General features: G+C 39.7%; 2 protein-coding genes across 2 annotated transcripts; one reads left to right on the top strand and one right to left on the bottom strand.

Moving 5' to 3' along the window:
* Positions 1–55,535: 55,535 nt before the first annotated feature.
* Positions 55,536–93,297, bottom strand: ACOX3 (acyl-CoA oxidase 3, pristanoyl; the record flags this gene model as incomplete). Its single annotated transcript, XM_082482963.1, has 17 exons — positions 55,536–56,897; positions 60,523–60,609; positions 61,302–61,369; positions 61,882–62,056; positions 63,931–64,046; positions 65,735–65,848; positions 66,536–66,655; positions 67,156–67,276; positions 69,659–69,781; positions 71,186–71,368; positions 71,781–71,877; positions 84,543–84,631; positions 85,490–85,633; positions 87,596–87,685; positions 90,199–90,270; positions 91,321–91,554; positions 93,130–93,297. The coding sequence occupies 17 exons, from the start codon at positions 93,295–93,297 to the stop codon at positions 56,778–56,780; spliced, it is 2,121 nt and encodes a 706-aa protein (XP_082339089.1). The 3' UTR covers positions 55,536–56,777.
* A 4,176-nt stretch (positions 93,298–97,473) lies between these two features.
* Positions 97,474–116,482, top strand: TRMT44 (tRNA methyltransferase 44 homolog; the record flags this gene model as incomplete). Its single annotated transcript, XM_082482588.1, has 11 exons — positions 97,474–97,900; positions 100,523–100,640; positions 101,513–101,732; positions 102,950–103,018; positions 105,740–105,847; positions 107,304–107,375; positions 110,596–110,702; positions 111,331–111,514; positions 112,189–112,576; positions 113,367–113,483; positions 116,030–116,482. 11 exons carry the CDS (start codon positions 97,474–97,476, stop codon positions 116,260–116,262), a joined length of 2,043 nt encoding a protein of 680 aa, XP_082338714.1. The 3' UTR covers positions 116,263–116,482.
* Positions 116,483–130,003: the final 13,521 nt, after the last annotated feature.

The following is a 130,003-nucleotide window of genomic DNA, read 5'->3' as shown; positions in this document are numbered from 1 at the left end:
CATTGTCATTTCCTTTGGCTGCAGGATTGTCTGTGTCATTTCAGCTGTGGCGTGACCCTTAACTGCTGAGATGCAAGAGCAGAGTTTATTAATTGCCACTCTTCCCCTGACATCAGCCAGAGCTGCAAAGGTTAATTGCTCTGTCTTTAGATAGAGTCAGCATCTACTGATGCCAGCAATTAATGTTACGTCTATAACACAACCTTCCTATCTTTGTTTCTTGGCTAAGAGAGAAAATACAACAGCAGTCAGTGTCTAAAACAAAACATTCAGCAACTTTTCTGTTATAAGCAGTTACTGGCTGTGTCTCTCGGGCAGAAAAAGTAACAGAAGTGTGATCTCGGTCTCTCAAAGTAACGGGCAGCAGCAGCTTTTCCAAGCCAAGGTTGGGTCAACAAGATGAAAGTTTTTGATATTCGTTAGCCTGACTGCTTTTATTACCGCAGAGATTTCTAAAGCCTCTTCATTAATTCTGCAAGGCCTCATCGGCAAAATGAAGAAAGAGAGAGCTCAGCAATGACAATACGAGAGACGTGAGCATTTCAGGTTGTTTCTAGGCTGCAGCCCATCAGGATCAGCAGTGGGAGATGCTCAGCACTGCCAGTGAGCTGAGCCCTGCAGGGCAGCTCCCTCTCGCCTGTCCTGCCCACCTGTGCCTGCTGTGGGCAGCGGGCGAGTTAAAGACATCTCAGGCTCAACGTTCAGTAGAAGAGAGGGATGAGATAACACCGTGTATAATACAATACCATTCATGAAGAGAGATGGGGGCTGTTAGGAAGACAAAGTATGGGTGAAGCAGAAAACAAGAAAGGGAAACAGCAGAGAGCAACAAAGCCATAATTATATTCTTAGGAAATTTTTTTTTAAAAGAAAGGAAGGTATGTCTTTTAGTTTCTTTGAAATAATTAGATGGGCATGACCCTGGGCCAGACTGTTACACAGCTCCCAGATTCTTGAGGATCTCTTTCTGCAGAGATGGCATCTTATATTTATCTCTGTGCCCTCAGAGCAGTTTGGGATGGGAGGGAAAGGGTAACATCCCAAAACGCCAGTGTCTCACCCCAAGAGGAACCAATAATGGAGAGAGAGCCTTTAGACTGCATTCAGTGTGGCACACACTTTGCCACCGTCCCTGAGCACCACATGGCAGCTCTGGTGGCTGATTATATGTGAACATCTGCTCCCCCACTACACAAGTGCTCCATCGCACTTGAACTTCTGCTATCAGTTAAAAAATATGATGCCACTGGAAAAAGAGGCACTTTCTATTTGCAAGCAAGGAAAATCAAGGGAATTCCTTCCGTTACAGGGGATCCTGTAGCTCTGTCAAGGAACTGGATGTGAGATGAGAGGTGCATGAGTCTTGGGGCTTGCCTGCGTGTAAAAGGCTGGCAGAGCAAGCTGGCCATTTGCAGGCTGTGGCCACTATGCTGCACAGAGCACTCTCACGGTCCAGCAGTCGTACCTGCTGCAACTCCAGGAATTTTGGCCTGTGGGGATCGGAAAAGGCTTGAAAAGGCGGCAGAAATGTCACACATAAAATCAGCGCACAGCGGCTCTACTGCATAACCTGTTCCCTGCTTGCTGTTTCATATGTTCTGCATGAGCTGCCCTGCACAACCACGTAGCCAAGCAGCAGTCCCTCCTTTCTGTATGTCTCTTGTGACTGTCACTATGCACCGGTTAATCTGTGCAAAGCTCTTCTGCGTGGCATGTTCCACAGTGGCTCTTTCGCAGTTCGCCATTTTGCCCTCCTCAGCAGCTGCTCTGTTTGCTCTTCTCCACTGGTTTTGCACCAGCTATTCTGTACCACCATATATCCCAGACAGCCATCTCTCACTCTTTTAATTTTGTTTTGACTGCTTGTTCCTTGCTTGAGGCTTTGTTGGTTTAGCAGAAATCTGGAAGAAAGATTAATCTTTTTTTTTTTTTTTTTTAATTTCCCAGGCTCTGAAGTTTGGAGTGCTGCACTGAGCATTTCAAGCCCCCAGCATAATACTAGGGCAGTGGGTTGACGAAAAGTTTGTTTAGCCACAAGCCACTGCAGGATATAGAAAGTGATGCTGCCTCTGTTTTCAGCTCCACCAGCCACGAACTGGTGTTCAAAGACATACAAAGTTGAGAGGTTACCCCAGAGAGGGTGTGTATGGATAGTATGGGTATGCTTTCTGTGCCCACTAAAGTCTGAGGATTGCTTTGAAGTAGGAAGACGTCTAAAAAAGGGAAGGGAAAGGAGGTGTAGCATGTTTATTTTATTTTATTCCCCTTATTTACTTGGGTTTCTGTAATCTGCATTTAACTGAACATGCCTGGGGAAAACATCCAGGTCTCTGTTTGTTCCCATCCCTCTTCCCACAGTAGGAGATTATTTTCGCAATTTTGGTGTTCTGCAAATAGTAGATTTGATCCAGACCTTCTCAGCAGACACAGCTTGGTGGGGTTTTGCTGTAGAACTTTCCAGGTCGTGCCATGGGGTGTAAACCTCAGCAGAAAGAAGAACCATCAGCAGTTAAGACAGAGTTGCTTAGAAGATCTTGCTGGCTGGTTCAATCCTTTATCTTCTGACAAACATGCGAGGCAATGTTATATTGCATTTTTCTACTAGAAATGCTCAACAGTACATTCACTAGCAGTGTACTAATGCTTGGGGAGCACGTAGCATGGATACAGGAGCGGAGCTTCAGGCTGCAACAGTCACAAACAAAAAAAAAAAGAGGAAAAAGGTCTTTATTTTTTCTCTTTTGATTTTTATCCTCTGGGGAGAAAGGTCAGACAGAGCAGGTCTCCCTCCATCCTCCCTTCCTCTTCCCCTCCCTTTCTGTCAAAAGGCTCCCCCGGAGACTGTGAGAAGATGTCAATATTAAACAGCATTTTGCCTATAAAGATCTCTAGAGAATAACAGAAGCAACTGCTCGCTCTTTTTTTCTTCAATAAACACTGGCCAGGCCCTCACAAACATCCAACTGAGGCACCATCAGGAAAAAACAAGTTCTTAGAGGAAGCAGTCGCCAAGGAAAATAATTGGGCAGCATGAGGGGTTTGGTGACGCAGCTGCACAGCTGCTAAGTTCAATGACTTCTCGATTGCCTCCATCTGAAGTTGTGTTCCACTATAAAATGATCTTCTGCCTCCATAACTATAAATAGCTGGGCACGATGATTTGCTGCTTGAAATCCCAGAAGCAGCTTGGGAAAAAAAACAACCCCAAACCCTAACAACTAACCCAACACACAACAAGAAAACAAGAAGCCTTCAGCTATCTTCTCAGTAAGATCCTAAAAGTCAAAGAGAGACAGTGAAGCTACACAGTATAGCGCTAACACTTTTGAAAATTACTTTCTAATGTCTCGGTTGGTCAAGAAGATGTGCAGCACTACAGCAGTAGTGCCAACTGGTCTGTCCTCCTTCTGTAGGAGAAAGTCCACCTCAGGGTAGGTGTCACGTAGGCTGCCAGTAATTCCATCTGAGCTACCCGTCTAGATGTCCCTTAGCATCTGGGGGAGGAAACAGTAGCTTTCCTCTTCTCAGAAAGCAGAGGTTCAAAACAGGTCCAAAAAGTTGTATCCTAAACATATTTACTATAATGCCTCCTTCCTGTAAAGAGAGCCTCAGATGACCAGAACTGATGTACGTATCTGTGCAGTAACAGATCCCAAGTTAGGTGAGATGACTCTCAGCCCTACAATATTAAGTCGGTTTCAGAATAACGAAGGTTTTGCCTTTGGTAACTAGCTAAATTTCAATCCTAATTTTGAATGATTGAAAAAAAAAAAAATAATCTCAGTTTTGTCTCGTGTCCAGCATAAGTAATCCATAAAGTTCTGAGGCAACGGGAATAATGAACTCTTTCCGAGTGTAGTAATACATGGTGTTTCATGGTATTGTCTCGGTTTATGTGCAAGAGCACGGGGTAGGTTTTTCAATCGAAGGTACCAAAATGATGGATCCTGCCTTACTTAGGTGTTAAGCTCTCTATACCATGACGTGCCTACCACAGCCACCTACCAAAAGTTGTCTGGTCAGAGTTTGAAATGCATTAATTACTCTTGCCTTTCTAGCTGTTTTACCTCTAAAGCCGTTTCTTTCTTGTCTATAAATCCAGATGCAAAGAACATAGGAAAATACACCTAAACCACCAAAAATGCTCCCAAATACCTTTTTTATGCACATAAAAATATCTGAGCTTGAAAGTCCATCATGCTGGTAGTCTTTGTGGTTAGACACCAGTTTCCCACTGCAAGTTATGCAGGTCACCTCCTGCAAGCCGTATGTCCCACTGGAAAACTAGCTATTGCTTACATTAGGGGCATAAAGCTGCCAGTTGTACCGCTACAGAAAGACTTCAACATCTGAAATATGTTACTCCTCTGGGTTTAAATATTGCCATTCTAGAGTACTAAAATATTGCCGTCCTGGCCCATAAATCTCACAATGAAATCCCCCATTTAGGGAAAAGCAGAGAAAATTTTGTGGCAGATTAAGGGAGTTCTGATGTTCTGAAAAGCCCTTTACAGCTTCTCAGTGGTTCGGGATGTCAGATGTTATACGAAGAGGAGAAATCAGTGGGCAGTTTGAAGAAGTGATCAGAAGTGCAATGATAAATATATACAATTGTTTCACGTTTTTTCCCCTAAAGGTCTGTACATGTGGTCTACATTTTTACTGGTTTTGTTGCAGTAAATTTTCTGAGTGCTTCTGAGAGTTTTTAAGGAAAAGTTCTCTGATTTCTTGCTAATCGATATCATTAGTGTTATTGGTATGAGGCTAATCAACCACGCGCAGAAATCGAAAGTAATGTGAAAGCTGAGGGAGTTGCTTTGGGTTGGGTTTTTTTGCTTCACATCTGTAAAGGCAGCTGCAGAAAAAGACAGACACATGAGTAAATCCTGGCAAACTGAAAAAGAGCAGCCTCTGAAAGCAGCCTGGCAGACTTCTGTAAATCACCACCACCCCTTTAAAATAAAGCAAGCTTTTCTACAGCTTAGTTGTACCACCGAAGCAATTTAATATATAATGTGGAAAAGAAAAATAGTAATCTTTGCACACTTTGCGTTGGTAGGCATTACAGATTTGCCTTAACCCGGGACAATATTTGCAAAACTTACTTTTTGAACTCTTTTACCCCAGAAGATGGTAGGTAATTAAATAAAATCAGTATTTTCTTAAGAGAAATGTGAACCTTGAGTAAGATTCTTTTTTAAATGAGCAGTATTTTCATAACACAACATTTATTTTGCGTAGTACTGAGGAAATGTGACCCAACAGAGTGGATTGCTAATGCAGTCAAGCCTAGTGGCAGGGAGTCAGGCGCTGAAATGAAAGACGAAGGCAAAAAGGCTCTGCCAAAGATACCTGAAAGTCAGCTTGCCAGCTAGCAAAGGCCTTCCATGGACTTCGGGCAGGTTTCTGTAACTCTGCAGGCTGCTTCAGGTCAGGCGTAATTTGTTTCTGCGTGTAACTGTGAAGACTGTGAGAGTTTGCAGCAATTGCTATTAATTACAACAGCTGGGGAGAAGTTACCTCCCCCAGCTTGCTGACAGCAAAGACCTTCCTTATCAACCTCCATCGGAGCAGGTTTGAGAACATGCTTCTGCAGATGATAAAGCAGCATAAGATGTAGTTTCCTTTCCTCCAGAAAACTCTGATTCCTGTTTAATGACACCTATATTCCTCTTCTAAAGTGTACAAATTTGCTACAGTTATCATCCGGTTCAGGTCAATGAAGTTTGGTGGGTAAATGCAAAGAAATGCTTAAGCTTCAGGTGGTCAGTGAGGCAGCAAGGAGTTGTGCAGTCAAAAAGATGTTAGAGTTTGAACAAAAAGAACTGTTGACACATTTTAAATTTTGCATGTGCAGCACGAGTTTATAGTCACAGACGCGCCCTCTGTGAAATCAAGCCCCCGCGGTCCTTTTATTTTACAGAAAAAAAGAAAGGAAGAAGTCAAAGAGTGAAAAATGAGCTATGCGCCATCCTGCTTTCTCCATTAGCATGGAAGAAGAAGAAGCAGAAGAGAAAGGCGATCATGATCTGAATCATCAGCTAGCTCTTCCTGGGGTTAGGACTGGCTGGATGATGCAGAGGTTTATTTAACTGTCTATGTCTCTATGCAGTCCCATTCCCATGACATTTGAGGTCCAGATTCTCCAGAAGATGTAGGTGGTATGCCGTGAATACCTTATAGATTACATGATTCACTGTGTGTGGTTCATGGGTACTATATTTCCTGGAGACTGACCATAAGAAGAAATGTATGTGTGTGGCAATTTCTGACACCACAGCACTGGTTTGTGTCCTGATTTCGGGAAGAACAAGCTTGAATGTAAACATCTTTCTTGGAGCAAAGATTTCCTGCAAGTTCATCTCGACACTTCCAATCACAGTGAAAAAAATGGAGTTTCTCTCTATAGTAAGAATCTCAAGCTAGAATTATACCATTTCGAGAATTTGCTTTATGTTCAGGTTTTAAATTTATACCAAATAGGAAAGAGCTGCATGAAATTAAAGCTCACTGCTTAATGATGTGTAGCAGAAGTCTTTCTGCTGTTAGTACCAAAAATACTTCAGCTCATTCTCACTGATAATTCTTCACCTCTATTTGTGCCAACATTAACAAATAGAAAGTCATATAGATTGTAACGTACTACATAGGGGTAGGTTTGGTTTAGATTGAAATTCTCCCCTAAAACCAGAAAAGAAAATCCTAGTCAGTATGCTATTTAGCTTTCTTTTGTGTGTGTGTGTGTGCAGAGATTAGGAGGATTAGAAAAGAGGGTCTTAGCGGCATGGAGGGTGTTTTGGGTCAAACCCAAGATCTAATCCCATGGCTGTAGCAATAGTATTTTGAAAAATCATTTTTCAGCTGCTATGGTAAATGTTTCTAAAAACAGAGGAGAGGTTTACAATCTGTTACAACAATGAATCAAAATAACTGCTCATTTTCCATGTGAAGTCTCAAGAGCCTTGGTAAACACCACGGTGGCTCATTGGAAACAGAAGAGTGATTGACAATGTAGTGCAACCAAAAACCTGAAAGAGAAAACAGGTAGAGTAATTATCCGTTAAACTAATGCTCATCTGCTCCTCAGAGTTCTACTCACCAGGGCTGGGTCTGCTTAACAAATAAACTGCCTGTGGGTCAAGCACAAGTACACCAGAGAAACCCAGGCCCTGATCCTAAAACCTTTGAAGCAAAACGAGTTTGAAGTTAAGCACGTGATTAATACATTGGTGAACACTGAAATCTGAATTCTCATGATGCGAATACTAAAACAGCCCTGCAAATCTCTGCAAGTGAGTGATCACAATTAGCCAGTCCAACACGTATTTCATCTGCCCTTGGTAGCAAGTCCACAGTATCCCTGATCTTATGAGTGACGATGACATAGCACACAAACCTATTTAACTGCAGGTTGTATATGCTATAAACCATACACGATGCATTCCCATGGATTCATTTTGCACGCACATATGCAGTCTGTGCACGTATAACATACAAAAAGGGAAGTGACTGTGAATAAGAATATAAGAATTGCAGAAGTACTCATCAGGGATATGCAAAGATGAAAAATGAATTCTGTGGCTAGCAGATGTTAAAAAATCTGACACTGGGAACTTGAAAAGAGCTGTCCTTACCCTGGATCAGTTACAAACACTGGTGGAAGTATTGGCAATAATGCTTAAAACACCGTCTAACAGCTATTTCCTTCTGTGTTACAGAGGTATTATCAAATGAGATAATACCAAATGTGGCAGTCAATTCATGTGATAATGATGACATACCTTCCAGTTTAACAGTAGCTCAGGATGAAGTTAGACAGGTGTATTTAGAGCTAGGTGCACTTTCTTCCTCTTTTTTTCTTTTTTTTTTCTTTGGTTTTTTTTTTTTCTTTTTCTTATTTTATCAGGAGGTTCAGATAACTTGGAACTGTTTTAAAAGCTGTCTAAACTATCTAATAGTTCATATTAACTTTCAGTAAACCTTAGACCTGTGGTGGTGCTCCATGAATAACTCCAAGTGAGACTGGAAGATCCTTGAATTTTTTAAGGGCTTCTAATTGTTGAAGTTATAAAATAAGCATCAAAGGGGAGATTTTGATGGATTTTTTTAAGTCAGACTAATAACTCTGCAGCTGATAAAATGAACTGAAATTGGAAATGATAAATGTCTGGAAAAAGGATGATTTTGATTGCATTTTGTGCAGACCACAGGAATGAGAGTCACATGGCAGTAAGAGGGTGAGGGAGGAGGTGGCTGTGGTAAATAAGCTCTGACTTTAATGCAGTTAGATAGAATGTTTTTCTGCAACTTATTTGAAAAGTAGGGAGTTTGCAATTCAAATCTATTCCAGACTGTGATTGATGGTGGACTAGTTCAACTCCTCCTCTTCTTCAGTGCCTGCATCCATTAGATGTAACTGGTAGCAATTCCTAACATGAAGCACTTTGAAATCCCAGGCAAATAAGACTACACTATCAAATTGCAAACACTGTCTCTATGTGATTAAAAAAAATGAGACTCCATCAGCCTGTGTGGTCTTCAAGAAGATAGATGTCTAAATGGACATTGCCTCCTCTCTGATGTTCAGTCTCTTCACTGAAACTTTAGTTCATGACTGAATATGTACTTTTATAGATGTCTGACTTCAGTGTCTCAGCAGGGTAAAGGCAACCTGCCCAATTACTCAGGCTGAGGTCTCTAAGCATCCTAACGTTTAATTTGGACTGACTTTCAGCTGACAGTTTAAATTTCAACGATTTTTTTCTTAACTTTGATAAGTCACCATCCATTCTCCAACATGTTTTGTTTTCCTGGCTCAAATTCATACTCTGTGTTTCCCCTTTATTGGAAAGAATCAGTTTTGGGGTTGGTTTTCTTTTTTTTTTCTTCTTCTATGTATGTTTTCTTTGTGTGTCAAGTCTCAACTAGAAAATTCTAGTAGGATATTAACGTTCTTATAATTTATAGATGGAATAGTAAAAATAAAATGGAAGTATCCCTTAGAACATTTCTTTTTAACCTCTGTAAACTAATGCCATACTTCGCATCATAGGAAAAACTCAAAACTAATGTCAAACAAGATTAATTCAGCCTTGACAGAAAATATTCCACTTTCTTGTAATTTTTTGAGATGAAATGTCCAGTGCTTGAATCAAAACTGGGAGAAGTCAGAGGGCGAGGATGCTCTCCATATTTATAGGATTTGGAGGAAAAAAAAATAATCCCAATGAAATTTGCTTCTAATGGGAAACACTTCGCGAAATGTGACCTGCTGCTCTCTTCATTATATGATACGAAATATTTGAAGTAACGTATGAAAGATATTTGCATTAATACTTCAGTATATAGGCTCATTAATTTTGTGTGGTGTCATCCAAGGCACAAAAAAAAAAAAAATTAGCAAGTAAGGGAAGGTTCTTGAAGTCCATGGTATTACTCATCCAGATGTGTCCAGTGCTTGAAAGGTGATGCATCTCCAAAACTGTGTTCAACCAGGTAGAAGTCAGTCCATGGTGAGTAGCTAACTGTCCTGACGGACTCTGCTGTGCAGCAATGCTTTATTGTGGGTGCAAAAATTGCGTCTGTGTTGACAGATCTTATCTGCACAGTGACAGCAAACATTTGTCTGAAAAGGTCGGGTTTTTTTGGAAAACAGCCTTCATTATCAGCCAGCTGCAAAGAATTCAACATTTGAACAACCAGGAACAGGGAAAATCCCCGTAAACATCTTTGCACGTTAACAATACGTTGGATTCTGGAAGGTCTGAAACATCTGGGAGCGACTGGAGTGTTTGTGCTATGAGAACCAGCTGAGGCTTTTAAGGTGCGCTAGAAGTGGCTAACTACGAGTCACCCGTCAGCCTCCCCGTAAATCTGTTAAAAAGCAGAATATGCATAGACTGGCTGGTATTCTCTATTTTCATGCATGGAATAATATAGCAGCAGGTGACTTTAATATAAGCCAAGTAATTTGTGCACATTAGACAGTATAAACTCATCGGGCAGCTATTTTGATACTGGCAAGACTTCTGAGCAAGCCAGTTTTGAGGAGGAAAATAGAAGACAAGATTTATTCCGTTTTCTTTGATTCCTCAAGATGCAAGAAAGCATCCAGCCTTTGCGCTACTAAAGCATTCAGAAGACCCATTAGGCATTATGCTACAGCTGTATATTATGCGCTTCACCACTTAGGTTAGGTCGTCAAATTAAATAACCTCTACCTCCACGATCCCTGTCTTTCCACTCCCACCCTTTGCTTTTTGCCAAACTGTCTTTTCCAAATAGTTGCAGCAGACAAGCTTGGGGAAACGTCAGGCAAAGAAAGGGAGGATTTATGAACAGAAAAAACGGAGAAATTTTAACTTTTTAACAAGAGTTCCTGCATTGATATCACCTATATATAATATTGTAAATTGGGGGGGGGGGGGGGGGGTAGTGAGGCAAGATTTATACATTAGCTTGTCATGAAAGGAAGCTAAATAAGAAATCTTCATTATAGCATGGAAAATAGTAATTTCCTCAAAAGAAACTTTTCTTTTTGTGGAAAAAAAAACATTATCTGATAAATATTGATGAACTCTATTTTCAGTGGTGACACTGAGAAACAATATGATGAAGTGACTGGATGGGTGGATGAGGGGAGGGCAGTGGATGTTGTCTACCTTGACTTCAGCAAGGCTTTCGACACTGTCTTCCACATCATCCTCACAGGCAAGCTTAGGAAGTGCGGGCTAGATGAATGGACAGTGGGGTAGACTGAGAACTGGCTGACAGATAGAGCTCAGAGGGTTGTGGTTAGTGGTGCAGAGTCTAGTTGGAGGTCAGCAACGAGTGGTGTCTCTCAAGGGTCAGTACTGGGTCCAGTCCTGTTCAATATATTCATCGATGATCTGGATGAAGGGATAGAGCTTACCATCAGCAAGTTTGCTGATGACACTAAACTGGGAGGAGTGGCTGAGACGCCAGAAGGCTGTGCTGCTTTACAGCGTGACCTGGACAGGCTGGACAGTTGGGCAGAGAGGAACCTAATGAAATTCAACAAGGGTAAATGTAGGGTATTGCATCTGGGGAGGAATAACCCCACGCAACAGTACAGGTCGGGGGCTGATCTCCTGGAGAGCAGCTCTGTGGAAAGGGACCTGTAAGTCCTGGTGGACAACAGGATGATCATGAGCCAGCAATGTGCCCTGGCGGCCAAGAGGGCCAATGGCATCCTGGGGTGCATCAAAAAGAGTGAGGCCAGCAGGGCAAGGGAGGTCATCCTCCCCCTCTACCTACACCCTGGTGAGGCCACATCTGGAGTACTGCATCCAGTTCTGGGCTCCCCAGTTCAAGAAAGACAGGGATCTGCTGGAGAGGGTCCAGCAAAGGGCTATGAAGATGATTAGGGGATTAGAACATCTTTCATATGAGGAAAGGCTGAGGAACTTGGGTCTCTTTAGTCTAAAGAAAAGAAGAATGAGGGGGGATCTTATTAATGCTTTCAAATACTTAAAGGGAGGGTGCCAGAGGGATGGGAGGAGTCTTTTTTCAGTGGTGCCCATTGATAGGACGAGGGGTAATGGGCACAAGCTTGAACATAGGAGGTTCCATCTTAACATGAGGAGGAACTTCTTTACTTTGAGGGTGGCAGAGCACTGTCACAGGCTGCCCAGAGAGGTGGTGGAGTCTCCCCCTCTGGAGACATTCAAAACCCGCCTGGACGCTGTCCTGTGCAACCTGTTGTAGGTGACCCTGCTCTGGCAGGGGGTTTGGACTAGATGATCTCCAGAGGTCCCTTCCAACCCTGACTATTCTGTGATTCTGTGATTCTGTAATATGAAGAAGGCAAAGAGTAAATCCAGACATCAGTCAATCACTTCCACCTTCGTTGCAAATACAAACAAGGTACTAGTCTTTGTGATTACAATTACAAGCTGCTGAGAACAGGACTAAGAGCAGCAAAGTCCTTTTGCATATGTCATGAAACAGCTATAATTTTATGTGAAGGAGTGACCTGGATTTGAGCCAAGTGGCCAGCTGGAAAATATACAGCCGGTTTTAGGATCTGTATAAATTACTACGTTGACTCCTTCTGAAGAAACAAGCTAAAAGTGTTCAGATCCCTTTGAAACATTGCAAGAATCAAATTGCAGATACATCAAACCAAATGGAGGACCGTCTAGTCCTGTCCTGTCCTGTCCTGTCCTATTCTTTCTTATGTCTTGTCCTGCCCTGTCCTGCCCTTAATGTGGTAATAAATAAAAATGTGACTAGGCAGTCGCAAGGTGTTGCTTTCTGATACACTTCTCGAGGAGTGCACACAGTCAGTAAAAGCAATATGATTATGTAATGGTCTGTAGTTTTTAGCTAAATAAAACAGAGTAAGTTTAACGTCTAAGAACATGTTGCCCTCAAATCAGAGGAGTTTTACCCTGATCAGGGTGAATTCCAGAACAGCTTAGGTGTATCCTGAATTTTAAATATATTTAGCTCAGATATTGATCATTTTGGAGTAAAGGGATTGTGACCTTGAGCTTCATTAAAGTATGTGACGAGTCAGTTGTACCCCAAGTTGTCACAGAAGAGATGGCCTACAGTATTTTGCACTAACATTTCCTAAATGATGAAAGCTTTTGGACGAAATAGATAGCCATTGCTACTGTTGCAGCGAGAAATATAAAGGCACAAGTAACTGTGATTACTTGAAAGAGAAAGAGGACGCATGGTTCCACAGAAATCGCCCAACTGTCATCTTCTTACTTTTTTCCTAGGCTAATGAAGAGGTATCTCAATAATCAAAATCATTACCTCCCTGTTCAAAATACCAGATCCAATTTATAATTAGAATGAGATGCAATGGCAAAACCTGGTCCTACTCTCTAATACTGCGAGAGTTTGTTGGTCTGCGCCAGACACAGAACTACAGAACTAACAAAATTGTATTTTCAATACTGATGCTGAAGCGGGATAAAATTTGAATCAACGCTAAAGCCAGTTTCACAACATCTGTTGTGGAGCTGGGTATACTGACAGTAATACTCAACTTCAGCGATTGCCCTTAGTCTCTTATAGCCTGGAGACACATTTTTTGGTACGCATTATTCTTGTGACATCTTCTGCAACAGTATCTTATTGTTCAAGCAGGATTTGAATGTGAAATAGATATATCTTTTTAACTCCACAAATTGTGGCAACTGTTCCTTTAGAATAGATGTTTTTTACCTCTGGCAGAATCTCCCAATTAGTGGTGGTCTTTTGTAAGAACGCTTTTTTAAATGAGTCTTCATACATCTTTGGCTGAAAACTAAAAAAATAACCCGTGGCATCTCATTGTTGTCTTGAATCGTGAGGCTGTACTTACTACTGCAATTAGATCAGCTCTTTTTCCAGTTACTTTTCTAAATCCATTTATGGTGATGCAGAAGGTATTATGACCAATAATGGAAGATTAAGAAGACTCCCATAGAATAGCTTTAATCCGATCCTCAATAGCGTGTAATAAAATTCTGTCCTTTAGTAAAGAGTTATCAGATCTCAGAAAATAACCTTTACAACCCTACTTTCCAGTTCTAAATAAAGTAGACATAGTTCGGATAAGGCTATTATTAGGATTTTCCTTTCTGGGACATAAATGAATTCAAATTCCCCTTTTGAAAACTAGGCATCTAGCTGCTGCCTGTGCTGGAGTGAATTGGGTCCCCTTTTCTACTGCCGACTGGAACCTCTTCAGAGCAACAACTGACTTCACCCTGTGCGTGTGCAGCCTGAGGCTTACAGTCAGAGCCCAGCTACTACCGAACGCTAAATAAGTGCATTGACACACACTCACTCTGACTTAGCCTGGGTTTGTGGTTTGATATATTTCCCAAAAGCTTCGAGAATTTGCCTGAGATTTTTTGCGTGCCTGGCATATGGCTTAACGCACAAGCAAGAGTGTGGGAATACACATCTTTTTTTTTTTTTTTTTTTCTGCTTCTCCCTCATCAATAGTAAAAGACTTCATCTGTGAAGTTTTCTAACATAGACCAAAGTGCAACAGTGGAGCCACAGAGGTAGAAGTCAGTGAAAGTAAGCAGTCACGGACTGAGCAGTTCGGGGATCAGTCCTACGGCTTGCACGTAAACCCTTATCTCCATCTCAGCTTCCTCGATCTTCTGTTGAAGACCTTATCCCAATGTGGGCTATGGGTCGTATCTGTCAGTCCACCCCATACAGCAGACGTGCTGCAGTCAGCAATGTGCTTACTTATTAAGAGCAAGAAGGGACAGCAATTGCTTCACTTTTGTACTTACTGGAACGTGAACGTTATGGAAAGGTTGGGGTGGTTTGGTTTTTTGTCGGTTGTTTTTTTCCATGTCTTTTATTTCTTCCTTTCCACACAGAAGATGGATTTAATTCCATTCAGACCAGTTGACCTTTAAGCTCTCAACAGATCTCTTTCATGAATTACAATAAATGTGTTAGCTAATTGCACTGGAAGCAAGAATGGGAAAACTTGGAATTTCTTACTCAGTGTCCTGTGAGTGCTGTGTGATTCCTGCCCCAAGGCGAAAAACAATGACCTAATTGGATTAGATTATGAGGACTGGGGTCTGAGAAGCTATCTCAAATAAATCTTAGCTGAGATTAGGTACTGAGGTCTAGTACTGCAATATTAAAACACCTCTCCTCAAGTGCCATCGATGCTGAGAAACATCTAAACCCCAAAGATGTGCACACCTACAGCTGCATCTCTGCATCTATCCTGTGTCAATGCAGTTGTGATGAGACTGCATATTGCAGTTCAGCCAAAATCTACGTAGGATGTCAGAGTCTCTGCTCTCTAGCTTGCTCTTGTAGGTGTTCTTGAAGGGGCGCTGTACTATAGTATTTTCTGGCTCCCTGTAATGGTTTCCTCTTTCTTTGAAAAAACCCAAAGCAACAAAAACATGTTTAGGGGGGAATATACCCTTTCAGTACAACATAGTTGTGACTCTGCCACTTGCCCAGGGAACGTGGATTCAAGCTTTGATTCCAGTCATTGGTTAAGGGAGTTCAAGCTAACATCTCTCATCTCCTAGTCAATTGGCCTAATGAAGTCACTGTCAGGGAAAAGGGCAAAAACTGTACTTCTGTGAGAAAAAGGATTTAAGAATTGCGAATTCTGAACAAGGGCATAGCAACAAGCATGACCTTAGCTTACTTAGCAAAGCGACCTAGGCTTGGTTCTTGGGTCTTAATGATTTTTATCAAAAGACAGTTTTAATGGGATGCCCCTCACATGGCTGGGACCTACACAGAGTTCTGGACTCGGCTCTGGGAGCAGGCACTTCACAGCAGGTCACCTGGACACAAAGCCCGTGTGTTATTGTCAGCTTTAGAGTTCTTTTCCTTTCACCCTTTTTTTTTTTTTAATTATTATTTGTGCCTTGTTATTGGCTGTTTTTAGAGAGCTTTCTCTAAAAACAGTGGAAGCAAGCCCTGAATGGAACAAAGTCTTAAATCAATGTGAAAAGCTCAGAAAGACGGTGTCCATACACATCCTTTCTTCTTTGTGGGTGGCTCCAGAGAATAATGATCCTATTTCTTATACAGAGGCAAAAGGGCAAGACAGGGGAAAAAAGCTGACCCAACTGTAAGCATCACTGTAAGCAGCTCAGGGGGATGAGGGTAATGCAAACACAGTTCCATAAGATGGAAGTCACTTTATTAAAAGCATCTGGCGCGCAGAGAAATAGGATATTTTGGCACCATCAGAAACTTTATCAAGACTTAACCATGTAAGGCTGCATTGATTGTTATTTATAGCATCAGCTTAGAGGGGGTATGGAAATTATACCAGGAACCTCATTAGTATCAGCATGAGAGCTGTGGCCAATCTTGCTGCTCTGGTGACTGTATTCTTCCCATAGCACAGATACAGGGAGAAATCTTCTCAGTCCCTTTCAGCCTTACTTTGGAGGAAACGTGAAAATGGAGAGTAACCACAATACTGACCAGTCACGACCTTCCAGGGACTGTTACCTGTCTTTTCTAGAGTCGCAGGCATATACTGACAGCCCACCTGCCTTCCTTTCCAGTGGAAAGCAGATTTCTATTTTCTTCAGAAATTAAGCCATTGGAAAGGGGAAAGTTTTAAAAACCTGGGATTGTTTTCTTCAGAGGAGAGTGTACCATAAACTGAAACAGTCAAGGAATGACATACGCCATTAGCAGACGTGCAAGTTATCTACTGCAAGCGTTCAGTGTGGTAAAATCTGGCATGAAATGGTTTTAATTGTAAACCTCTTGTCACTTTGAGAACTTTTCAGTCTTACAGGCACTTATTTTCTTTAACCTGATAGAGAGCCAAGTCAAGGAGATGGCTGATTTAACGTTTCAATCAAGATGCTGCCAATTACTAATATTGCCTGTATAATACAATTACCACTATAGGTATCACAGCTCCGACTTATCCCTAATTTTCAGGCAGTATGCATCTGCTACAGTCTCATTTTGAAAGTTTGGTGTGCTCATGGGTTTTGCTTCAAAAAGCCCTTATTCAGGTCTGAGCAGCTGGTGTGTCTGTCAGAGCAGCTCTTGTCGAGGGAAAAGCTGAAAGAGGCTTGGTTTTCAAAGGGTTTGAAGTACTGGTATGTATATTTGAGAGCTTTGGTACTTAGCGTGTTTGCAGACCGTAGCACCAGAGCATTACAGAAGGGACAGACTGAACCCGAGGAGTCTCAGTCTGCATAAAGAGCAGAGCTGCAAAAACGTTATTGAAAAGAAAAGTCGTGGCTTGAAGTGTAGAATTTTCCCTGTGTGCTTGCTACTGCTTATCGTCTGCATTTAATAACATATCCAGAGTTTTAAAATTCAAACTCCTATACAATGTGACTTTAATCTACTAGTTTTATATCAGGTAGATGAGTGGAAAAATACATGCAACGGCACTATATTTTGAAATTCCGCATTCCTGTGGGAGTCTGTTAATTTTCAAAGGTTACAGTTCAGGCTCTAACTGAACAACTGGGATAGAAGTTAACAGTCTGAGAGTTTTAAGTATTATGCCTTAGCTGAGTTGGATTTAAAGGCTTTTTGTAATCAAGTTTTATCTTGCATTCTGCATTGGCCTTAATTGTTTCATTTACTAGATTCGTTATTGAGAGTAAACCCAGCGATAAAGCACACATGAAATACATCCATGTCAGCAACTGAAACATCTGATTTAACTTGTCTCTCCAGTTTGGAGTAGTCATTCCTAATTGCTTTACCTCTGAACTTTTCTTCTCTGTGGATTAATGACCCAGGAAAACTTACCCCAACAGCCTCACTCATATCTGGAGTTACATTATGTTTAACCAGTGCATCCATCCAAATATTTTCCCTCGTGCTGAATGTCAGTTTAGTACACTCTCGTGTCTTATACTTTGGATACTACAGGAAAATCTGAAATGTCGAAGCCTCTGTAGCAGACAGACGTTAAACATCCTGTGCCTCCCATTTCTATAGCATGCTATTTTCAATTTTCTCCTTTTTAATGACATTCTAATCTGATCTACCTTTTGCAGCTCTTCCCTTTGAGTCCTTATAAGAGCTAATTAGGTCTACTACAACGTATATGCATCTGAATTGGCACTTTAAAATTTATTCTTCTTAATTATTTCCACTTATTGTTAAAAATGAGGTGAAGTAACATCATGTATTTTCAAATGACTAAATGGTATTATTTTTCTCGTTGTCAGTGAAGAGATCATTCTGCGTCATTTATCTACGACATTGCTTCCTCTCCTGGACATTATTACATTTGCAGACAAACTTCAGGATTTCTAGTAGGCATTTTTACTGAGAAATTATCTGCTATATGCATTTGTCTGTAAGTCTGAAAGATTGTCTCTTATTCCCTGATAATTTTTTTATGTTGGTTCGTTTAAGATTAGGCTTCTGCAATCAGGAACTTCCAAATCCCCAAAGACCTTTTTAGCTTATTCTCTTGTAAGCTGTCAACAGGTGATTGAAGTTATGTAATCTTGTGGTTTTGGGGCCACAACTGCTGAAAAGGGAATCACCCTGTTGTTCTCAAATGAGCTATCAAATAATGATGGAGGATTGCATGGTTTCTGGTTACTGCACTTGAAGTGTAGCAGACAGACGTTAAACATCCTGTGCCTCCCATTTCTATAAACATTGGCTTGGAAATCACTAGGCTCAGTAATCTGCAAAATCCTCAGTAACCACCTGGCTACCGTTAGAAATTAGATGTACAAGTCTAACTTCAGTAAATGAGTGACCACTTGTGAGATGTGGGTTCAGGATCATGCCCAGGCTATGACTAACACCTGAGCTGGTGTTGACAGCTGGCAGCCAAAGGGATGCTCTTCACACGTCGCTTGATAAGGGCAGAGGGAGGGGAGCAGAATATCAAAAGGACCAACAACATTATATTTATACCTTGCGAGTCATCACTTCTTTTAGTTCCTTGAAAATTTAGCTGGGATACAGAACCACAAAAGAGAGGTGTCTGCTTTCTGAGAAGGAAATTACATTTCCTACATAAATGCTTCTAAGACTTCTGTGTTGCGTATTTTGTACTGTTTAAGGCTCCTCACTATGCCTAGCACCTGTACCTAAGTTAGAAAAAGCACAATTCTCCATCGGCTATGGGAAATGAGAGCTTCCTAAGATAGGTGCCGATGGCTGAGATAGGAGTGTCTTCCTTTGTAACTTGTTGTTTGGTATCCATTCAAGTGTGGTCAGGGAGAGAGCGGTATTATGCTTTAACTTTGGACTGCAGAAGTAAGAGTTAGGGATGTAAAATAATTTTAAATATTATGTAGAGATTCCCACAGAGATAATGACAGCCAGGGAGAGAATTTGATAAAGTAGGTAGGGGAGGAAATGCTATTAGGCTAATTGGAAATCTGGGGTAATGTGGTGAAAAGGAACAGTCCGAAGAACAGAGGAGTGTCTGGCAAATGTTATATAACTGAAATTATTCTGGCCAGCTTTGGGTAGAGAAGAGCCAAAACCCAGAGCAGGCTCTGGTACGGACCGCCCAGAAAGAAGAAGTGGAATGGAAAAAACTTGTGAAGCACTTTCCAACTGTCCCAAATTCCTTTGTCAGTAATGCAAAATGCTCTTTACTGATTGCCTTGGATGGGGCTGGAGGTGGTGAGGTAGTGTCTAAGCTTTAGCATGTACCTAGCAGCTTTCGCGCACGCGCAAGCCGAACCGGAGGAGAGGACAGATGAGTTCCCCAATATTTCTGCAGAGAAAAAAAAGAAGTTCTATTTAGCTGCTGAATTTTACCCAGTTTGCCTACCAGCACTAAGCCACTGTAAGAACACTCAGCTCATTGAACAATCCAGAAAAGATGTTACCAGCAGAGCAGCTGTGTTGTTTCAGTGAAGCATCTAAAATTAAATCACATGAAGGTGTCTAATTTTGTATTTTTCTACTCCAGCGAAGCCTTTTTTCTGGTTCAAAAACATCTTGAGCGCCCTCAGCTTTTCCTGACCTACATTCCATGCATTAGATAGTCTCGCCCTGCCCCCGACCAGTGACAGACACCCAAGGACAAAATGTCAATAATATTTTCCCAGAAATAGAGATGATGCATGTCTGAGTCAGGAACAGAGAAACCAAAGGGTGTATAAACAATACAAGCATAGAAAGATGAAAATAGTGCAAGAGAATCTCCTGGAACTTGCTGTCTTCATAATTTTACATGAACACTAAGTATATACAGTATCAAAGTGGTGTTATTTACCTTTCAAAGTCTTGGAGGTGAAAAAACTAATGTTTCAACTTTTCAAAGTTATTGTTAAACTAGGCGTCTTATTTTTGGTTTACAATTTTCTATTGTGTAAATTGATCTGGGCAATTGTTTTTAACATGTATACCTTCAAATGTGTGATGATGCAATTCTACTTTTTTGCCTGGATACATATTAATGACATCTATTAGCATGACAAATGAGTGTTTTAACTATATATTAGGTATATATTCTTTAAACATGTCTAAGCTGTGTTATTCCTGCAGTTGTGAAGCAGAGACACAGAGAGATTTAAAGATAACCCAGAACAACAAACAATGTAGTAGCTTAAAGCTGATGACAGCCAGAAAATATGTAGCTCCCTTAAGTGTCTAAGCCTCCTTTTCTGTTTTGATCTATATGATTAAGATCTCATATTTTGGAACATTTAGCTTTCTTGATACTATGAGATTAAAGACTGTGATCCAAATGGGGTGAGGGTGGTGGTTAATCTGTTGATTTTTAGAACAAGAACCCAAATTATGAACTTCAGAGGTTACAGAAAGAACAAAGGTCTTTTTAACCAAGTATCCTGTATTTTTGAGTAGCCAGTAACATCTTATAAAGAAAGAGTGTAAGAACAGGGCAAGTAATCAGTGATATGTAGTCCTTGTATTATTTTTCCAGAAAAATATTCTCCTATGATTTCAGGAATTTGAGCTTTAGGTTGTATCTGCATTTTTGCGTGCAACAATATTCCTAAAAAGACTTCCCTTTCATTAATTTATCTGGGTCCTATAAGAGGATCAGTCTACATGCTCCCTGTTTTAACGTATTGCCCTTAAGCATCAGCGGAGTATTCTCAAAAACAAAATGCTAGATTACACAACCAGAGCTGGTTCTCCCTCGGGGATAGTGCCTTCCATTCAGCGTTAAATTGCTTGGCTTCTTTAGCTTGACTGACTCATGGTTGCACCGTTGTAGAGTGCAATAATACATGATAATACAATAATACATGATAATACAATAGTACATTCTTGGAGGTTTTCAACACCGGGCTGGACAAAAACTACAGGTGGCTTGATGCAGCATTGGTGACCATCCCGCTTTCAGTGGGAGGCTGGACAAGATGACCTCTGGAGGTCCTTTCCAGTCAACATTTCTATGATTCTGTGATAACTGATGTGGTTGAGGGAATCTGAAATAGAAATTTCATTTCACGTGGTGAGGCATATGTAACAATTAGAACAGTAATTGGAAAATGTGGATGAATCCAGGATAATAGTATTTGTCTCTGTAGTCCCATTCCCATTAAGGAGAAGTGATTACAGATTGAGCTGGTTCATCCATTTGTATTAGCAAATCAGTTGCACAGACGTCAGCAGAGTACGCTGGATGGCTTCGGTGGTTGGATGGAAAAGTGTTTAATCGGAATTGCAAAGTGGCAAAGCTCCAGGCAGTGATTTGTTGTGATTCTGCTACAGAGGGCCTTTATGCTTCCCTTTCTCTGCCCCCAAAAAATCAGTGTTTAGGTTCTGTAGTATGCTTTGTAAATATTCTGCTTGTCACACTAATAAACTGTTTTTCTGTTTTGAGGGTAAGTCTGTTGGCTGTGGATGTTTTGGATAGGCCAAGTAAACTGAGATACCAAAGTTTGTTACATACACAGACAAGAAATTTGATGATATGAACCTATCCCATAGGTCTCTGACTTGGTTTCCTTAAGAGGACTTTGGTGCCTTTAGACACCAGCATTTTTAGTTCATTGACCCTCTGAGTGCAAAGAAGCGTGCATGAAGTACATAGGCTCTCTTTGAACAGCAGGGGGAAAATTAGACATCTTGGAAAATACCTGACACATGTATTAAGCAAGAAGATTAATGCTAACCAATAGGAAAAACTAAGAATGGGGGTTTTATATGTTATGAATACTATCCCTCTCCAGAGCATAGACTCTGGATTCAAGCCTACAGAATGGCGTATCCATCCATTTTAGAGCCTAGGGTCTTCTGTGGCCAGACATTTACATCTGTTTTTTGAAAGAACAATGCTCATGCTTTTTTTTAAATACAGGAATCCTGAAGACAAAAGTGGTACCCTTGTTTTATATAACAGCCTTATGCTTTAAGCACTTACCAGAGAAAAATGTGGTCCAGACAGGCACTGAATGTAGGGCATTCGACTGTGTTGTTCATTCTAGATACCAGTGCCCTGGCCTCCTGGGCTAAGCTGCGGGGAACTGGAGCTCTCCCTCTCCACTGTGCCATAAGGAATCCAAGGTCCAGCAGGGAGCAAAGCCAGAAGGGGTGTGCAACTTGTGGCTAGTGTGCAGGGGGCGGTCTTGGGTTTTGGTCTGTTCTAGCACAGCTAAAATTTGTACTGAAAATTCTTTGGACAGATTATGGGAAGACACATATACAAACAATATTTCATCTTTTTCAGGATTAGGATTTTCTTGAGATTAGGACTCTCTCTAAATCAGCTGCTTGGACCTCTTTGGGCACAACCAGAGGAATGGTTTGTTCTTGTATCCCAGATGGGGACAGCGCAGGAGGCATCTAGCCTGAGACATCTGGGCATCGGTACCTGTATTCCACCAAAATCCTGTCTTCATGGTCTGAATTCCTCACTGGCTGTAGCTCTCAGTGGCTTGCTTAAATCTACACTGTTTAAGCCAAGGACTGCATCCAGATCACCTCAGTCTAGCCTACAGCCTTACCACAAAGGCCCTGCTCCTCAAATGCGTAGTACTGCTTTAATAAGCAGCCTTCAGGCTCTTGAGTTTGTGGACAATGTCCTCCTCTGGTAATTGTTCTCCGATTTCCTCCATTTCAGGTAGGTGACAAGGCTTTTCTAAGAAAACTCCAAACTAACAGTGCTTGATCGGAGTCCTAGCAAGTCACTGAAACTTTTCGGTTGAGCCTCGCAGTATGAAGCCTTGGAGAACAAAGACAAAATGTAAGCTGCTTCAGCTCAAGATCAGTTTCAACCTTTCTGCTGTAGACAAGAGGAAGAATTTAATTCCGTGGAGCTGAGTTTCCTGTGTTTGATGCTGAATGAAAAGGAAAGCTTTGCTGGCACTGGTAGACTCAAAGTAAAACTCTACAAAGTTAGAGGCCAAGAGAAACAGTGGAAAAAACAGTGACTGACTCTTCTTAAGCTCAGCTGTAGTGAAATAGCACCTTAGGTTTTCCAACCAAAAAGTCAGAAATCTCTGGGTTTTTTGATTTAGTATAAAAGACTCAGAAAAAGCCAGAATGGTTTGTAATTTTCTACTTTTGTCTCACATATATGTAACTGAACACTGAACAAGACTCTGGGCAGCATAAATTCTAGTATCCAGAATAAAACTTTTTATACCGGGAAGAGAGACAAGGAAATATGGTTTGATGGAAAAAATAATGCACAAGGAACGATTAATATTTTAGGGAATTATATGTGTCAGCACATGTAGAATCTTTTAAAATGTCACAGGTAAATTTAGAGACCAAAATCAGGCCCTGAAATCTTAGAAAATAATTCTTTGAGCACAAGCATTTTTCTGCCATTGATATCATGCAGCATTTTCCACAGGCCCACTACATCATCATGGTAACAAAAGAATTAACAAAGACCTATTTATTATTTTTCTATTGAATTCTACTGAATTTGAATAGTACTGAATGTACTGAAAGTACTATTCAAATTATTTCAGTATTCATTGTGTTTTAGGCCATGCTATAGCTGGAGATTACTGGGTAACTGTCATTATGAGTTAGGTGACCGGACTGTGTGAAAGCTCATCGTCTGGTTCAGTGCAACATCAGTCAGGTCTGAGCATCTTTCTCCAAAAAGTCGCCAGAATTCAAACTGATGTGGAGGGGACATCTTTAGGCACTTCATCTGGTGATGACACAGCCACGGGGACAGTTAAATCCACCAGAGGAACAATAATCAACTTTTGGCATAGAGGGCAGGGCCATCTTAAACTGCGGTATCCATTTCTGACTAGGCCTGATTTCCTATTTCTTTTCTTGTAAAAGTAATAGAGGTATTTCATCATATGTCATTGCTAAACTCAGCAGGGTGCTGTCAAGCAGTTAAATAATTTATAGCAGAAGTAACTTGACATAATTTATAGAGACCAGCTGTGAAGGAGAAAAATGCTCATAGATCACCAATGGGTTTCACAGCTACTATCTGGCAAAAGCAAATGATGAGACTTTGGGAGCTGGGTATCCGTTATAGGCTAAAAAAAGTATGTTATGACTCCTAACTTGTCACTTTGTGTCTCACCTTCTCCAATGTGTTTCTATGACTGCATTGATTCTCCCGGGCTTCTTATTCCGTGTAACTTGGCCAGTCCTCATTCCCATCCTCCAGCAAATGTTTAAATCTTTGTTCACTCTTTTTCAGAGCGTCTTTGTCCCCTCTCCCATTCTGGAGTAGACCATTTCTCCTCTCTGCTTCCTCACATCCAAGTTCATGTTTCATCACCATTTGCATCACCTAGTTTTCTGTATCAAAATGTCAGTGCCCCAAAAAGGGGGGGAATCTGGAAGAGACAGATACCCTATTTCTCATTCTGGAAGCCCAGCACTACAGGAGATGTGAGAAGCTTAAGACTGTTCACTGAAGACAGAATTGGTGCTGTTTAGCTTTTAAAATAGAAGCTGTTTCTACTGAACCCATTAATCTGTGATTTCGTAGAACTTGTAAAACTTTGTCTAGGTTTGGTGGAAAACAGTGAAAACATGCTCCCTGTAAGAAGGCATTTTTTTCACTGTTTTCATGTTGTAGCGTGGGCTTCTAGCTTCTCCAAGAAAATGTCTACATAGTTTTAACATTGAAAAAAATGTTTGATTTTCTCAATTTTGTTGTTGGAGAAAGCTGAACAGTTGCACAATTTTGGCTGACACTTGCCAGTAAAATTCAGCCCAGGGCTAAATTTTCTGAGTAATGTAAAATTTCAGCCCAAATGGTTCAGGTCTGGCAAAGTTATAAGCTGTTGAATACAGAGTCTTGTAAGTGGAAGTGTTAGGAAATTTTAATAATAAGCAGTGCTACCAACTCCACCTATAGGATATCTTAAATCTACTATGAGGTCTATAAATTAGATCATGCTAAAAGTAATACTAAAACAATAGCAAACATGTTTTTATCAAACCTGAAATGCCATATAAAGCTTTACAGCCTTAAGCTGATATATAAACGTAGGTTCTGATCTTGCAATATATCATAACCAGAGGCAAAAGTCAATGCTTTTGAGATGTGGTGTCAGTATTCCCACAACACTCTGTTGGCGAAGCTTCACTACCTTGATCTGCTAAATAAAATTTCTGTGGGAGTTCCTGCGCTCTGCAGTTCATGCCCTGAAATCTCTGCTCAGTCATTGTATGGACCAACTCCCACTGAAGTCAAGTTTCCCCTAGAGAGTATTGAGCAATAACTGAATAAGGACTTCTGTGTGTAGAAACATTTTTACTGCAACTCTATCCATGTAGCGTAGTTTCTGTGATGTTTTTATGATAAAGGAGAGCAGGATCAGGGTGTACATATGGAGGTGGGAGTAAGAGAGCAGTGTAATAACATCTAGCAGACCTAAATTCTTTCTCAGTTGCTGGAAAGCAGCTGTTAGAGGGATGAAAACAGAGAAGAAAGAGCACAGTTTTTTTCAGACAAATACATTCACTAATGTTTTCCAAAGTTTATGTTGAAACTTGGTGGACAAGCAAATGGAGAATGGAATGAGAAGTACAGAAGAAAGAGAATTAAATGTCTTGAAATGCCCATATTGTAACCCAGCTCTCATAGCTACCACAACTTCCTCTTGGTATTTCACGATCAACCGAGATAGCCTCCTGCGTCTCATTGCCCCAGGCCTAAAGGAGCTATATGAAGTTGTTTCTTCTACCAGCTTTAGCTAATCCCCAACCCTCTCTTGAATTACTAATGTCTTTTCTTCTTTCATGTTCCTATTCCCTTTCCACCTTATCCTTGAATAACATTTTTGATTGCTTTGTAAGAATTTATTTTGCCTGCCTAAGGCTCCTATACTACTTCTGTTATTGCACAGAGACAGCCGTAAGCACCAGCTGTAAGGTCAGAGCAGAAGTATCAGTTTGTTGGATCAAAGTGTGTCTGACGAGATTTTGTGCTCGAGATGCCCCGGAGTGAGATGACAACTAAGGGTTAGCAACTGAGACAGTTGCTTTGCCTCTTGCCACTGGTGTGGGTTTATTCTGCAGAATCAGAGTTAGAAAATGCAAGAACTCTCCAGCCGCTGCACAGCACTTCAGATGCTTTTCTGCCGGGTGATGTATTGTTTGCCTCACTGCAGAAAGGAGGCTTTTCCTTATCTAGATTCAGAGATCCTGCATGTATAAATCAGATTTTTAATTGCTTCCACCCCTCTTATCAGTAAAGATGAAGATGGAAAGAAATCAAGCAGAGATGAATTTTCAGTGTGGAGAAGCTTAACCACCTCTCTCACTGATCATTACAGACTAAGCCTTTTGAGAACAAACACTATTTTAAAAGAAACTTTTGAAAAAGAGGAGTTAGTCCTTAGAGTACAATGGGACTATATTGAATAGATCAAGGATAATCATACTGAACTAATTCACCCTCAGAACATCAACTTTCCTGAAGGTATTTAGAAGACAAATACCCATAGAAACGAACTATGTTTGTAATAACACATATGAATGGAGCCCAGGCTTATGAATTCTTGAGGAAAATGAATAAATGGAATTTCATGCTGGCTCCTTGGCATAATGATAAAATAGAAGGTCTGTACTGCTGTACATAAAAGGCATATGGGTATTCCTGAAATCTAGAGTCATCTCTTCAACCTGTCAGACCTATTTCCCCTATTCTTGCTGTGCTGGGTATGCTGGTTCTTAACACTCCTTAGGCTTTGTGTTCTCCTCAAAATGACATCTCTGGTAAATTGGAGTGGCAGGATTAATATACAATAGGAATTTGGAATATTTGCTGAATCTGGACTTTGTAATAGCATGGCATGGAGTCTTGTTGCAGAAATGAATTAAAAATGACTTGGATAACTACACTTTCAAGTAGGCTGGCAAGCAGACAAGGGACCATAAATCAAGGTTAATGATAATGGCAATGTACCAATTTGGAAGGGAAGATGAACATAAGGAGTACTGCAAGAATTGGTGCTAGGCCCAGCTTTACTAAAAGCTATTATTTATTATGTTAATGGAAACTGAAGAACGCTGAAGTCAAAGCAGTTGCCAAAATCTACGGAAGACGGAGAAGACATCTTGCCTAGCTTCAGCTATCTGAGTATTACTTGCTTAGAACATTTTAGCTTTTTATATTCTCCCACAAAAAATGAAGAGAAAAAGGTACCTCAAAAAGAAGTGACAAAGCTAAGAGGAAGGATGTAGTGTCTAGAAACACCTTCCTATAGATTTGGAAAAAGCCCAGATAAGTGTAGTAGTTAGATGACTGAAGTACTTTCAGGATGAATAAATACAATTAAATCTGGAAAAATGTTAAATTATATTCCCTGTTAGATTTGCTTTGGACTGAGATACACAGCTGGAGAAAGATGTTTTGAAATCTTAGTGTCAATAAAGAAGTTTTAACAGAGATCAAGAAGTAAAAATCAGCTTTTAACATTAAGTAGTTCCAGAGTCAAGTGTTTTAGTGCTTCGTATGTAAAGCTCAGATAGGTATTAAATAATTTAATTGCAAAAATAATAAAGAAATATATGTTGAATTTGAAGAGTAACAGTATTGAGTGAGAAGTCAAAGGGTTAGTTCAACAAAATATATATTGAAAGTTAAAAAAAAGAAAGAATCAAGTTTGGCCAAATGATGACTAAGAGGGAAAAGAAAACCTGTTAAAAGTATTTATTTAAAGATGAAAACAGCAAGGGGAGTGATAGCCCAAGGGGTATGAGTAAGGAGGATGAACTCAGTGTAACTATAAGCTGAATATTAAAATTATTGCTTAATACTAAATTTCTTCAGACTGAAATATTTTGCAAGAAAGAAGATGGAAGCCTAATAACATCAGAGTTGTGGGGTTTTTTGTTGTTGGCTTGATTATTTTTAACTAGTTTTATAAAACAATGAGAGCAAGTTGTGGAGTGTGTTCCTATGCTAATTATGGCATGGGCAAATTAGAAGTGAAGTGGAATATGAATGTGGCCATTTAAAGACAGAAGAAAAGAGTGTCTATCAATGGTACTGTAATAAGGTTTTATCACTCTTAAGGTTTGCCCAAGGAAAAACAAATGAGGCAGAAGAAGTAATGAAATCAACACTCTAATCTAGCGTTTTGGGCCTTTTCCGCAAAGATGTGAACATGCATTTCCAATTTCACTGCATTTAGGAACTGGCCATGCTATTTCTACAGTGTCCATAGTAATTGGACAAGATAATTAAACGGGTCTTACAGCAAGGACTGGAACCCACGTCCACTCTTGCAAAGCAATTCTTTAAACCAAAAAGAGAAGGATTATCTCTTGGCCTAGTGAATCTTTTACAACTCCAGGGAAAGTTGGCTGTCTAGAAGGGTGTATGAAGTCATCCTCCAGCAGTTCAATGTTTAGATCCCATTCCTTGGATATGTGTATTTGATATTCCTTAGGCTAAGAAAACAGTTTGAAATAGGTGTTTCACAGGCTGTGTGAGCGCTCTGCCCACTGAGTTAATGGATGACAAACCAACACTACAACCACCAAAACCTTAGCTGACATTTCCATGGAGAACCTTCCTCAGTAGACATGCTGTAAAAAGTATAAATTAATGTATAAAAGAGATAGAATGATATTCATTGCCTTCTGATGTAACTGATGTGCTGGACTTTTCTGCATTGTCAGTGCTAGAGCGTATGTGGCTGGTGTTGACATAAGATACTGGTGAAAATGGAGAGATCAAAGACATCAAAGGCCTACCTTGCAGTGAAGCAGCCTGTGTCACAGATCTGACTTTATATTGCTGATTCTGAAAAACATAATGTGCTGACAGTAACATCCGCCTGGAAATTCACTGGAAAGAATAGTCATACAGTCAATAAAAGCTCCAGAGCTGACTTTAAGGAAGCAGGAGTGGAGGACTGGTATCTCTGAAGGCTACCTGCTTGCACTACATCACCTGTGTTATTAATCCTGAAAACCTTGCCAATGTCTGGAAACAATTTGCTTTGAATATATTCTGGAGTTCTGGACCCTGTTTCCACCTGCCCCAAAGCAATTCCCTGCACCGCAGGCAGTCTATTAAACAACACAGGATCCCTGTTTAGGGTTCAAAAAAAAAAAAAGGCTTTTGCTTTTTGCAGCTCTGTTTTGATTTTTATTGACTGGATGTAGTAGACTATTATGTCACTTGCCCTGTAAAAATACACAAGCCATGAATAACATCAGTGTCAGAGATAAAAAGGAAAGGCCAAGGTCTGCAAAGGAGCTTAAGGTACTTAAATCCAAATCCAATAGATCTTTGGAACTATTTCATACCTTTCAAAGAAACTCAATTCCCATCAGTGCAGATTTCTAGATGTCTACATTTCTGGTCTTGGAAATAAGGATTTCTTTCAAAATCCTCATAGCAAATCAGTAACTTAAGTCCTCTCAGGGTTCCCAGGCTCCAAACGTTTTGTCAGTCTTCCTTGCGAGGTCTCCATCCTCTGGGGCATGCTCTCGGGACATGTCTCAGTTCTCCCTGGAGCAAAGCTTGGAGGAGGAGGTGAAATCTCTGTTTAATCTTTGACAGAGCAGTGATCAAGGCTGTCTCATCTGGCCCAGAAGTTTTTTGCTGGGATCCATCTGTACATTCTAATGTATGTCAATGAAGACTCTCCTGTCTGTAGCTCGCCTCAGTCTCTGGTGAACACCTTCTATAGAAGAGCAAGTGCACATCTAAGTGCCTGCTATTCTGTCAGGAGAGGATTCAAACCGTCGGGCTTTTGGTGGACAGACTGACTTGGGCTGCCCTTGAGGTTTCTTGATGAATTATTTCACTGTGCATAAGGTGTTGAATAATCACTGGATTGTGGAGGAAAGTGGCGAAGTCTCTATTACCATTGGTAATGCACCGTTCCCAGTGTGCAGGCAACACAAACCTAGCTCCCCCACGTAGACAAGTGCGCTAATCGTCTGAATATTTGGCTGTGAGAGGGCTCTGCATCTTCATTTGAGGTGCTTTGTGGGAAAACTTCCGGGCTAAGCTGGGGCCTAGTTCTAGACGAAAGGTTATCCTGAGTCCCAAGAAAGCGGATCAAATCCCTACATTTTCAGGAATGTGACAAGAAATCCATAGGCCAATGATGGAATAGAAAGCAGAAGATCTGATCTAGGTTCTCTGAAGTTTGGGAAGTTTCAGATCCATGGGACTGAGCAGGAATCCCTAGCCATCAGTCCAGGGGCTATGCTGGGCTGGGTTAAAGCGCCCATGCGAGAGGCTGTGATGCAGAAAAACACTGAATCTCTGAGCAGGCACAAGCAGCCCATGGATTTTAATGATCAGGGAAAATGGAGGTCTGGGCGGCAATCGCAGGAAAACCATTGGGAACATCGTAAAAACAGTTTTCTTGTTTCTTAACTAGGTATGCCATTACCTGTACCGTACGCCAGCCCAGGATGGATGTTTAGAAAGCTCTTATTCAGGCTTAGATAGCACTCGATAGCTTCAAAATGCTTCAAGCAGCCCTTCCACTGTCTGCAGGGTGTGTTGAAAGTGAGGCTGAAGAAGTGGGAATTGAAACAGCATTCTTTGGGTGGGTGGATCTGCTTGTCACCAGCTATTGGCAAGGAGGGTGCTGTGTCAGAGCCTGCCTTCAAGTCTGCATTTTTAGACAATATGTTCTCATCTCAGGTCTTCAGATATCCCTGATGTTTCGTGTCATTACTAATGATAAAAATGTCTCTGTCTTTTCTTTTCTGTTAAAGACCTGCTGTCTAGCTCAAATTGGATCTTTGCTTTTCTGGACAATCACTAATATCTACCGGGACTACCATTAAAGTAAAAATCCATTTGCTTCTCTTTAAGTAATGCTGTTCAAATACGGTCTCTGCAAAATGTAATTTCCATCTAATGCTTGAACTAGACCTCATGAAATAAGATGCTGAGAAAGATTTACGAGTCACCAAGGCTTCAGCTAATGTGCTGATAGCTGTGGAATTTCAGATGTTCAAATAGAAGTACTCACAGCTGTGGCAGGAATTTCCTAATTTACCAAAAGCCCTTAGAAAATAGCCCTCCAAACAAGGGTAACTGAAGGTTTAAACTGTATGTGCACACTTTTTTTTTTTTTTTTCCAATTTTAAATAGGTCTTACAATGAGTGAAAAATAATTTTGGAATCATCTTCATACATAAAGATACTTCTGAAGACGGAGCAAGCAAGGAAGAGCAAGATGGACCTTTCTGAACTGCTCTGCCCTTGGGAATTCTCCTGGGCGCATACACCTGATGGCACCTCCTCTGCAGAACAGCTGCTGACACATCCAGTGTCTTCTGGAAAGTCCCTTACTGACTTAAATTTCATTGAGACTTTCCTCAGCTTCTAAGCACAACATATATAGTGTAACAGACCAGCTCCTGCCTTGAGTACTCATTTGAAATATTCAGTGATATTAAGTGAATATTTTACTTAGGTGAAGGCTGCAGCATCAATTTAATTATTAAAAATAATGGAGGATTTGATGCAATGGAAAGCTGACTTACCAATACATCACATGCCAAATACAACTTTCGGGTTTTTTGGTTCACTTAATGTTATTTCAAGACATTAAATGGACCATACCCTATGATGTTTTCTGCAGGAAAGACAGAGTACAATCCGCTTTGATATGTTTCATCCTTCAAGTAAACGTTCATAAGAGGGATAAAAAGCTATTGAGGAGACAGGCGGTGCTTACAATCGTGTAGCTGGGAATGCTTAAGTGTTATTATTTTTCCAGTGTATATATGCTGGCATAATGCTGGATTGGACACAGTTATGCATGTATATTAATAAAAAGTTTTTTACCAGTATAATTCCTTCCCTGGCCAAAATCAGCTATACAAGCGTAAGCATATGTATGTAAGCACCACTCTGTTTATAGCATTACCAGGCGCAGTTGAAGCAGGATAGCCTTTTGTCTAGGCGAGCCCAAGTTCGTCTTCTCTTCAGAATACACCACAACGGCACCAACCTTAATGTTTAGAGATTTGACCATTTTTCATGAACAAATTATAAATCTCTTTACTCTCCTCTGCATTTGGGGAACAGTCCTTAAGCGAACATGTTTAAAGAGATGTGATGCTTCCAATAGAGGCCTTGGAAACATTCGATTCTTTTGCGGTGCCCTTCAAAAGCTAGTTGTCTCAAGTGTGCCAAGTGTTTGATGTTGGTAGTGTGATACGAGCACTTAGAAACGTGTTGTTTGCGATCTGATTTGGGGTAACACAAGCACTGCCGTCCTTTGATGAATCCTTCATGTTTTAGTCCTTTAAGACGACAACAACATCAAACTTCAGTCAAGAAACCTTTATTCTGTTTCAGTTGCAGCCAGACATTCAGCTGCAGGGTAATGAAAGCCTTGGATATTCAGATAAAAAAAAAAACCATCAACCTGGGTATGGACTGGCTAGCTCACACTTGGACTGTTGGTGAGTAACATCCTATCAGAGAGCGTTATAAACCCGGTAGTGCTTCTGTACTAATATATGGAGTTACCTCAGGACCAGAAGCAACAGCTTTATGTCAAAACTAGTAAAGATACACAGCAGGGACATGTGGCACAGAGACAAAAGAATCTGTGTTGATCAAACTAGTCGCCTGTCCATCCATGGAATTATTTGCAACTCAGATGATCCACCAATGGTTAAGGGAAGTTGACTACGAATGCATTTATCGGTGAAGAAATACATCTCCTAAAGCAGTGGGAATTTTACTCTTAATATAACAAATGACCTTACTTCCGTGCTCAGAAGTGAACACGTTAGGTGTAAAGCCAACTAATTTCTTTTTAATTCGTGTGTCATTGAAGAACAAAGGCAGTACTTTTCAAGGTCTGATCCAAAGTTCATTGAAGTCTGTGGATACTTCTCCGTTGTTTTTCATGGTCTTTTCTGCAGCCTCTGTATGTGCAATGCCTGGCCTTCCACAATTCATTATATTGCTCAGGTTTCACACTGGGATGGAACGAATGCGTGATATCAGTTTGAGAAGAGCAAAAATCATTAGAGAATTGTTCCAAAGCCATTTGGGACAACCTATCATAAAATTAGGTTGTATATTTTCAGTCCTTCTTAATGTAGCCAGTCAGTACATGTCATTCCAAGAAGAAGGAGCTGAGTTAGGATAATTTCCAGTTCACTGTATGTTTTCAGGAATTTGCTGCAACAAATGAAAAATCAGTCTGCCTTAGGAGGAGAAGGAGCCTACAAGACATCACTGGGTGTGTGCACTTGGACGAGCTCTACAAAACAAGTATCTTCCAAGGGATCAGCAACATCAGATGCTATTTGAACACTGATAAAACAAATGTGCTAGGCACAGGCAGTTCAGAACGGGCTAGAGTAAATTTTATACTTTGCAAAACAAATGTCTTTGCAAGTGCAAATTCAGCATTCAGTCAAAGCTTGCGGTCACAAGGAAGTCATCGGTTTTGTTTTCCCACATTCCTTTGTTTTATGTTGTTAGTTGCTTTTATTAAAGAGGTCTTTGATATTTCCTGGAAGACTCTTTTCATTTTCTTGCTATTTTTAAGATGTACGCTGCTGAAAAAAATATTGCTGTGCAAAATGATCTCCTACAGTGTCAAACTTCTCTTCATTTTCAATTTGTTTTAAAAATAGTTTTAAATTTAAATATTGTCTAGCATACAAGCACTGAACCATTTTTGTAAACATGGCCTGTATGTGACATAGTGGTATATAAAGCTTTATATTTTAATCACTAATTTTGTTTGAGAGAGTAGCTGTTTGATGTGCAGCTATTTCAAGCCAATTCTACTTTCTAAAATCCTTCTAATCAAATTGGATATCCTTCTGATAAAAACATTTATAAAAAAATAATAACTTTTATAAATAATATAATAATAAATAATAAATATATACATAATAAAATAAAATAATAATTAAAATAAATAATAAAAATTTAAAAAATCACATTTGTGGTAATTTTTGTTCCGTATTCTAAGTTTCAAACTATTCTGGCATGCATGGAGAAACTGCTGTTACTCTCATATAAACATGAAGACTTTAACATTTATCTTCTATCTCCTAGACATCTTGTGTATACATGCTCCAGTACAGTTAAGTAGTTTAATGTTTAGGACCGAGGTTGCAAGGTTGGATATATGACAATGCTGTGTCTGCTCCTGTCTGTAGCTCTAATAGGAGATGTAAGCCCATATTTAATAGAGCAGCTAAATTAAGCCTGAAATTGCACACAAAGTGAGCTATAAGTAAAACTTAGCTGTTTCTAGGATTAACAGCAGTTGAATGAGTTTTCCACACCACACTTACTTACAAATTTAGATTATTAGTCAATTATAGCTGACTTTTTTTGGAGCTAGCCTTTAACCCCTCTGCCTGCCTTTTTCTCTGTGCTGGGGATATATACCTCCCTCCTTGCACCTCAAAGAGGGGTTCGATATCTATCTTCTATTACCTCATCCCTTCTGCCTTCCCACCCGTGGATGATTGCTCCTGGGAGAAGTACTTCGGATTTTGTGTGGTCCAGCCTTGAAAGGCTTTGGACACAAGAATCAGCCTCCTTACTTATGGGACTGCTTCACATCCCACTTCATTTTAGTGGTAGAAGCTGTATTCCAGTTTAAATTTTCCTTTTTCCCAACTTCATCCTACGAGAGCCCGTCTAATTATGCCAAGCAGCTAAGCCAAATCTGGTTCAGCCAAATTGATGCTGGCTAAGTTCAAGTTTGATGAGTCTAACTTCCCTTGAGCTTGGAAAAGCGCCATGCACGTGACAGAGTGACAAAGCAAAAACATTTCCTTAAGAGTGCTGAATGGGGTTCCTGAGACCTGAACACCTTCACACCTTGGCATGAGCCTGAGTGAAAGCTGACAGCCTGGGCCCGCATCCCCACTGTCCATCCAGGCTTTCCATTAATTTGATTTCTTCTTGTGCAAGTTGCTAAAAAAAAATTGATTTTTCTACTCACAGAGATAAAATAAGATTAAAAAAACCCCTGTTTTTCAGCCCACTGCTATTTACGACAGCTGGGACTGAAACTTGTTTCTGTTTTTCCCCTCCCTGTTTCAATTCCTAAGTCCAGGCTACAGGTAAATTTGGAATCCTCTGTGGCAGACTGGAGGCCACGTGCAACATATGCTGAAAATTTTGAAGGGATTCTGGAAAGAAGTTTAGAGTTTATTAGAAGATGGAAACACGCCTGTTTCTAATGTGCAATTAGGGAATTGCAAATCTTTCATGAAAATCTGAATAGTTGGGATAAAAAATTCCAACAGCTTAATACCCCTTGTAACGTCCAGGTCTGGCATTTAAATTAAACCTCTCTCTCTCTTTCCAGGTGTGACCCTCTTCACTCTCCCCTTCATGGCCACAAAGCAGCGTTTCACGGCAGGTGCCTACTGAGAAAATCTGCTGCTTCTGCTCTACCAAGGATTCACGCAGCCTTTTCTCCTGCCCTTCCCAAAAGCAGGGAATGGGCTGCTTAAGATCTGACACTTTACCTTTGCAAGGGAAACTGTTTGATGGGAGTTGGGCCAGGTTTGGATTGCTTCCAGAGCAATGCCTAGAGCAGCAACTGTGAAGGTCCTGTAAAAGCACTCGCCTGAACCATTTACTCGCTGTCCTTTGCCATTCCTTTATCTGTGAGCAGACTAAAAATAGAGATGAATTATGGGGCTCCAAGCAACTATGTCGAGTGGAGCATTTGAGATGATGGTGTGTACTTAACAAGAAATGTTTTATAATTGAAACAGAAAGAGTAGGAGTTAAATAGAAGCTAAATATAGACTTTTTAATTCATTTGGAATCTGGAGTTGGCAGTTTTGTCTTTGTGGTATTTGTACTGATTTCCTTATTTGAACCAGTATGAAGTGCTGCTTTTTTTTTTTTCCCAGACTCCAAGCATTTCAGCGATCCAACATTTTTGGTACACATCAGCATGGAATATCTGATAATTACAAGTTAAAATTTCAAGTCAGATTTTTTTTCCTCCTAGACAAATTTCCCGTGAGGAAGAGGTCAAACTGGGTGTTAGTGAACCCTCAAAGGACGACAGAAGGAAATGGTACATTTTTGCCAAATCTATTCTTTTTGTTTAACTTTGATGAACAAGTCCAGGGTGGTGTTACTTTCATTCTGGTTGTAGAGATACAGGAGTTACTTCCTCCCATGCTCATCCCAAGCCAGAAGGGCTCAGAGATACCTGAGTCTGGTGTGCATTATTTATTGCTGCCAAGCCAAGCTAGAAAGCTCTCCTGCGTGATTTCCCTCTTGAAAAGCTCCTGCAGAAATCTCTGCACCACACTTCCCTGCACGTTGTAGATGTTCTCTAAGTTCTCCTGGGTAAATGGGAAGGGGTCTCCTTTTCTGTAGGACAGATGTTGCATACCCAGCAAAAACCAAAAGCAAGTTGGGTGAGGCATTGCCCATGGATAGGATGCCCATTACTGGGCAATACAGAGCGTGGCAGAAAAGCAACCAGTGGAATACAAAGCAAAATACCAAGGTTTCCTAGTCCTTAAATTGCCCATTAAATGGGCAGAAAGCCACCATGAGTAGTTCTCTCACCTAACTGTAGCTGCCTAAAAGTTAGGAGTCTGATCTCAGCTAATTGTCTGCCTCTATGGTTGGGAAGAAAGAGCATTTGTCCCATCTTATCATATGATTAGTGCTGCCCATTGGAAATGCGCCACTCTGCTGACTACTGAAAAAGCCCGGATGCCAGTTCAGAGTCAAAGAATCCTATCCTAATAACAGAATTATCCACAAAAACTCAAAGATCAATGTGGGCCAATAATTAACTTGAAGGCATTCCTTTAGGAGAGATTTTATACAACTCTTTCCTTTCCAAAACAAATCATTTGGCTAAAAGTAGCAGCACTGCTTCAGTTCAATCTCAACAGAAATACACAAGCGAACAAAAAACGTTTTTCATTAAGGACTGCAATTATAGAATAACAGGATATGACTTTCCACCACATCCTATTTCTAGCTGCCGGCTTTTCGAAAACGCACCAGCAGCCCAGTCGCAGAAGCTGTGTTGTTGACTGCGCTCACTGGTGACGGAGCTTTCCAACGACAGCAGGTTTCGTCTTTACCTCTCCATCAGGTCTGCCAGTGGGTGAGTTCACAATTAAGTCAGGAGGGGCAAAGACATCACCGCATCATCTTTCAGCCCTTCAGAAAAAAAACAAAGAGCACATACTTGGCAGCACTTTAATTTCTATGGTTACTGATGAATAACAGCACAGCTGGGGAACTGTTGCTACAGCCCACTAGCAGAGATAATTTAAGAGGTCACACTTAAGCAGATCCATTACAAAAGCACTATTTTTTTCAGGAATAATAAAACTGAGGCCATACGTTGTACTTTTTGGATTAGTATCAAGTGGACTACACCGCTCATCATAAATTTGCCCTCATTACTGTCATTGTTTAGAAAGCAATAAGAGGAAGGATGGCTCTTTATTTAAGATAGCAAACCAGGGCTGATGGTTTCTGGACAAAATCTTGACCAGGAACACGATTTGCTTGGATTTTGTCACAGCCTCAGATGTTGATGTGTCCCATGCCAATGCAGGCAAATGCTCCATGCAGCTTAAGAGCCTTTCTGGCCAGCGAGACCTGTATCAAGGCTTCGCTTTCTACCAGGGGGATAGTGATACAATTTTCCAGCAAAGTCCGGAAAAAATAATTGAGTAACCCTGAATCAGAATGGTTTGGGAGCTCTGACACAGACTTCTTGCCTGACCTGGGTGATATGGCTGGTTTGTGTTTTCAGTTTTGATCTGTATTCCCTTTCTTATCTATTCGGTTACCAGTCATGAAGCCCTGGAAACTTCACTGCAATGTTTAAATAATTGATGAAATGGACTTTAAAAGCCTTTTGGGCAAGGAAAGCCTATTGCTTTGTTTTACACAGTGCCTCAATTGGGAGGGAAGTGAAGGCAAAATTCCTTCTTTTTTTTGCCTGCCATGGTCTAGCTGTGGGCTCCTCTGAAGCAAATCCATTCCTAAAACAGCCATGGATAACAAAGACTCTCAGATTTTTTTTACTTTTGGAGATTCAAAAAGTAGCATGTAGTCAAGGACCAGAACAACTATCATTTTATATGCCCGTGGGTAGAATTGTAAAGGATACAGTTAAAAATACAAAACAATTGATGGGATGAACTTGTGAGTCAGTCCACAGAAATGCACTGTTGCTGTCAATGCAAATGTTGCAATTTTACATTTTATTCAGTGTAATGCAGGATTAGTATCAGAAAAGACAAACAAAATCCATGTAGCTCCTTTTGCAAGATTCTTCTTTCTACATTTTGTCTCTACACACACTGGAACAAGCACATCATCGAGAATGAAACCATTGACATCAGTAGGCTTTCACCTGGGACGGTTTTGGCCTACTTTTGCTAATTGCGTCATTCCCCTCAAGCTACGCTGAACAATTCATTAGTGGCAGACAGCTGAATTTCTAAAAGTGTGTGTAACCTAACTCTAACCACCAGCACAGTAGAAACTACTCTCAGTAGCTCCTCTGGGCAACCAAGGACACCGTGAGATAGAATAAATAAATATAAACAAAGAATGTTTTTCAATTTGCTCTCCATCTGGAATACTGGATATTTTTCCAGCTCTGAAACCAAGGCGCGTTTGCACACCGTTAAAGACAGTCCTCTTTACCTTCTGCCATCTCTGATCATCCCGGTGAATTTAAGAGCGTTTCTATGGATTACAGACTTTCCTTACTTCTCACCATTTGCAAAGAATAAACAAATATCCATGGGTCGCTTCATTTTTGAAAATTCCTGCTTAAATCTTTTTATTATTATTATTTCTTTCTTCCTAAATGCCTATTTTCACTTACCGGTTAAATTCCTACGAATAATTAGGGAGCGCCAGGCAGTGTTCCCGGCTGTGGGAGCCGAGGTGGCTGTTTGCGGCGTTGAGCTGAAGGAGCAGTGGGTAGGCCGGGGTGGCCGGGGACAGCCAGATCTCCCCAGCAGTTCCTGGGGCCATTCCCCATGGGTGGTGGCTGCATGTGGCTGCCATGTCTCGGAGAAGAGGCAAGTTCCCCGGCAGACGGGGCTTGCTCTGTGCCAGCTGGCCGGGGTGCCTGACAGCCTTTTTGAACTTGCTTAATTTACCAGCAGAGACCTTGGGGTCTGCAGAGGTACGTTCCACTGGCAGGTACAGGTTGGGTTCCTTTTTACTTTTGTCTATAACACTGCTTGAAGAGGAATGGTATTGATTCACTGATCTTGTGTTAGGCTCCGGATAAACAGGTTGACTCTTACAGAACTTGCAGTTTAACTAATGTGTTCAATATCCAGTATAGGACTTTAGTCAAGAAATACCAGTCCTCCCCCCCCCCCCCCCCCCCATTATCTTAGATGTTGCCTAAAGTTTCATTTCTTGAAACACAAAAAATGAACTAATCTGAAATGTTGCTATTGTTCTCATCTTCTTTCTCTCTTGCTGGCTCATGGTCATATTTTTTTTCTCAGTAACAGCACTTCAGGAGCAGAGGGACCATTACTCCATCGGTGGGATACTCTTTCTTCCCCTCATGACCGCTGAAAAGGGCTGAGGCTGTAGTTGGATATTCACAGGCTTGTTTCTGGATCTCACCAGAGCTGGCTGGGTGCAAGTGCAGCAGATCTGGAGACGTGTGAATGTAGACTTACAGGTATCTCCCCTAACAAATATTCCAGTCTGGAAAAGAACATCTTTGTTAGTGGCAGCAGAGATTGCTGCTCATCTCACCCCACCATAGACCTCTGAAACAGCTATTATGAACCATACCCTGTAAGTGCCTGTTTCTATTCAGTGATTATAAAGGGATTTGAGATGATCACCTCAGGTGCGCCATTCAGACTATATCTAAGGCCAGGAGAGGCTGGTTCAGACACCAATCCCCTGGGCTAAATGTAGAACTAGATGAAAGGTTGCTCAGCGCGTAGCCTGATGAAATATCACAGACTGTAAGTGATTTCCTCACTCGGGTACTATCCACAGAGTAAAAATCTGAGACGAAATCTTCTGTTTCTCCTACATGTGCTTCCACACCCCAATGTTGCCCTTTGGGCAATGTCCAGCTTGCAGACCGAGCCCAAGTTTTCCTCCCACCCTGACTGACTTGTATTTGAGGAAGACCTACTTGTTCCTGTCACAGAATCCGCAGTTTCGGCAGTTTTTCAGGAGCTGGGGTTGTGCCCAGTGAAGCACACTGGGGATTGCATTTGTGAATATTCCTGGTAGATGCTGACTAACATGCACCTGCTGCTCAGGCAGGTCCCAGTCAACATACTGGTTGTGGTCGGGGTTTGCTGTTGTCTCAGATGTGCTGATTCATCAGAGCCTCTCCCCTTGTGTACTAGTGAACGTCTTCGCCTTTCTCCTGGAATGGAGTCCAGACCCTACCCTCTCTGGTAGCACAGGGTTCCCGGGAAAACAAATCACCCTTCGTGAATCACCTCATAAGGCAGGCATTTAATAGTCCTCCACCTCTGGTGATCTCCAGAGGTTCTGTGTAAATAAAGGAGCTAAGTCATCATTTTCACAATTGTTTAACTCTACCTAGTCTGGAAAAAAGAATAAGTAGAAAAAGATTTTTATAAATATGCTGTACATGGCCAGTTTGACCTGCTTTAGCAAAATGTAGCCAAAAACTAGAGAGCTGCTGATCGGTAGGTGGAAGAAAATTTGTTCCTTATATATATCAGTGTGTTCATGCATACTACATTATCTACATTGCTGGTCAATCAGTTAAATTTGGGGCCAAATAAAAATTCACTAAGGACTAAAATAAGAAGACAACAGTCTAAAATTTAGTTGAGACCATAAGCAAGTAGGTATGCAGGCAGCTGCTGCGCAGGGATATGCTGTAAATCTCTGGCAAACTCTCTGTGGTGTGGCTTTTTCACCAAATGTTATCTCTTCATTTAATTAGTGGAATAAATTACAAGTAAAAGTTAATTTGGCTTTTGTTTACTCATCTTCTTTATATCTTTTTCCTTTATTTCCCTGAAGAAATAAAATTGCTGGTGCAAAAGAAGTAACTGCTATGGCAGTTTCTCACTCGCTCTGGTTCTAGGAATAAAGGCAAAGCAGTGTCTGATGCTGTCCTTCACCTCCTGCCTGTCCATTCAAACTAGCTGCTTCAAGTCCATCCATTTTAATGCTTCTCTGCATTTAATACTCCTTTGATAATTTTTAAGCACTCAAGCAATGCATTTCTCTACAGGTGATTAATGAAATACACCAACCAGTATCAGTCTGAGACTGTTCTAAATTTTCTTTTGAACAAAAAAAGTATCCAGTCTGGGTAGGACTTTGAATTGCAGTAGCTGGTGAAGACCCTGGTCAGAAGCATGACCTCACCAGAGATGCGCTGCAGTTGTGCAGTTGGCCACACTCCTCCTGCTTGGCTTCAGCCAAGCAAGTCAAGGAAGGTTATGTGCGGGGAGCTTTGCTGAGCACAGAAGGAGCTGGGACCCATGGACCGAGGCTAACCTTCTGCTCTTGACTTGTAGCTCTACTCCTGACACCTTGGGATGCACGTGGGCCTAGTTTCAACGGGAGGGCCTCCAAAACCATTCAGAAGCAAATAGTAAAGACACTTCCCTGAGAAGTGCATTTCAGAAATCTCAAACTAAGGAGGGAGGGGGACGTGGTCCTTCCCTTCCCTGAGGTGGTACTTAAAAGGCTAGTGCCACCTCCTTGCCGGCAGCATTGTTTTAAAGATTCAGCCTTGCCCACAGAGGAGGGCAGTGGGCTCTGTGGCCTCCTGGGTGTCATGCGGTGTCCTGAAACAGGCTCTGTAGCAGCAGAGAGGTGCAGGGGTTTGGATGCATCTGTCTGCAGGGCACCTCCTATTAGCAAGTCCTGCACCTCTCCTGCTCATAAGACATACAACTACTGAAGTTTGTGTTCTTGCATATGATGATACCTTTTTCACCCACAGTTGTGCCATGCAGTTTTGAGTAATGTTATTACAGTGAGTTAGTTTAGCACTTCAAAAATAAAGTCAGAATGAATATTGGAATGTTTAAAAGGTGTATTGGACCATTTAGATTGAGACAGCAAAGAGTTGTCCCATTTAAAGCAGATTTCTTGCTATAACTATTTCAAGGAAATATATTTGTCTTGTTCTGTGAAATGGCTAAAAGATTTTAGGGACCATTTCATAATTATATGTAGTCCAAGGAGATAAATAGGACAACAGAAAATGAGCTTTTTAAAATTCAAGGAGATGTAGCATGCAGCAATGGTAATTTGGCACAGAGCTTACACAATAGATTTTATTTTTTCTTAACAGAACAATAATTGAAAACCGATTTAGCCTCTTAAATAAACCAGTGACAGCTGGGAAAATCAGCAGATTGGCCCTTTGTGCCTGTTTATAGTAGATTTTGGCAGTGAGATAGTTGATGTAGTCTCTATAGGACACAGCTATTATGTCTTCCAGATGTGCTTGACCTTTATCTTGGAAAAAAAAAAAGGCTTGCCATAGAAACTATCAATTTATATACTCTTAGCCCAAGTCACCAGCTTCTTTAAGATGCTGAAAAACACCCTTTTGTGATGGTTATGCTTCCATTGCCATTCAGTACAGATACCTAACTTGCGAGTGCTTAGATTTTCAAACATGAGTACATAATTTCAGCTCAATGTGCGTATAGAGCTCCTACACGAGGAAGATCTGTAATATGATAAGGGTTGCTCAGCACTAGCAGAGGGACATTTAGGAGGTCCTTCCTTGGTTAGCTACTCACAGTGGGTGGAAGTAGAAAGAAAAATGGCAATAGCATTTTCATGGGTTGCCTTTTGTTATTTACTTATGTGTACAGGGTGCTGCTACTGTTCTCTCTGGCTCTTTGGGGAACTATATCAAATATAGTTCCCAGCGAAGAGTTGAGCTACAGACAGCTTAATGCTAACGTGCCAAGTAGTTGAAAGAGAATGGGCCACCTCGTACCCACTGACCCTGGGAGATATGAGCAGGAGTCCCACCAATGCCAAGCCTGTGTCAATGTAAATTGTCCTACTGGCAAAACCCCGGAGCCGGGAAAGAAAGAAAAGGAGCCTCTGGCTATAAATGCACTTGAGACAAAGGAGGATTTCCAATGTGTTAATTTGACGGCATCAAAACCTATAGTGGCACTCAGACAGAGTGGCGCAAGAACAGAGTGAATGTCATACATGAATGTTTATGGGGAGAAGACTTAGGACGTAGTGGAGTAGAGAAGAATGGGGAAACAGATAGAGTTCTGTGGAATGAGAGGCAACCTGTGGGAATCCTGTGCTTGGCCTGGCAGCAAAGAGGGAGAGGTTGAGAGGGTCACATCAGGTTGAAGACAGGACTTGTTTTGATGAGAAATAAATTTTTGACAGGTTTTCAAGCACTGGAACAGGCTGCCCAGGGAAGTTGTTGAGTCACCATCCCTGGAGGGATTTAAAAGACGTGCAGATGTGGTGCTTAGGGACATGGTTTAGTGGTGGACTTGGCAGTGCTAGGTTAATGGTTGAACTTGATGATCTTAAAGGTCTTTTCCAACCTAAAAAAAATTATGACAAAGCAAGGCAAGATGTTGAGTGGTTCATACTTGCTGCCACATGCTCACATCTCTGGGCTGGTAGCTGAAGAGCCATAGCTCCCTGCTCCCAGTGGTTTTGTGGCACCTGTCTAGCTAGGTTAACCCTATGGTGACTGAATTTATTGCTTTTCTTTTTCATATAGGCCAGATGTGAGCTCTCCTGAGACAGAATACAAGTTCACGTACAAGAAACCAGGGTGACACACTAGGTCAAAGAGCCACACAACCTGGCGAGTGCATCTCAGGCACCCTCAGTGCAGCACCGCAAATCTTCTACCGCTGAGCCAGTATGTCTTGGCCTCCTATGACCAGACAAGCTCATAGAAGTGTATCTGTCACCTGATCTGAGGCACAAGGTTCCCACAGGGCCACCTCTTTACGTGACTTTGTATACAGATGCCTTGTGTTGGGAATTTAAAGGGTGGGAGGTGGGTGTGACAGGGTGGACTAAGGTTACGGCAGCAGAAACCTGGCTGAAAGAAAGACTAGAGCCAAGCTGCGTGAGCTGGTGGCCCAACAGTATGGTCCACTGACAATGATAGATGCAACTCTGCCCTCTACATTGCTGGGGGACAGGAAGGTTAGCTTATAGAAAAGTGGGGGTATACAAATGATGAAGGGAAGAGACAAAAGAGAGGCTGAACAACTGTCTCTCATGTCCACATTTTACCCAGAGGTAAAGCTTTTGAGATCTTGTGATACAACTGTAGGCCAGTCTCAAAGGAGTAGGAGGATTCTGGAACGTAGTTTCTGGAAGACCATGTAGCAGTGTTTCTGCAACTGATTTTCTGAGGAGTTGTTTGTGGGAAATTAAAAAAGAAACAAACCCACTGTAACTGTTCAAATCGGACCAAAAATGCACACAAATCAGAAACTTTGCTTTTCAGCCTTCGTGGCTGTCTTCTGGCTCTAGTACTGAGACAAAAGTGCCAGCTGGCAGCAGATGGACGGTGGTTTCTGAGATGTTGTTTCCTGGAGATAGGAATATTTTAGGAGAGGTGATAGGCAAGGCAGAACTTTGCTTCCTCGTACTGAGCCACTGGTGTAATGCTGTTGGAGGGCATTACTTAGTTTTGCAAAGTAACAGCTCTAAACAGAGCTTTCTTCCTGTGTTCAGCAGAGAATTCTGCCTATAAATCTCCATTTCTTTCACCATTGAGGAAGATGTAATGGTACACGTGCCAGTTTACCCATATTTGGGACTTTAATCATTTCACAGTATCTTTAAGTCATGAAGCAAATCAGGGAAGGCAGCAAAGCAATATGGTAAAATGTATTTCAACAAAATAACAAAAATGTTGAAGTAGCCAAAAATAAAATGGAATTTGACAAGTGGGAGGAGAAAACAGCTATGTCAGCTGTTACATGGCTGCATAAACAATTTAATGCAATTATAAATCTGCTTCTGGTCACACTGTAGCATAGATAAAAAGGTTTTTCACATACGCTCTTCCTCTGTTTTCACTGGAAGTCCTCCTCTTGAATCACAGGCCGCTTTGGTAATTTGGTAGCATATGGTAAGCTGTGTTTATGGAGTGATGTGCAGATGTTTCAGCCCAAGCCTCACAGATGCTCTTCTTGTCTGGAGCACTGGGGATGGGCAGGTGCCGTCAAACCACATGGCCAGAGGCGCTGGGTTCAGGCTGTGCCTTATGCTTTACACTTGCTGCTAGAAGGAAAACCACAGCTTGTCTTCTCACTACCCCCCTTGCGACTCTTCCAAAATCCACGCTGTTGCTGCTCAGATTTAACCCATACCTGTGATCTTTGCCAGATTTAACGAGTTTTACACCCCATCACTCACATCCTTCATGAAGTTTGAGGGCAAAGAAACGAGACGTTTCCCAAACTGTTAGACCAGCTGGTGACGCGTGAACGTGGCCTGTCCACATGTTATGGCTCAGCCAGGGGATACCAAAGTGCTGCTTTTATGGAGCTGTTGTCCTGGGTCTTCTGCCTCCCCAGGTTCCCGTGCGCTTGGGCGATGTGGAGGCAGCTTCCTACGTGCCGGGGGGCTGCTCGCTATTCCTTAAAGTCCCTGGACCCTTCATAAGCTGAAAACCTTTGGCTCAGGGGCCACTGTTTGCTGTAGACTGTTCAGTGGTTTGGGGGTTCTTTTTTTTTGTGGTTTAAACGCTGACTTGCTTGCTTTGCCACACACAAGCTCCATAACCTGCATGAGACATGGCACAGTTTGTATAGGTGCACTATGTAGGGAAATTCATATACCGTGTTAGCAAGGAAGGGCTTTAGCCAGACTTTGCCTTTGAAGTGTGGAAGTAGTACAGTGTAATCATTTAATACACGTTGAAATGTGCTTAAGTAATTAGAGGGGGTGTATGCTTCGAAATGCAGCTTGCGTTAAACTTTGAAGCTTTTCAAAGCGTTTCTAGTGTGCATAGCTATATGTTAATCCACAGACAATATATAGTTCTGAGTATTCTCATAGTAACCACAGATCAACAAATGATTTCCCTGGGCAATTTAGGCATACCACTGCTTTTAGATCCTCTGATGTCTAATTAAAAGGAAATAGCTCTAAACATCTTGAGGTAATTAAAATGATAATATCTTCTGTAGGATGCATTTGTCAAAGTAACAGTAATTCCCCTGCGTGACTTTATTCCTCAAAAATATAACTGCAACTTCATTAGACAAATGAGATTATCCAATTTTTTTTCATAAGCTTAAAACATAAAACAGGCTCACAGTTCTGCTGCAATTCTTGAATGTAATAATAGAATTCCCTCTCCCACATTTTACAGTATAATCCTTGAGATAATTATCTTATTAACCTTCATTATAATTCTAATTATTATACCGTATCGCAAATCGTTCCTTATTATCTCTTTGCCATTCATAATGCTTTCAGAAAGAGTTGATTACTGTGGTAATGTTATGACTCCTTGTTAAAAAAATACACCCCCCCCCCCCCCTTGCTTTACACAAAGAAATAACAGCCAGAGGGAAAGGTATTTGACTGAGCCTACTTTAAAATTGTTTATTTTTGCATCTGAACACACACGCATAGATTGAGTTTTGTAAATAAGTGTGCGTGTCTCTCTGTGTGTGTATGAAATCTGTATCTTTAAAATGAAAACGTTGCAACATGTTGCAAGGAACCACTGGATTTTAGAAGTTTTTAGAGAATAATATTATTCCAGGTGTTGCCTAGATACATGTGGAAGCAAAAAACAACTGAACAAAAACTGCCACAGATGTAATTACTTTAAGTAGCGGTTTAAGGAGAGACTTCCACTGTGGATGAAAGTTTACTGTCAGTCCGTCTGGTCCTTATGTCCAAGTGATCTCGAAATTTTAAAGCTCCTTCGATTTTCCTGCAAAAACTACTGACTTCCCTCTCTCTCATACAGTAAAACCTACGCATAGGAGTACGTACTGATTATTTCCTTTTCTCTGTCCTTGGCAAACGCACCTCTGTCCTTATCATTTCCATGCCAAACACAAGACACTATTTGCACTATCTCTTAGCACAGGACCTCGGCACTGTCCCTTGCCTTCTCACTGTCTTCTATATTAGATGAAGCCTAAGTTCTTGCTCTTTACTCTCAAGACTCATCATAGCCTAATCCTAATTTTGACATCTTTTATTCACTGCTAGGGTATTTACTCCAGCCTCCATGATGCCATCCTTGATGCCACGTGCTGGTTACCTATTTTCTCATAAGCTTCCTTTCCAAATTAGGAAGCTCTCAGAAATTTCCCAGAGAAGTTTCCCATTAGCTTCTTTTGTATCTCACCCTTAAACTCCCATGAAACCATGTTTATAAAACATTTTTCTAAAAATGGCAAGTGGAACATTGAGATTGTTGCACATAGTGCTTTCCAGTACTGACATATTAATTTGTCCTTAGTGCATTATTTCTTGTATTCTGTTTAAATTGCAAGGTGAGAGCTTTGTACAGCATGTAGAACGGTGGGACCCGGCTCTGTGATTTCATCTCTCACACGCTACAGTAAGCCCTCCTCCTTCCTCCACCAAGAATCCACCAAAACATTTGAAGGAAAAATACAGGATTTCTAGAGTAACAGCTATACTTGTCTGTTACAGCATGTTAATTACAACTTAAAATTGAATCTGTATTCAAGAAAATGTCAGGTTTAAGGACTAACACGGATATAGTTAACCTTGTCTTGAAGAACAGCTTTTGACCAGATGACATCTTGAGCCACTTTGATTCTTATGAGGTAGGAAGATCTATGAATAAGTCCATATGGGACCTTGTAATTGTTGTTCTTGAACTATTATTGCATCCCTGAATGGGAATTTGAATACATATGAGAGAATCATTCTGGTAATTCAGAGGTAACATGATGGTTCTGAGAAGTGGTAAGACACACCTCGATACTAAGGATGATGCTACCATGTTCCTCCCAAATAAAACAGACAGTGATTGATCATGTTGTGAATTGCACATCTAAGGAATGTACCTTTCTGTAGAAGAAAATACAGCACGACTTTTTCAACTCTGAGCTTTCCTAGGTCAAAATGAAAAAAAAAACAAGAAAAGTTGGTTTGTTTTTTTCTTTAAACATCTAAAATCCTGTCTTGTGAGATTAGCTGGTGAATCAAGTTTTGGATAATATTATTATGGGAGAAGTCAAGCAAACAGAAAGATGACTCAAATAGTTTAGTGCCAGAACTATTTCTTAATACAGAGGAAAATCATCCTTTGGTTGCATATGGAATCCTCCCACAATGAACAGCGAGCCTGGCAACAGAAATAAAACTGCAAATGCTCCAACTTTTGCTGTAGAACTGGCCTCACAGCTGAAGTATAATGAGAAGACACCAGAAAAATGGACACTGCCCGAGGAGGAAAAACCGTAACATGGCTAAGTAACGCTGTGCCTATTTCTTTGCTTGTCAAAACAGACAACCTGGTAGACCGAGAGGTAACATTTTCTTGAATTCTCCCTCCCCATCAAAAAACTCCAAATGAAACCCAAACCAGAAAGTAAGCAAAAAATATAGAGGGAAGTTCCTTGAATGTGTGCTCTTGCTATAACCATGAGGGACTATGCAGGCTAAGAGTGGATTTCTCCTGCTTCAGTGGAGTACAGCGGGACGGCACCGCACCTCCTCCAAAGTATCATTTGGTGACAGTTGTGGGGCCACCCTGGAAGAGAGCCCACTGGTGAGACCAAAGAGTGGGTCTGACTGGATCCGTGCCGATGGGTTGTGCCTTGGGTGAATAACGCTCAGTGCAATGGACCGCTGCAAAAAAAATACATGGCTTTCGTCTGCTGTAGTGCATAGCTCAACTGCGCGAATATTCATAGGTTGAGCGGAGAAGACGGCTGCCACTTCTTCAGTGTCTTGGGCACCTGCATGTTTCTTCCTTTTTATGATCTTGTCAAAGATCGGATGGCGGTACCCTTCCTCAGGTGGGCTTTTCTACAGAAATACTTTGTGAAAATTGTGCTCCCACTGCCCTGTGCTTCTGGCTGTGGGGCTTACCCACAGCTTTGGACTGGAACAGGATATGCAGTTTCTGCGGAGCTGGAAGATGTTCTTTTAATAAGAATTTGTAGAGAGATCAAAACAAACGCAGAAACCCAATTCCACACCATATGCATCAAAAATAAATTTGCAAGTGGGAATACTCCCCAGGAGATATGTTTTTCCTGGCTCCTCCATCACACTAGTGAAATACAGCCAGTGGTCAGTTCGGGACTTTGCAAACACTCATCATTGATAAACTGGATGGAAAAAGCCAAGTATTTGTGTGGGCTTAAAAAAAAATCATTATTTAACGACACTCAGCAAAGCACTTTTTTGGAGGGCAGTTCAAATGGCAGCAGCTGTTCTGAAAAGGAGATTTAAAGGATCTCGGTACAGCATATAACAAAACCATAGACTGTTGTTTGGTCATCCCAAATAATGTGTATATATGCACACAGTTTCCTTCAAAGCAAACCATTTCCTTAAATCTCCCGCTAGTGATCAGACACAAATTAGATTTGTTTTGACATTCAACATTTTGTTCCACTTTTGGACAAGCCGATAATACTGTAATCGCATCATATTTTTAAGCTCCTCTTTGACATGCTAAACATTGAGTTTCTTCGGTTTCCTGTCGGACCACACTTCCCTCCAGCTTTGAAGCCAATACTGCTGCTCTTTTTTTGCATCCTTTGCTGGTTTGTGCCCTGAGGAAGCAGTAGTCTGGCACTCGGTTTCTGTGAGCAGAGAGAGACAGAATTGGTCATAGAAATTTTCACTTTCCACAACGCAGTTTCCATTTTCCAGGCAGGCCGGCATTTTGATGCGCCTAACTTTGGATGTGGCTTTTTTGAAACCAGGGCTGGACAAGAGCAAATTCTCTGATCGTATCAAGGTGGCAAGGATCACACGTGTTCTTACACCTCCCGTGACACCCCTGTAACTTTTAAAAAGTTGTAAACCACATCCTTCTCTCCCAAACACACCAGTGCGCGTCAGTTGTCGAAAGAAATCAGCCAATGTGGAAAGGAAAGTGTTCACCTTGTCTCGGCTCTGTCTGACCTAGACTGACAAAATCTGTCTTTAGCCCCATAATTTTGAAGGAGGTGTTGCACAGTCGGGTCAGCAAAACCAGGCTGGTTTAAACTTAACAAGTGTTTCAGACTATGCTGTATGTCAAGTCTTTTTTCACCTTTATTTACCAATCCACCAATTCTGTACATTTTAGTGAAAGAGATTTCACAATTACTTCCAGCTCACTGAGGAAAATAATAAGCGGTGGCAGGTCAATGATTTCTCCACTGATGGCTTTCTGAGATCTTGTCAGTCAGGAAGTTCCTAGTCCAATTAAAGTGTGTCTTACTAATAGAGTGCTGATTTTTTTGCTCATAGTGTAATGTAACGCTAACTATGGTGTCTTAGAAGTGTGTGCATACATTGCATGTCACATACATTCCAAAAACAGAGTATGACAATACCTGGGAACTCCTCCGATGATGAAATCAGGTTTGCCTGACAAAGTCTATCATCTTCTATAAAATTTCTGATTGATAATTATTGTATTACCGTATGCTAATTATTTTATTAGTTGGATCCTCCTTCAGATTTTCCATTATTTTGTTTGTGATGGAATCACGTTCACCACTTTCTTGTCCTTTTAAAATACTGGAAATTCAGCAAACTCTAATCTGGTGGAATTTCTTTGATACTCTTAAATATAACAGGAATGAGTATGAGTAGGCCGGTCAAGTCTCCCCAGTCAAGCTTTCGCAATCTTTTGTTGCCAGTTATATGGGTCTGGTGATTTTAAAGTGTTTACCATAGTAAGTGTTGCTTAACATCCTCCTGGGTTACTAAGGGACTGGGAAGTATTTCGTCACATCCTGGTGATAAAACCACATAAATACAATGCAGAACTACTTGTTGACTACTTTTTTTCCTTCATTATCAATGATTTTGTCATCACAGCTTGTATTTTTGCTATAGGGAACGATGTCTGTCTACAGATTCCTGGTTTGATTCTTACATTTTACATAAATAGTGTATTACGCTGTTAAAAGAGGTTTCATTCTCAGACAATGGTTTTCCATTGCTAATGTACAGGCTGCTCCAAAAGACCTCCTGGTGGTGGTAGGGCTGGTGCGTGCTATGTGCTGTACGGCATATTGCTGGTAGAGTTGCTTTTCTCTGGATGCTTCAGAAGGTGTGGTCCGTGGATCACCTGCTGAAAGCATGAGGTATGTCTTTATTGTGGTCACAGGTCTAACCAAATTAGAGCTCCATGTTGGGCCTTCCACGGGCTCTTTTCCAACCCCTGGGGTTATCTCTCTGTGGCAGGGACACTGCAAGCGATTGCCCTCCTAAACAAAATTGTCATTATGAATTGAGGCATTTTCTCTATCAAAGGACTTACAATTTTAAAATATTCTTTGCATAAAAGGAGGAACAACAATAGATATTTTATGATTTGGCAAAAATGAGTTTTTAGCAAAGCTGTGAGTACAGAGAAGATGACAAGAGAAATGATTTGGGAGAGCACTTTACAGGAGGATGGAAGAACACACAGGAGAAGGGGGCTATCACCTACTGACGGCAGGTCTTTAGAGTCTTCTGCAAATCTCACTTGACCATAGTTCGCAAACAAAAATGTAAAAAAATATCTAAGTTTGCTTCAGGAAATCCACTGGGAATTGTTCTAGCCATACACTTGCTGGTCTATTCTTTGACAAACAGTGAAGAAAATCCGGATGGAAACTGCATTTATTCAAGAGAGATTCGTGCTGTGGGAATGCTGAACGAATGTAACCAGACCACAAAAATTTGGGAAAGAAAAAGGCAAGGTAGTCAGCAGAACTGTTGCTCTCAGCAAAAATGGCATTCATCTCTCTCTCTGCCTCTGAAAGGAAACGGCGTGAAATGCTCTGCTTGTATTTGGTAAACCTGTGACTTGCCTTGCTTGGAGAAGAGTGGAGCTTTATGCTTCTGTTCCCACTGACAGTGTTGTGGGCAGCCTGCTGTGATCACAGCTGACCTTCCCTTGGCTGGATCTGTCTGTCTCAGATTATACTATCACATGGATGTCTCATGCAGCGAGCTCCCCTTTGCTTGTGGTGCTCCTTAGGCCAGTGAACCGAGCTAAAATGGTCTGGAGCCTTACTCTGATCTCAGGCTAATGAGAACTGGGAAGAACAGAACATCGCTAAGGCCCGTGGAGGTACAGGAGGAAACACAGACCTCTGTGATGTCCATGTGGTTGCATCTGAGAGAGAGACCGGTCATGCTGATAGCATGTGCTCGTATTTAAATCACCACTCAGGGTCGAAAACACATTAAGTCAGTAAAGAAAATACATGAATAAAGGCGGACAGAAGAGAAACTTGCTACTCTGCAGAAGGGGTGATAAATCACTTATTACGATGGGAAAGAGGCTTTCAGACAGAAACAGCAGAGTATGAGTCAGTCGACTTATTTCTGCAGAAAACAAGCATCTCTGGGAAACCCGTAGCCACAGAAATGCAGCTGTAAAGATGGCGGGGCTTCCATCAGGCTCCCTAAGCCTTCTCCTGACACCATCACTCCTACAAAAGATGATGTGAAATATTCATGTATTTATCTCGCCACATCAGCAAGGGAGGTGTGTGCATTCAGTGTCTTACTGCACATGAGCCATTTGGGCTTTTTTTCAGATAGTAAAGAGCTTTTTTTGCTTTAACTGAGTCACATCAGCAGAAATACCACATCACAGAGGAAACCAGTTTGAAATAGCCTTAGCAGGAAGGAGGTTTGACACAGTGAGAAAGAAGAAAAATGCCACTGTCCAGCAGACAAGCCACCACGGGCTCAGGGGAAGCGCTAGGTTGGGGGTCTTTCAGGCCTGCATGGATTCAACTTTCTGGTGACAGATTAGGTGCCTTCATGTGGCAGCTTGAGAGGACAGATTCCCATGGCCAAATTGTTTTGGACTGAAGCTATTTGACAGCCTTTGACCCAGCTCCCCAACCAAGTTAAAATGACACATCCAACTTGATTTGGCGTTTGAACTGGGAGGGAAATGACTTTTCTGTTCTGCCAGAGGCCTCTTTTATTTAATGTCCCATAAAGAGGAACAAACTGCATATAATAATGACATCTTGTGGTAGTTGTTGAATTATTGCCCTATGATTTAGTAGAGAACTGGATGCCAAATTTCATGACATCTTTCTCCCTCCATGCTGCGGCTTTGCAAGTCCACGCTTACAATTGCTGCTGCTCTGAGAAGCTGCGTGTAGAAGACCTCTAGAACCTTTGGCGTACTGTTGACTTGAGAGGAAAAGGATATTTTGCTCATTTGATCATGCAGGTCTGGCTTAACATACAGGTCAGAAATTCATAGTCGTAACAGATTAAAGAAGTGTTATCCAGATACTCATACAGAAAATATTAGAGCTTTGATAATTACTGAGTGCAGAGTGGCTCTGGCCCACAGAATGAGCCTGCCTCTGCTGCGCCGTGGCTTTGTGCTGGGTATGAGAGTAAATGGCGATAGCCGTTGCCGGCAGCATATAAAGCCCGACAGCTGCTGAACACCTGGCACAGAGCTTGCAAAACGCTCTTGGTGAGCAGCCACCATCACCCCACAGCTGGGGGTACAGAGATGTGGGGTGCTACAAAGAGTAAATCCCCAAGGCCTCACGGTCCCCCCGCTTCGCTTTTACTTAACTCAGCATTGGTGGTCGGGTGTGGGTATCCAAGGGTCCCATGAAGCTCTAAGCTTAGTGCAAGCTGCGTGACAGCTCCTAATAGTGTTCGTAATTGTGACATTTCACCGAGTATCCCCTTTTGCCTGCCGATCATCATATTCTTGCTGACGCCCTCCCTGCAGTGCTTGCTCTAGTCCGAGTTAGAAGCTTTTCAGAACAAACAGCACCACTTTCCTGCCAGTTCGTGCAGTCCTTATCAGCACGGAGGGACTCGGCTTTTATCGGGGAGTTTGGATGTTGACTAAATAGTCATAATAAATGAGATTAGTAGGAACAGCTTAGGGATGTATTTCTACAAAGGTGTCTGTTTTTCCAGTCGTGTTTGGTGGGTATCTCTGGGGCTCATTGGGTCTTCAGTTCTCTTCCGTGGTGACACAGCTGATTTCTCAGGGTTTTCTTTGGAGGAAGGTGGCTTAAGCTATGTGCCAAACACTTTTGGTTTTTATTCTGGGCTATGAAGGCCTCATAAATAGACTTATAGCTTTTATGCAAGATTTATATATAGCTCTGTTTCCCAGCTGTGAGGAAGGAGACAGAAAAGACAGTATCACTCACAAAGAACTCAGAGGTGGGGGTGAAATTGAGCATGTGTGACCAAAATAATGCTGCTGATGAGGTACAGCATGTGGGGTGACAGATAAATGCTACTGGTCTCTGTAGTTTATGTAGCGGAGTATCTCTTCCTCCACTTGCTCCTTTCACTGTCAGAGATCCTGGTGGTCACACCGGATATTGGGCATCATGTGCTCTGCCTATTTCCTTCAGGTCTGCACAAACGCAAGCAGTAGGTGCTTGCTGGATTCCCTATTGATACAGAAAATAGAGGAAGATAATCACGAGACTCCCTAATTCCATAATATTTAATGATAGGCATTTAGCTGTATTGATTTATTATTTTTTTTTCCCCATGGGATGATGCCACCTATTGGACGTTATTAAAAGAGGCAAAACAGTTCAATGAAAGTAAATACTTTATACTGTTTTTTTTTCAGCAAAGGAGGCTAAACTTTTGATTGTTTCCTACAGTTCAATAGCTAGACAAAGAGCTTCTATTGGGACATCCTGAATTATGGTACCTCATTAGAAAAGAAGAGAGAATAGATGGAGAAAAAACACAGGCAACAATGACTATTGCTGGAAAGGAAGATGAAGTTCAGAAAAAAAAATACGGGCAAGGTTTAACAAGATAGTTTACATCCATTTTTCCAATGGGACTATATACGACAGTTTTGGCATTTTGAGGTTTTTGTTTGTTTGCTTGTTGTGTTGTTTTTTTTACTGCAGTGTGTTGAGGGTGATCATCTTTAACTAACATTGAACATGTGGTGGTAAAATTAGTATTTAAGATCAAGAGGTCTCGCTAAGAACTTATCTTTTCTAAAAGAACATTCCTTTCAACTAAAAGCTAACAGTCTGTGATTGTTTCCAACACCCCACTTCTGAGCCAAGGTAACACAGGGTGTGCCACTACTACTGGCTCCACCAAGAGCCATCTCTTCATATTGTCATTTACTGTTTGATGCCTTAGAATTGTGGCAGTTAGCAGCTCCCTCAGGAGTCTGTGCCTCCAGGGACGGATACCTGGCTTTGTTAACATGGAAATTATTGCTTTTCCTCACCTCTTTCTTTTTTTCTGAAATGGCATATAGGTTGAGTCTCTGCAATCAGTTGGCTGAGAAATGGGGAGCAGAGGGGGAGATGCTCACTGAACGTTCTCTAACTACGATCATAGTTAATAAAGCTTCTGTCTGGCCTGCCCTAAATTGTACTTGTGTTATTATGCACTTGGGAGTCCTCAATGGACTTGACAGAATCAAAGACGACTCTACAGAACTACTTGCTCACACTGTGGCAGTCTAAAGAATTACAAACTTTTGTATATTGACACTGCAACAACAGATGAGATTATAAAACCCCACAAGGACAAGGGTCTGATTATGCTCAAGTAGAATTCAACACTCAAGTATTGAAATCACATTTATTTAATAGCCCAACCCATAACTTATCCCTGATTAGCCATAAATAATACTCAATTTCTTAACTTGTAAAATAATCTTTTTGGCCTCATAGGGTTGCTAACAACAGTGAGGGCAACAGGAATTAGGTATTAACAGTTTATAGATATAATAAAGGAAAAAAATAATTTGGTTTTCACAGCATATCTAAAATATTCTGAATTTTCAAAGCTTTGTTAGTGTCTCTTCCCTTTGTGAATAAAAATATTTGATAGTTAATATAGCTGCAGGAGAAATATCCTAATATGTTCAATAATGCCTACCACTGTCATATGTTCTTATGAGACCATATTTATAGTAATGCATTTGAGTATATTCTGACCTAAAACATAAATGCAGTTTCTATGGATGCCAGTGTACCCCAGACTCGATAATGGTTTTGCAGTTATAACCAACCAAGAATGTAAGAACGTATGTAAGACTTAAGAGTTTGCATTACCATAGTTGTTTTTTTTTTAAAAGATGTATAAATGAGTTGTTTTCAATTAATTTTATCTACAGGGTTATACACAATTCAAAGACAGAGTATCTAAAATCCCAATCCTCTCCTCCATTGAAAGAGCAATCAAGTAGTTTAACACAGAGGCATACGAAGTAAATCAGAATAGCTTCACAGACTTCAAAGGGGCTGTCGGAAATTCTTCCCATCCCTTAATACAGGTTTATTGCTGTTGGTGTTCTTGATATATTTTTGCTTTGTTCTTCAAATTCTCTTTTATTTTGCTTTTGTTCAGTTCATTCATAATCCCTGGTGGGAAATATTTTTTAATTATTAAACTTCTGTAATATGATCGTAAAGTCAAGAGATTGATTGGAACATTTCTTTTATAGAAACTTTGCAAAGCAGTGATCATAATGAATCTTAATTTTTTTGTATTTAATTGAGTAAATATGAATAGTGTGCAGATGTGTTGCTCTTGCTCCTCTCATTTTTGTAACAATCCCCGAGACCAAGTTGGACTTGATTTCAAAGTTATTTTAAAACTTGGCACTTCTCTACGAAAATCTCTTTCATTTTCAATGTTTGACATATGGTCTCATTTCCTCCTGATGTTTGAAACACAGCATCCATCTCAGGTCCATCCAGCCTCCTACAACTTGGTTGGTTTACAAGTTTGACCTCAGCCTGCCTGTAACAGGTTTATTAATACAAAATTCTGCCCACCATGAAGGTCTGTTCAGAGCTTTGCTGCCTTGAAGGATCTCTGTCCACATATTTTTATATAACTGCAAAATAATAGTAAAAAATAATTAATAATAAAATAATAATAATGATTAATTCATACAGAAAATAAAACAAGGAAAAATTCTGCAAGATAAATAATCTAACTTACTGGTTGAAATGAGATTGTGGTTGAATTTCTAGACAACAAATATGAATATGTACAGGCAAGAATAAACACAAAGATAAAGCACAAAATTTCAAAGGAGTGTAAACATCAGATATCTGTGTAAATCATTTAGAACACCTTTGGCATAAGAGCAGGAAACCAGTAATATTTATAATTTCTTGTCTTCAACTTGACATGAGTTGTATTAGGAAAGGTAGAAATTTGGAAACCAGGTTATATTAAGCTAATCTTTGCTCTGTCCAAACCTGAAAACTGCCTGAAAGCACTCGTGCACGTCTGTTTTTACCTTTATTTCAACACATTTCTGGAAAATAACATAACTTCTCTCCCAGATGTGAACTGTTCGACCTGAGCATAAGAAATTCCTCTCTCATGAGCAGATTGTTCATTCATCATCTTCATCAATTTGCAATTTTATGTGGAACGGTTAAAAAAAAAGTACATGGGAAGTAAATTCTGCAAAAGTATCATTTTAGCAATACTTGGCAGTTCATAATTAACTGAAGCTTAAAACTTGAAATAACATTATAGAAAGATGAGGAAAGGAAGGCCATATTTTCAGCAGTAGGTTGGAGTACAGTATAATACAACATTAATGTAGTATAAAAGCAGTCAGTGATGTAAAGTGAAAAGCCTTTCTGCTACATCAAAAGATAGCCTGGCCCTATATATTTGGAATGATTAAAATAAATATTGCAATATATTTAATATTAAATATATTTTTACCTTGATTACATGTGCTAGTGTTAACTATTTATTCCATTCCAAGTTTGATTTAATTGTCTAACAATTTTTAATTAATCTTGAAATAAATGTGGCGATAACTTCACATACTTAAGATGAGATTGTCAAAGTTTCTATGGGGAAATGATGTCCACGCTATCAAAGTTTCTTTTAAAGAGAATCTGAATTCTAATTCAATGCTTAAAGTTGCCCATAACAAATTTGGAAACTTTTCTTCTGCTCCAATTATGATCTGTGGCTCATGGTGCAAGGCACTCCAACGCAGTACAATGTAGGTTATCCTGAATTAAATTAATTCTCCTGTTATGCTTTGATAATCTATCCTTTACCCTACTGTAATTTTTACAAAAATGTTTGCATTGGTTTTTAGAAGTTGCAAAGATAGCAATGAATCGAGAATTAAATATAGACAGTCAGGAGACAAGGAACTTTATTATTTTCTTTGAATGAGGCATTGGCAGCCTTTTTCAAATTTCAGTTGAAAATATTTACACAAGTTGAAAACCACAGACTTAGAGGCAGTTCAGAAAACAGAACATGGGTTGGATATCACTGCCTGAAATTATTTTCTCAATACGACTCAGTGAATTTACAAAAACCTTACCAAATATTTAGCACATGAGGAAGTCAGTAGTGTTTAGAGTCCTATATGCATGTCTCACATATTGTATTCCTAACATTAATCTCTAATATTAATTCCTAGTATTCATAAGCCTCTGTGGCTTCTGTATTTGTGTGAGCTAAGAGTAGCCAAAGAGGAGCTAGCCAAATGCATTACATGACAGCTTTATCAGCTGCTGGTAAGAGATCTCCAGCTGATGCCTAGAAAGCGGGTAGCATTCTAGGAACAGACCACTGCGTACTTGTGCCATATTTTATATTCCTGCCCATAGCGTCTACTCACAGCTTCTGTTAGAGACAGAAAAATGGGTGAACATGCACTTTTGGACATCACAGATTTTCTTAACATTCTTACAGATGATGCTCCTTCTCTTAGAGTTAACTTTGGAGCTTCTCTCCCATGACCTCTTTCATTAATTTAATCCTAAAAAAATCTACAGAAATGGAAACAAAGTTTCCAGTGATGATTATAGTCTTCTTGTTGAGAGGCTGGATATGTAGAGCTAGCCCTGCCTCCTTTGTTTGTAGAGACTGTGTTACCAAAGTTAATCATTCTGTTAGGTCAGCATCTGGTTAGAAACATCTGGGCTGCCTTCTGTATTGCTTGATCACCATGGGAACGATGGACAACTTTAGACATGAAGACACAGAGAATATTGAAAGGCATTAAGTACACTTGACTCAGCAATTCTGTCAAACTCCCTGGCAGTCTCCCCAGGCTCTAGTGATTCTCTACAGGGTCTATCCACACTGAACCAAACTACCGTACTATGACACCAGTCTCTATATAATAGTTACCCCACAGCTTGGCTCTGCTGAGTAGGGTTGGCCAGTAAGCAAGAATTTTGGTCTGCGGAGACTTTAGAATGAAATACAGCTCTTTAAGTATGTCAAGAAGAAAAAGCAGAGGGGGACCATAACCTAGTATAGCCAAATACAAGGTGCACCCATATTCTGAATCCTGCTTGTAGGTCTGGTTATGATACCTCAGAAAGGATATGGCAGAACTAGGAGAGATACACAGAAGGAAAACAAGGCCTGTCACAGGAATGAAAAGGCCCCCCAGACAGTAAAATGTATACGGACCGGGACTAGGAACTATTTTTTCACAATACTCAAATTGTGGAAATTTCATTGTCATGGAAGTCATAAGACAGCTGAATTTGAAAATGGATGGGAAAAATGAATGGAGGTTAGATACATCTGTGGCTGTTAAACAGAATGATACCAACACAACCTATGGCTTGAGATACCTCTTAAACCACCAACTGCCAACAGCTGAGACACCAGGGAAAGAACACTTCAATTTCATACGGTGTTCTGCTTGGCCACTGTCAGTTGCAGAGTGTTTTGTGAACTGGATCCAGTATGGCCGTTCTTATGTTCTTGATTCAGCTCTTGCCTTGTGTAATTTAGACTATACAAAAACATGTCTCTCAGCCTTAACAAGGATGGATCACATATTCATTAAAGCAATGAGAGGTGGTAACAAAGCAGCATCTTCAAGTCTGTATTAAGATTACTGGGATCCCTTGGGTAATACTGTTACCTTGCACTGGTTAGTACAAGATACTCTGTCAAATCCTAGAATTCCCACTGGATAAAAAGAATTGTGCAATTTCTGGTATAATTTTTAACTGGAACAAGCTTTAAATTTTCCTTTCTCTTATTAAATATTTTATGAATAATTAAAAGAAAGAAATAATTTCTACACCATTTATACACACATTACACAAACTGGGTGCAATGTGAATACCAATAAAGGCAGCAAAAGTCCTAGGCAAAGAAGAAATACACCTTACTACCTCTCCAAGGTATTAAGCTATATACTGAAGACATGTTAGTCCTTGAGGAATCTTAGGAAATGGTATAATTTTTTGGTTTTTTGTTCAGCAGCACAGATGCCCACAAGAGCAAACAAGAACAATACTCTACGAGTTTCCCATTGAAGCCTATCTCCAGCAAATGCAAAATGTCATTTTCTGCTGACATCAATTTACCTATGGCACTTTCCACTGAAAAAGTGTCTTCCTTTTCTTTTGTAGCTGTGAAGTGCCTAGGATACGTTATGGCTATTTACAGGCAAAACCCTTCTTAATGATTAAACTTATATGTTTTAAAATGGGTTTTCTTACCTCTCCATTAGCTTTACCAATGGGAGAGTTGAGAATGAAGTCAGGAGGAGCACAGACATCAACCAGGGCAACTGCATCATCTTTCAACTGTTTAAAAACAAAAGACACATATTTGGCAACTTCTGTAGTTTTCTATGGCTATTCGTGAACTACAAAAGCAGCATAAAGATTATTTTCATAAAGTACCAGCTATTGGTAACTTAAGAGATACCCACAATAAGGAGTCTGGATTTATTTTGCTTTTTTTCCTCCCAGGGTAATTGCCAAAAACAGACTGTATTTTAAATGTTTTCCTCCTCCACTCAGGGGTTCTAAAACACATTTTAACCAAGATGGTACTGTTTACACACATAAAAACAAGTATTTTAGAACTTTAAAAACATAACTTCCAGATTTTTTTGTTGAGATTTTACTTACCTGCAAAGAATAAAATCCAGTTTGAAAAGCTTTTGTGCTGAGTAAAAAAAAGAGCTAACACAATAATGAAATAAATAGAACTGGATTGTAGTATTTCACTGGCTTTCCAATGAAGATTGCAAGGCCACAAATGATAGAGTGTTATTTTGTAAGATATATTGTTTTTCATATTTTGGTAAATAAACTAGGACTAGTTTCAGGGTCAATGAATTACTAAACTTTACAGAAAGTTATTCAGAAGCTATTAATGTAATATCCTGCTAATTTACCCCTTGAATATATAGAATAACCAATACATATCTTTTTTAGTATTTGCATACTATATTCTTATTTAAACACAACAAACAATATTGAAGGCTTACCCTGTTGCAGAGCTCCAGAATAGCATTCTGAATAAATCTACCAGCTTGTTCACCTGAAGCATAGCCACCTGCAAATACATTCATAAAGAAGCTTATACCAGTTCAGATTACACTGATACTATCGTTTTACAAAGCAGTTCATCAGTTCAGTATTCAAGAGACTAAACAGACTCTCCTGTGTAATTGGATTGATTGTCTTTCGTTAATGAGTTGACTGTAAAACTGTCAATCTAAGACATTTGAAGCCTTTTGCATTAACAAGCTGCACTACAACATCTTGCTGCCTATCACCCATCTCCTCCCCCAACCACTGGACCACAGCAAAATTTGTGAGCCCTCCAACACCTCTGAGTTAAGAGAGAGCCTTTGGGGTTAATTTGTAGCTCCAGGTTCCTGCCCCTGAAAATTTTGTCCAGAATGGCTGTTTTACATTACACAGGCAATAAGAAAATGCTCTAATCTAAAACCTAATTAGGAGTCCTTCCCCCTGCTGAGATGCAATATGGGAAAAAAATCCCCAATCTTTAAGTTAGGACTTTTATAAAGGACATGCACAGTATATTCAGGGAGCTGATCTCACCTTGGTAGAGCACAGCCAGATGTTTATTTAAAGACCAGAGTCCATACAGAGCACTGAGATTCTTAAGCACTGGCTGCAGAGTAGATGGTAAGTTGGGATCATGTGTGTAGTCATGAAATCTTTGTAAGGCTGTGTGTTCGATAAAAGCAATGGCTAATGATCGACAGTAGTACACCTTAGGAAACAGAAAAGAAGGATGCTGAGTAACAACATACAAGGAACCAATCCTCAGCTGATGCAAAATGGCATTGCTCTGGTGAAGTTAGTGGAGATTTGTTGATTTAGATCTGCTGATCTAGCTTGAGATTAAAGAAAGTCTAAGAAGCAGCTCAAGAAGAAAACGATTTTTAAAATATCTTTGCAAAGGTTATTTATGAAATGCCTCTTAGAAATAAGATCCTAATTTTCCACAGTATTCCAGTTTGGGTACTCTTATACCTATCCAAATGGAGCACAGATTGTATGCCTATTACCAGTATCATTTGGCAGTTGCACCCAGACTATATGGGATCCAGTAGCTACATCAGAGAGAAGACCATGCAAGAGGGTTTGCTGACTTTAGGATCATTAATAAACCCATACAACTCCAATAAGATAAAGGTAGGTTTATATGTATTTAATATTATGCACATTTTTATAAGGAGGATAAAATCATCAAGGTGGTTCAGTAAACTATTGAAAACTTATTACAGTCCATTCAAATAATAAACAAAAAATCTGATCACGTTAGCATGAGTGCATTCTGTTTATGGATTACAATAGACTGTAGTATGTTTTGAAAGAACCACCCAACTAACCCTTGCCACTGGGCTGTCAGGAAAGTGCTTCTTCATGCCCAGAAAGTTTTAAATCAAATATGTATGTGTCTTTAAAGCACAGCTTGTAAATCATTTTCAGATGTTTGCGAGGCATGCCATTTAAAATTCCCGCTGTCCTGAAGACAAATTGTAGGGAGAAAAGAAAACCTAATGACCTAAGGTATATCAATGTCTATCTCAAAAGCAGTTGTGTGCCTATGTATCTTTACATTTTAGCACATTTGAACATAAAAGAGAAGAGAACCTTCATACTTCTGAGCAAACCATTCTCTAACACGCTGGCCCCAGCACCAGCCTCCCAAGAGCTGGCCAACTGACAAGTAATCTTGAATTTCTGGCACCCATTCTGAATTTGACCCTGAGGAGTTTCTCTAATAAGCTGCTTCTAGGGTAAAACCAGGAAAGATTTCCTCCACTCTACCAATGGTTTCAGACAGACGATCCGCTGTTGAAGCCAGGCTGGCTCTTTCTAGGTGCAGAGTTGAATATTCCTTCCTGATGTTTTTTAATGAGCTTTGCAGATAAGGTGAATGACACTGTCCACCTTCAGGGAACAGATCTCCCTCCTCGGTGACAAATGACAAGTGTTCTTTCCTAGGATGTAAGCCAGTTTTTCTTATGGAGGTAACGGAAGAATTTGGGGAGCTTGGGGATATACACTGAAATTTGGACTTAAGCCATTCCTAGCTGTTAAAACTCATTGGTGGGTTCGTGGATCTGCTATATGTAGATTGTCAATGTTTCCTTTTCAGGTTCCAATGCTGTCAGTCTGGTATCTTTCATGAGTACTTTGCACTATAGAAATTAGAGATGGAAAAGACCTATTAGGTCATCTAGTTTACCTACCTGCCAGAGCAAGATTCTTTCCTACAGTACGTATATGGCCACAAGAGCAGATGGAGATGTAATAATCAGATGCTGCAGTAGATTTAATAGTGGTAGATTTAGTCTTCAGAAGTTGCGCTATCAAAATTATAGACATCATCCAGCACATGCCTATAACTTTTCTGAAGGGAGATATCCTGAAAGGCTTCTGCTGATGGTAACTGTCCTCCTGCTACCGTGTTCAATACAATGCACGTGGACAGGTATTACATTTTATTAGTTATCTGACTTGCTGCTTTATGCTTGAGGAAATGGAACCTCATGACACAAGAAGATAAAACTAACAGGATCCGACAAACTTGGATGAAAATAAGTAAATAAAATAAGAAAGCTGAATAAGTATTACCTGACAGTTGTTTTTTGCCTCAAAATCACTTCGCCCAGACTGCTTCTCCTTGCTCAGCTTTAGGTCACTTTCTCGGAGAAGGTAGCAAACCAGCCATTTATATGCTGCTAAAGGAACTGTGAAAAAGAGAAAATAAAAATTCTTAACATTCGTATTTATAATGCAAGAAGTCACATGCAGATTCTACTGCAGTCTCAGTTTTTGTTACCCGAGATGAAAAGTGAAAGTGTTAATTAATCAATCCATTAACATGACACTTTGCCCATTACTGTAGATGCAATAAATAACATCTAGGTAAGATAGATTGTAACTGTTCAGTGAAGACATACCATGCCTGACCATACACTAGTTCAAACTGACCCCAAGCTAAAAGGCAAGGTATATCCACAGCTCAATTTAGACTTCTGACTCAATCAAATCTTATTAGCTTGTTATTTTCTTCCCATATTAAGACTTAGGTCTGTAAGGTATTCAGTCTTTTCTGACTGTACAAGAACAGAAGACAGTCCACAATTTGTGAAAGCATGTGATTTCTAACATTGTAAAGGTGGCTGAATGTAATTGCATTCGAATGACCTGCTTTGTACATAGGTGCATTATATTTTTACAGCAGCCTGAAACTATTAAGGAAAAAAGTACTTCAGCATGAAGTCCTTGTATGACTCCTGCTTGCTTATGTCTTAGCTAAAGATTTAATGTAGAACATTGTTTAGGCAATTGTGAGCGTTCACATTCTGCGTAAGTTCAGGCACTGAAAGTAACAGTTCATTTTCTAACAGAATATAACAAACAGATTCAGACATTTTTAAAACTATAGCCTGGTTCAGTAGGCGTTACAAGAGAGGACAGAACATGTGCTTAGGTATCAATTTGTACTCTGCTGGATTTCACAAGTTGGAGACATACAATAGAGAAGAAAGCAAGCAGTTGTTCTGAACTAGTCTTTTTCTTATAAGTCTCTGTATTTTGAAGTTATTCAGATTTTACCCCGTAGCTATTACGATACTATGTCACTTAGTACTTGAATCACTATCCAAAGTTCAGCTTTTCTGCAATTATTTGAGCACTGAAGCGGTTACTGAATTCTAGGAATCAACTCCATTGCCTCTTATATAATTAAGACTGGAGTTTCTTTCCCCAGTATGTTCTCAAGTTAAACAGATTCATGCCCTGTCACTACCTCATTATTTGCTCATTTCTTTGTTACTTTTTGCCTCCAAGGGCCAATCTGGTCTCACAATGATACAGAAGTGGGAATGGCATCTAATATCATACTTGATTTGATTATAGCAGAGTAAGCCAGAAAAACTGCAGGGAATTTTCTTTCACCATTACTCATTTTTCTCTATGCAACCAAAAACAAGTGTCAAAACCAGACACACTTAAAGCCTCTTCAACATATTTCTAAATCAATTGTATGGTTTTCTAAAATAAGATATTTTAGTGATATAAGGTAGTGGCAATCAATGCCCCTTACAACAGTGTAACTTGAAAACAACGATACAGTGGCAAAAAAAAAAAAAAAAACTAGATCAGAAGTGCTATTTTAGAGGAAAAAAAAAAAGGAAGAAAAATATCTGATGCTATCGTCCATTCCAGAATTGAGGCTGGGGACAATAGGACGTATTTCGAAATGCAAACTATGTTCTTAGTAAATTGAAATGCATATAACAAAGAAAGTCAGCAAACAGTGGTATGACAAATATCTAATAAGTAGCAGAGGTTGAATCTCAAATCTGTGGATCCTTTCCTCTGGGAAGGAATTTAAGATTCTAGCATCAGTTTAACAACAGCAGAAGGCTACCTGAGGAGTCCATAGAATCTTCAACACTAATGGATGTGAATTTCCAGCCAAGGATATGATGGTAGTCTTGCAAAAAGTTTACTGTTTCAAAAGGGGACTCAAAAGGAGCTTCATCTGAAATACCAAAGAAAATAAAAATGATTTATGAGAAAAGAAATCAGACTCTTTGGAACTAAAAGCCTATTACAAAGCCATGCATACACTTGATAGGCCAGATGCAATTACGCCATAATATTTATTTTATTATAGCCTAGTCCAGCCAAATGAGGACTGGTGGACAAGTGCTGAAAAACCTGACGTTACTGCCTATAAGCCCCATAAGATTCAACTCGTGTTGCTGAGTTTTCCAGTTCTTTAAGATGCTGGTGAAACTCACTGCTAGAAAATGGAAACAAAATCTTTTATCTAGAGAACTACAAAATGTACTGATGGATATTGCTACCAATTTAGGCAATATGAACTGTTTTAAGTACAATGAGCAGAGGGTACCCAGACTTACAATGACTTGAGGAGTTGTTCCATTGAACTAAACCGCACTTCTCAGGAAGTAAGATACTACTAAACCTGATTAGGGATGGCAAAACATCTAGCTAGCTTCTGCTTGACTTAGGAGAAAAAAATATTTCTTGCAGCAACTATCTGTGTATTGTGAACGTATCATATGATGGAGTCTGTAGCACATTATTTATGCTCTACAAAATGATTAAATGACTGTCAATTGCTTTCAGTATGAAATTACCTTCTGACTCCATTAATTACACACTGTTGGGTCCAGCATAGGATTCCACAATGAAAACTTACTTCTTATGCAATTCATCCAGCTCATTAAGTAGTTGCTGGTTTGCTGAAGCAGGATGTTGTTATCTCCCTCATACGTGCAGTTTGGATCATTGTCATTTCGGATTTCACCCAGACGATTCACTTAATAAGAACAAGTGCACAATTTATTATATTGCAATGCATTAATGAAAACTAAGAGGGATGAAATAATTATTTTGTGACAAAATGTAAGAGAGTTGTCTGTTCCTGTATGTATAGATAGTTACCAACAAATGAGCTTCAAAGTTCACAGCTTAGCTTATGAAAATGAATATTCCTTATGAAAATGAATAAAGATTTCAGAAGAGTGTGGCATTCACCTTACAAGGGGGGTTTTCACCTCTGAAGTCTGCATCTTTATTTTTGGAATTGAGACTGAATCACGTGTACAGGCTGTCCAAATGCTGGTGCAGATGCTGCACCAGTTTAGTTCTTTTTTGTGGTATCAGGTATAAAATTAACTTTAAAAATATGGATATGAGGAAAAAACCCTTTCTAAGCATATTGTTAAAATTCAGACACCATAATGCAACAACAATCAAAGAACACATCCACATAACCATTCTCTTTCTGATTAGTGTATACAGTAGTCTGTAACTTACTGGCAAGGTAACCGTGTCCTCCACAAGCTTCTCGGCACTCCTGGGCTGCCTGCTGAGCAGTCCAAGACGACAGTGGTTTGCTGGCAGCAGATAAGGCATGAATCTCACGTGCCAAATCAGCCTTCGTGAAAAAACAAGTTACAAGTGAGCAATAACTTTTACACAAAGTAAGTTTGTGACCAGTTAAAGCCATGGCTATGTAGAATCATAGAATTGTTTAGGTTGGGAAAGACCTTTAAGATCATTGAGTCCAACTGTTAAGCTAGCATTGCCAAGTCACCACTAAGCCATGTCCCAAAGCACCACATTTACATGTCTTTTAAATTTCCTTCAGGGATGGTGACTCCACCATTTCCCCAGGCAGCCCTTTCTGTGAGGAAATTTTTCCTAATATCCAATCTAAACCTCCCCTGGTGCAACTTGAGCTCATTTCCCCTTGTGCTGTTATTTGGGAGAAGAGACTGATACCCACCTCGCTACAACCTCCTTTCAGGTAGTTGTAGAGAGTAAAAAGGTCTCACTTCAGCCTCCTTTTCTCCAGGCTAAACAACCCCAGTTCCCTCACAAGACTTGTCCTCTAGACCCTTCACCAGCTTCACTGCACTTCTCTGGACACACTCCAGCACCTCAATGTCTTTCTTGTAGTGAGGGGCCCAAAACTGAACACAGTATTCAAGGTGCTGCCTCATCAGTACTGAGTACAGGGGGGATGATCATTTCCCTAGTCCTGCTGGCCACACTATTCCTGATACAAGCCAGAATGCTACTGGCCACCTTGGCATGCTACCGGCTCACATTCAGCTGGCTGTTGACCAACACGCCCAGGTCCTCATATGCCAGGCAGCTTTCCAGCCAGTCTTCCCCAAGCCTGTAGCGTTGCATGGGATCGTTGTGACCCAAGTGCAAGGCACTTGGCTTTGTTGAACCTCGTACTGCTGTCCTCGGATGTGTACTGTTTTACAATGAAGAAAAGATTAACTAGCAATACATACATAAATTTTTTTGTGATCTGTGTAAGGGAAGAGAATCTTTTTTGCTACTACAAAAAACCCCTCCCACAACTGAAAAACATTCAGCACTAACTTTCTTATATGGGACAGCAATACTTTGTGCCAAGTAATGGACACATGGGTACATCTTAGCTCAGATGTGCCAGCTGACATGGCACTGCATGGGGTAGTTCACTGCTTGCCAACCAGTTCCTCCCTAAGACGGAGAGGTAGGTGGTTGAAGGTGGCATGTCCAGAGAAAGCTTCTGTCCCCTCTGTGACATAAGCAATCCCTCTCTCCCCTGTCAGCAAGTGGATATTTATAATATTTACTGCCTTACATGGTTTTCACTGATCTTTCAAGCGTCAGTTTTACAGAGTAGGAAAACTTAAATGCATCCCCTTAATTTCCAGAGAATCACAGCAGTCTGCACTTACACTAACTCTGTTGGCCTTCCTTTGAAAATGTGTTTGGAATTCCAGTTTCTGGAGATAGTGGGTTGATACTACCAAAGCTTGTTTAAGACTAAGTCCCTGGTTAGGCTGTTTGGGTTGGGTTTTTTTGTCGTTTTTTTTTTTTAAGATCTCCTGTAGAACACAAGGAATTCATAAGGATTACGTTCTTAACATTGTCAACAATTGGATTTTTCTCTATTGTGATATTTTTTCAGAAAGCCACTGTTTTGCCTAAGGCTAGTGACTGCACTGGAGACCTTCAGAGATAAAATATCAGATTAAAAAATCAAACAGGTTATTCCGTGGTTTGTGCAAAGAGAAGAAATTAGAATACCCAGCCATTACTACGCAAATCTTTCGTGACCTTTATTTTAGCTGAAAAAAGCCTGACTGTTTAAGTGAGATTTGAGCAACACACAGCTAGTGTGTAGGCCATAAAAATTAATACTGTAAAAAATTTTAAAAATAAATAAAATTTATATGCTATAAAAAAAACGCACTGCAGTTATTTTCTCAGTTGAGAATCAGTCCTTGCACAAAGACAGATCAAACTATTTCCTCTGTAAAACGGTGACTTCCAATGGTCTGACTGTGGATGAGAAATTCAGCGTTAAGTCTTAACATTTTTCTCCAGAAATATTTATCCTAATGCATGAATACGAATTGCAAAGTCAAGCCAGACTCATGGAGTCTGCAGAAATTAAGAACAGTATCATTTCAGAAAGTCTTTGATACATGCCCCCTGCAGTACCATTTACAACAGTTATGAGATGAATTTGCATTACCATCATATATTTATGAGAAACAATTCTGCAAGGGAACATGACTTTAAATCACACAGAAATCAATAAAACTTTAACCACTCCATCAAGACTAATTTGGATGCTTTTCTGAATGCAACTTAAATCATGACTTTGTGTCTCCCATACTTCTGAGACACTGCTCTAGCATTCCTGATTGTAGAGATGGCCTAAGACTTCAAAGTATGTCCTTCATTTAACAATTTCCAGTTCATTATAGTAAGAAGAAAGCTAAGAAGAAATATGTAAATATCTCACCTGTCTCCGAGTCCTTTGCTTTGTCAATAAGCCTGCATAAAATTCTACAAAATTCTCAAACAGGGATTTTGAGAAATAATCTAAGGCGTATGCAGCAGCCAGATAAGGAAGAAGACGCCATTGCTAGAATAAAAATTAAATAGATTTGATCACAAATTGATACGCATTTTTTACAGTTATATATATGTAACTATCTTATAATATTGAACCAACCCATTCATTTTTATTTTGTTCAAACTGGAAAACAGTTTTATGAAGAAGAAAACTTAACAGTAACCATCTAGAAATGTAATTAAGTGTAACTACTCTATGCACAAATTACAGTTACATTATTCTAGTAATTTTATGTAGTAATTTTATGAATTTGTGATAAACATTCTGTTAAATGAGTGCAAAAGTTCACTGAAGCTTTGGGGACTAACAAGGTATTTTTGCCCTGTGTTTATACAATGTCTGGCATGCCAGGGCCAGTCGTGATTCATGTGTTTCTTCAGTAGCGACATGACAGAGGTTGTAACTGTTACACTTGCTTGTTCATTGCTGAATGTATGTTAGTGCTGGTTGCATTCTGTGAGAAAAAAAAAACACAACAACCAAACAGGGTTGGGAAGCAGAGAAAAAAGCATCTTTGCTGCTCCGTGCAAGTCAGATGGAGCTCATGAGGGAAAAGAGAAACCGCTTCAGGAAGCTTTTGCGGTAGAAGAAGAGAACACAAGGTTCGGCAATCAGAGCCTACATAACAAGCCAAAACCGAGCAAAACTGAGAGACTTGAAGAATGGCTTATTCGGAAATGCTGGCTTATTCAGAAAAGGTGGAAAGAAGGCAGCTTTTGCGAGTTTGTAGAAACCCATGAAATCTTTCAAAGTTGCAAGACTAAGTGCAAACTTGGAAAAAAGCACCCACTTTGCAAGGACAAACTGGGAAGGTTTGTTTCCAGGACTTCTTATACATTAACCTTTCTCATTCAGCAGATCTGAGTTTTCTCTATTTCCTAGTTACCCTACATACCCTTGTTCTATTTTTTCAGAGCAAAAGGTGTTTCTGCAGAAAAACAATGGTTATACTCGTCTCAAAATTAGTGGTAGCTTGAGACTTCACCACAATGAATGTTATTGATTTCTATACTTTTAAAGTCTAAAAAAGAGAAAATTAGCATAGCAGCAAAAGAGGCACTGACATTTTTTAACAAATACTAGTTTCTACATCTGCTGTACTTTCACATATGCATAGAAGACAGTCTTTCTTTGAAAAGGTTACTATTTTAGAAGATAAATGTTTCTAGGTACTTCAGAGAAACATGAATATTTTGGGTTTTGCTATTCCAAGAACTTATATCAAAAGCCTGATTGTGTCCCAAGAAGCGTAAGGACTTTTTAGGTTGGAATGAACCCCCACAGCTGTACTAGAATGACATTTCAGACGACTTTAATTTCACTAACTTCAGTGTCTCTATTTTGATCTGCAGTAGCTCTGAATCCAAGCTTCATTATATAATTGTCTGTAGATGTGAATTCCAAAGTATTTACCTGTGTTTGGTATTCAAGAACAGGTATTTCTTCTTCATCAGTTGGTCCAAACTGACGGCGAGCTGCTGAGAAGCGAATGGCTATCGATAAAGCAAGCTTTAAATTGGCCGTGGAAAGTGCTGTGATCAGAATTCTGCCAGTGGACAAGGATCCCAGAGCTGCACTAAAACGCTCTTTAACATCCTGAATGAATAAAAGGCACAGACCAAATGGTGAGGCTGACATTTCATTTGCCTCCCCCGAAAAAGACAACTCTGGTAGCATGATCAGAAGTCCAGCAGATTGGCCAATCTTATTTCTTGACACATTCAGATAAGACATTCAGGCAAGACTCAAAAGTAGTTTCTCTAAATTACTTTGGGATCAGTGGGGTAGCAAAAAGAGCAAGAAATCAGTAAAATCAGTAAGGTGGGTTGAGACATCTCTGAAAGGCATTTAAAAAGCAGCATTCTGACTATCATGTGAAAGCGTCAGCAGCCTTATTTAAGTCATATAGTACTTCCCAACATAAGAAGTCCATGCTCTGTCTCTTAACCTAATTATACCTTTGTATATTTTATGAACTGTATTAATGAAACAAAACCTTGATTCATACCTTGATTGAACTTGAGTACTTTCCCTCAGCTGTGACATCTCCAGTTATATTCAATATGTTTTCTTTAGGTATCCTGACATTGTGGAACATGGCAAATCTGTTTAAAAAAAATACACAAACAATGTAAAATCTACCTCAACGTAGTGTGGGGTGTCTACATTACAGAAAAAAAAGCCACAACAAAGACACAATTGCACAATGATCTCGGGCATATCAGTGAACTGGAAACAGTGCCCATCAAGCCAGGTAAGTAATTTTAGGAGAGTATGCCTGGGAGAACAAAGGCTTTCAGACTCAGGGCAGCAGAGGAAATTCAAGATGGGATTCAAACATGGTGGGATGACTCGCATAGCTATAGTGCTGCCATGGATGGCTATAGACTCTTCAGGAAGGATAGGCAAGCGAGGAGAGGTGGGGGGGTGGCCCTGTATGTCAGGGAGTGTCATGAATGTCTTGAACTAAATGATGGTGATAATGGGATTGAGTGTTTATGGGTAAGGATCAGAGGGAGGGCTAACAAGGCAGATATTGTAGTAGGAGTCTGTTATAGACCGCCCAACCAGGATGAGGAGGCAGATGAAATATTCTATAAACGGCTGGGAGAAGTCTCAAGATCGCGAGCTCTAGTCCTCGTGGGAGACTTCAATTTGCCGGACATCTGCTGGGAATACAATACAGCAGGGAGGGAACAGTCTAGAAAGTTCCTGGAAGGTACTGGGGATAACTTCTTAACACAACTAGTGAAAGAGCCAACTAGGGAAGGTGCCCTGCTGGATCTGTTGTTTGTAAACAGGGAAGGTCTTGTGGGGGATGTGATGGTCGGAGGCAACAGTGACCATGAAATGATAGAGTTCTCAATTCTGGGAGAAGCAAGGAAGGGGGTCAGCAGAACTGCCACCTTGGACTTCCGGAAAGCGGACTTTGGGCTCTTCAGGAGCCTGGTTGACAAAGTCCCCTGGGAGGCAGTCCTCCAGGGCAAAGGAGCCCAGGAAGCCTGGATGTCTTTCAAGACGGAAGTCCTAAAGGCGCAGGAGCAGGCTGTCCCCATGTGCCGGAAGACAAGCCGTTGGGGAAAAAGACCGGCCTGGCTAAGCAGGGAGCTAGTGTTGCAGCTTAGGGAAAAAAAGAGGATATACGGCCTTTGGAAGAAAGGGCAGGCCGCTCAGGAGGACTACAAAGAGGCAGTGAAGCAATGTAGGGAAAAAATCAAAAGGGCCAAAGCTCAGCTAGAAATAAACCTGGCTTCTGTTGTCAAGGACAACAAAACAAGTTTCTATAAATATATTAGCAATAAAAAGAGGACCAAGGATAATATCTGTCCTCTAGTAGATGGGGCTGGTAACGTAGTAACCAAGGATGAGGAAAAGGCTGAGGTACTTAATGCCGTCTTTGCCTCAGTCTTCAGCAGTAGGACCAGTTCTTCCTTGAGTTCCCCAACCCCTGAGCTAGAATACAGGGATGGGGAGCAGAATGAAGCCCCTGTAATCCAAAGGGAAATGGTGAGGGACCTGCTTCGGCACCTGGAGGTGCACAAATCTATGGGGCCGGATGGGATCCATCCAAGGGTACTGAAGGAGCTGGCGGAAGTGCTCACCAGGCCACTCTGCATCATTTATGAACAGTCCTGGATAACCGGGGAGGTCCTAGCTCACTGGAGGTTGGCAAATGTGACACCCATCCATAAGAAGGGCCGGAAGGAGGATCCAGGGAACTACAGGCCAGTCAGTCTGACATCGGTGCCTGGGAAGGTCATGGAGCAGATCATCCTCAGTGCCATCACACGGCACATGCAAGAGAACAGGGTGATCAGGCCCAGTCAGCATAGGTTTGTGAAAAGCAGGTCATGCCTGTCAAACCTGATCTCCTTCTATGACAAGGTGACCCACTTAGTGGACGAGGGAAAAGCTGTGGATGCTATCTACCTGGATTTTTGCAAGGCTTTTGACACCGTTTCCCATAGCAGTCTCCTTGCTCATGGCCTGGACAGGTGTACTCTTCACTGGGTAAAAAACTGGCTGGATGGCCGTACCCAGAGTGGTGGTAAATGGAGTTAAATCCAGTTGGTGTCCGATCACAAGTGGTGTCCCCCAGGGATCGGTGCTGGGGCCCGTTCTCTTTAATATCTTTATCAATGATCTGGATGAGGGGATCGAATGCACCCTCAGCAAGTTCGCAGACGACACTAAACTAGGGGGGCGTGTTGATCTGCTTGAGGGTAGATTGGCTCTGCAGAGGGATCTGGACAGGCTGGACAGATGGGCTGAGGCCAATGGTATAAGGTTCAACAAGGCCAAGTGTCGGGTCCTGCACTTGGGTCACAACAACCCCATGCAGCGCTACAGACTGGGGGCGGAGTGGCTTGAAAGCTGCCTGGCAGAAAAGGACCTGGGGGTGTTGGTGGACAGCCGGCTGAGTATGAGCCAGCAGTGTGCCCAGGCAGCCAAGAAGGCCAACACCATCCTGGCCTGCATCAGGAATAACGTGGTGAGCCGGACTAGGGAAGTAATCATCCCCCTGTACTCGGCACTGGTGAGGCCTCACCTCGAGTACTGTGTTCAGTTTTGGGCCCCTCACTACAAGAAGGACATTGAGCTGTTGGAGCGTGTCCAGAGAAGGGCTACAAAGCTGGTGAAGGGTCTGGAGGACAAACCTTATGAGGAACGACTGAGGGATCTGGGGTTGTTTAGCCTGGAGAAGAGGAGGCTGAGGGGAGACCTTATCACCCTCTACAACTACCTGAAAGGAGGTTTTAGAGAGATGGGAGCTGACCTCTTCTCCCTGGTGACAAGTGATAGGACAAGAGGAAACGGGTTCAAGTTATGTCAGGGCAGGTTTAGATTGGATATTAGGAAGCAGTTTTTCACTGAAAGGGTTATTAAACATTGGAATAGGCTGCCCAGAGAGGTGGCGGATTCACCATCCCTGGAGGTGTTCAAGAAAAGGGTAGATGAGGTGCTTAGGGACATGGTTTAGAAGTGGTGGTGTTTTTATCAGGGTAGGTTAATGGTTGGACTTGATGATCTTAAAGGTCCCTTTCAACCTCACTAATTCTATGATTCTATGATTATTTGTTTTAACTCCGTCGTGGTTTGGCCTCAGCCAGCAACAAAGAACCACGCAGCCGCTCCCTCGACTCCCACAACCGTGGGAAAAATCGGCAGAAAAAGGCAAAACTCGTGGGTTGAAATAGTGCAATTTAACAGAACAGCCTAAAGGGAAGAAGAAAGAAAAACAATAATACCGATAAAGGAGTATAAGAACGCGATTACAGCAGCGCAGCGCACCGCCGCAGCCCACCCCCGAGTGGCGACTGCCCCCCCCTCCCCGGCTAGCGCCTCTTATAGCCCGGCATGGGGTACGAGGGATGGAATACCTGCCTCCCCTGCCGGCTCCTTGGGGAAATTAACCCCATCCTTGCTGGAACCAGGACACTCTTCAGTTTGTTTTTTTGGTTTTTTTTTTTTTAAAAAAAAAGATGATGCTTACAAAACCAAAACACCTCATGGACTCTAAGAAATTATTTCAGCAGCTTCATGAGTAAAGAAGTAAACAACTAATGGAAGGATGAGCAATGTATTCTGTTTAAGGGGAGGGACAGGTAAAGTTATTTATTGGAGACCTTATACAGAGGCAGTTTGACACTTTCACCAACAGCCCAGAACCCTGAACTGAATTCTCAGTCTGCATAAGTAAGTTACTTAGCTTGATATCTCAGCTATCAAAAAGCTTGGGAAGATGAACAACTTCCTTCTCCTGCTTAGAACCCGACAGGGCCATTCTGATTCCTAATAATTCCCTGCCGCAAATAATTCTGCTGAACCCCGTGCTTTACTGAAGTGCTGGTCAGTCCAGTCTGAAGACTGCTTTGGAATAGAGACACTATATATTTTTATGAGTCTAAACTATAGATCTGTAAGGATCATTCATGTTATTGCAATACAAATGAGGACATAGCTGAAACAGTGCCCTGAGAAGGAACTGAATGGAGAATTTTCCTTTGTTTAAACTCAAACTAGGATTTCTGTTCCCTGGAACGTGGCATCTGAAAAAGGGAGAGCAAGATAACCTTTTCTAAATTGCGGCACCCTAGCAGCGGTAAAGAAGGAAGTTGTTAGAACAGGCAGAATGTCCTGAGTATTCATATTCCTCAGGAAGAAAGTATATGAACTGTTTCACCCAAATGGGCATTGCAACTTGGCACAATAGCACTAATATCAGCTCCACTCACGAATATCTCAGTATCTAATAGCACTTGAAAAGCTGTATTTGTAATCAAAGCAAATTCCGTTTTCCTGCCAATACAGGCTGATCTATTTAATAAGGCTCACGAGAGCCAGGTCTTTCACATTAATAAATTACATAAGGGCTGCATTGCTGCATGAGCTTTAAAGTTACGAGTTGTTTCCAAGGAAACATATCTGCATACTGAATTTATTCAGCCTTAGAGATACACGGTATATTCAGACTCAGCCACAGAGAAAAGCGTGCTGTCCCAGGGAAGAACCAGCTGCTTATGGCCTTAACAATGCTAAACAGTGCTTCGTTAAGTGCCAGCTTCAGTGAGACAAAAGTACTTTGTAACAGAAGCAAATTCAGAATTTCCAAAAATCTGATTTCCATCTTTGTTAATATGTTTTTCAGTTCACTCTCATAAGAAATCTCATTAAAAAAAAAAAAAAAAAAAGACCTTTTGGTTAAATGCACATTCTCTGCTCTCTCTATCCCAAATAAAATCTATCACAACTAAAACTGTATAGCAACTCCAATATTTTTAAGCAAAAGCACGCATGTTAGCCAGAACTTGAGCTTTTTAATTATTATTACTCATTACTTTAATTACAGGAGAGTGTGTGTGGCAAGGTTCAGGTCCCTACTTTAGCACTTTTCTTTTCCTTGTTACTGTACATCCATAGAACTGCAAGAAGGTGCTTCCTCTTAGGAGCTTACAATCCAAGCATAAGGCAAGAAGCTGCAAATGTGTTCAAACAAACGGTGAGGGAGAGACTAACTACTGAAGAATGCTTTCTTGGTATGATAGCTGCCAGTCACAGCACGTCGGCAGCTAAGCATTGACAATTTTTTATAGGCTGTTAAAGCAAACGAGAATTTTAAGGAGGAATCTGTGTGATGAAAGTAAGGGAGCTTCACGGACGTTTATAAAGGATCCCTCCCAAGTAGGAAAAGATGCATGGAAGAAAGCAATGAAATATTATTTCAAAAAGCTATTGAATGGGTGATAAAAACAGAAGCCAGAGTAAAGGAATAGTTAACCTAAAAATCTTGGGGGCCCAGATTAGGAAGAAATTCATAGGGCTCCAGCTGTTGGGCCTTCTCTTTGCAAATACATATTTGGAGCATGTTTAGTCCTGTATGTGATGAACGGTAAGATTGGTGGTAGTAATGACAATAAACAAGAAGGCAAATTGTCCTTTTGTGTTTTACACTGTATTGATTAGTTCAATTCATTCAGCAAAGCGGTGCGGTTGTAGAAAATTATTTATATTGATATGTGTTTGAAACTCTAGACTTCTTAAAAAGCAAACAAATATATAAATCTATACACTAGTAAGCTACTTTTAGGAAATTCAGGCCTCCTGATACTGTACATGTGGCAGATGTGTGCCCAACAATACACCTCCCAAAATGATCTAATAAACAGTTTTACCCACTTTCACCTGTTGTGAACACAATCCCAAGTAGTTAAATCTAGAGAATTTTTTTTGTTGGAAAGAGCAAAAAAATCTTGTAGAAAGTTTTTTTATTATAATCTGTCCGACATAAATATAACATAGCTAATTCTGTACCACGTAAAAGATTACCTAGAATTATTTTGATTAAAAAAATGTTCTTATAATAACTTTTTTTCACAGCTAGTAAACCAGGACACTAAATTTCTGATCATTATATAACAATCTATTTTCTTAAAATGAAAATTAGTTCAAATAACAGGTTTTGAAAGTTTAGATTTTTCCCTTGGTATTGTCCATTACAGATACATTATTTCCTTCTATTAAGATGGCAAAAACTTTAAGAAGGAAAAGAGAGAGGCAGAACTAGCAATTAAAAATCACACCGAAAATTTCCATGTGTAAAGAAATAAGATCTATTGCCTATAAGTACCAGTGTTGACAATAAAAGCACAACCTTACAGGACCTGGGAGTTAGGCGACCTTGTGAGATCATTGCCAACTGCTGTTACGCTCCTTCTCCAAGAACTTTGCTATTTGAAATTGTTAGACATACTGGCCAATTTGAACTTGATATTGGAACATATTAAAATAAACAGTAAGATTTAATGAAGTTAATGATCACATTTCTAATAGTTATTAGCCTAGTAAGCACAGTGAATAGACATGGACCACATCTGTCAACGCATTCAGGGGAAAAATTTCCTTAAAGAATTAAAGAAATATCTTACAATAATGGAACTGTATACATACTCATGGGGATATCATGTACCAGCAAGTTTGGAAAATGGTTAAATTTCACATGCTGATGACAAGACCATAGGTTTGAAAGCTACCCTACTTAGGGCCTCTTCTGCATAGCAAAGAGTGTGACTGACATTAAGACCTCTCAGCAAGAAAGACAGATAGCTGTCACTTTAAATATCATGGGGCTCTATAGCAATGTGCAATTTTGCATCATCTAGCCTGTAAAATACAACTGTATCACATAGATTTCTACCTAGATTAGCTGAGCAGAGTAAAGCGCTATTCTAATAGCAGCATTCTTGTTTGGGTTCTTTGGCCAGTAGTTTAGGGAACATTTCAAGCAAAGTTAATTTTACTGACTTTAAATCTTGCAATAGTAATTCATCTGGTGTGCAGTAATGCTGATAAAAAAGGAGCAGCTGGAAAAGCTACGAGCTCCTTTTGCCAGTACTAAATTAATAAGCTGTTACCTATAGTACAAATAGCTCAAACATGCTTTGGTGAATTTCAGACTCACTAAAATGCCTTTCCTGCCAGCTTTTGTTATTGAATACATTAGAGATGGTGCGGTGACAGTTCCTTCAATCCTTCCAACCAGAAACAGAAAGCAGGTGAATGGTATTGGAAGGCTGTGAGTCAAGTGATCTCACAGCTGTTTATGGGATACAGTAAACCTTGGGAAGAATAACACTTCAGAGGCTCGGTAAAAAACTTGCAGAAGGAAAGAAAACAGCCACATATTCCAGACTGAAACTCAGAGAAAGGTTAGAGTTGAGAAGAGTTACAGAGAAGATGGGGAAAACCGCAAGGCAATATTTCAGCTCTACTTTCTACAATCAAGGCTCTAATCTAAGAATGCAGGTCTCTGACAGTAATCCTCAATAGCGAGGATAAAACAACATAGCATTTTATAGGCCTCCTAATCCTATCATCTTAATGGACTTCATGGACACCCAAAGACCCACTCACCCTAAGGTTTTTAGAGTCTAAGTGCCAGTCTTGCAAGGAGTTTTGGATGCGCAGACTCTTGCAACTGTTGGGACCTGGCAGAGCTCTGCTATGGAAAAAAAAAGGCTCACTGCAGATTCGAGGCTGTGTTGCTGTGGGTGATAAAACAAATGAGCAACCAGATCTGAATCCACCTTTCCCCATTAGCACCATCAAGTGCCTGTCAGTGTGAACTGACTATGGAAACAGTTTTGAGGCACTTGTGAGTGACAAAACTGAGGGGATAAGGCAGCACTCTTTAGCAATATGACTACATCTTACCAATGTGCACAGACAGCACTGTATGTACCCATATAACGTCTAACCTTGACTGTAGGAACTAAGTGGAGAGGGCAAAACAGGGAAATATCAATGATTCTACTGGAAAAATCACTGTTTTGACTTAAATTGCAAATATGCAGGATGTGTCTTGCAAAATATTTGGTTTCACTGTGAAAGTGGCACTGTTCACAAGGACTGAAGGATTGATGGTACTGTATTCAGATAACGTAAGCACAGTTACAGGCATTTTTAACATTTATTTTTATTTTATAGCTGCTTCGTTATTATTGCAATTGTTTGTGACTCTGGCTGCAAGGCAATAAAAACGTTACACAAACATAACCTCGTTTATTTGATAAGCAGGACTGACTTCTATACTTGCTTTCTTATTCACATCCCTGTACTGTCCCTTTCCGTGTACTGGAACCGCCTCTTCTGTGGCTTTGCAGTGAACCAGACCTGACAAATGATCTGGTTGAAGACAGCTAAATTTGTTTTTTTTTTTGTCAGATTAGTTTTCAGGCAGTTCCAGTTCCCTAGCTGTTCCCTACACAGCTACACAAATGTTTGACCCAGCACAAAGGCAGTGTGGGAACAGAAGCAAACAACCAAAGAAGCTGAGTATGGAAATTATCTTCACCAAACTACTCCTTCAGATTGTAAAATGAAGCTCCAAGAGACTATTCAGGCCTCAACCATATATTATAGCTCCTGTCTTTCTAGTGAAATAACTGCAAACATTGCAAAATCTAAATAAGAGTTAAGAGGATAAATACTAGGAGACAAAAATCCTTTGAAGGACTAGACTTTTATCTGTTCTACCCTTAAACTAGCACTGGCAGAATCTTAATGTATTATTGGCACTGATACTGGAATAGTAACCAAAAAAAAAAAAAAAAAAGAAAAAGAATTAACCCATTAAAAGTCACCTCTAAAGGCTTGGAGGTTGTGTGATGTATGCCATCTTCACCAATATACAAGGAATTGTAGGGAGGGCTTTCACAACCTGCTAACTCTTTCCAGGAGGCATTAATTTATGCCATTTATTGCTTTTCTGCCCAATAAAACCCCTTCACACATTTCTTCTTGGGTGTTTTGTTTTATTTTCAGTATCCAGAAAACTGAATCTGGCCTCAGTGATTACAAGAGTAGATGCTGAATGTCTTGGCATGTTATATGTGTGGAGAGATTGATCACATTTTAATTGTACATGAAAGGTTGTTAAACAGCTAATAAAAAAATCTTCAGTCTTCCAAAGTCCATCGTTATAAGGAGATACAGCTAACAATTCTTCTTCCCCCAGAAAGATCCTTTTCTCCCCTACAAACAATTCCATCAAAATAAATAGCTTTCTGTCTGCCACTGTATCTATGATAGCTTCATTTCACTAGGTCTTCCCTTATCAAAGGTTTTGTCTGCTCAACAAACTGTATACGCATTATCAGTGGATACAGCTGAATGAGCTCAGAGCGTGTTTTACAAAGGCAGGCATGTTAAGCACCACTTCAGGAACACATTTATAACTGGTTTTCAAACTCTTCCCCATGCAGATTCACTTGGGGATCATTTCTATTTCTGGAGTGGGGAAAGCAGCAATTTGCTGCTAGTTACAACTGGACATGAAATTGGTTCACCACTGATTCAGTGGCAATCATTTACTGACGTGCACTGCAGTAATGGGTAATTTTGGTAATGTTACATTAGCCAGGGCAGACAAAAGAAACCCAAAGGGAAGAAACAGAAATGCACATCAGCACTTACCCAAGCTCTTGCTATGTGTCTCTCCTCTTACGCCTGCCATGCATTTTATTGAAAGGCCCCTGGATCCCAAATACCCAGTTTTTTCAGTGGTTCTTTTTTTCCTCAGCTATTTCCATTTTGAGATCTCAGTGAAGAGCACATTTCAAAGACTGCCAGAGCACTAGTAACAGGTGGACATTTTTACATAAAAAAAATAAAGAGTGAAGCACTTGCATCCCCTGGTGGTAGTCTGAATTATTTTCTGGTAACAAAACACAAAACCAGTCTAAACTCTCCGTTAGAAAAATCGGAGCTCTATTTTTAACCATTTTTGTATTGATTGATTACACAAATTGTTGTAAATGATAGAGAGAAAGAAAAATATTTTAAAATATTTTAAAGTGATTTTGTCTTTTTTTGTCAGGGTAGCTAAAGTTACAAAGACTTGCAAAACCCATGTGATTTTTGGAAGTTCCAATTATGAAGCTATGAGAATTATTTGGAAAGACAGACTTAGAAGGAGCAGGCTAGTCTATTGCATTTACACTGCAAAAATTCCCACATTACTTCTGAAATTCTTTCTCTTACTGAAAACATTACACTCTGCATTAGCAGGAAACCAGCCTTCAGCCAAATGACCCAAGAGATTAATTGTTTTCCAGAGCCAGAAGGGACAACTACAATCATCTCCTCTGTTCTCTTATACAGCATAAATCAATGGCATTTTCCAAGGAAGCTCTGGAATTTCTTCCCCATGTCCTACGTAAGTGTTCAGGAACTTAACTTTCTGTACCCATATTGAAAATTAATAGCATAAACTTGAAGTGCAGGAACAAAATCTGGTATCTCTGCCAGAGACGTCAGATTCTGATCTTCACTCCGACCATTTATCCTGATTGTAACTACATGGAAAAATATCTGATTTACTAAGCATCTATGGTAGTTGAATCAAATCAGACTTCCTGCATACATCCAAAAAGCTGGAAAAGCATGCAGCAGAGACTAACACTTGTAGTCACAGCATAATTGAATGTTTTCTTGTCACCACATACAACAGGCTTCTGTAGTGCACAAGAACTTCAGGCTATGCTTTCTCTGGGATAAGCTAGGATATAAAATTACTAAACTGTTTAGAAGAACACCTTGAAGAGGCAGTGTCTGGTGAAATGTCTCCCTGTGAATCTTGGCATTTTGCGAATCATGCAACCAAGAGTCCATTTTCTAGACTGGTACAGCTTGTCATCTCTGCAAACAAATGCAGAGCTATGAAGCTACTAACTCTCTGGTCCCATCCAGGCCTCCATGTACCTCTGAGAAGCAATGTGTACAAGTCCTGACACTTTCGACAGTGTGAGCAGAAAGGCTGAGAAGTGAAAAATAGTTCTCTAGTTCTTGTGAACAATGTCAGCATCTAGCCTCAGACCTCTCCAAAGAAAATAGCTGAGGTAGATCAGGAACACAAGCTCCTAGAGTTTTCAGCTGAATGAAGGGTATCTATTAGTAACCTTGGCCTCCCTCATCCCTTTATCTTAATCTGCAGGTGCTGTCTTAAACTTAAGCTTTCTAGTGCACGGACTGTCTTAATCCATACTTAAGAGATCTACATCCATGACTGGGGCTCCTCAGGCACTGCTGTTAGAAGAAAATAATACTATTTTTTTTAAAGCAGCATATGCAAAGTAAACAAAAGATTAGAGTGCCCTATGATTGCTTTAAATTACATGTGATGTCATAACTAAGATAGGGGACTCCATCTGACATTAAGATAGGAAGTCATTGGTATCTCTTATTTACAGTGGATTATGTGGATTACCATTTCAGATTATTCAGTTATTACTGATATTTTAAGAAATGCTCTATTTTTTCCCAGCAGATCAAAGGATAAATAGATTTTAAAATTATGTGTATTTTGATGTTATGTGACAAATACACTCTTATCCTTTCTCGTGTTGCACACAAACCTATGCTGCAAATTAAGAACGAACAGCAGAATTTGAACATTTCTACAGAAATATGAAACCGAATTACATTTAGATTACTCAGGCCTCTGTTGCTGTGCCATCTGGTGGCTACAAGTTTGTAATGCAGATGCAGGCAAAAATACCCACCAAAACCCAAATCCCCTTCTTTTCCAGGCCCCTTCTCACATTTTTCCTCTATAAAACTTGATTTTCTAGTTTGGTTTTTTTTCTTTATTTTGTCTGTGTCTTCAGGCAACAGAGCGTCAATGAGAATGAGCTACATAAATATAAAAGTCAGTGCTATTTTTGCCAACACAGGGTATTTGGGATATCAGGAGGAGGCAGGTACAGGCAACAAACAACAGAAGACCTATGACCTTCTGAGAAGCGAGTCAAATTCATTACACTTGACAGCAGGATACCTTAGGATGCCTTATACATTGTTTACTGCAATGGTACATTACGAAGGAGAATACATATATCTGTAACAAACTGAATTAACAGTTTACCTCTTGATTTTAAATTTTAATTCACTTCAAATTACCACTTTGAGGTAAATTTGAGGCATAAAGAAGTGACTCCCCCCCCCCTTACTATTTTCAGTCTCTGTCTTTACACAGAGCTATGTAACTAATACAGGGGTTTAAATCATAATTTTTACATAATGGCTGTTTTAATGCAGAAATCTACCTCAATATCCTCACCGTCTCTCCTCCCCATCAGATGCCTTTGGTCAGCAAAGTAGAGATACAGTAAGGCCACTGAAGTCCATGACTCAGAAATGGAGCCAAGGTACGTTTTTATTTCAACTGTACACATCGAATACAGAAAAAAATAACTAACCTTCTCCTCTTCAGCAGTGAACAGTATTAGTCCAGAAACGCCATGATTTAAACAAGGTACTTAATCTTACATCTATACTAACAATAAACCTTGTCTATGGACCTCCATTAGCCTTCCTGTGGGCTGGAAATTGACAGACAAAATAATTAAGGGCTAACACCCAGATGAGTGGAAAGGCTCATTAAGTTCTTTACTTAGAATTTAATGGATTTGGGTTTTTTTTTTCATTATTATTGTTGTTGCAGAGTATGACTGCAAGAATCCTTGGGGATAATCACAGGGTATCAGTGGCACGTTATATTCTCAAAAGTGAGAGAAGCAGAAAGACTATGGTTATTCAGATAGAAAATACTGAAATTCAATATTTTTCAATCTGGGTTTTTTAGAAATACCAACAGCTTAAAATCACTTGTGAATACCTGAAAAGTAAAGAGAGAACTGGCACAGGAGGATATTTGCACCACTACAGTGTGATATAATCTAGAACGTTTCATTGTTTGAAGGGATTGACTTACCCATTATCCAACCCATTCAGCCCAAGTTTCCTTCCTATGTCACCTACCATCACACCTGGCATTGGTAGGAGAGTTTTTGTATCTCGAATCTGCATAGAAGTACAATGAAACGTTATTTCAATTGTGGAACAATAAAAGTTATTGATTGAACTTTTCAAACAGTGAAATTATTCCCAACCTGCATTATATCATTAACACTAAAGAAAGCTGTCTGTTTTTTTCAAGCACATAACCTTGGATATAACTTGTACTTACATATCTTCTCATTTAGGACAGAGATCACTTAATGAAAATTAATTTGGCAATATGACACTAATTACATCACTGTGTTAAATAGCACTTAACACTGATGACTGCTCTAATCAGCATTGAAACCTTCTTCAGGTGTACACAGACATAGTAGGAATCAATGGAACTTTTATGTAACAATCAGGTTTGAGATATTCCCCGATTTTGTAATAAATTCTGTTCAGTCTGCAACTAGTTCATGTTATTACATACAACTTGTCTCCTGCACTGCCATAATTTCTAATGCCTTTAATCTTATAAACTGACCTTTGTGGTAGAAGCTTCGAGATTTCACACAGATCAGCTTGCAGCACTTGCAGACATAAATCATCTTAAGCCCCACCCAAGACTTTCAGGACTTCATGTAGCATGGGTTAGGTCTAACTATATATGTAGCATGATACTCTGGAGGCTTTTCAGCTATTTTACATTTTTCAGAATTTTTTTCAGAAAACTGACAGTATAAAACTGGCTGTACAACCATCACAAAGTCAGTGAACATTTAAAAACAGAAGACTTCTTACAATTGCAAATAAAAGTTGAAGGCATTAATTAAAGAATCTGCTGGTCAGATATAAATACCAGCATAACAGAAAGTCTTTAATTTGAACTCACCCCCCTGAAAAAGAAAAAAAAGATTAGCAACGTTTCTGCCTTACCTGTACAATAAAGGAATGTAATCCTTGGCACTGTCCATCAGGAGTATAGAGCTGGGCGTACACAACTGCATGAGTGGCATGCTTCCCCATATTACCAACCCAGAACTTTGCAGCTTCAAAGTCAGGAGTATTGATGATAAATTCCTGTAGCCAGGAGAGAAAGGAGCAAATAATATAAATCATAAAAACCAATACATGGCTATTTTCTTTTCTTTTTTTTCATGACTGTGGTAATGATTTGAAAACATCCATTAACTGCCAGGGTTTCATTCTGTACTCCGCTCCAACAGCTGAGATCTCTCTCATTATGTTTAACTTTGGAGTGAATACATGCAGCTAGGAAAAATTTAGAGCTGAAAAAGTTCATAACTTCATTGTAAAGCCTTTTAATTGCTCATTTAAGCAGTTAAAAAAAAAAAAAGTAAAGCAAAGTGATGGACTCAGAAGCATTTCCTAGATCTTAGGTTCCATGTGAGGACTGAAACGTATGCAGGGACCATCGCCTTTTTATGCAGTTTTGTGTGGAAGGGAAGCCTGGTGACACTGTGAAAGTCAGCATGCTCCACAGTTTGGACAATAGGGGACCATGACTAGCTGGAGTTCTGAAGAATACATGTATCCTGAAAATTAGACATAGCTTCAGCAATCGTAGTTTTACATTCCAAATAGTGTGCTTTCTGGATGTAAAAGAAATCTCAACTCAGTTTCATGATCTTAAGAAAGATTTAGTCGTTTCAGTCACTTTGACTGCAGTGCACTCATCACCAGCATAAAACTCAATTTCTCTAAATGGAACTGTTCTTGCTGCCAAACTCACAAGGTTGTTTTGTTGTTTTTTTTTCTGGAAAGGGATCTGATCATCCATGTTGCATAAATGATCACTGAATTGCTCGTGTAAGAAAAAATGCAGACTGGAACGCTGTCCTACTGAAAAATATAAAATCTTATGTTTCAAATCTATGATTCTCATTTCTCATTCTTTTGAAGCCACTTCGTGACATACAGATATGAGTGATGTTGTTTGTTCACAGTAATAGCACCCAGTTCTGTACACGACAGAGCAATAAAATGCCACAGTCTTTGGGGAAAATGATGAGACTACCTTCTTGGTACACTGAATAACACATTTTAAATTCCACTTGGCATAAACCAAGCATGTAGATGACAGAGAGATAGAAAGTTCTATCAGCCTCCTCTCTTAACTTCTATTTACTTCTACCTTAGTGTAAAACTAGAGTTCTATTTGTTTACTGAAAAAAAAAAAAAGATAGGACAATGAATTTATTTCTGCAACAGTGTTGATTTCAGAAAACAAATTATGAATAGTAAGCAGTATCCTAATGGAAAGAGCAGTTTATTGTTTTGTTCTTTTGGTCTCTTCAATAGTCTTGTTATCTCTTTTTCATATTTCGTTTTTTGATCCTCAGGAAATAATCCTAATTGTGATATACAAAGCCTTCATATTTAAAGACAAAAGACAATTTAATCTGCATGTCCAACTATTCTTTAAGAGACACAACAAAGAAAGATGCTATCCTTGTTTTATATCACAACCAGAAGCTAAATTAACTATTTCTACGAGAAAACTGAAATTTCTGGATTTATTGTAAATATTGATATATGACAGCCAACCACTTCACTTTCTTGTAGTTTGGTTTGCTGGATGGAATCACTTTCCCCCATTTAATAAATGCACTGACTTACAGTAGTCAAAAATACTAACGCAGAAGACTTTGTTTTGAAAGCACTGGAAAGTTGTGTGGGAACATGCTTATCTGTTGAAATCCTCACATCCACCCTTAACTGTATTCTTTGCAGAAATCCATTTCTTTCTCTTAGAAATAAATGAAGGGGAGAACGAGCGTTCTATGAATCAAGGCACCCAAAGCACACGAAGCACATATGCTTGTGTCTTTTGGTTTCCTTGAACCAGAGCTCCCCAAAACCACTCTTCCCTGCATTGTAATTATTTGACTTTTTTTTTTTTTTTACATTTGAACTTGATTCTTTCTTGTTAATCAAAGAAATCCTTGAATCATTCTGTCCTCTTAGCAAAGAACGGAGTCTAACAGTGTCAAACATTATTCCTGTGCATTAGGGACTAACCTGAGTGCTTTGATCAAATGTGGCAGTAGTCCGTATGCCTTTGGTATTAGTTCCATGGCTGAGTTCAGTCAGAGCAAAACATCCAAAAATCTAAATAAGGACATATAAGACACAGTTGAAGACTACTTTATTACAGCAATTAAAACGGTAAGATTTTCAAATGATTGCAAGTACAGCTATTGGAAAGTAACATGCCATTGCAAGAAACTGATCAAATGTGACCCTTAGGCTAGGACATCATGCCTGCTGTAGGGTAACAGGGACTTTGTTCCTTTGCTCATTCAGGCAGGTACAGATTATTACATTGACTAAGTTTTCAGCTGTCTGGGTTGAAAGAACTCTTGTGTGGTGCAAATCAACAAGTCTGCTTGCATTACAAGCAATTCTGGCAACTCCCAAAGTTAAGAGAAAAACAGAATTGGGCTGTTTATTTTCAAAGTTGTGAACAGCCTACATTATTGAAGGGGATAAATTTATATCAGATCAATGTACACATACACTTGGTTCTCAGCAGCATTTGGGAATACTGCCTGCTTGAAGCCACACTGAAATGTGCATACCCTTACCCTAGACTGGTTTGACCTCTCTCTTCAGTAGCGAACCTTCGAAAAGCAAATGAGAATAAAAAAAAAATAAATCTGAAGCCTCAGGCAAAATTATTCTGACAAATACATATCCTCAGGGTTTTTGTGTAGACTGAGACTTATTAAAAGAATTCATCCTTATCTTTAACATAGGGTATCAAATCAGAATTATGTAGCAGTATATTGCTGTCTATGAGCAGACAGACACAGAATTTCAGAAAATTAAATAAGCAAGGAAGGTGAATCATTGGCAAAACAGTAAGATAAGAAGTGATAAAGAATAAAACATGCATCAAGCTCAGTTGGGGTGTGCTAAGCACACATATCTTGCAAAATCAAAGAGGGTCAGGCCAGACAGTGAATGTTGCCCACGTGGCCAAATGGCATAGACAGGAAAAACTCTAGGATTGTCTCTTTCTGTATCAGATAGGCTGCACTTACTCTGCAGGGCACTGGGTCCTTGAGTCTCCATTGGACTCCATGTGGGGCTTCTGTGGCATTAAGACATTATTATTTTCCATTTCATAGCATCAGAATGGAATATTTATGGCATCATGGCAAGGGTATGTGTTACACAGTGTATGATGTAGATGTGCAAGTTGGGAGTGTCTGCGCATGCAAAACGTGCTAGGGTATACTCTTAAAGGACTGTGGACGGAGACAAAACAGGTGTAGTGTCATCTATATTGCCTTTTGGGAGAAGTCCCCAAGCTTTGTCTGCTGCATCCCACAGCATTCTCCTGGAGAAACTGGCTGCTTCTGGCTTCAATGGGCATACTCTTTGATGGGTTAAATACTGGCTGGATGGCAAGCCCCAAAGACTTGTGGTGAATGGAGTTAAATCCAGTTGGTGGCTGGTCACAAGAGGTGTTCCCCAGGGTTCAGTACTGGGGCCTGTTCTCTTTAATAGTCTGATCAGCAATCTGGATGAGGGGATCGAATGGACCCTCAGTAAGTTTGCAGATGACACCAAGTTGGACAGAAGCATCAACCTGCTTGAGGGCTGGATGGCTCTACAGAGGGATCTGGACAGGCTAGATTGATGTACTGAGGCCAGTGGTATGAGGTTCAACGAGGCCAAGTGCCGGTTCCTGCACTTGGGTCACAACAACCCCATGCAACGCTACAGGCTTGGGGAAGAGTGGCTAGAAAGCTGCCAGAGGTGTTCGTCAACAGCCAGCTGCATACGAGCCAGCAGTGTGCGCAAGTGGCCAAGAAGGCCAATAGCATCCTGGCATGTATCAGGAATAGTATGGCCAGCAGCACTAGGGAAGTGATTGTCCCCCTATACTCAGCACTGGTGAGGCTGCACCTCGAATACTGTGTTCAGTTTTCGACCCCTCACTACAAGAAAGACATTGAGGTGCTGAAACATGTCCAGAGAAGGGCAATGAAGCTGGTGAGGGATCTGGAGCACAAGTCTTATGAGGAGTGGCTGAGGGAACTGGGGTTGTTTAGTCTGGAGAAAAGGAGGCTGAAGGGAGACCTTATCGCTCTCTACAACTACCTGAAAGGAGGTTGTAGTAAGGTGGGGGTTGATCTCTTTGCCCAAGTAAGAAGTGATGGGACAAAAGGAAACAGCCTTCAGTTGCATCAGAAGAGGTTTGGATTGGATATTAGGAAAAATTTCCTCACTGAAAGGGTTGTCAAGTATTGGAACAGGCCACCCAAAAAAGTGGTTGAGTCACCATCCCTAGAGGTATTTAAAATACGTGTAGATGTAGTGCTGAGGGACATGGTTTAGTGGTAACCTGGCAGTGCTAGGTTCACGGTTGGACTTGATGATCTTAATCTATGATTCTGTGTTAACTTGGACAGTCTAAAACAGATCCAGTAAGTGCCATAAGAGCTAGCAGTGAGGACAGTCAGGGCTCAGTGCTTCAGTCTGGTCCTTGGTCTTTTCTTTTGCTATTTAGAAGTACCTAGGTACGTAAAGAGATCAGAAATAACACAAGGGTGCAGGTAGTGTCACGGTTCTGATGGTGCCCAGTTCTCACAAGTTATTAAAAAAAAAATTACCTCCATGCTATAAATCTGTTTCACAAAGCCTGCAAACCTCTTAGAAGCACTCAAAATTGGACCTGCAAATACCTGTAAAAACAGAGAATTATGAATGAAATCAGTGACCCCATGATGGAAAACACAAGTTGCATATGTGTAATAATTTGTAATAGTGCTGTCCATTAACGAGACCATGGGAAGTAGGCTGCACAGTAAAGTACTACTTAGACTACAGCCGGAAGATGTAAGTCAGGATTTGATCTTGTCAAGGCCCCTTTACAGAGGACTGAAATTTTCACAGCTCTAATCTGTTCAAGCCTTCATGGCAAACTCTTAAAAACGCTTAACGAGCTCACTTTCCTCTTGTCCTTACTGATGTCCCCTTGAGTAAAGTAAAACTTTAAGACTGTTCTAGTTTGTTTAATTGTAAATGGATTGGGAACTGAAGGTAGCTGCTTAAAGATCAGACAAGAACACTTTTTAAAGCTACATTCAGTTTTTCTAGATGGATATTCACATAACAAAACTATAATGCCTAGAACCTCCCCTGCTGTGTAAGAATTAGTTAACTCAACTAATATTATTTGACAAGCTATGTCAAGTATTCTTTCTGAAAGATTTATCTAGGGAGCAACTGATGAACAAAATCCCAGCCACTGATGTCAGTGAGAAACTCTACACTGCTTTCTGCTCCTTCTGGATTCTGCCCTGAATCAACATAACAAGGGTGAAGCAAGGAAGTTTCTGATACCTGTCATCTGTAGCAAAGACACAGCCATCAAACAGGGCCCAAGAACCAAGTTCTTTGGCTGCTAATGCCACAGAGAGGAGGCAGAGGAGTGGACAAAACAAGATGAAACTGTAAGCATCAAAATATCTTTCTGTAGCTCTGTCTATACTGCTCCATCTTTGCTTTACAGGTGAGATTCCAGTGTAGACAGGGCTCAATGACAACAATCTACTAACTTAATCCCACAGCTCTCTGATTCTTCTTAACATTTAAAACACATTTCATTTTTGAAAACAAAGGACTGGGAAAAGATATAGCTTTAATAAAACAGGCATAAAGCAACGGAACTATGGTATTACAAGACACTTAAATTAAAATATACACCACTATACATTTTGAACTGTACTTACACCGCAATGTAAGAAATACTGGAGACACAGAGACCAATCATACATTCCTATAAAGATGACCATATTAAGTATCTTTAATGGATTCTCTACGATCTCTTGCTGAGTAAGAAAATCATATTCGAAGAGCCTTTTACAGCGTAGGAATGTCAGCTCCTGATATTTCTCGCGGCACAATTCTTCTCCAGGATGATGTGCAAAGAGAGGATCGCTTTCCAGAGCAGAGAAGATTCTGTTCTTGAGGGGGAAAAAACTGACATGAGAATGTTAAACTAAAAGAGTTAACAAAAGAAGTTATTGTTCTAGGATAATACTAGGCCTCAAACTACAATCATTTGATAGAAAATGTAAATGTATAAAGCCAAAACTCCAGAGAACTAAAAAAATATATTTAAGTGGTCTATCATTATATACACAGTTCAAGAAGCTAAATTTTATGAAAGCTCCTTTGTCACGAAGTACTAAGTGTGGGACTGATTCATTCTGAATCTAAGAGAACAGTATGGTAAAACTAACTTGCCTTTTATAGTAGCTTCATTATTTCACTATATGAAGCTGCTGGCAGGATCTAAGGGCAATGGCCCTCAGTCTGAAAACAAAGGTAAAACTCCAGGGGTTACATTCAGTTAGAAATATGCCATAATGCTAAAGCCATTAAGCTACCACAACTGCTCTGTTCACAGATGAAAGCAGAAATGTACTCTATTTAATGGAACCATCATATGCAGCTGTTCAATATGGGGATGCACATCTTTTAATGTTTTAATCTGGATCCTTTCTTTCATTAGATGATATATTACGGCTTTTTTTTTTTTTACCTCAGATCTCTGTGTCTTCAAGATATCCACATCTTCTCAATTGTCTTTCATGTAATTTAGAAAACAAAGTGCAGTGCCTTAGGCAAGATCTTTTTAAAAGGTTTTTAAAGTCCTTTCCTCCTCTCTGAAGAGAATGACACAGTAAGAAGGAAAAAAACCCAACAGATTTCCTGTGCTTTTCTTTAAAAGGTAGGGTCATTCCCTTTCTCTATATGAACAATGCTATTTACCTATACAGCTTTGAAACTCCCTGAGAAACAGAACACTTGTGTTTTTACTGTGCTCTTAAGTATATCAGTCAGATGCAGAACAAGGTATTTTTGAGTTCTCTGATCCACCTTCCAAGATTTTAGTAATTATGGTGAATGTTGAAGATTAGCTAAAATCCATGTAAATCTATACAACCTTCAAAAAAGTCAGTTCTGTCTCCTTCAACATCTCTAAGTCACGCAAACTCACATGATCTCTTGTGCTGCAATTAATCTCTTTTTTTTTTGGTAGGGTTAGCTTTCTGTAAGGTAAGCATGCCAATCCATCCAACTGCAGTGCCACATAAGCACTAATGCAAGCACAGATCGTAGGAAATTATGTCAAGTCAAAGAAATACTGTGTTTGACAGTGGCATGAACTTAGCTCAGCTTAAGAGCATTGTAAAACCATGGGATATATGATTTAATGCAAACAGTACAATAAAGAAGTATGGCAGAATATAATTCATTCTCAGTTTGATATGAACACTGAAGTTCCGTAATGTAGCACCTGCTGGTCTTCCCTGTACTGATGTTCAGTAATGAAATAAGCCTTATGAGACAGCAAAGTAGGCTGCTTAGAAAGTTCAGTTCTGTTCTGAAAATTGGATGTGCAAAACCAATGTCTTCATGCTCCATATCTATAGAGTATTATTAAAGTAATTACTCTCCCTTTGAAAATCACATACTTGCTTCTACTGATATCTCCAAAATTAGATCATGCTTACAATTCTTGCAAAGTTTACCTTAAGCTGGATGATCTCTTCACCATGTAGTAACACTGCCATCTCCTTCCAGTTGAAGGAAGCTTTCTTACGATACTTGCAAAGCGGTCCTTTAGGGAAATCTGGTAGCAAAGTATCCCATGAACTTTGGTTGCCAGTGGCTTCTTTCAGATTCAGTGTGGATGCCATTGTTAGCTAAACTGCACCGAACAAGAAAAGATATATCACAAATTGAAGCACTGCAGATGTCTAATTTTTAATAATAAAAAGAAATCAAAAGGGTTGTTAATTAAATCCATAGACTTGTTCAAATGTATGACTACTGCAGTGCAGAGCCAACTAAAAGCTTGCCCTTCCATTCTTCTAATTCAATTGGCTTGGTAGAAGCTAAGAAAAAAAAATGCATTTGATCAAATGTAAATGAATGACATGGTCTTTGTTATTAAAATATGAGCTAAACCTTTTAAGATTAGCAAAATATGAAACACCATTGGGTAATATTGCATAAGAAAGAGGGAATGAGATAAAAGATCCAGGCAAGAAAATAACGTCTTGTGTAACATAATGTGAATAATTCTTATCTCACTTCTAACTTAAATGCAAAATAAAAAAAACATGCATACAAAGCCCTGTTCAAATGCAAGAGATGCCTGTGTTATCTCCACATTACTAGTTAGCATTTAAACAACTTTCAACGAAATGGCATGTTGGTTATACGTTAAGGTTTGTTTTTAAATAACAAGCGATGAACCATTGTTCGTGCATAAACATGAGACAAAAGACATCAGAGAAATGGCAGGAACTCTGCCCTTATCTTCCCCTCGTTGAATATATGAAAGAGTGGGTGAGTAATAAAACCTTTATTTCATGCACACCATTTGCAAGAAACAAATTTCTGTAAAATTCTGCACATTTGCATCTTCTTTGCCTAATTTAATCTTGTCTGGGTTAGCTCCCACAGATCCACTTAGCTATGCGAGAACTATGATATCTGGGTATATCTGCCCAGGCCATTAGGAGTATGGCACAGAAACAAATAGATGGCTTTACAGAGGGCAAACATAAACACCTCCAGCCCTGTATAATATTCCATCGCTTCGATATGGCAAACACTTAGAATTGTGAAACTAGAACAATATCAACATGCTGTCCATCAGTAACGCTGACTTGAATAGAACAGGTGAATGTGACAAGCAGGAGGCTCTGTCTGCAGTGGCTCTGTAACAGGTACAGACTAAACCTGCATAAATGAAGTCAAGTAAAACTATCAAAGTAGTGACTTCTACAAAACACATAAAATTATAGGGCTTTTCTTCATGGATGATGCAGTTCTGGAAAATTGTAAGTACATAGGTATGCGCTTCTCTAAAGTGTCATACTGCCATACTCAAGAATAAATTTAAAAAAACACAAAGTATGAACTTTGCAACCATGCTTAAACTTCACTTGTTCTTCTTTCTTCCCTAAAGTTTAAATTTTCATTTCTGTTGTGTGGTGGCTTATTGAATTTTTAGTCTGTCTTCCCACTAAACATTTTTTTTTCTGAATACACTTTTTTCTGCGCTGAGTTGACCTCAGACTCTTGTGTATGTGATCAAAAGCAGTAAGGCCCCATGAATTCTGCTGGCATTCTGTTGGCATATCTATGGGCCACGCAAGCGCACTGCAAAACTTCACAGAACCAGCAGGACTTCACTATCAGTAGGTACAACCGTACTGGTTCTAGAGAGAAGGGGAACCTCGCTTTGTATTAGAACCTGGCCAAAGGCTTATGCCTCGGCTGCTTCCAGAAGCAGATGTCGGAGTGCCCTCTGCTGCTACCTGCTCGTATCACACCCAGCAATTCCTGTCACTTCACGCAGATGGCAGAGATCTGTGTTACGCTTGTAAGATGCGAAAATAATCGGGCAAGGGAACAGAAGCTGGCCACATTATAACAAGGAGACTGGCTGGAGAAAGCAATTCCCAAAGGTGCTGGGAGGACATCTGGGCCCAGGGGTGGCCAAGGGCTCAGTACAGACTATGAACATTAATAAAGTACAGCAACTACTAGTTTGGCATTCTACTTTTTCCCGTTGCCTTTTTTCTTCCTCATCATCTTGATATATCTACTGGCTACATTTTTCCTTCAACCTAATCCTCTTATGGAGGTAATTTCCTAGTTCTGGACAGTACAGACATATTAGAAGTTGACTGCAGGGTAGCATAGAAATGCATGACTTCCAAAGCGGTTTTCGGAAGGTGCAGTTCCAGCACTGACCAACAGGTTTGGAAAGGAGTGGGGGTGGAGGGAAGGCATTGAGAAAGAGCAGTTCAATCCGAAGCCAAACAAACAGACATTACTCTTCTAACTGGAAAACAGGTTGTCGTGGTTTGGCCTCAGCCAGCAACAGAGAACCACGCAGCCGCTCACTCGACTCCCACAGCCGTGGGAAAAATCAGCAGAAAAGGGCAAAACTCGTGGGTTGAAATATTATAATTTAACAGAGCAGACAAAGGGGAAAAAGAAAGAAAAGAAAGAAAAACAATAACACCGGTAAAGGAATACAGGAACGCGATTACAGTACCGCCGCGAAGCGCACCAACCGGACCCGCACTGCCGCAATCCGCCCCCGAGTGGCGACTGACTCCCGCTCCCCGGCTAGCTCCTTTTATAGCGGGGCATGGGTCACGTGGTATGGAATGCCTGCCTCCCCTGCCGGCTCCTCGGAAATTAACCCCATCCTTGCCGGAACCAGGACACAGGTTGATCAGACAGAAGTTCAAGGCTTCTGGCTCAGAACAGAGAAAAATTTACATCAAAATACTGCAATCGTTGCATCTAACTTTATTTACATTGCAAATCAGGGAGACTGCTCAAACGAGAAAACCTCAGCCTTCATAAAAAAGGATCTAGTGCAGTTTCTCTCTCTGCCTTCACGCAATGTTTTAATATAAACTGGTTCCAAGCAAACAGATTCAAAACTAATTAGGAAACCAAGCCAAGCAATTACAGTAGGAAAGTAACAAAGGATTGCCCTAAAGAATAACCTCAGAGTTAATTTCAGCCGTGTGCTGCTGGCCTTTTGAAATCTGCATGTGGATGTGATTATTTTTAATATTAATTTAATATTTATATTATTTTTAATATTGCACTAATTGTTTATCTAATATCAGGGTGATATGTGAGTCTCCATTAATTTCGAAGATGCTTCCCAGGACTCCAGATTTACTGTGGGGTAGGGCAACGCAGCAGTCTTGTGCTAGAAAAGTCTCACTGTCCAGCTTTTACTTTATTCAAATGTTCAGGTTTAAAGAAGATGAATAGTCTTACTGATCAGCCTTAGATATTTTGGAAAACACCATGTGGATGTGGCAGTAGAAAATAACGCAGGTTATTTTCGACTTGCCGAGAACTGCTGCAGGTTTCCTCGAGAATAGCTGACCCGAAAACCTGTTTATGTGGAAGGTGCTCCTGCTCGTTAATTCAGACCCACGACTGGACAACAGCAGCAGCGGTCGGCAAACCACCGAGGGAGTATTTCCCTTCGCAGTGTATTACCGTCCGTTGCCTTGCTCAGCGATGGCACAGCTCGGGCACTCGGTCGGTGGCCGTCAAGAATAACGGGATCGTGCCCTTATTCTGTCAGAAACACCATTACTCGCAAATGCAGAGCCGCTAGAGAAAAAATAAAATAAATGAAAAACACGGGGATGGCGCGTAGTCAGAGGAAACACAACGACGGAAACCGCTTCTTTAAAAGCCCTTCGAGGTTTTATTGCACCACCGCTACTTCAGCTGCCTGAATTTAGGGCGGGGCCTCGCTTTCGCTCGGAGGGGAAAAAAAAATGGAAAAAACTACGTACTGCACCGGGTTTCACTAAAAAAAAAAAAAAAAGTACGGAGATTTGTTTCCGTGAGCAACGGGGGGTCTGTTCGGTTGTCAGTCAGCGTTCCCCGCTATCAGAAAGGTGCTTCTGCGCTGAGGTACCGCGGCGGCTGTCACAACGACATCAGCCCTTCCTCAAAGAAAAGCTGGAAATACGGTAAAAAATCCGCCAGCCCACGGTTGCCTCTGGGCGCAGAGGGTACCTCCGCCGCTTCCAGCTGCGGCCCGGCCCCGCGGCAGTGTCCCGCCGCTCCCCCCAGGGCGGCAGGGCCCGGCTCCCCGGGGAGGGCTGACAGGAGCCCCTTCCCGCCCGCGGCCGTTGCGCCGCGAGGCGGCCTACCCGCCGCCGCCGCCCGACTCGCGGCTTCAAAGCCCCGGCCTGGCGCGAAAGGACGTCGTACCTACCTGCGGCCGCCGCCGTCCCCGCCTCAGGAACTGACGGGAGCAGCCTGCGACGCGGGCCCGCCTACCTCCCCCCTGCGCGGCGGCGGCGGCCATGGGGCTGGTGGGGACGGCGGCTGTGCGGGATGGCGGCGCCGCGCTGCCCCATGGCTTTTGGGCGGCGGTGCGCGTCTGGCTAGAGAAGCCGCAGGTTGCCAACAGGCGGCTTTGCGGCGCCGCCATCGAGGCGGAGGGGCCGGTGCCGCTCGGGGAAGGCGGGGAAGTGTCCCCTGCCTTCGCGGGGGGGAGCGGCGGGGGACAGGAGGGGCGAGCGGCGCCTGCCGGGGCCGGGGAGCTGGGCCGGCTGTGGAGGGAGGTGGGCGGCCAGCTGCCGGCGGGGCACGGGCGCCTGCCGCCGCCCCTCACGCCGTGGGGCGGGCCGGGCGGCTCCTCCGAACTCCGCGCTGTGCTGAGGACGCTGCTGCCCCGGGGCCGGCCCGTCGGCCCCCCCGCCCCGCCCACGAAGGAGCTGGCGGTCGAAGGTGAGCGGGAGCCCGTCTCCGAGGCGGGGAGAGGGGGCGGGATGCCGGGCCCCGCTCCTGCGCCGGAGGCGGCTGGGTGCCCGCCATGGCAGAGCGCGGCCTGTGAGGTGCCACGTCTGTTTCATGACTGTTCCCGTGCGAGATCGTCTCGCAAATGAGATAAATGCCGCTTTTTTTTTTTTTTTTTTTTTTATTTCCCCTACTTGTGGGAGTGCAGATGGGTTCTTGCCCTTATCGTGTGCTTAGATTTTATTTTTATCTTGTTTTGTTGTTTTTGTGCTGGGAAGCGTCCGCAGTGGAAATGCAGATTGCAGGTGTCAGGCGCCTGTAGGGCTCTGGTTTAAACAACCCCCGGTTCAACCTTAGGGAAGCACAGCAGGGGAAGAGCTAAAACACCCTGTGTAAGGCCCTGCTGGGGTGGGGAGAGCGCTCAGGGGAGCCCGGCACCCCGCTCCTGAGGAAGGGGTACGGGGAAATGCCTCCTCTTTTTGTTTCCCTTTAAAAGAAAAGGCAAGGAGGGACGGACTGCCGTCGTTGCAAGCTCCTGCCGTGAGTAAGCTGCCAGCAAAAAAACGCTGCTTGTAGTGCAGACCTAATTACAGGTGTGTAAGGAGCGAGGGCAGCCTTTGGAAGTGCAGAGTTAGTGAAAAAAGTAGGCAGCTGTGGCACCTGCCTGGCCAAGCTGAGCTGTTGGTGTCAGCTTCCTTGTTGTTTAGTATTGCTTAAAAATTAAGCTTGATTTATTTATTTTTTTTAATACTTTCTTTAGGTGCTTACATTATATGATGGTAATATGCTGCAGTAAATCCTACTAATGTGAAGAAACTTATATAGGGTAGAGGTTGACACCTTTTTAAGATAAATTTTGGGTATTTTTTGACAAGAATCAGAATTCCAGACCCAATTAAATTTACGATTCAAAAAGACCTGTAGCAATTTATGAGGGACAGCTGACTTAGGATGCTCTTGTGGCCACTGATTCTTACTCTGATGCCTTCAAAAAAAGTAAGCCTTAAAAAAAAAAAAAAGTATACATTGCAGTTTCATGATTTATTTTTTTCTTCTGATATTAAGAGGAGATGTTCCAGTACTATGTCTAGAGAGCCTATCTGTAAGAAAAAGCCTAGGAGTATATTCTTTTAATTAATATGTTTAAAATAATAAAAAAACCCAGCATGTTAGAGAGGGAATTGGCTAAGGATGGTCTGAGATAGCAATTGAATAAACATCAAGTCTTGCTAACTTTTTTTCCTGTCTCACTCAGAAGATTTTGTAGTCAAGTTGAAATTTGCTTACTTAGCCAATATAGCATTCTTGGTTTGAAGTTTTGTGGTTGTCAGAATATTTGTTTGGATGGTAACTGAAAAACCATTTTCAAAACTGAGAACTTAACAAGTTATTCTAAAGACATTGTCCTGGGTAAACAATAATTAAAAAGATTTTTGCAAATGGTTTATAAAGTAATAACCCATACATATCACATACCGTATAGAATAAGTGCTTTTGGAGTGACTTTTTAGGGAAGATACAGGGAATAAATTAAGATATTAAGATAAAAAAAATCAGTTGTTTGCGAGTACTAGGTTGTATTGTGCCATTCATATTTTACTGCAGTCTCCTTTATTTTCATTTGTAAGTTATTTCAAAAGAACACACTCCCCCTTCTCTGTTTTTACTTGTGTAGGAGTTAATTGTGGTACATGCATGACTGATATTAGAGAATGAAACGTGACAGAAGTTGCAGAATATCTTCTTGAAATATGGTAGAGGCACTTAAAAGTGTGGTCGGCTGTTTGTCAACCCATCTCCAAAATCTTCAAGGCTTCCAAAATCTCTAGTGTTTGGAGTCTGTCACTGGATGTAAACGTTTTATTCCACAGGTGTTGGCTGTCATTGAGATCAGTAGCATGGTTGCTGAGCATAACTTAATATATTAACATAATACACATGCCTTCACCTAAACCCAGGTCTTCTCAGGTAGCCTCCCTTCAGAATTATGAGATATTAATTTAGGGACAGCTAATGTGTTGTGTTATTTTCCACAGTGCTTAGGCCAGGAGCTCTGATTGGGAAAGCTGCATGTTGCTAAAAGTTAAGTGTAGCTATACTTAATTAAAATAACACAATAGATCCTGTGTTTGAGCACAGCAAAATTGATAGATATTGATAATACTACTGATAATTTTTTAATATTGCACTGATTGTTTATCTAATACCAGGGTGTCTCCATTAATTTGAAACGTGCTTCCCAGGACTCCAGATTTTCTGTGTGGTAGGGCAAAGCGGCGGTTTTGTGCTAGAAAACTCATTGTCTAGCTTTTACTTTATTCAAATGTTTAGGTTTAAAAAACATGAATAGTCTTACTGATCAGCCTTAGATATTTTGGAAAACGTTATGCAGCAGAATGTAAGATTTTGAATTTTCAAACAGCTCAGTAGTTTCAGATGTCAGGCACACCGAGAAACGGATCTGTTCGTAGCATTGTGGTTCTTCCTGCGTTGACCTAAATCTTGCCTCACTAGTTTGCATTTAAACCAGTAAGGAAACAAAAGTTTATTTTGGTGCTAACCAGGATGGTTTGCACCGTGGAATAATATATCACTATTTACGTATCTTTTCAGATGTTTACAATGGAACTGTGACCTTTCTGCCTTTGGAGGAAAACAGTGAAGGAAAATATCAGATTAAAAAGTGCAATATTTATCAAATTCAACTTACGCACATAAAAGATGAGGAATGGTAAGTGCTGGCAGTGAGAGAAGAAGCAAACCCTGAATTATTGTAAGGATCATACCATGTTTTAGTATTGGTATCTAGGCAATTTTGTTTTCATAATTTGGTGCTTGTTTAGTAAATGGCAGTAGTAGTGTGGTCTTAGTGCATAGTGTTCAGTTAAAAATGAAACATCTACAATACCCAAATCAACACAAAACATATCTGTTTCAACTTTGAATGTATACATTGACTGTACACCTGTGGAGTCTAGAAATAGTATGCGTATTCTGATGTACGTGTATACTTCATAGGAAGTACCTATGCCTGTGAGAGGGGTTCTGTGGGAGTTAGTAAGGTTGAGGGTTAAATTCAAATTGTTGTTTGGAACCTACTGAGCTTCAGTCATTGAAATACAGACCATTGCAGCTTGGTCCTGAGCATCTGAGAGCATAGCTCTAATGAAATAAAAATGAAGTTAGAGATGATGAAATAATGAAATGTGCCAACTGATATATTTTCTTCCTAATTTTTCCTGTTGTTTTCATGAATTTCATGAATTCACTTTTACTAGTTAGTCTTTGGATATATTGCTGAATCAGATTGCTCATCAAATGCAAGGCATCAGTCGTGTTAAATGTAGCATGGATTTTCACATACAGTGTATGAATTGACAGATAATGAGCTGTCTAACAAAATGCAGGGGAGACTGTTCCATTAATCAGTAAATTCACTGTTTTATTTTCCTTTTGGTTTTGTCTATTACATATCTCCTTGTTCCCCAGTCTACTTTTACACCTCTGTTTGATCTGCTGATTTTTTTCCAGTAAATAATTCTTTTACTATTTTTTGAGGTAGCTGAGATATGATATATTTATACAAAGTTTTTGTTTTTAAAGGTCTGTGTCTGTTGTAGCTCCATTTCCAGAAGATTGGTTTTCAGATGGAATTGCATACCCCAAACTAGCATGGCTTGGAAATGAACTTTTGTCCAGACTGGCTAAATGGTCTGTGGAGCAAAAGCCCAATGAGTTTAAAAATACGCTCTCACTCATTTCTGTAGCAAAATACAGCAAAGTTTATCAAGACCTTAAGGAAAAATACAAAGAGATGGTAAAGGTAAGTTTGGCAATAAATGCAGTAATAGTATGCTTTCCTATAATTGTTTTTGTTGTTATTTGTTTAGTGAAACTACTTCTTTCACTGAATTCTTATTTTTAATAAAAGCAGCAATTTAATTGAAATGTATGTTTTCTAGTTTGGTGTTTCTTTTTTTTTTTTTTTTCTGTGTATGTGGGAAACAAACAACTTAGTATTTGGAAGAACTGAACAGGAAAAGCAAGATTTGGAAACAAATTCACGCTAAATATCTGAATGAGTTTAATACTTTCCAGAATGTTTCCCTTAAAATAAGAAGTAAGCAGTAGATCAGTGGATGTAGTTACTAAGTCATCCGTATTAAAAGGCGTAAATAAGGTACTGCCTTCTCTGAAACCTGAAAGAGTCTGGAAACAGCACTGGTTAGTAAGCAGGTTAAATTTCCTATTACTCTTTAAACTTAGATGCAATGTTAATATGTCTTTCTGAGTTAGAGGAGCAATATTATAGTATTGTTTTATCCTGGGAATCCTGAAAAATGACAGTGATTATCTTAAGTGCTGTATGAAGTAATACCTATGTCCTTATACACCAGACTCTAGCTACAAGCAAATAAATTGGTAAATGCTTTTGTAAAACATGTTGTCGAGATGTTGAAAGGTTTTAATGTTGATACTTCTGTACTAATAGAAAGACATATATGAGAGGAAAATTTGACTTGTGGGTAACATAATGGTTCAGTCTTTAGCACTGCAGTAGACTTCGTGTAGTGTTGTGCATTTTAAACTTTGTTTCAATTCCTCATTTACAAAATAGGCATAATACTTCCACTTTCTACTTCAGATTTTCTGATGTTATCAATGTTGCACATAACAGGAATAATACAAGTATTTTTCTTTTGAGAAAGTTAAGCAAAAGGGTGCATGCTTTATTACAGAACAGACGCAGCAGTTTACTTTTTGGGAGCTGTGCATATGAAGCCATAATTTTCTTGGAAACTTTATTGATTGGATGACAGCAGACAACATTTATGCCTTTATTCTTTTGTGTGACTCACAAAATCAAATGGTCCTTATTTACATTCTTTGTGTATATTTTTAATGAGGCTAAAATGCAAAATTTGTGAAGTGCAGAAACTCATTGAAGTGAATGAGTATCCAGATCACTCTAACTGAGCACTTTTTTGAAGTAATTTCAGATGGCGTAAGAAATTTTTTTTTCTCTATTTTTTTCTGAAGGTGTGGCCTGAAGTGACAGATCCTGAGAAATTCGTTTATGAAGATGTTGCCATTGCCACTTACTTGCTGGTAGGGAACTGCTTTGCCTAATAATATCCTATAAGGTTCTGTTTCTTAATAATAGAATCTCTCTAAAGAAAAATCAGTATTTTAATTTTATAGTTGTTGGATTCTTTAAAATAGAATGACCTAAAGTTATTAGACATACAAGGCAAAAGGAAGGGGGTAGGAGAAAGGGTGTTGGGTATTTTGGGTGTGGTGTTTTTGTTGCTGTTTTGTTTTTGTTTGTTTTTTTTTTTGCTCTTGCTCTCATCTAAACAGAGAGACTAAGTTCTTATTGCAATATCTTTCAAGCATAACTTAAACTGAAAGTAAAAATCAGGTCTATAACTCTTATTCAGGTTGTGTTCGTATTCTGATCTTCATTGGTTATACTTAACAGGATTTCAGGGATTTGCATACAGTAAGTGACTATAGAAGTTAAGCATTTTTAACAGAATTGGAAAAAAATAATGTCACAAAGCAAAGGGAAAATCAGTTGATTTGTTTTTTATACTGCCCTATACCACAAAAATCAGCACAGTAACAATGAAAATTAAGTTTAGAGGGATATTAAAACTTCTTTGTGAAGATATGATAAAGATTTGCAGTTCTCTGTCACAGAAAGTTTATGACCTGCAGAGACAAGATGGGGTTTTTTGAGTGATAAAGGGAAAAGCACTGACGTAGCAGAAAAATAGTGATTAGATGTACCAATTTGGAGATCAGAAGCTATTGTTTTATACATATTTCTTTGACTTGTTAACTTTATGCTAAAGGTTTTTCACTGCTTTGCCTTTCCCTAATAAAAGTTCAGCTCAAATCCCATATTCAAATGCAATAAGGCCAACTGTAGATGCTAGGAACGCTGATAAATGCTTGGTGCAGTTTTCTAAGGCGCCTACCTATTTAAGAATCTATGAAAATTCTGCCACCTGCAATCATGAGAAACTAAAGGTTTTTAAACAGCATCAGAATTTGTCATTATGTAGGTGCATCAATATTTTTTGACTGCTATCAAGAGTACAGTGAAAAGCATGCCTACTTTGAAGTATAATGTAGATACCTCTTGCATCTTTTCTAAATCTGTGTCTGTAAATAGTTAGCTCATTTACAGAACTTGTTGAGGACTAATTTATTTTTATAATTGACTATTTAAACTTAAAACCCCAGTTTTATTTTCCCATGAAGATTTTTAAAATTGAGGAAACCTGACTGATCTAGTCTACTCTCAAAATCTTGATTGTCGCTTTGGTGTGACAGAACTTTTTACATCAGAAGAAAATTGGCTGCAGCCACAAGAAAATTCTGTAATGAGACTCTTGAGAATGTTTTGCAATTTTTTATGCACATGAATGTTAGTTTACAGTGATAATGTGTTTAGCTGATGTAGCAGTAGTTTTCAAAAAGTTGTTAAAGTCATCCAATAACTGGCTTATATAAATGAAAGCTTAAAGTATGGTATTAATACCTGAAAATTTTGCAAGGAGGTTAGGTTATCGATATGATGATATATAGTAACTCATTATTGAGAAGTACATTAAACAGGTGGTTAAGAGAAAGTAGGTCCAGTGTTAATTTTTTATGGATTTGCGGCATCTACATCTGACCTCATTTTACTCTGCAGTCATATTAAGGTCGCCTGCTGTCTAGGCACATGCCCAAAGAAGTAGCTATTCAGTTTGCATTATCTCAGCAGGGGATTGAGGATAGGTGTGATCTGTGTAGTTGATTAGGGATTTCTGGAGTTGATTAGGGATTTCTGGGATGCAGCCTGGAGTGCACAAAGGGTACACTTGAAAATGTGAACCGAGCCTGATAATCTCATGGATTCTCTGCAGCTTTTTTTCCTCTAGCAAAACTGACAAATTAACAAGCAGGAGTGTTAATTTTCATGGTTAAATAGTCTTGATGATTTTTGTTAGTCATAGTAAAAAATAAGTGTGCGGAGTTGATGAATGTGTGCTCTGTAGCTTCTCATTGAAGGAAAAAAAGTTTGACAGTGATAGAAAGAGACTAATCCATGCCCTGCAGACAAACATCCAATTATTAACTAATTATGAATTACATAACTATGTAAAAGTAACTACTTTTGTACAAAGCAGGGACTAGAATTGGGCTGAAAGCTTTGGAGTCCTGTTAGCTGGTGTAGAATTTGGGGCAGCTGACTGTAATGCTATGTAAGTTACACTTTGTTCGGTAGAAAGGGATGTTACATGTACCAATATATAGCCAACTGATTACAAAGAACGTTTAGTTCTTTATTTTCAGCTCTGCCACCAATTCTTTCTTTAATACAGTAGATATAAATGTTTCCGTGGTTTTACTTGCAGAGACACTGTTGAAGTTTACTTGTTACGTCCCTTGCTTCCTCTGGCCATCTCTTGTGCCCTTTGGTTTAGCAGCTTATTGTACATCTATGCTTACTCTAGCCCAGAGTTGTATAGCCTTGATTATCGTCAGCTTTCAGTAACTCAGAAGGGAGTGGAGGATGTGCTTAGCACTTAGAAAATGAATGATACTTTGCAACATAATTTGTGTCCCTCTCTTTTTTAGTTTTAGTGCTTTGGGTTGTTTTGTTTTTTTTTTCTCAAGTTATTTTCTCTGTGAGTACAGCGGATGTATTCTGTCACATTTGCATTCTTTCCCAGCTTTCTCCTTTCATTTCCAGTAACCTTTGCAGCTTTCTTACAGGGAAACTTGAGAGCAGAAGTCTAAAATGTTTTCTTTTCTTTTCTTTTCTTGTCTTAGATTCTTTGGGAAGAAGAGAGAAAGGAAAAAGGGTTGACCAAGAAACAGTCATTTGTAGATCTTGGATGTGGAAACGGACTACTGGTTCATATTCTAAGTAATGAAGGGGTAAATAGAGTGCTTTTTGAAATAAAAAATAGAGACAGTCAATACTGTTGTTATGCATTCCTTTTATCTGGCATGCAAATAGCCAAAATTCAATTAATTCATATTGCTAAAATAGGATTTTGTCACTCTAGTTACCAGGAAAAATCCTAGCAGAGCTGTAGAAACCTACTTACTTACGTTTTTTTTTATTTCAGTTTAAGGCTATTTTTCTGAGGTAAGAAACTGAGAAGGAAAAGAAAAAGGAATGGTGTAATTTAGTTATGCTGTAGACAAAACAAAAGGGAATGAGAAATCTTAAAATAGAGATTCTCTTTCACAAGAGCCTTTAAATGAGATGTTTTTCATAAACTTAATTTTATTGAAGTTGAATTCTACATGTCGTGTCCTGAAAATGTTTTTCCATATCTTTAAAAACAATCCTGGGATTTGTTAATTGTGAAAATGCCTAACAACATACTGTGCTTTTGGGAGTGACAATGTGGCAACAGCAGCATTCATTTTCTTGAGGCATAGTTTCTGAAACAACAACAGAAAAGGTCAGTGAGATTGAACAAAAGCCAGTGAAGTTGGGTCTATCTGTTTCAGAAAATTGTATTCTCTGCTTTTGGGAGAACATGTTAAAATTTGTAGAGGAAATTAATATCTCCTATTAGATCAATAGATGTCATTTGGGGTGAAAAAGTCCAAGTTCTCCTAACACGAGCTCTCTTTCCTTGTGTGGTCAGAAGAATTTGATCTAGTATAAGATACTATTTTCCCTATAGACATTTCTTTTCGTACATCATTAGATCATCACTGCTGTAGCACTGACAAACATTGTTGACTGTCAAAAAAATCATGTGTATGTTTTACAAGACTTTTTTAGTAATTGATTTTGGTTAGTTCTGCACAGGGTTCTCAAAGTTCAAATACTATTACTTATGCGTTCTTTATTTCTTGCTTTCTTTCTCAGTTCTATTTCCTCTTCCCATAAGTTCACACAGGGGAAAAATGTGTTTGGACTCCAACAGCCTAATTGACTTCAGTAGTTAAAAGGTGGTTCTGCCACAAAGACTGCTTAGAATAGCACTCTTCTCTGAGCCTTGTAGGTGCTACAGTAACACTTGCCTTATGAAAGGCTTTGATATTTTAAAACCAACAAAACCCAATACTCTGCTTTGACTTCTGTAGAGATCCAGTTTTCAAGAGCAGTCTTAATAGGCGTGCCCAGGTAAAATTTCAAACCAGATATATTCTTAATGTTTCCTAGTCTTTCCCTTCTTACTTAGAAGGGAAAGAAGGGATTAAAAGTATTCAGCTTCTGCCTGAAATGGTGAAGCTGCATTTTGTTATGTGTCTAAATTTTAGTATGAATGATATAATCAGTGTTAATATGTATATTTAGTGAGCCTGTTTGACAACTTCTACTAAAAGTAGTACTTAAAAATGGTATTTTTTTGTTGTTCAAATATTTCAGCATTCGGGTAGAGGAATTGATGTGAGGAGAAGAAAAATATGGGACATGTATGGACCAGAAACTCGTTTAGAGGTATTATGTAAATGTATGTCAATCTTATTAATTTGTAACTTTACTCATTTGTTCGTTGCTTCAGGTTGTGTTGATGCAAATGTAATCAAACATAGTGGTTTATAGACTGTTTTCTGAAGAGATCTGTGGGTTTGGCATGATGCCACCCATGTGTCCTGTGGGACTATAAAGTAAGTTGTCAAGGGGATTATTAGAGCAATGCTGTATCATACCCTTGCATGTTTGCAATTTACTTACTTTTCAGCTGAGAAGACTAGTGTGTTTTCCTACTTTACGTGCAGACATACATAGTATAAAACAATCTCTGATTTTACAGGAAGATCAGCATTAAGCAGCTCTGTTTGCACCACTGTACCTCATAAAAGATACTAGTATCCAAAGTTGGGAATAGTTTATTCTTGAAAGTGATTCTGACCTTCTAGTACTGTGTGCTGTTTTGGGGACAAAATTGTTGTTGAACTTCAAAGGAGCCAATCCTCTGCTGTACTGACCTTATGGTAAGGAACTGCAATAATAGCCTTCAAAAAAACAAACAGGAAAATGAGCCTGAAAGAGTGATTATATTTCTAGTTCCACATTAGCATTTTTATGAGAACAGGAACAATTTGAGCACAAGAATATTCCCTTTAACTTCAGCTGTTCTTGGCCTGATACTCGTTAAAGTGTGGTACTGATGAACCTTTTGGAGGTGAGGTGTTCCTGTGGTCTGAACTCCTAAAATTTCTTACTCCGTTCTCTCAAAAATCATCAGCTTCCAATATATTAAAATAATTTTCTGCCAGTAGTTATTCTGTAGTAGTTTTGTTTGAAAGTTAATTCAACATATCTTTGAATGCTAGCAATTTATATTAAATCAACAAAAGAGCAGCAGTTTTCACAGATGGGAGGTGGAACTTTCACAGTCTTGTGCAGCTTTCTCTTTGCCACCCTGCCATTTTAGGTACAGATTGCCAAAACTGCCAGATTCCTTTGCTGTAGTCTGCAATCATCTGAAAAGCTTCAAGAAACAATCCAAACCGTCAAGCTGTGGTGCTCCTTTGTTCCTGTTGTACTGTATTGTCACTTCTGATCATACCAAGCAGCATCTTCTCTTTTCCTTCACGTTATATATTCCTTTTTCTGCCCCTTGGTCTGTGTTACTGAAATCTTTGAATTTTGTACATTCATTTCATATTAAGGTCTGACTGTTTACAGTTTCTTAGATTTATCAACTCATAGGAGAACTTCTGAGCATCAGCTGTCCCTCTATGCAGCATGAGGGAACAAAATAGAAAAGGATGGGGTTTATTCACCTTTTTTAAACAGGAAAAAATTTCACAGAGAGGTCTTGAAAAAGCCAGGCAGAAACAATAAAAATATCCAAAATATGCATATAAGGAAAGGACTAATTTCTGTGGGAAGGAGTTGTATAATGAACAGGAAGGGTGAAATGATTTTACAAGGCTTCTGTGGCTACGGGAGGAAGCACCTGCTTGCAGCCTTTTGTTACCCTCAAAGCTGATTTTGTTTTGATCATTACTTGAAGCATGAGTTGGAGGATGAATATTGCCATCTGTGACATTCAGTGCCAATACTAACGATATAAATGAATGTAACAGGTGGCACTCTGCATAGCCAAACTGCTGTCATACATGGCGGATGCAAATTTGACTATGGGTGACTGTCAAAATGTGGAGTATGGCACTGATAATTCATGCTATAACTAAATTAAATGATCAAAACTGAAATGTAACGTAGGAGTAACTTGTTTAATCAACCATAAGAAAACACTTACCAAACACTTTGTTTAACATCTACTAACCTGCCAAAAAGAAATTTGTTACGTGTACTATCTAGAGATGTATATGCATAATTAAAAATGGTCAGAGATACAGTATTTAAAGTGAACAATGATACACAATACTGATACTTAATAACAGTGCTTTCTTATGAGGGGAATTGAGATGTAACAGGGGTAGTCTGGGATTTCAGAAATTCCCTAATAAGTGTTGTTTGTTTTTTTTTTTTTTAATTCCTACACAGATACTATTTGGCATATATGTGTGAATTTTGACCTCATAAAATATGCATGTTTTATATAAAATGAGAGTATGGGCATCTTTTTCAGGGCTTTTCCTAAAATTCTGTGGATCTTCAAATTTAAAGCTTTTTTCAACTATGCCCAATAATTATTTTGAGATTCATACATGTTTTTAGAGAAGAGTATGTACATCTGTAGTATCAAAATCTTTAAGTACTTTCCTTGCTGAACGTATTTCAAGGTAAGAAAATGTGTGTGTGAGAAAGAAACATTAGAGGCACTGTAGAACTTTTAAAATCTAACCTCTATGAAGAATTCATCCTGTTTGGTGGTTGGTTTTGGTTTCTTGCTTGGTGTTTTTTTGGTTTGTTTTTTTTGTTTGTTTGTTTGTTTGTTTGTTTTTTAAAGAATATCAGGGTAGGGTGTTCTTGAGACTAATAACTATTCTGTGAGTTAGAATAGTCACAGTAGGAAGAATTCTGTGCTGATGTCTCCTCAATCCATGTATCTTGAATTCCCATGAAGTGAAATGCTGTTCTAAAGGCTTCCAAAGAAGTAATCTTTTTCTAACCTATTGTTTATTATTTTTGCTCCTGATTTTTGGGTGTATCATAAGGTAGTCTTGACACAAGCTTGAAAGGGATGGAATGGTAACATAGACAAGAGGCTGGATTAGGTTTATTATATGTGAATGATAAGGTATGAAGAGTGGTGTTCTGTATATTAGAATCTGATTTGGGAAGAGTCTGTGAAAGAAGAGAAGATAGTAGTGAAGCTGGTTCCTGGTTATTTGCTGTGTGAGTTCTAGGACTGTAAGACATAGCAAATTAAGTGGCTTTCTGAAAAATTGAGCCTAGGCATACACGTGACAGGAGAATGGCAAGAAATCATAATCCAATATGAGACATTTGTTTACAAATATTTTGGGTGCCAGATATCTTAATCAGAACTGTTATTCCACTCTTTATCTGACCAATATGGGGGTAGCTGTTGCTAAATTACTACTTTGTAGCTATAAAAAATTATTGCCTGGCAAAAGTGTGGGCTGAGGAAAGTATTGGTGGTGCCTGTGGTTATTGTTCACCTTGCATTTTTCAGGTTGTATGATTTTATATTGTTGCTTAAATGCATTTTATTTGTTAATAAAGCACTAAAGAAACTTGTAATAAAATTCAATTAATGTATTGTTTGGTTTTTTAGGAATCTACAATCATGCCAGGTGACAGTCATCTCTTTCCAGATACTGACTGGCTCATAGGAAACCATTCAGATGAATTAACACCGTGGATACCTGTAATTGCAGCTAGGTATTTGTGGAGGGAAGAGAGTGGGAGAGAAGGAATTAAAAACCAGAACAACTACCTTTGTGTGCTTGGAGAAAACTGTCACATTTGCAGCCACACCTGCTGTCCTTGATGGTTTTGATGCCAATTGATTATTTTTACAAAATGTTTCCCTTCCTGTGGAGAAGCACAGATGTAGTATTTACTTTCTCATAGAATTCAGGACAGTATTTTGCTTTTGAAGTTCAAAAACCAGAATTAATTTTTATTCTTTAGGTGTGAATCTGATGTTTGAGGGTGGTGGATTTTGTTGGGTTTTGTTTGTTTTGTTTTGTTTTTAATAAAATGGTCGTTAGTTTTGCCTTTCCTTGAACCATTGTGCTCTTCACAGCCAGCTGCAGTAGTTTAATATTTAGAGATCTAGCCCTGCAAACCAAGTTGGCACAGTAATTTGCTATAGCAAATACTTTGTGAAACAGTATTTTTGATCATGCTAATAGATCTATTGAAAGAGGAACATACAAATATTATTTTGTGAAGCTCCATCACTTAATAAAAATTTCCATTATTGCTTGTATCTGATGGGTTATTTGTAAATGTGTGTGTTCTCTGAAATAACTTTACATTCAGCAGTTTGTTATCCTTCTTGTAGGTCTTCCTATTCATGTTGCTACTTTGTGCTGCCATGTTGCTTCTTTGATTTCCATGGAAAATACAGCCGAAGACAAAGCAAGAAAACTCAGTACAGAGAGTATCTTGATTTTGTTGCCCAAGTGGGATTTGTATGCGGCTTTCATGTGGAAGAAGATTGCCTTAGAATTCCATCAACAAAAAGGGTAATTTTGAACTGTGTAGGGTTTTTGTATTTTTTTTTTTTAAAGCTGCTAGCTGTCTGAAGCATATGGATGTTTGTTCATTATTATTTTGTTCATTATTATTCTTGTAAGATCAGACTATACCCAGTTGCATTACTTGACACAATACGATCTGAAGAGAGACTAAAAATACTCATTGTTTTCTTTAGTAATTTGCTTGTAAGGTCATAGGTACAATCCTAAAGACAAGAAAGAATGGAAGGTTTTATGGTTATTTCTTATGCCATCCTATAGGATGGAAAACTTATAAAACTAATTTTTTTGCCTTAATTTTTTCAGCTGCCTATTTTTACTTAATTTTGCTGTTTTTCATGTCCTATGAAATTCAAAGTGAAATGCTCTTAGAGTAGGAAGAGGTGTCCAGCTTTAATTTTGTAAATAATATGAGGATCAGAAACAGTCTTTTTGTTCTGTGCTTGTGTGGCATGATGATTATGGTTCGATTACTGGATTTCTTCTGTGGCACCAATATTTAAAAACTAAAATTAAAAAAAACCTCAGAGGGTGATGAGCATTGAGTTTGAAAAGATATCTCTTTTAGGTAGATTTAGAAGCCTGCGTAAGACAGGTTAGGGGGCTGTGTGTAAGTATGGGACTCTGTATAAATAGTGATTTACCTGTTTCTACGAAAATAGGTGTGCCTTATTGGAAAAAACAGGACCTATCCACCAACAGAATGTGCTGTGATTGACAAGCAGATAACGCATTATATTAATAATCATCAGACCTGTGCTATGGTCACATGTGACAGAAGAGTTGGATTTAATCATAAGGATCACTCTAATGTATGCAAAGAAGCAGGCTCAGAACTTCCTGAAAATGAGACTGAGACTGCTGGTACAATTTGGATGCCTGAATTCCAACCCAGAGAAAAAGTAGAACAAATCAGAAATTGTGCTTCGCTCCCTCGGGATTTTATAGATGATGTGGTTCTCAATGTGGCAAACCTGCTGTTAAATGCAACCCCCCAAAAATCATGTTCTAACATGCGTGGTGGAAATATGAATACCTGGAATCAAGGAGGTGAGATTGTCTTTCCTTTACATTATCTTTTGCTTTTACTGGTAGATTATATCTTTTCCAATGAATTTACATGCTTGTACATTTAGTAAGTGAAATAGATTTTAGGAAATACCAAGAACAGTACAGTAGCAATCAAAGGCTTTTTTTTTTTTTTCCCCACTATGTTTTATTGCACTCTGGGATGCAAATAAGGCATATAAGAATATTTTGAAATTGGTGTGTTGTTTTTTTCCCTCTACACTTAAAAAATAGGACAGAATCAATTTTTATTTAAAAAAACAAAACAAACCCAGAACTCCTCCCCATTTACCAAAACAGAAGACTCTCCATCTGTTTGGGAAGAATATTAAGTTTCTTTTTGGATAGTCACATAGTAATTAGCTATAATTCTGTAAGAATTCTGAATGAAGTGATTTGAAGTGCCATTTGTTGCTGACATGATTAGGAATTTTTAGTTTAGTCTTAGGAAGAAAAAGAATAGAAGCTGCTGTTAATTTTATAACCATTCAGTTAGTTCCCACTACTACCATCTTTTCATTTTCCTCTGTCCATTTTTATTATTTACTCACTGTAGTTTTTCATATGTTACTGTCACAGGAGGTCCTTTGAGTCATTCTCTCTTCTCTCTAACTACAAGCATGTAAATGGTGTTTATCGCAATAAGGGTTATATACTACTGTAAAAAAGCAGAGTCTTACTCGAGTCCTATAGAAAGCTGCTATTTTACAGACAATATATGTATAAAATATATATCATGCATGTTTAATAGCTACACCATTCTTTATTGCAGAAAGCCTTTCCTTGAAAGAAGTAGCAGAACACCTAAATAAAGAGACTTTAAAAATGCTTAAGAGTGAATATGGAGGCCTGCAGACACTACTCAAGAACAATCATCAAGTATTCGAAGGTAAAGAAGGGAAGAAGGGGTTTTGGGTTGTTTAATCATCTATTTTATCTCTTCTATATGCAGCTAAACTCAACTGAAAAATTACTATGGTAGTGTTTGTTTTTTGTTTTGTTTTTTTTTTAACTACTTTCTATACCTTTGTGGAAAACTGAATATTCTTTATGTGCCCATTACTCCAAGATACTGTTAGTAAAACTCTTTTGAATGAGGTTTGTAAGGTATCTATCAGCAAAGAGTTGTTCTAGGCTGACTGTATCTAAAAAGACAACCTTTTAGTTAAGGTGGCTAATTTAATGCTACTGTTTGACTTACAGAATTCTTATTTTTCCGATGATATTAGGGCTGTCACATGCAGAGCAAGTTCACTAAAGCATTTAACTGAGACTTAGTCTGGCCTTGCAAAGCCCCACAGTGTAAATGCCAACACAAAATAAAACCAGTCTCCATAAGAACCTGTAAGTGTGAGGCTTGATGTGTTTATATAGCCTGTGGTAGCATCACAGAAAGAACTCAGTAGCAAATTTCTGTGGTTGGCTGGGTTTGTTGGTAGCAATTTTTTGGTTGTGTTTTTTTTTTTTTTTCCCTGTTGTAATGATGTGGTGGTGTGTTTTGTTTGGTGGGTTTTGTTTCGTTGATTTTGTTTTGTTTGTTTTTTTTTTTTTTTTTTTTTTTTTTGTCAGTGTGGAGTTTTGTAAAAGTAAGGTCTAACTTTGCAGTAGTACAAGATCTTCAAGGTTTTATCAGCATTTAAGGCTGCGTGAAATTTGGAAGTCTGTTAACTTCATGTGTCCCAACAGTTCTACACCAGCTGTAGAATGTTGGTCAACTAATCCATGGCAAATCATCCTGAGTATGCAACCTAGTTGCTGCCAGTGGCTAACTTAACCAAGTTTAGCATCCACTAAGGATTTCTGTGTGCTTGGCAATTGCAAAATATGAAGCCATACTGAAATCCTTTTGAATTACAGTCCTTTGCAGTGTGACCAACTCTTTTCATTCATGTCTAAATTTAATTCCCTGTCATTAGGGATAGGTGGAGTAGATTTACAACCTGTTACATAGAATTAGGATTTTTATTTTGCATGGATGCTGTCTGCACATTACCTCTGAAGAAAGACTAGGATTAAGGCTGGGTCTTTCTCTGTAATTTACATCACATGGAAAGTCCCAGGGGCTTCAGTAGAGACCTTTTGATTCTTTTCTTCAGTAGCATGTCACTGTAACAAAAGACTTTTATCAGCGAGTGGTCTGGAAGGACATTGCTCATGCCAAAGAAGACAGAGAATAACATCGCTGCAGCTCTTTTGTCATCTTTCCTGAAGTGTTTTTCTTTAAACGATATGGAAAACAGACGGATACACACACACCCCCACAAAAGAGGGGGCTTAGAGTAACTGATCTGTGGCAGTTTCTTTTGATCAGGCATCTTGTCCAATACGGGATTGATTTTTCTAGGGGGGGGAAAAAAAAAAAGCTTGATCATAAATTCCACTGTATCTACTCATTTTTCTTCATCTTTTGAGTGAGATTTTAAAGCTGTGCTGAACCCACTTCTGGATTGGTTTTGGATGGGTTCAGATCCATTTGTGTATCACAAGGAAATCTGGAGGGGTAAATTCATCCAGGCCTGAATATGTGATATTAAGCTTTCACTGGACTCGTTACCTTTTGAATAGTGATTATCAGAATGCAGAATGGTATCAGTTAACTATTCCAAGCTATAAGCATGTGTTACAGAAGGTGTTATTGAAGCAGAATAAGAAATAGAGCATGGCAACTTAGAAGTGGCAGATTCTTCACTTTTCATTTTCACTGTTGTTTTTCATTTACGTTTTTTCTTTCTCTCTTACTAACTTCCTTTTATTCTGTTTTGTTTGCGCATTTAAGGAATTGATAGAGGTTCACAAATCTGTGTGTGCAGTTTACGGTCCTAACACAGCAAATGAATTTTAAAAAAAAAAAGTGCTGAATATTAACCAATAATAGTTCACTGTTGATTTATATGAAGAATTAGACTTGTCATCTCTTTGGTGCAGTGTATTTTTGGGTCAGTGAACCGTTGTCTTTGCAAGAGCATTTCTGTGTAGTGAAAGTAGTGGAAGACACTTCCAGATTTTTGCTGTTAATCCCATTTTAAATGTGGACTAGTAAAGTTTTGAACATGGGAAGGATTACAGTTCTTGAAGTTGAAACGTCTTTGTCAGGACTTGCAATCTAAATTCAGAGGATTTTAGTCTAAATGATCCTAACTACTATATTTAAACAAATCTCTACAAAGACGATACAAAGGTGCCTCAAACTATTCAGCATCACAATAAAACATCTCACAGGGAGATCAATCAATTCTTCTTTAGACTGTGTCTATATTATCGTGGTTTGTTGTGCACTTCTTTCTGTTTTTGTACAAATGGCACATTCAGTTTTGCCTCAGTGATCCATTTGTAGAATATATATTTTATTCACAGAATGTCACTATGCATTTTTTCCAGTACAATTCCCATGGCTGTCTATTAACAGCTGCATTTTTGTTTGTTTTTAAATCTTAGTTCTAAATGGGAGAGTTCATATTCGTGACTGGAGAAAAGAGAAACCGTCAAGGAAAACTAAGCCTGAAGTGAAACGACGCCTTTCAGCTGAAGCATTTAAAACACGTCTCTGTTGGTTTTTCATTCATCATCCTGATGGTTGTTCTTTGCCTTCTGAATCTTGCCCATATGCTCATGGGTCTGAGGAGCTAAGGCAGTCTCAGATTATTAAAAAGAAAAAACATATACTGTAATAAAATGCTGCCACTTATGTTTAAGCTTGTGTACATAACTGAATCTATGATTGACTTTGGGACTGCTTAGTCCATGAAGGTCTGTACAATATGGATGTTTTTTTTTTCATTCCTATGCGTTGTGTTTTCCAGTTGGTTTATAAGTTCTCTTGTGTTTTGAATTCTCTAATCTTTTTATTAACATGGAAAAGGCATAGTAAAGTATGTATATACTTTTGGATTATATCATGACTTGTCTAATGTGCGTTTGTATAAGTAGAAAAGTTTAAAAACTTGATTTTCTAGGACATTCTTCATGATCTTCGATCAGATCAAATCTACGTGATGCAGCATTTTCAAACTCTGAAAATCAGCTGTTTTGTTCCAAATTTTACAGGAGAATTTATGGTTTATTATGACTAACAATGGCTCTGGGGAGTCAGAAATTGGAAAGAGTTCACTCTCTCCTGACCTGACAGCTTCCTTTCCCTGTTACTATGGAGTAATACTATGTATTATCCTTACTTTCTTGGTCACACCTAGTCCTCCTTTCCTTCCTTCCTTCTTGTACTGATTAAAAATGAGTGCTGGTTTGAAGAATGACTTTCTGGGAAATTACTGTGGAAGTCTTCACGTGTAGGTGTAGGTTTTTAGGGCTCTGTAGGCCATACTGTCCTTTCCCTCTTTTTTTGAAGTAACAGTGGAAAATGTACTTAATGATATTGGCATGGTAGGGTTTCTGCTTATCAGATAACAAACGAATGTCTTCGCACCTTAAGCAGGTTATGATTTTCTTGATAGACTGTATTATTTTCTTTTAAAGGTTTAACTTAGCAGAAGGCCTAATTATTACTCGGTGACAGTCATCAAACTAGTGTCATAATTCATATCTGTCAACTGCTAAGTACTTGTAAAGTTCAGTATCTGCTGTACAGGCACAATTGTGTTGGTTCTGGCCTAGCTTGTATACTGATAGTGTGGAAACTCGGGTCTGCTGAGACAAGACTTTGATTCCAAATCCTGCTGAAGAAAGGGTAAGATTTAAAATAGTCACTAAAGAGGTAATGTGGACGCAAGAGCAATGACATGGAAACTCATTGCAGGATGAAGAGGTCTAGGGGTAATGGTGAGTAAGCCATGTGAGAATTCTCTAACAGCTCAGGGAATCTGAAAAAGAAAGGAAGGAAGTAATTGAAGACAAAGCAGAAGAAATATGAAAGATGACACCGGAAACGCTTTCAAAACAGTTCCAAAGCCACTGTTCTCGCACCCCAACTTTAAGCCAACAGGTTGCAGTCCTTCACATGCAGAAGAAGCTGGGTCGAAATCTACTGACAGGGTGAGAGCAAAGAACTGACTGAAGTGTTGTGTGTTCTCCCTTTACATTATCCAGTATGCCACATGGTACAGCTACCTGGCCTACCTCGAACAGGAGCTGTGGTCGGCTCTGAGACTTCCCCCATGGCTCTGGTCTGCAGTGTTGTATACCATATCCTGAATTTAGCACTAGTCAGTGTCGTGTTACAGTCATTACAGAATTTACACATTTTAAAAAGAAGAGATGAATCGCATTCTAAGGGGCAAATTGGATGTAGTTCAGTTAAGATTATTGGGCTAAGGGAAAGAGTAGTATAAGCCAGGTAAACCAACTCCTATGAAACAGGGCAGCACATAAGGGAACGCAGTTGATAGTGTACTTACTGTTGTAAGAATCTCAGAAAAATATTTAGCTTGTTGAGGGGACAAGAGTTGAGAAAAGCCATGGAATTTTATAAACTTTTATGTAACCAAGTGATAATGTTCCCTTAGCCTTTGTTTCACTGTGTGCAGAGTAAGCGTTCCCCAAGATGCTTATTTACATGTTGGTATGTTTGATGAGGGGGAGGCCCCTGTAAAATTAAGTTCACGCTACCTCCAGAAAGAGATTGTTTCCAGCAAAGAGCAAAACCAGTTTCGATTCTTTTCCAGTCATTGGCGGCTTCCCTAGTGATTTACCTTGGGGTAGGATGTGTGTCACTTGTAACAGGTGATTTCCTGAGTTAGAGTTCACCTGTAGAGCCCCTCAGATGGGCTTGCAGGAAGTCAGAGTTAAGAAGCTGGAAGAAGGTTGGTTGTATTTTGATTTTTTTTTTTTTTCTCCTTTTTTTCCAATAAATGGGGAATAGAATACCTGTTTGACTCATTGAAGTTGCAAATATACACATGATAAGACTAGTGAATTAGTTTTAAAACTACCTTTTTTATTGTGCAATGCTATGATAACTAGTATGGCATACTGTATTACTACAGTACTCTGCTTCCTTGGTATTGACTTTGTTCCTGAACTCACCAGCATGCAGGGTTGTCACAGATGCACGACGGCAGTTCCCCTTCGTGTTTGGCATCACTGCAGGTGGCAATCCAGACAGCAAGTCTCCTGTAATTACAGAAACTTCCTTGTTTAGAGAAGTGGTAAGAGAACATTTTTGCATCCAAATGCCAGTCTTATATAATTCTGCATTTAAATGTGAAGGTAACTGCCGAAGGCATAGAATAGTTCTAATTTATCTAAATTCTGTATCTTGTTGCATTCTCTGTGATCCACAGTCTTAAAATGGCATTAATACAATACTCAATTTTGGCAATGGATGAAGTACTATAGAGAGTAAGAATTAGTTTTGTTCTTGATAAAAAAAAGCTCTTGCTCCACAAAGGAATCGAACATAAATTCTCAATCATTCAGGTGACACTGTCCTTTTACTCCTTAGTTTATTAGCATCGCTACCCATTAGTTAATTTGGCTTTATTTGAAGCCTGTTTTATAGAAAGGAAATACTTGCTGTTGTAGATAACTCACAAGAGTGAGAATATAAAGAAAAGTTAGATGTCAGATTATGATTAGAAACACCGGGCCCTAGAGATTTTGTGTTTTCATCTGTAGATGACCTACAGTTTTGTTAAGTCTATGGATAAATATTCTAAATTAAGAACAAAAAAACCCCTGTGCTTACATTTACCCTTAAACCTCAGTAAAGGACTGAATTTTAGTTTTTCATCAGAACCCTAAAAGTGAAAAAAGAATGACAAGATTATTTTCAGTTACGGAATATCTATGTATAGCTTCAGAACAACCTATTTTCTGGCACTTTTCAAACCAGGAAAATTTTCCCTGTATCATTTGGATTGCCTGTTTACAATATTACTGATACTACTTCATGTTATAAATTATTAGTCCAGATGCAGAGCAATTCCTAGAGGAAGTCTTACAGCTTGTATGACAGCAAATACAGGCCTCTAGGTATGCTTTGTAATAAAATTAGGCTGCTGCTTATGGGTTTTGGGGCTTGTTTGTTCAGATTCAAAGTTTTAAGTGATAATTAACTCTTTATCTTCAGTGATATCAGCATGTTTTTATGAGCTGGAATCTGGCTTTAGCAACATAAAGTAGACAAGAGTGAGCAATCAATAGCTTTGCTTAAGGCACTGTAATGGCAAATATTTCACAATCAGCAGAGAAGAAAAATAAAATCTGTAACAGTCCTACCAAGTAACAGCTAAAACAAATATTGGGACAGGTGTCCACTGAAGTGTCTAAACATTTGGCATCTGCTGAAGTCCGAAGTTATGTTTTGTTATTTCTGGTAACTTCTGTTTATATAACTGAAAGAGTATTTTCATACAAAAATTGCAATTAATTGGGGATTCACCCAGAATGTAATGTGGTCACGTTACTGTGAGGAATACCTTTCACAGTCACCTTTTTCTGCTGTTGTATTGTGCTGGAGCTGTGGTACCATCATGAGACTTTCCTTCAGGGGGTGGGCGCGTTTCCTCTTGCAGAAGCCTGTTGCAGCAGCGCTGTATATACATGGCAATGGTTTCATGACTGGGCTTTGCGTGTTGTGAGTCATTTTTAGTGAACACTGTTTCTTGGACCTGCTGAGTTTGTGGGGTTTGTTTCTGTTATAACTTAATGTTCATATTTATCAGGTAGAAATACATAACTGCTTTAGTGCTCATTTACCATCTTCTTATAATCATTGCTTTAAGCCACTTACTGTTGCTACTACAGTGCTGCCAGATGAAATCTGCTTAGCAATTGCAACCCAGCTCCTTTCTTCCCACTGCAGTTTTCTTGTAACAGGTTTCAACAGCTCTGAATTGATGTAGCTTCGTACTCCTTTGCGGCAGGAGGAGCATCGTGGCAAATTTTTGTTGAGAGATCGGTGGATCCATCTGTGTTAGTTCCTCGGTGAGCCACCCCGTGCTTCGCACAAGCTGTGTATCCAGCCCTTCCCAGGTATGCGGTGCTGTGCCCGCTCGAGGGGCAGGTGTTGGCCGCTGAAGCTGAGAGCGCTTGCCACACTACGAAAACACTGTCGTTCAAGCTGCCAGTCAGTCGTCTTGGCTGACGGCTAGCCAGACACTGTTTACAAAACCAAAACGCTCTTCTCCCGGAAAGCCTGCCCTGAATTTTGAATACTTTGGTGATTGCTTCGCTATAGAAGCAATAAGGAAACCGTCCTCGCTGCTAATTGGTATTATGAGGGGGGGTGTACGCAGAGATACAACAGCTGTGAAATGAGTCTTTCTGCTTTGGATTGTTGGCTTCGTGTTAGTAGTTTTTAATCCAGTAAATAGACATGGAACTGAGAGAGGAAGGGAAAGTTGTTTTCCCTTTTTCTCAGGTACAAAATATTGAGAGAGCAGAGAGTTTTCAAGTTGGCTGTCTTTTGCCAGTACATCATGCTTTTTTTTCTTTTCTTTGAATGTGTGGCCTTCCCAGGGGCAATGCTTTCACTCTGCAGCACCACGGCATCTTCACTGGCTTTTGGTGCATCATGAGGAAATCCATCCAGTACAGTCATTGTTATCCTTATTTCCATTTTACTGTGGAATAGTATAGACATAATAATTTTGATCTTTTTTTAATCTTCTGTTTTGTTTAATGTTTGTTTTGTCAGATTGTTTCAGAGACTTTAAATCCCATAGTGAACATGTCACTTGTCAGCAATGATCTGATAATGCTGTGAACATAAATATTGACCCTTCCTTTGAACTTATCTCAGCGGTCATATTCTTTCTTGTATTTGGAATTTAAGCAGATAGGGAATGTCTTCTGTTTTTTGAAAAGCTTTAATGATCAGGGTTTTTTTCCCTTTCTTTCATTGTTGTTTTACTGGGATGTCTCATCATAGATGCAGATCTCACTTTTAACAGTAAAAAAAAAAAGGCAGAGAAACTTCATTCATGGTCTGTGGAAGTACCTCGGTGTGAGGGTAGAATCATTTGAGTCAGATAGATAGTTTTCGTATTACAGAATGTATTGGTGCTGTGCTGCTTTCCAGCATGGCCAGCAGGTGGGGAAAGTGAAAAAGCTGCAGAGAGGCAACTCCAGCAGCAGCTGCGTGTTCCAGAGTTACAGCGAGTCCTGGAGCTGCTTGTCCAGCACTGGGGAAAGTGGGCTATTGGCTGTCTTGAGTTTCGTTAGATGTTGTAGGCAGGTGGTTCTTACATCGTTCTTCCAGGGTATTCCTCTATTTTTCCCTTGAAAAGATAACCTGCATTTACTTCTCTTTAGGATCTTCCTTCTGTGTAAATATAACTGCTTTATTGAAGTGACTGAAGTATATTCCAAGTAAATGGTGTTATTTTGATAATTGCCCTGATTAGATAAAAGAGACTAGATTACTTCAAGTCATTTCTTGGCAAGCTGAAATGCAAATTGTTAATAAAAAGTTGGGTATTTAAGTAATGTCGTGGGGTTTTTTTTTGTTTGTTTGTTTTTTGGTTTGTTTTTTTTTTTTTTCCCCTCTGAAACATTACTTTCTTTTCTAAAAATGGCTGTAGTGTTCTAGGTCTTGCAATGGGTGGGAGAAGAGCAGTTTTTGCCAGCTCTCCTCTTCTGGTAAGTTAGAAGGTCCTGAATTGTCCTGATACCTCCTGATAGAGAGAGATGTCACAATTTTTCCTTTTCAAAGGCTTCTTGGAATCTCTGTACCTGTAGTGGTCAAAACCAGGAAAGTGCCACACAGTGGTACAAATTGGTGTCTCCTTGGAGTCCTTATGTGAAGAAGTGTCTTTATGGTACAGTTAAGGACCTTTGTGAACCCTTTCATTTTTTTTTTCTCGCTCAGTCAACTTTTGGAGGTAAAATGAACATTGCAATAGAAGAAGGTGTTTAAAGATATTTATGAACTTCATGCCCTCAAAAGAGTAGTATAAACCTAAATGAGTAGCTAACTATTAAACTGCAAGAGTCTCAGTTAAAATAATAGACGTGCCGATTTGATTACAGATGTTCTGCAAGAAGGGTGAACAGCAAGATGCAGGCTGAGCACAGCTGAAGTTACCTTGTTAAATTGTGTCTCAGGCAAGCAATTACTGGTAGCTCAACTTACTGCACAAGAGAGCTTGTCATCTTTCTTGCTCTTTGCCACCAAATATTTAACATCGATTTGCATCTGACACAGAGCTTGCAAAGCTGATTTGCATGGTGACTCAGTCACTGGAACACTCCCTCTGTTTAAACGTTGATGTTTTCCTCAGAAAATATTCATTCTTTGGATTTATATAGGGAGTTCCTTCAGCTTGTTTCTTTCTTTGATGATACTATGTCATATTGTATTGCTGCTAAGGCTTTGGAAAGGGTCATAAAGAGATTAGGAAGCATTAATGGGATGATGAGAGTGAGAGAAAATGGGTGACATTGATGTTGGCTAAACATCAGACAGCCAAGCTGTAGCAGTCCCCCTCCTGGGCCACTGGAGAAGGAACTGCCACAGATAGCAATTTAGCAAAAGAGTGACTTCTGGGTAGAGGGGTTCTAACGTTAATAAGAAATACTTTAAGTCAGTATAAATGGCACTTGATGGTCACGAAAGAAAGTTCCAGTGCTGATCTGTCACATCACTGTCAACCTGGAGATAGGTACATGAAGCCATACTTCAGTGCACCATGGTTGGAATCTGCCCCTTGGTCATCGTTTTCACCACAGGGCAGGGGTACCTCTGCAGCTGGATGGGAAGCCCCACTGCTCCCATACCTCTTTTATTTACAACCAGATTCTCGTGTTAAAGAAAAAGGGAGAATCACGTCTTTTCTCCTCTGGGTACAGGACCCTTTATTAAGGCCCTGCAAAGGCAACGAGCGATTTTCTGTTAACTTTTTTGAGATACAGGATCAAGCCTTGATGCAGGTTCAGGTTCCTTTGAACACCTTTGCTGCCATTACTCATCTATCGCAGCACTCCACCTCTGCACTTCAGTAGATTATGGGCTTAATTTTGTAAAATCCAGTTATATTTTGTAATTTTGTCAACAGGCAATCAGCTTTGGCTGGAAATACTATTCTTAAATGTGTGCACTTAATGGGAAATGGCTTTTTATGTGTGTTTCCTCCACAAATGATGATTGTCAATGTTTAATCAGCGATGGAACAGCATCTGGCAGCATCACACTGGTTTGATGAATAGGGGACTGATGTTTCTGATGAAAGAAACAGGTTATGCCCCAGCTAGTTCTTTGAAGTACTTCCCTCTGTGGATCATTGTTAGACCTTCTGTAAGGTCAGGATAAGTTTGCTGCTTTTTGCACAGGAACTAATTCCTGCGAAGCGTTGTGACATTTTGCAGATAGCAGTGTCTACATCTGTGGAGAGTGAAACAGGGAATCAGCTGTATGTTCTCGGCAGAGAAACCTATAGGTTGTGTTTCCTCCTCCAAGGGGGTCTTGAAGAGAAGAGAAAATAAGATAGATCCCCGTAGGTGAGCACAACTAAAGGTGTTTAAAGAGGGTGAAAAGGAGGATTGCACCTGTATTGCTTGGATCTTTCTGAAAGAAATAATTGCTGCCTACATTGCACAGTATATGTCCAAAGGAGTAGTTCTGGCGCGCTGACACTGAAAATAGACTGAAATTTTTGTTACTGAGTATGTTGACCATTTCAGCATTTTCCCCTAACAAGTGGAAGGTGTGCAGGCAGATATGAGATCTGTGTGTGCTCAGTTCTTTTTAAGACTTTTTTTAGCATAAGTCAAGCAGCTTTGAACGATTCTCCTTTGACTCATTAACTGTCAAAAGCAAATGTAGATGGGAAGCATAAAACTGTTTCTTTCAGAAAAGAAAAGTATAGCTACAATATAGTCTTCCTCCATATGGAAGCATCCTTCGCATGAATCCAGGCTTATTAATAATCAGGCACTGACATATTACATGGCATATTTATAACAAGACAGGGAAATATATAAAGAACAATTCAGTTGCCTAAATGTGAAGTGCCATTTGAGATACCCTTGTATCATCTCATCTCCTGGTATCTCACCAGGTCTCCAGCTTCTGGGCCTGGGGAGGAGTATAGTGCCTCCATTAGGTCCTTTATCATATCTTGTGTGAATGTACCACCTGCTCTAGGGTATCTCAAATGGCACAAGATACTTGTGCTTAGACTAATCAAGCCCATGTCGATGAAAATAGCATGAATTCTGTTCCTAGCTGGTTGAAATATAACCTCTAGAGATACATTAAGCCTGAAGGGTACATTGAAAGTCCTTATGCACAAGGTGCTAGTTTTAGAATCCTAATCTGTAGTTTTTTATAAAATGTGGATGATGGAATAAAGGTTATGCTTATTACGTTTTTGGACTATGCCTCATGGAAGATACTGCAAGCATTTTGGAGTGGATGGTCGTAAACGAGTGCTTAAAATGGAGAAGGTAAGGGTTTTCAATGTGAATTTTGGCAACTGTATTAATAACATGAATGAATAATTAAAGGTAGGGATGAGCAAAAATGGGTGAATGACTTCAGTTAAATGTTCGCTTTTTCACAAGATGGTTAGAATCACTGTGTATGTGAATACAGAAACAGGATTAGTACATGTTCAGTACTAAATCATATTATGTAGGTAGGTTTTAAATGCACAGTGCAGTGGTATGTATATTATAAAATGGGAAACTAAATCTTAAAATCTTTTGAACTTTGGTATACAGAGTCCCAAGGTGGCTGTATAATATGCCAATGTTGCGCTACTTGTTCCTTGAATGAAATTATTCTGATGCAGAACTGAGTTTGCAGTTAGAAAGGACATTCCCTGGCTGGCAGGAGGCAGTTCCTGGAGGAAGAATGAAAGGGAGAGACACAATTATAGTTCAAAATTATCTTGATTAATTGCATAAGTGATTTGAAATCAGTGAGATGAAATCCAGTAAGTTCAAGGGCTAAACACATGGGGAGAGATGTGTGTTTGTAGGCAGGAAGGGGGCATTATTAATACTACATGGGGAGTTACTGACTCGGTAATGATATTAAAATGGATCACAAACTGAATAGGGATCAGTGGTGTTTGCTGTAAAAGAGGGATAAATCTAATTCTGGGATTTATGAACAGGAAGATGATGCTTAGGAAGCAGGAGGTGGGACCGAAGGTGAAGTAGGTCTGGTTCTGTCCACCGTGACTTAAGAAGGATGTACATACATTAAAAGAAGGCCGCAGGAGATCCATAAAAAATTATTAGATATTTAAAGATCAAAGGGCATGATATTCAGGTGATATAAATCACTTCAGGCTCAATAACTCCCAAAGAACTAAGCTGATTCACACCAGATGAGGAGCTGATTAAAAGAGTTATTTTTTTAATTTTTTTTCTAATCTAACCTTAACAGTGGCAATTTACATTAACTTCTCCATGCCACCCAGTTTTCCCCAAGGCTTACAGGAAAGAATTAGAATGTCATAATTTAACTCTCTCTCTCTCTTTTCCTTCATTTATATTTTAAACTGAGCTATAGATTATTTTTTTTCAGTTTCTATTTTAGCATTATTTAAAAATGAACACAGTTAAAATGGAAAAAAGGAAGCACTTTTTAAATACAAGGCACAATTAACCTCTGAACCCTACTGTCTCTTGGTATCGTTGCAGCCAGAAGCTTAATAGGATCAAAAAAGGGTAATGAGAAAATCTCCTGACATATTAAAGGAGATTAAAATAAAAAAGACTTTAGGAAGAAACAAGGATATAAAGCTGTATGCTTCAGGACATAAGGCAGCCTTTATATATCGGAATGGAGGAAACAGATTTCTCAAAGAGCATGTTGTCCTATAGTTGCCCTTAATGGGGTTGTCTTAATTTGAAACATCTCCTGTTACCCCTTGTCAGATGGAGGATCCTGAAGCAGATGGACACAGGTCTCAACGAGTCTGGCAGCCATATGTATTCCTAATTTGAATTCTCTGCAAAGTTCTGTGCTCCTGCAGCTAACCTCTTAGTCATGTGTAAAGGTGATTTGAAAGGGATGTTTAAAAACCTAGCAAAGGCAAGCTTCTGTGTATTCATGTCTTTCTGCATATTCATATCATGTTCATGCTCGCCACCATGATCTTTCAACATCCTTTATATATATATGTGTTTGTTTAAATTTTACCCTGACGTTATGGGAGGCTGGATTGTTGGGATGAAGAAAGGTTTCTTCAAGGGTTAATCTAGGAAAAAGGTGGACAGCAATAAAGAAAAGCAACAAAGGTAGAATGTAAAAGCATTGCTTGGGTATTTAGGGACAAAATTAGAAATGGCAAAGCCCAGCTGCAGCTGAAACTAGCAGGGAACATTAAAGATCGTAAGAATGGATTCCAAAAACGTGCTAGCTACCAAAGGGAGTTTAGGAAAAAATGTGCCTGTTGGGAGCAAGTGATAGACAATGGGGAGAAAGCTGAAATTCTCAAGACTTTTTTTACTTCTCTGTTCATAGGCAAGTCTGCTCCCTGACTTCTGCATGTACTGCTGCAGTTTGGGAAGGAGATGGCAACCAAAAGGGGGGAGCAACAGGTTAGAGACTACTCAGAAAGGCTGATTTTTCTTAAAATCTGTGGGGGTGGTTGGAATTCACCTGAGGGTGCTGGCGCAGTGACTATGAGGCTGCTGTCTGTCATTAATCAAAACTCATGACAGTCAGGGAAGCAAGATTGGGTACCTCCACCCTGCATTTGCAATGGATGGCTTTCTCAGCAAGGGTTTGCACTAGTCTGCTTGCGTGGATCCTCAACTGAGCTGATTTAATACCGTGATTAATTTTTCATGGTTCTTTTCTTCCGCCAAGCCTACGTATTGCTCTTTGGATTTTTCGGTGACTCACGTCTAATAGCCTAACACTGTTGGAGCTATATTCTAGTGACAGATATGTGAGCTTTGATTGATTGGGTCGGTCTAGGAAATGTTATCTTCTGAAGGGAGAGACTGGATTTTCACCCTTGCAGGCTCTTTATGGTGATCATCCTTAGAGCCTTCCTTAGAATTACCAGGTTACTGTAACAATTGAGTAGCCCAAACTGGGATGCTGAGATTGTACTCCTGTGCTTTTCAACATGGAAGTTAAACACGTGGTGTTTCTGATGTAATCTGAGCCTTATGGAAGCAAGGGGCAGTTAGCTGAGTTAGATTATTTGATTGTATTAATAGATCCTATGCACATTTAAAAACTTTTTTATAGCTTCTTTCACGCTTACTTACCTGGGAAGCCTTTTCCAAGCCACTTGAACAGCGTCAAAAAATCTTTTTGCAGCATCTTGCAACTGTTTAAGAAATATAGTAATGCTTCTTCTATGTTGTGTGAAAATCGTGTCTGACAAAACCCTGAAAAAATTGCATTTTTTCCTGTGAGACGAAGCCAAAAGATGTGCCTACAATGATTTATGTTAATAGAGGATCTGGCCTGATATGTCTGTTTCTGGCATACACAGAGGAGAGGCTGTGGGTCCTATATGCTGTGGTGTGACTGCCGTCTTTGCTTAACGCTCTTTGCAAATAAATGCCCCAAACGAGAGAAAAGAATGGGCTGAGCTGAAGAAAGTGAACTTTCTGTTTCAATTCCAAGTGTTACTTTAAAGGTTTAAAGACTTCATGAATGTCACAGTTTTTCTTTTTTGTGGTACTTAGCTCAATGGGAAAAGTCTTCAGATGGCAATGAGCTTCAAGCTGGGTCCCTACTACCTTTGATTGCTTCTTCATTAAGCTATAATAGATTGGTAGAACTAAGGGTTGTAAAAGGTCTGTGACTTTCTTCCAAAGATGTACTCTGTCTTGATTTGAAGGCCTCAATGCTTAATCACTTCTGCAGTGGAAACTTAGTCTTCTTTCCAATTTGAATTTGAATTTGACTTGACCTACCTACCACTGCTTCTTGGTTTGTCTCTGCTTGGTTACAAATCTTGCTCTGACTCAGCATCCTCGTAGGTCTCTTCTTGAGAAGGTAGGCGATATAAGCTTTTAATTCTTTCCTGTTTGTGTCTCTTCAGTTTTGTGCCATGATTTTCCAAATGTGGGCACCAGAATTGGAAGCAGCATTTCCATTTCAGTGCTATCGGTAAACACACTGAAGTAAAATCTTGCTTTTCCTGGGTTCATCTACTGAAGGAACTGTGTTTTCATAGCACTCAGACTAATGATAAAATAATTCTGTTAATCATTTGTCCATTTTAACTCTAGATTTGTTTTATGTCACTGCTTTGTCAATGCACCCTTCATTCTGTAGGTGTGGTTTGCACTTTTCTTTTTAGATGTATAATGTGAATGTGATTTTATTAAAATATTTTGTGGGCTAAATTGTTTCATATGCTGAATTACTTTAGAACTTCTATATAATTGTTCATTCTTTATCATTCTGCCTTTTTTCTCAGCTGTAATTGTTTTAAAATTGCATTAGCCTTATTTCAAAATCATTTATGAAAATGTTATGTATGCTGAAGTCCAGTGCCAACCCTGAGGAATCGTATTAAAAATTACTTGGGTTCCACGGTGTTTTCCCTTTTGCGACTATTTCTAGAGATTTGTGGGCCATTTTTTAATTCACTTAATGTGTGCTTTATTAATAATGTATAGTGTTAATTTTTAGATCAGATTATCATATGCTTATGCATAAGTCAAATGCCTTATAAAAGCCTAAATATATCCTCAGAGTTATCTTTTTTTTTAATGAAAATTGTGACCTCATACAATAATTAAATAAGATTTGGTCAGTAAGTTCTCCTTTCTGTGAAATCATCATCACTGGCTGTAATTATATTCTAGCACTTATTTTTTAATTGATAAACTGATACAGGATTTAATTGAGAATTTGCCTATGTTAGATTAATTGGCTTGTAGTCATGCTGACAGTCCTGCCAGCCTTTCTTGAAGGTATGTGTACCAATTAGCAATCTTCTGAAATTGTTAAAAATACATAGCAGAGGCAGATATCCTCTCAGGTAGCTGTAGCACATCATTGACATGTATGACATTAAGATATTTTATCATTGAAATATCTGGAGAAATTATTTTTGTCATAGGAGACCTTTTTATTTTAATACTGTTTTTAATGGAAGGAAAAAAAGAACCAAAGTACTATTAGTTAGACTTAATGCTTTGGTTGAGCTGGTATTAATCAACACATCTCCTCCTCTAAATTAAATTGTTTGTCTTGTGTAACTAAAGAGCAATAAGTATAGTTTATAGCAAATCAGTGGTAAAAGCAAGATGATACAACATGGAGCAGGAGGATGATATAATTATTATTTTTGTCCATATTTTCATGCCCCTTCGAAGTCAAATCAACCTGCATATAGTTGAAATTCAGAGCATGTGTCCTTGATTCGAGGAAAGATCGAGCATCTGGCAAGAGTGTCAGCCTCAGTCTTTGTATTGGCAGAAAATAAAACTGAATCTACTTTAACCAGAAAGAGGCAGTGAAAATCAACAGCTTATGACTGAGAACCAACGAGGCAGAGGGAGAAATGCAGATCTGAGCCCATCTGA

The sequence above is a fragment of the Vanellus vanellus genome (assembly GCF_965231255.1).
Source record: "Vanellus vanellus genome assembly, chromosome: 4".
In the NCBI taxonomy this organism is placed as follows: Eukaryota; Metazoa; Chordata; class Aves; order Charadriiformes; family Charadriidae; genus Vanellus; species Vanellus vanellus.
This window is presented reverse-complemented; position numbering and strand designations above follow the sequence as displayed.